This window comes from Odocoileus virginianus, chromosome 33, assembly GCF_023699985.2.
Source record: "Odocoileus virginianus isolate 20LAN1187 ecotype Illinois chromosome 33, Ovbor_1.2, whole genome shotgun sequence".
NCBI classification, from domain to species: domain Eukaryota; kingdom Metazoa; phylum Chordata; class Mammalia; order Artiodactyla; family Cervidae; genus Odocoileus; species Odocoileus virginianus.
In genome coordinates this window covers 8,917,379-9,028,778 of record NC_069706.1, presented here as the reverse complement: position 1 = coordinate 9,028,778, position 111,400 = coordinate 8,917,379, and the positions used below count along the sequence as shown (strand labels likewise).

The following is a 111,400-nucleotide window of genomic DNA, read 5'->3' as shown; positions in this document are numbered from 1 at the left end:
TGGATGGCCATTCCTCCATCTTTCCTGGTTTTTCATGATCTTGACAGTTGTGAAGAGTCCTATTTGCTGGTATTTGAAGGTATTTGCTAAATGTCCCTGAACTTGGCTTTGTCTGATGCTTGTCTTAGAACTAGTCTGGGGTTACAGGTTTCGCAGGGAAGACCAGGGATGCAGTGCCTTTCTCATTCCTTCCTGTGAAGGCACTCATGACGTCTGCGTGACATCCCTGTAGAGGTTAAACTGGTCACGTGGTTAAGGGAGAATGGTATTTAGAAACCCAAAGTCTGGGTGCTAGGTGTGCTTACTATTAGGATTTTTTTTCAATTTTTCTTACTGTGATAAGATCCATGTGATGTAAAATTTATCTTAACCATTTTTAGGTGTACAATTCACTGGTAAAAAATAACATTCATAATACTGTGTGGAAAATTCTTAAAGAGATGGGAATACCAGACCACCTGACCTGCCTCCTGAGAAATCTGTACATAGGTCAAGAAGCAACAGTTAGATCTGGACATGGAACAACAGACTGGTTCCAAATAGGGAAAGGAGTACATCAAGGCTGTATATTGTCACCCTGCTTATTTAACTTTTATGCAGAGTACATCATAAGAAATGCTGGACTGGATGAAGCACAAGCTGGAATCAAGATTGCCGGGAGAAATATCAGTAACCTCAGATATGCAGATGACACCACCGTTATGGCAGAAAGTGAAGAAGAACTAAAGAGCCTCTTGATGAAACAGGAGAGTGAAAAAGTTGACTTAAAACTCAACATTCAGAAAACTAAGATCATGACATCTAGTTCCATCACTTCATGGCAAATAAATGGGGAAACAATGGAAACAGTGACAGACTTTATTTTGGGGGGCTTCAAAATCACCACGGATGGCAACTGCAGTCATGAAATTAAAAGACTCTTGCTCCTTGGAAGAAAAGTTATGACCAACCTAGACAGCATATTAAAAAGCAGAGACATGACTTTGCCAACAAAGGTCCATCTAGTCAAAACTATGGTTTTTCCAGTAGTTATGTACGGATGTGAGAGTTGGACTATAAAGAAAGCTGAGTGCTGAAGAATTGATGCTTTTGAACTGTGGTATTGGAGAAGACTCTTTGAGAGTCCCTTGGACTGCAAGGAGATCCAGCCAGACCATCCTAAAGGAAACCAGTACTGAATACTCATTGGAAGGACTGATGCTGAAGCTGAAACTCCAATACTTTGGCCACCTGATGCGAAGAGTTGACTCATTGGAAAAGACCCTGATGCTGGGAAAGGTTGAAGGTGGGGAAGAGAAGGGGACGACAGAAGATGAGATGGTTGGATGGCATCACTGACTCAATGGACATGAGTTTGCGTAAAGTCCGGGAGTTGGTGATGGACAGGGAGGCCTGGTGTGCTGCAGTCCATGGGGTCGCAAAGAGTTGGACAAGACTGAATGAACTGAACTGAACTGAGCTATCACCACCATCCATCTCCATAATTCTTTTCATCTTATAAAACTTAAAGTCTGTATCCACTGAACAGTAACTCCCCCTATTCCCCCTTGCCAACCCATTCTACTTTCTGTCTCTATGATTTTGACTACTCTAAGTACCTCATATATAAGTGGAACCACACAGTATTTGTCTTTTTGTGCCTGGCTTATTTTACTTAGCATAATGTCCTCAAGGTTCACCCAGGTTGTAGTATATTGTAAAACTTCTTCCATTTTTAAATCTAAACAATATTCCCTTGTACTTAATTTTGCTTATCCATTCACATGTCAATGGACACTTGGTTTGCTTCCAGTTTTAGCTATTATGAATAATGCTTCAATGAACACAGATACACAAATATCTCTTTGAGATTCTACTTTCAATTATTTTGAGTATATACTCAGAATAGGAATTGTTAGATAACACAATTCTATTTTTAATTTTTTGAGGAGCCACCATACTAGTCCCACTAACAAAGGCTGGTGGGACTATCCTTGTTAAAACTTATTTTCTGTTTTGTTTTTTTTTTTATATTAGCCATCCTAATGGGTGTGAGATGGTATCTGTGAGATTTGTTTGATTTGCATTTCCCTAATGATACAGGATGTGGTCATCATTAGGAATTTTTTTTTAATAAGAAAATAAAAAGATGATTGGGTTTAGTGCCTAGGAGTCTTTGGATGAATTGTGAGAAGAGGTGTTTTGGCAGAGCGATGGGGTCAGAAAGCAAAGTGGAGAGAACTGGGGACGCCCTGAGCTTTTGGTCAGCTCTACACCCCAGTCCCTGTAAAAGTGGGTATTCCATAAATACTTTACTGTACTTGCATACTCAGTCATGTCTGACTCTCTGCAACCACATGGACCGTAGCCCACCAGGCTCCTCTGTTCACAGAATTTCCCAGGCAAGAATACTGGAGTGGATAGCCATTTCCTATTCCAGCGGATCTTTCTGATCCAGGGTTTGAACTCATGCCTTTTGCATCTCCTGCATTGGCAGGCAGATTCTTTACCACTGCGCCACCTGGACAGGCAGATTCTTTTACACAGTGGTGAAGAATCTGGCTACCAAATGCAGGAGAGACAAGCGATCCCTGGGTCGCACAGAGTCGGCTATGACTGAGCACACACGTGCATGCAATACTTGATTGGGCCAATTGTAAATAACCAAACAAGTACATACAAATGCATGTACATTTATCTTGGACGGAAGGGATGACTTCTGAGTTTTAGAAGAAAAAGGGTGTAGTTGCATTTTCCTGTGGGAAGGTGTCTCCTATCTGCTTTTACAGCTTAAGGACCCGTGAGGTTTTTCCCACTGTGGCTCTCAGAGGCTGGAGTGGTGACCACAGCCTCACTGATGTCTTCCCTGCTGCAGCCCAGGCAGGAAATCCTAGAGACACCACCAAGGTTGGCTCCCTGCCAGGCCGGGAGCAAACTGGGAGAAGCTGGAGGATCTCCCAGCTGACTTGCTTTCCAGTGGGTTCAGGAGGGTCCTGTCCAGCTGGCTCCAGACCACTCCCTAAGCAGTGCATGTGAGTGTGTACGTGTGTGTGCTCACACTTGTAGTCTCCCTGTCTCCACAGTCTTACCCAGCACTTTAGCATTTCTGAGACCAGACCTGAGGTAGAGATCCAGCAGGCTTTGGGAACAAAGTGAAAAGCCAAAGAAGAGAGCCAGAGTTGAAGATGCAAGGCTGATGGGCATGGACCTGAGTCTCAATTAGCAAGAAGCTTTCAAAAATATATTGAATTGTTGAATTAACTGCCAATGACTAAATAATACTTTCCACACACACACACATACATGAAAACACACATTTGGCTTCTATTAAAGATGGTATTATCTGGTTACCCTGTTTGCACACTCTCCCTGAAGCTGATATACTGAGCTTGCAGCATTCATTTTACCACAGTCCCCACCATTCCCTATTGTCACACACCAGCCCTGCTTCACTCACATAGGTCGCTTGCTGACCTTTTAGGCAGCTGATTTTGGTGTTTTGCTTTGCTGAGGCTCCTGAAAGATCCTCTGATCCAGAAAGTTGAGGCCCAGGGCCTGGAGACGAGAAGGGGGTCACACTTCAAGTGGGGTCACATGATACAGACAAGGCAGATATGCAGTGGGGACCAGGTCGCTTGACTTCTGTGTGGTTGATTTCCTATGTCCCCAGGTTTCTCCCTGGGTGAACTGTTCAGAATTTATAATCATGTTTGACACCAAAAGTCACTCTCTGACCTTGCTATCTATCTACTTCCCAATGGGGGTGCTTCAAGAGAAGGGGTAAAAAACAAAATACAAAAATTAAATTAAAAAATAAATAAAAGAAGGGACATAGGGTCTGAGATATCAAGGCTGGAGCTGTTGGGGGCCAGGATACTCACTAACTTGAATGCTGTTGTATTCTCTTTCCCAATTTCATTTCACAAATTCAGCAAAACCGAGGCCGGGAAAAGTACAGTAAAACCTCAAAAGCAATGCTCTAGGAATGCAAAGGTCCTGGGGTTTTTTTCATTTTCTGGTTAAGAGTGATTCAGAGGCCCTCTGTTTTGGTTTTAACCTTCAGAATCACCAGATGTCTCTTGAGTGAATGGATGATGGAGTAGATGGGGCTCATGAGGGCCTCAGGAAGTGATACTTTCAAGCCCTCATTTTTCAGAAGAGAAAGCCCAGAGAGGCACAGTGACTTGCTTATAGTCACACAGCCAGTTAGAGGTGGAGCCAGTACTCTGTTCTCTTCAGAACTCCCAGGCCTGTTGCAGAACCCACTTTTCCCCCCAGGTTAAGGAAAGCTGAGAAGGCACGCTGAGCCTGTCTTTGCTAGATGACTTTGAAGTGCCAAGAGTTGTGCCATCTGGCCTGGGACTGAAGGTGGCTATGGATTAGTAATACACATAGAAGGGCTACCCTTGGACGCTGTGTTACTCCATGTAAACTTCCATTCATTCATTCATGTCTTCATTTGAAATATTCACTGAACACCTGGCATGTGTCAACACCTGTGCTGGGCATTGTGGCTCTAGCAGGGACTCCACCTGCCTTCACAGAACTTGAAGCCACAGTCCTCAGTCAAACAACTCAGGGGAAAACAATTCTGTTTCATTGAAGAGTCAAATGAGGTTTTTAAAAGTGAGGTTCAGGAACCCTCCTGATGGTTCAGTGGTTAAGACTCTGCACTTCCACTGTAGGGGGTGTGGGTTCAACCTCTGGTCAGGGAATTAAGCCCAGGAACGTGGGGTCTATTTACCATGTCATTTTATGGAAGTGGAAATCAAGGCCCAGAGAGGTTAAGAATCTCACCCAGAGTCACACAGTGAATAAATGGCTGAGACAGGACATAAGTTCAGGTATGTGACTTTAGGGTCTGAATCGCTGACCCCAAATAAAAGAAAAGTTACTGTTTAAAGTGGACCTGGAGTCTGAGAGGGGTCTGGCAAGGCCATTGGCGACCACAACAGGGTACTCTAATGGACAGAGGACCCCAGAGCCCCAGTTACCAAGCAGCTGACCTGGGGGGGGGGGGGGGGACAGCATTTATCCATTCTCGGCTAACAAATAGCAATAATAATAATTGGAGATAACATCTTGAACGCTTATGAGATGCCAAGTGCTACCCTCTTATCTCAGGTAATCCCACATTCATCCTTTGAAGTCACTGTTGTGCCTGTCCCCATTTTACAGATAACGAAACTGAGGCACAGGGCAGTTTAGGAAGTCATCCAAATTTACAGAGATGGTGGAGCCAGGATCCACACCCAGGCAATCAGGCTAGTCCAGGCTTCCAACCACACGTTATGGGGTGCCCACAGTAGTACAGTTATGAGTTGGCACTGGCCCCCAGGGGGCTCCCCACCCTTCATCCTTCACCCTTCCCCAGCCATCGTCAGGCTGCTAGGCGCTGGGAGGGAGGCGGCTGCATTTTTTGCCTTGACCAGAAATGCCAGTGCGTCACCATCACACAAAGTCCTAGCTATTTGCTCCTGTGGTTCTTGGGGCACCCTTCGCAAGTGTCACCTCACATAGGCTGAGCAGGGAGGGGCAGGAAAGGAAGCAGTTTCAAGGCACATGATTAAAATTCCTAAGGAACTATGTGGAGTCCTTCAATTCCTCCCTTGAAAACACACAGAAAATTCTTGGTCTCTATATTGGGCTGGGCTTTGAGCCTCTGGCTGCACCTTCTTGTGTCCCTTGTAACTACAGACGGGCTCCCAGGAGGAATTTTCTGGGTCCCAGGGATGGCTGGTCCTTCCCTCCTCTCCACCCAACTATGCTGCTTGGGATTCCTGGCGCTCCTCCGCGGGCAGGCCAGGGTGTGGGCACCCATGGGGGGCAGAGCCCAGGACAGCCTGGTGGGGGTGGCCAAGGGGCTCCTGGAACAGCCCCTCCCCTGCAACAAACCCAGTGGGTTTGAGCCTGGCAGAGTGTGAGTGTGTGTGTGTGAGTGTGTTGGAAGGTGTCTCTGCAGGGCCCACAGCTCAACGCCAGCTGTTGGTGGTCTCAGATGAGAGAGACCCATCAGGGGAGGATGTGAGTCAGAGAACTGACCTTTCCAACGGGTGTGCAGCCTCCTGTTCCAAAACAGGACCATCCTGACAGGGAACCACAGCAGGCCAAGAGCTGCCCAGGAGCTTTAAATATATTCAGGCACTGCAGTTCGCTCTCTGCGTAATTATGGACAACTCATGTAACTGCCCCGAGCCTCGGTTTCCTCATCTGTAAAATGGGAGTAACAATGATAATTTCTATTCGTGGGGGCTTAGCCAGTTGTCCGGAGTAATGTCTATGAAACACAGGCCACAGAGACTGGCGCATAGCAGGGGTGCCTTCCTGGTGGAGTTAGTTAGGGGGGCTCCTGCTTTCTCAGTATCTGTTAAGGACCCCCACTAGACAGAGAATTGCAGGCCAGGGGAGACTCTTCAGAGGCCTGACCAGGCCAGGACTCGCTGATCCACACGCTGACTTAGCAAATCATGTTGTGAGCTTGGCGACTGGGGTCCTGAAGCTGACCCAGAACAAAAGGAGGAGAGATTTTGAGGCCCCGGGACGTGTGCCTCACCCGTGGAAAGGACGGTGCAGAAAAAGCCTGTCTAGTCCCACCCCACCTCCCCACCCTAAGTGCGTGTTCAGTTGCTTCAGTCGTGTCTGACTCTTTGTGATCCTATGGACCATAGGATCCGCCAGACTCCTCTGTCCATGGGATGTTCCAGGCAAGAATACTGGAGTAGGTTGCCATTCCCTTCTCTAGGGGATCTTCCCAACCCAGGGATGGAACTCTCCTCTCTTACGTCTCCTGCATTGGCAGGTGAGTTCTTTATCACTAGCGCCACTTGGGAACCCCCTCTCCCCATCCTGGTTCCTCACAAACCCCAGGGGCTTCAACTTTTCCCGGAAATCTTCTCAGGAGCCTTTTTCATCAGCTTGGAGGATGGACGTCTTTTCTCCCCTCCCGTCCACCCTCCCTGGATTCCAGGAACTGGTCCCGGAGCTTTAAATCTACGCAAAAGAGGAGATAAAGACACCATGTGAGTGGGTAAGAGCGTCCCCCGGGGGTAACGGGGGCAGTGGGCCTGGGCGCAGTAGAGGTGGGAGGGATGGCGTCAAGAATGACGCCAGCGGCCCCGCCCCGCCCCTCAGGGTTGTATGCAAATAGGGCCCCTGTGTAGCCCCGCCCCCTGAGCCGTGCCCTGCCCCCCACGACCCTGAGTGGATGTCCGGGCATCCCGCCAACTCCGTGCCAATCGTGCTTGGCGGCCCAACCCCTGTGGGCACTGGCCACCTTCCTTCCAGCCTCCTACCCAGCAAGTGCTGAGGGTCTGAGGAGGGGCTGAGGACGCCCCCTTTCCCCGTCAGGCAGCCAGACTTCAGGGCGTGAGGGTGGTGGGAGAAGGGGCTCGCTCAGGTCTGGGGTTCGGAGGAGACTCTCCTGGGGGCGTGCATGTCTGCTCAGCGGCACTGGCTTGCCCCCCATCTGTTAGCACCTTGGCAGGTGACTCCAGAGGCAGAGGAGGTGGGTGGAATGGCGGCGAGGGGAGAATAGGTGCTGGCACTGCAGTCTGAGGGCGCGGCAGGGGAACCAGAGGCAGATCTTGGCAGCCGGACTGGAAAACAGCTTCCCTCTCCCTCTGGAGCTGCTGGGCCACCCCCGGGGGACACAGAGGTGGGCACAGCCCAGGAGAGCAGACACCGAGTCCGCAGCCTCCCGTCTGGCGAGGTGGGCCTGCAGACTACGTGTGCTGCATGCTCCTCCGTCTGCAGGGCCCCACGGAGGTGGCAGCTGGGAGAGAAGCCTGATCCTGCCAGTAGCCAGATGGACCTGCAAGGCTCCGTGTGTTTATCTGGGGAACGAAAAAGCTTGGGGTTTTTTTGAACTTCTTATTTTGTATTGGGGTGCATGCTAAGTTCCTTCAGTCGTGTGGGACTCCTTGCAGCCCTCTGGACTGTAACCCACCAGGCTTCCCTGTCCATGGAATTTTCCAGCGAAGAATACTGGAGTGGGTTCCCATGCTCTCCTCCAAGGGATCTTCCTGACCCAGGGGATCGAACCCACGTCTCTTATGTCTTCTGCAGTGACAGGCGGGTTCTTTACCACTAGCTCCACCTGGGAAGACCTTGGATTGGGGTATAGCTAGTTAGCAATGTTGTGATAGTTTCAGGTGGATAGTGAAGGGACTCAGCTGTATATATGCATGTATCCATTCTACCCCAGACTCTCCTCCCATCCAGGCTGGCACAAAACATTGAGCAGAGTTCCCTGTGCTACAGCGTAGGTCCTTGTTGTTTATCCATTTTAAAAGTAGCAGTGTGTACCTGTCCATCCCAAACTCCCTAACTATCCCTTCCTCTGGCAACCATAAGTTCATCTGAAAAATGAAAAATTTTTTCAAAGCATCAGTCATGTCAGCCCCTCTTGCACAAAACCCTTCCAGGGCTCCCCAGGCTCCTAGGGTATCCCCCACCCCAACTTTAACTCTGAGCCGCCTCTCCAGGCCCCCTTCCTCCTGTGCTCCAGCCACCCTGGTCTTTCACTTTCCCACCACAGGACCTTTGCACGTGCTGTTCTGGCTCCAGGAACGTGAGTCCCTTCTCCACCCAGTGAATGGCCTTGTTCACAGCTCTCTGTCAGTTCCCCAGGAAGGGCTAGCTTGATCTCTCTGACGGGTCCTTGCAGCTTCCTTTCCTTCTCAGCTCTGAGTATAAATCCTATTCGTTAGGCCAGCCTTTCCAAACTCCCTTGTGAAGTTCTTATTTATTTATTTGGCTACACCAGGTCTTAGTTGTGGCATATGAACTCTTAGTAGTGGCAGGTAGGATCAAGTCACCTGACCAGGGTTTGAACCTGGGCCCCCTACATTGGGAATGTGAAGTCTAAGCCACTGGATCACCAGGGAAGTCCCTTGTAAAATGCAGATTCCTGGGCCCTTCTCAGCCTTAGAGTCAGAAAGCCCAGCAAAGGGTTCTGGGTGCTATTTAAGGAGCCCCTTGGGGGATCCTTTCCATTACTGTGGGTGGGAGGCTGATAGGTGTGTGCCTACCACCACTCAGTTCTGAGTCCCCAGAGGTGGGCACCATCCTCTTTATTTTTGCAACCCTACCTCCAGCACAGCCTCTGGCACACGACAGGCCTCAAGAAATATTTGTCAAATGGATGGATGATGATAGAATGAATAGAATTAGTTCCAGTGACTAACTTTAATTCAATTCCAAGTGTATTTATTACCCTGCCTACACAAGAACGGAACACTAGGAGAATCACAAAATGAACTGATGTGTCCCTGAGCTGAGAGAGTGAACAAGATATGAACAAACCCAAGCTGGGGACCCTGCCTGGGCTGTGAGCTCTGATCAGAGGACAGAAGTGTCCTGGGGACCGTCCTGGGGCAGCTAAATTCACTCTTTTCTCTGGGAAGACAACTTCCCCTCCCCAACACAGGTGGAGATAGAGACACTATGCACCCCTGTGGGGAACTGAGGCCCCAGAAAGAAGACAGGGGAACAACAGGAACAGCAGCAATAATGATAAACACAATTAAGATATGCAATTTTGGCATCCCTGTTCTGAGATTCCACAAGTTAGCTCATGCAAGCTGGTAGCTATTTGGGCAGAGATAGCACCCTGATTTTCTGCCCTGCACCCTCTTCCTCTCCCTTTCCTCCCCCTCAACTCCCACCAAGTGTTAAGCTCTGAATTGAAAGAGATCCTTCATCCTTACCTCCACCCCGCCTGGGGGTCCTGTATTTCAAACAGTCTGTCCCCCCACCCCACCCATCTCTACATGCAAGCACACCTGCCTCTCATATCAGTCTCTGAATTTGGGGTTCTGAAAACTTCCCCACTGCCCTAGAGTGGGCTTCCCAGATGGCACTAATGGTAAAGAACCTGCTTGCAAGGCAGGAGATGCAAGAGATGCAGGTTTGATCCCTGGATCAGGAAGACGCCCCCCTCCCTTGGAGGAAGGCATGGCAACCCACTCCAGTACTCTTGCCTGGAGAATCCCATGGACAGAGGAGCCTGGTGGGCTACAGTCCATGGGGTCACAAAGAGTCAGACACAACTGAAGTGACCTAGCACGCATGCACACCCTAGAGTGGAGGTGTGTGTCTTGGGGGGGCCCTATGTCTGATGCCAGAGTGGAGAGTGTAAGAGGAGGAGGAATTGGGTGCTACCGAGGGAGCCAGCCCCACCCTGACTCTTCTCAGGCACCCACGAGGCGGTGGCTTGCATTTCAGGATTTTGAGCTTGGCAGAACGCCTGCGACGTTCATTTCTGAGGGGGCAGGGAATGGAAAGAGAGGGCGGATGGAGCCAGAGGCTTTTCCCGGGCCCTGCCCAGGCTGGGATGGACAAGATCTTTGTGATTAAAAAAAAATAAAATAAACCAGCTGGCTTGCACCCAGGTCTGAGGGGAGCCCCTCCCTCTTGATGAAGGAGAGGATGGATGGGGATATAAAATAGGGGTGGGAGGTGGCAGGTATCCCCGGTCACTGCGCCCTGAGGGGTTATGAGCAGGCCCCACCCCCCAGAAAACAGAGAGGACGTGTTTCAGAGCCGGGTGGGCTGCACGGACACTGAAGGCTTGTTTGCTGGCTGCCCACGCTCACCAGGAATCGCCCGGGCGGCTGGGCACCCTGGAGCTGTCACTTACGCCACTGCCTGTGCCAGCCGGCCAGGCCCCCTGCTCCCCTGCCCTGCCTGCACCCCTGCCTCTCTGGGAGCAGCTCCGAGGGCCCCAGAGGGCACAGGCCTGTGAGTGGTGACCTTTAGGACAGGGGAGAGAGGGTCCAGAGAGAGCTGGAGCCCCTGGACTTTGCCAGGCCTGGTAAACAGAGCCCCTGAGAGGCAAAAAGCCCTGAAGTCTCTGCCAGCCTCCCTCCTCCTCCGGGGGATGAGGGGGTGCATGTACACGGCCAACTGGCTGACTGGAAGGTGGGGAGCGCGTGGACAGGCTGGGACTTGTTCCTGCCCGGGGCTCCTAGGAGCAGGCGTCCCCCTGAAAACACGAACACTCAGCCCACCCCGGAGCAAAGCTGAATCAATGTTAACTACCCCCAGTATATTCTCCTTCCCAAATCTGGCCCCCGGTTCTGCTCCAGTGGGTTCAGAGAAAGTAGGCCCCCTTGGAATCCTGGGTTCAAGATTTCAAAACGAAGCAGGCAGCAAGGCATTTCTTTGGCAAGGCACACATCTGGGCCAAGGTTCCACGGATCGGGTCGGAGGAGTGAGGTGTGCCCACAGGCAGGAGGTCCCCAGAGTTCCTTACCCGTCAGGTGGAGCAGGTTGGGGCAGGGACGGGGAGGGGCGGCGTGGCTGGCCTCCTGGATTCTGACCTTACCCTCTCGGTCTGTGGATCTTCAGCAGAGCCAGCTTCACAGGTGTGAGACCCAGGCCATCACATAAAAGGACACTGCACTGGATTTAATGCCCTGCCAGGACCAACATGGGATTCTTAAATATTTTGAGTAGGGGGTCCTGCACTTTTATTTTGTGCTAGACCCTGAAAATTATGCAGGTGATCTTGACCTGAAACTCAAGGAAGAAATGATGGTTGTAGAGTTTCTATTTAGGGGAAGCTTGGAAGTGAAAAGCTGGCTGGAAGTAAGAGCTGAGCAACTTGTCTTGAAGCTACACTTGATAATAATAATACAATAGCAGCAGCAGCAAAACCACCATGCTCTTAACAGAACTGTGTGCCAGTCACTATCCTTTTTATGTTTTTAACATTTGACCATACCAAGTGACATGTGGGATTCTAGTTCCCTGACCAGGGATCAAACCCATGCTCCCCAAGTGGAAGCACTGAGTTTCAACTACTGGACTGCCAGGGAAGCCCCATCAGTCACTGCTCTAGATGCTTTATATGAATTAGCGCATTGAATGCTCAAAACATCTCTACACAATCATAACTATTATGATCCCATTTTACAGAAGACAAAACTGAGTCTCAGCAAACTTAAAGCAGCAACAATCAATCAAACCTGGGCAGTTAGACTCCAAAGCCCTTTACCTTCCGCTAGAACTCACATTCATTCAGATTTAAAGTCGGTTTCTTGTATACATGTGGTTGAGTCTTGTCTTTCTGACAGCCTCTGTTTTTTAATTGGTATATTTTCACGATTCGCACTTAATATAATGACATAGTTGGATTGATATCTACCATGTTTGTAAATGTATTCAGTGCACTTAATTCTTTTTTTTTACTCTTCCTCTCTTTATGCCATCTGTTTTTAAATATTTTATGATTGCGTTTTTTTCCCCTCTCTTAGCCTATCAAATATACTAAAAAAATTTTTAGTGGTCACCCTCGAGGTTTTACAATATCCATCACAACTAATCTGTCTTCTTTCAAACAGCACTACGCTACTTTGGAGAGTTTTCCCAATTTCTCCCTCCCCTCACTTGCAATGTGACTGCCACTCATTTCCCAGATCCACTTGCTACCATCACCTAACATGTTGCTACTGTTATTGGGCATTTATTGCCATTGTTCCTTGAATCCTCATAACAATTTTATGAGGTGCGGTGGGGACCGTCCTCAGCCACATTTTACAGAGGTGTTGACAAAGGCACAAAATGTGTACGGTTCCCCAGATCACAGCGAGTGGCAGAACTGAGCTTTGAACCCAGCCATTTCTTGTTCTGTGTGGCAAGCAGCCTGCTTTCCTTTAGTTATTCTATTCCGTGTCAAACAATGGAGCCAAGTTTTTTAAAGAGACATTTGTTCTTATTTGCTGTGGTGTTTGCATTTACTCTTGTTCTAGTGTATTATTATTATGGAGGCTGTGGGGTGGGGTGGGGGGGCGCTCTGGAAGGGCTGATTGAGATGGGGATCCACCAAAAGGGAACTGGGGTTCCAGCCTCACTTGTTGAAAGTGAAAGTCGCTCAGTCGTGTTCGGGCCTTTGCAACCCCATGGGCTATACAGTCAGTCATGTCCGATTCTTTGTGACTCCATGGACTATACAGTCCAGGGACTTCTCCAGGCCAGAATATTGGAATGGGTAGCTTTTCCCTTCTCCAGGGGTCTTCCCAACCCAGGGATTGAACCCAGGTCTCCCGCATTGCAGGCGGATTCTTTACCTGCTGAACCACCAGGGAAGCCCAAGAATACTGGAGTGGGTAGCCTGCCCCTTCTCCAGCGGATCTTCCAGATCCAGGAGTGGAACCAGGGTCTCCTGCATTGCTTCACTTGTTGACTCCACCCCAAGTCACACTCCCTCCCCCGCAGGCTTAGAGTGAGAGGGAGGGGCTTGCAGTGCCGCCTTGCGGCTTGAGGGCTGGGGCACCTCTTGTAGAAATACGGGCATCAGCTCCCGGAGGTCAGTGTGCTGGATTGTGTTGCAAAACCTCTTCACGGAAGAGCCTGACCTCTGGATTCCCAAGCTGTCCCCTGATGGCCTTTGGAAGGAGGCCAGAAGAGGCATTCTGTGGGCCCTCCCAGTAGGAGCTCTATTGCTCTAGCCAGCCCAGACAGCCCCATTCTCAAGGGCAGGCAGGAAGGAGCAGTTTCTGTTTGTAAACAGCAGCTACACCCTGCGGGCATCCTTCCTTCCTCCTCTCCCCCCAGCCCCAAAGCTCTGCCTCTTTTGGCAGGGGTCGAAATCTGGCCAAGGGTCCTGGGGCAGCAGTAGGCAGGACGGTCCTCCCCAACCTCCCTGGGCTAATTTTCCAGGCCAGTGGGAATCCCCCTGCAAGGGCACCTAGAGTCAGATCTGAATTCCTGGGGCGGACATAAACCTAGCTGGCCTTTTGAGGGGACTGTGGCTTTGGGGGACCCAGGGACAGGCTTGGAGGGTACACACCATGGGAGACATCGATTTCTCTGACCAGCATTCCAATTTCCCTTTGAGGAACCACCCTCCCCACTTTCTCAAGTGACCACGCCCCTCTGCTCCAGAAGGAGCCAGATGGGTCAGCCTTGGCCAGTTAGCATACTCCCTGCCACCATGCTGGTTCAAGCAGTCCGCTGAGTCCACCTTGGGGTTTCGCTGGGATAGCTGGAAGAGGGGAGACCTCTGTGTACTGAGCTTCTAGAGCTGGTAAGATATAAATTTGTACATGCTGGTGGCTGACTTGCCAGCCAACAGAGGGAAAACAGTCTAAAGATGATTTTTTTTTTTAATGGTATTTCAAAGTGGTGGGGAAAGAATGAATTATTCACTAAATGGGACAGTTGGCTACACATTCGGGGAAAATTAAATCATATCCCTTACGGAAGTAGATTCCAGTTAGATGAAAGAAAAAAGGATTAAAAAGTGAATGTAGGGACTTCTTTAGTGGTCCCATGGTTGGGATCCCATGCTTCTGATGTAGGGAATGTGGGTTCGGTCCCTGATTGGGGCACTAGGATCCCACCTGCCGTGCTGTGGCCGAAAAAAAGAAAGAAATTAATGTAGCCGAAGAAAATGCAAGATAATACTTTTTCAGATACTTGGCAGTGGGCGAGCTCCTCCTTCATGTGACACAAAACCCAGAAACCTCTAAAGGAGATTTGCAGATTGGCTGCATAAAAACAACCTGTATAGTCAAGGATACCACAGAAAAAGTCGAAAGACTGATAATGACCAGGAAAAAATATTTGCAACTCTGCAACAAGTAGGTCATTTGCAACAAATGACCTCTAGTTACAAAGAGGTCCCTCAATGGAACAAAAGGAAAAAACCACTCAAACTCAAACTGGCTGAAGAATGTGAACAAGCAAATCACAGAAGAACAGTCAGCAGGACATTGTTTGCTTCTAGAAGCCCTGAAGTTCGCTTCTAGCAGCAACCTCCGGGAATGGATTAGAAATGACGTCATGTGTGAATGGTTGAAGGCAGGGAGACTATTTGGCCCAGAAGGAAATGGGCGAGAGCAACATGGTCCAATAAAGCATAATGCCAGCCGCACATGACATTTAAAACTTTCAACAGCCGAGTTTAAAAAAGCAAAAACAGGTGAAATTACTTCAGTCATGTATTGTAACTTAACCAAAAGTATCATTTCAACACACGATCAAGATAAAAATTATTTATTGGTTTTTGTTTCGACTTTTATCTTGGAAATCTGGTGTGTATTTTACACTTACAGGCATACCTTATTTTATTGGGCTTCCTTTTATTGTGCTTTGCAGTTACTGCTTTTTTGGTTGTTGGTTTTGTTTCTTTTCAGAGTGACGGTTTGTGGCAACCTTCTGGTAAGCAAATTTGGTGACATTTCTTCCAACAGTTCGCTCATTTCATGTGTCTGGGTCACATTTTGGTATGTCTCACATTGCTTTGTCCTTTCAATGATATTTATTATGGTGATCTGTGATGGGTGACCTGGGATGTTACTCCTACAGGTCACTGAAGGCTCCAGATGATGCTTGACATTTTTTAAGCAATAAAGTATTTTTAAATTAAGGTATGTACATTTAGGTATATGGCACTGCACACTCTACAGACTACAGTTTACTATTACTATGAGTTTTATGTGCACTGGGAAACCAAAATTCATGTGACTTGCTTTACTGGGATATTTGCTTTACTGCACTATTTGCTTTATTGCGATATTTGTTTTACTGCGATGGTCTGAAACTGAACCTGCACCATCTAACATCTCTGAGGGTTGCTTATACAGTGAACCTCCATTCGGGACAGTCACATTTCATGTGCTTAGTCATCACAAATGGTTGGCATCACAGGGTTAGAGGCTGAGAGAATGAGCCCCAGGTTTTCTCACTTGCTGTCTGTGTGACCTTTTTGATTTCCTGTCTTCATTTGAAAAATAGCACTATACGGCTGTGTGGGGCATCATTTATTTGTTCATCTTTTCTGGCCTCACCCTTGTGGCCTGTGGGATTTTAGTTTCCTGACCAGGGATTGAACCTGTGCCCTCAGTAGTGAGAGTTCAGAGTCCTAACCACTGGACCACCAGGCAGTTCCCCTTCGAGGGTTTTATTTAACATGAAATCCTATCACGTTTATTTTCTTTTTTAAAATACTTATTTTCTTATTTTTTTTTTTTTGGAATATAAATGCTTTACAATGTTGGGTTAGTTTCTGCTGCAGAGTAAAATGAATCCAGCCACACGTACATACATAAACCCCTTCTTTTTTCGGATTTCCTTCCCATTAGTTCACCACAGAGCGCTGAGGAGAGTTCCCAGTGCCATACTGTCTCCCACTCCATCTGACCCCGCTGTGTAGGTTTTAAGTAGAATCCGTGTAAGGTATTCAGCTCACTGGCTGGCACAGAGTTGCATGCACGCAGGCTAAGTCGCTTCAGTCGTGTCCAACTCTTTGCAACCCCATGGACTGAAGCCTACCAGGCTCCTCTGTCCACGGGATTCTCCAGGCAAGAAGACTGGAGTGGGTTGCCATGCCCTGCTCACGGGGATCTTCCCAACCCAGGAATCGAATGCATCTCTTATGTCTCCTGCATTGATTGGCAGGCAGGTTCTTTACCACTAGTGCCACCTGCCCAGAATTGAGAGCATAACAAAGTTGTTGATTTGAAGTTACTAATTATTACCCAATAGCTGATAAGACTGTAAACACAGTGGACAAAACAAAAAACCAACATGTAAAACTGGTAGGGTGTTGGATTTGAATTCAGCCTAAGAAAAAACTCCTGGGTCAGAGCTAACACTGTTCATTCCTACAGCTGCCAGCCTCATGTGGCCTTGGAGCACGGAGGTAGCTAGTCCAACCAAGAAATGCTGAAATGTAAAATACACACTGGATCTCCAGGACTTAGTGCAAAAAAAATAGAATATAAAACATCTCGCTAAACTGTTTACTGTTAATTACATGCTGATATCACATTTGGATGTATTGGGTTAAAGGAAATGTATCATTACAATTATTATTATTGCTTTTTAAAATGACATGAATGTTCTCTCGTTATATTTCTGTGGAACAGCACTGGTTTAGAACTCTGCAACAGTGGGATACAGTGCTTGGTCGAGTAGTGAGTTTCCCGTCCTGAGAGTGTCTCAAGCTGAGGATGGGTCATGGGGAAGTAGGGGCAGTACACGATGACTTCAGAGCTGGGGACTTGAGGGTTCCTTCGGCCTGAGTCTCCTAGTCATGGAGGGGTTTCTGGGGCTGCCACTCAGTGCCTGGCTGGCAGGCCGTAGATGTCTGTCTGGAGGTGGCTTAGAAAGCAGCCCTCACTCCTGCACTTCAGGACTCCGCTCATCCAAACAGGAGGCCAGCATGGCACACGGCTGGCTCAGGAGGGCAGCGACTGGATGGAGGAAGGACTGGGCCCCGCCTGCCTTCTGTATCCTTGTGGCTTGGACCAGCTCAAAGTCACCCCATGAGGTCCCCTTTTCTCCCAGCTCCCAGACACTGTCTAGAGGGAGGGGCCCTCATGCTCTCAGCTCAGCCCCAGATCCTGGGCAAAGCTCCCACGGGAGGGGAGCGCTTGGCTGCCTGGATGCCTGGAGGGGCCTTGGAGTAAGTATCTTAGTGTATGTGAAGCTGGGAGCAGCTGCTTCCTTCACCCCAGTGGCCAGACAGCTTCCTCCTCAAGGGCCTGCATCTCATCAAGGAAGGGTCAATCCAGTACCCCAGTGTGGGGTTGCCTGATGCAAGCCAGGCAACCAAGAACTTGCATGAATTTTGCTTAATAATTAAAACCCACAACCAGCAGGATGGCATAGCCTGGAGGTTCTGTTTCAGCCCTGAGGCTCTCCCGTTACCACGAGACCAAAGTCCCTTGCCATCTTTGGATTTCCTTATTCATCAAACAAGGATGGGGACACCAAGTGGCCTTTCCAGTTTTTTAAATTCAGGGATCCTTTGATTCCTCCTGGCTGTGGCATCCTCTTATTTCTCACTGCTAAGTCCTGTCTGTCCCAGCTGGATGACAATGATAATAAGCAACAGTAAATAGCAACTAATTCAAAACATAAAGAATCTGCCTGCAATGTGGGAGACCTGGGTCGATCCCTAGGTTGGGAAGATCTCCTGGAGAAGGACATAGCTACCTACTGCAGTATTCTTGCCTGGAGAATCCTATGGACAGAAGAGCCTGGTGGGCTAGAGGGCTCACAAGGAAACAAGTGAGCAACTAACACTTTCACAGCATTTGTCAATTTCTGCTTTACATGTATTTAAATCACTCAATCCTCCCCACAACATTATGAGTTAGGGACCATTGTTATCTCCATTTTATGAAGGCAGAAACAGAACTATGAGCCCCCTGTGTCAGTCTGCCATAACAAAGTATTCAATATCACAGACTGACTGGCTTAAAAAGAGAAATTTATCTATAGTTCTGGAGACTGGAAGTCCAAGATTAAGGTGTCGGCAGGGTTGATTTCTTCTGAGGCCTCTCTCCTTGGCTTGCAGGTGGCCACTTCTCTGTATGTCTTCACATGGCCTTCCCTCTGTAGTGTCTGTATCCTCACTCTTTTTCTCATAAGGACACTAGTCATATTGGAATTAGGGTCCACCCATATGACCTCATTTTAACTTAATCACCCCTTCCAAGACCTCTGCCTTCAAATACAGTCATGCCTTGAGGTACTAGGGCTTAGGATTTCAACATATGAATTGTGGGGGGCACAATTCAGTTTGTAACATTCCTCAAAAAGGCAAGAAGAACTGGCATAAATTATTAAGCAAAATTCACACTGGTTCTGGGTTGCCTGGCTTGCATCAGGCAAGCCCACTCTGGGGTACTGAGTGGACCCTTCCCCAGTGAGACACAGGCCTTTCTCTTGTAATCCTCATGGGCCTGGCTCACAACAGAGAACCTCAGATAACCTTTGGTAGAGGGTTGTGGGGGATGGGGAGAGGGGATGACTGGGGAGCGGAGGATGCCCCCAAGGTCTACCCTGACAGCACCCCATGGAGTGCTGATGGCCTAGATGGCTCAAAGGCCAAGGGACAGAAATTGCCTCCTGATCATAGAAGGGTGCTGACCCCATTGGCAGGGTCAGGAAGACTTCCTGGAGGAGGCACGGTAAGGAGTTAGAAGTTGGAGAAGAGCTTTCCAAGCAGAGAAAATGGCAGGTGCAAGCTGGTGTGCCTCAGATGGGGTGTCTTGTGATGGGGGCTCTAAGCATCAAGTTCAAATTCAGGGGACAGAAGCGGCAGGAAAAAGGAGAGGGAATTCCAGGAAGGTCCTGAACACTAAGGAATGTGGACTTAACCTTACGCTCCAGGAGTTATTGAATGATGTCAAGCAAGGGAGTGGAAGGTGATTTTACTATGTTCATCACAATGGTGTCATATCTTTTTGCCTTTTCATACTGTTCATGGGGTTTCCATCTACATTCCAGTACAGATATGAGAGTTGGATCACAAAGGAGGCTGTGCACCAAAGAGTTGATTCTTTTGAATTGTGATGCCAGAGAAGATTCTTGAGAGTCTCTTGGACAGCAAGGAGATCAAACCAGTCAATCGTAAAGGAAATCAACCCTGAACATTCTTTCGAAGGACTGATGCTGAAGCTGAAGCTCCACTATTTTGGCCACCTGATGTAAAGAGCCGACTCATTGAAAAAGACCTTGATGCTGGGTAATATTGAGGGCAAGAGGAGAAGGAGGTGACAGAGGATGAAATGGTTGAATTGCATCGTCGACTCAAAGGACATGCTGCTGCTGCTGCTAAGTTACGTCAGTCGTGTCCGACTCTGTGCGACCCCATAGACGGCAGCCCACCAGGCTCCTGTCCCTGGGACTCTCCAGGCAAGAACACTGGAGTGGGTTGCCATTTCCTTCTCCAGTCTGTGAGAGTGAAGTTGCTCAGTTGTGTCCGACTCTTTGCAACCCCATGGACTGTAGCCTACCAGGCTCCTCCGTCTATGGGATTTCCCAGGCAAGAGTACTGGAGTGGGGTGCCATTGCCTTCTCCTCAATGGACATGAGTTTGAGCAAACTCTAGGAGACAGTGAAGGACAGGAAAGCCTGGCGTGCTGTAGTCCATGGGGGTCACAAAGAGTCAGACATAACTTAGCAACTGAACAATGACAACAATCACAATGGAGAGTGGGCTCCCATTTCCTTCTCCAGTCTATGAAAGTGAAAAGTGAAAGTGAAGTTGCTCAGTTGTGTCCGACTCTTCGCGACCCCATGGACTGTAGCCTACCAGGCTCCTCTGTCCATGGGATTTCCCAGGCAAGAGTACTGGAGTGGGGTGCCATTGCCTTCTCCTCAATGGACATGAGTTTGAGCAAACTCTAGGAGATAGTGAAGGACAGGAAAGCCTGGCATGCTGCAGTCCATGGGGGTCACAAAGAGTCAGACACAACTTAGCAACTGAACAATGACAACAATCACAATGGAGAGTGGGCTCCCATTTCCTTCTCCAGTCTATGAAAGTGAAAAGTGAAAGTGAAGTTGTTCAGTTGTGTCCGATTCTTCGCGACCCCATGGACTGTAGCCTACCAGGCTCCTCCGTCCATGGGATTTCCCAGGCAAGAGTACTGGAGTGGGGTGCCATTGCCTTCTCCTCAATGGACATGAGTTTGAGCAAACTCTAGGAGATAGTGAAGGACAGGAAAGCCTGGCGTGCTGCAGTCCATGCGGGTCACAAAGAGTCAGACACAACTTAGCAACTGAACAATGACAACAATCGCAATGGTGAGTGGGCTCCAGGCCAAGCTGTCACTCAGCCTGCCACATGCCACACCTCATCTCTGCCCACTCCCTGGTCCCTGCCCTGCCTCCCACTCATTCACAGTCCTTTCTTCCCTTCCTCTGGGAACCCAGGGCCCCTTCTTCTCTGTTCTTCAGCTAGAACCACCCTGAATGGTTCAGCTTCCCAATCATTAGTATTGAGCAATTGCTCTCCAAACATGGTTTTTGGCACAGAGTCTGTCTCCCAACCACACTGAAAGCTGGTGGTCATCTCTGTCTTTACAAGGAAGGTGTGTGCCTTTGTGAGTTCCCTCCACATGCAACTGGTGGTGGTGAGTCAAGAAGAAGGGTCTCAGAAAAAAAATTAAAAAAAAGAAGAAGGGTCTCCTCTGGCTGAACCTCTGTGGCGGGGGTGGGGGAATGGAAAACCCAGGGACTTGGGGTGGGCGAAACTGGCTACATCCTGTGACACAGAAGTTCCCCCCTTCAAAGCTGCTAATGACAACAATGACAGTAGTAATAATAGAGTATTTTCCAAGCACTTACTTCATGCACACTTTACAATATTAATTCATTTAATGTTCAGAGCAACCCTTGAGGTAGGAACCATTATCTCTGTTTTACAAATGAGGAGACTGAGGCATAAAGTGGCTAAATCACTTGCCCAAAATCAAAGTGAACGGCTCAAATAAAAGAGAAAGGGAGCCTCATGCTGAGTGTCAATGAAGGAATCTCCCCACAGCTTGGAAACAGTTCTACCATCAATTCTGGGCCAAATGCTTCATAAAAATTAGAGGATGCAAACTAGTATCTCCGTTCTTTTTCTACACGAAGCTCTAAAATTGAAATGCAGTTATTTCAGTGGAGGAATTTCTTGAAAAATCTGGCTCCTGGCTCCCTCTGGGAAAATCGGAAGTGCCGGCACCCTGGGCCCACATTCCCACGTAGGGTATATGCTTAGTGAAAGATTTCAGACAGAGAAAGACAAATACTCTATGTTTTTACTAATATGTGGAATCTAAAGAAAGTTAAAGTGAAGTCTCTCAGTTGTGTCCGACTCTTTGCAACTCCATAGACTGTAGCCTACTAGGCTCCTCAGTCCATGGGATCTTCCAGGCAAGAGTGCTGGAGTGGGTTGCCATTTCCTTCTCCAGGTGATCTTCCCGACCCAGGGGTTGAACCCGGGTCTCCCACATCGCAGGCAGACGCTTTACCCTCTGAGCCACCAGGGATGTGGAATCTACAAGGTAAAACAAATGAAAGTAACAAAACAGAAACAGACTCAGGCTTTTGTTGTTGTTTAGTTGCAAGTTGTGTGGGACTCTTTTTCTACCCTGTGAACTCACTGGTAAAGAAAACACATTAGTGGTTACGAGAGGGGAGAGGTGTGGTGGAGGAGAAGGGAATTAAAAGAGGCAGAAACTCCTGGGCATAAAGTAAGTGACAATGTAATATACAGCACAGGAAATAAAGTCAGTGTTTTATAATGACATTGTATGCAGTATACTCTATAAAAACATTGAATTACTATATTGTACATCTGAAACTAATATTAATATTGCAAATCAACTATACTTCCATTTAAAAGTTACATAAATGGTACTCTGTGATGACCTAGAGGGATGGGATAGAGGGGTAGGGGAGTGGGAGGGAGGTTCAAGATACACACACACACACACACACAGAGCTGATTCGTGTTGTTGCGAAGTAGAAGCCAGCACAACATTGTAAAGCAATTATCCTTCAATTAAAAACAAATGTAAGTAAATTTAAAAACAGGTTACTTAGAATCTACAAATAGAGACCGAACAAAAACAGAATCTATACATTTTTGTATGTAAGATGTCATCATCTGTCAATATCACTTGGGGAAGTAGTCACAATGCAGATTCCTCAGCCCCTTCCCCACAAGTCCTGATTCTGTAAGTCTTCCCTGAGGTCCAGGAATCGACGTTCTCACAAGCATCCCCACCACCACCACCACCACATACAGTGGGGATTCCCTCACTGGTGATCCCGGGACCATATTTAGAGAAACGCTGCTTTTGTCCTTGGGCACTCAGCAACACCAGATGACATGCTACCAAATGGGGGTCCAAAGGCTCAGGTTTTATCCTGAGCGACCAGGACAAATCCACCTTCAGCTTACTCAATGAAAACGTCTTCTGCACACCAAGGCGGTGCCTGGGGCTTCTCCTCCTGGGCCGCCTCATCCAGGCTCACACACCTGCATTTTCGGGCGGTAAGAACTCTTCAGCCCCTCCCTGTCTTCACTCTCTCTACCTGCCCCACCTCCCACCTACAGCCAAAGGTGCCAGGTCTGCGTGGAAACGGTTGCCCGGCTTGTTGTGCAGGTTTGGTTGAAACACGCTTTGGGTTGGGATGGGTTTTTAGAGGAGAGGGCCTGGCTACAGCCCTCTGCAACTCTCATGACACAAAGGACCGGTATGTGATCACATACAAAGGCTTCCAGATAAGGAGTCACACTTAGCAGCCCGCTCCCCTGGCAGCTGGGGCATTTGTTATTGCCTAGAAAATCAATGGGCAGGGAATGGTCCCATTCACCGCACCCCACCCCCCTACCCGGACAGAACACACTGTGTTAACAAGGAATCAAAGCGGGTGTGTGAGCCAACGGATCAAATGTTGCCAGCCCCCCAAGAGGTGGGGCAGGGCTCTCACACACAATGTGCTCCCCAAAGGTCCACATCAGCCCTCGGCATCAAGGTGCCAGCATGTGACCATCGTTTGTCTCCAAGAGAAACCTCTGTGGGTGAAGGGCTGCGGCCCCCGGCATGTGATTTGGCCACCGGCGGCGAGGGAGAATGAAGGCCTCACAGGACCACCTCTCCTTAACGCTTCTCTTGTTCTGGCTGCTTTGCATGATCAGGCATAAATCCCACCACAAATAAACTACACTTGTTCTGTTCTTTAGCATTCAGGACCCACATTTCACCTAATTCTCATCCCTGTGTAAACATCCTGAGATGCTGCAATTACCCCATTTAATGATGAGGAAACAGAGGCTCAGAGCTCATCAGAGGCCCCACAGGCGGTGGCGCTGGGTTTTTAATAAAAGGAATGAGGACTCTTTTATGTCTCAGAGGGACTCGGACTCATTCTCCTCCTGGACACCCAGTTCAGTTCAGTCACTCAGTCATGTCCGACTCTTTGTGACACCATGCACTGCAGCATGCCAGGCCTCCCTGTCCACCACCAAATCCCAGAGCTTACTCAAACACATGCCCATTGAGTTGGTGATGCCATCCAACCATCTCATCCTCTGTCGTCCCCTTCTCCTCCTGCCTTCAATCTTTCCTAGCATCAGGGTCTTTTCCAATGAGTTATCTCTTCGCATCAGGTGGCCAAAGTATTGGAGTTTCAGCTTTAGCATCAGTCCTTCCAATGAACACCCAGGACTGATCTCCTTTAGAATGGACTGGTTGGATCTCCTTGCAGTCCAAGGGACTCTCAAGAGTCTTCTCCAACACCACAGGTCAAAAGCATCAATTCTTTGGTGCTCAACTTTCTTTATAGTCCAACTCTCACATCCATATATGACTACTGGAAATACCATAGCCTTGATGAGATGGACCTTTCTTGGCAAAGTAATGTCTCTGCTTTTTAATATGCTGTCTAGGTTGGTCATAACTTTTCTTCCAAGGAGTAAGCGTCTTTTAATTTCATGGCTGCAGTCACCATCTGCAGTGATTTTGGAGCCCCCCAAAATAAAGTCTGCCACTGTTTCCACTGTTTCTCCATCTATTTGCCATGAATTGATGGGACCGGGTGCCATGATCTTAGTTTTCTGAATGTTGAGCTTTAAGCCAACTTTTTCACTCTCCTCTTTCACTTTCATCAAGAGGCTCTTTAGTTCTTCACTTTCTGCCATAAGGGTGGTGTCATCTGCATATCTGAGGTTATTGATATTTCACCCAGCAATCTTGATTCCAGCTTGTGCTTCATCCAGCCCAGCATTTCTCATGATGTACTCTGCGTATGTTAAACAAGCACGGTGACAATATACAGCCTTGACGTACTCCTTTTCCTATTTGGAACCGGTCTGTTGGTCCATGTCTAGTTCTAACTGTTGCTTCCTGGACACCCAGCATGGGTCAGACTAGCCAGTGTGTCCCAGCAGGTTTGAACAGCTTTGAATTTAACAAGATAGGATGGAGGCTGCACTGTCTAATAACAGAGCCACAGGCCAGAAGTGGCCACTGAACACCTGAAGCGTGGCCAGTGCAAACTGAGACGCTCTAAGTGTAAAATACACGCCAGGGTTTGAAGATAAACTACAACAAAAGGGGGGGGGGGTGGGATGTAAAGTATCTATTTTATCTTAAGTGTGTGCGGCAATGGTAATATTTGAGATACTAGGTTAAAGAAAATCTTATTAACACATTATTGACCTGAGATGTATTAATACGTCTTCTGTTACCCAAATGTTATTGACCAGAGATATATCAATATCAGCTAAGAAATCGCCAGCCACAGGTGTTAGTTTCTGCAAAATCCCCTAGTCAATAATGAGGTAAGATTACATTCATTTGTTTCTCCATTCCTTTAAAAATACAGCTACTAGAAAATAAAATTATATATATATATATATATGACTCCCATTTTATTTTCACTGGACAGTGTCTCAATCATTTCCCTTTCAGAAGGCCCCTGTATCTTTTATCAAAATTCCCTAACTATATCCTAGTCATCTTTCAATTACAAATCACCACAGGAGGAAGAAATGGGTTACTCTTCATCATCTGCCTACAGAGCCCAAGTCAGAAAAACGCCCCTAGCACTGTCTCTCGTCCCCTCTTCCTGCTTATAACCATACAGATGAAAAAGGAACCCTGTTAGCCTCCTTGGGCTTCTGTAACAAGTCACCACCATCTGGATGACAGCAACTTACTCTCCCACACTCCTGGAGTTCTGGAAGTCAGAAATGGAGGTGTGGGCAGGGGTGGTTTCTTCAAGGCTCTGTTCCTAGCCCCTGGGGGCTGGCCAGCATCCCTGCTGTTCCCCAAGTTGCAGCTGCATGGCTCCAATCTGCTTTCGTCACCACATGGCCACCCCCCTACCCCCATGCGGGCGTCCAAACTTTCCCTTTTCCTATAAGGACACCAGCCATCGGACTGGGACCCATCTTACCTCGGTGTGACCTCATCTTAAATACTAACTAGTAACAGTTGCAAGGACCCTATTTCCTAATAAGGTTACATTCTGAGGTTTCAAGTAGATCTGAATGGGGCGGCTGGGCAGGTCACTGTTCATCACAGTACAGCTGCATGTGTGCAATCAAGTGCACATGTGCGTGCTCAGTCCTGTCTGACCCTCTGTGGCCCCACTGACTGTAGCCTGCCCACCAGGCTCCTCTGTCCATGGGATATTCTAGGCAAGAACACTGGAGTGGGTAGCCATTTCCTTCTCCAGGGGATCTTTCCAACCCAGGGATCGAACCCACATCTCCTGCATTGCAAACGAATTCTTTACCACTGAGCCAGCAGGGAAGCCCACACCTAAAAGTAACACATTGTAAATCAACTTTACCTCAATAAAATGTACAGAATCTGTATGGTTAAGTCAACCAAGTGTTGACAAAAGAAAGAAAAATTAGGTTGCTCTCTGTATTCGAGGTGGGAAATAAAACTGAATTTGTGTGGTAGATGGTTACAGATAACACATACTATGGGGACAGGTACTTTAACAAACAGGCAACTGCCCTGATGCCAGAACTCCTGCAGACACACGAGCCCTGCCATTGAATCCCCAGGGGTCCAGCTGTCCTTGCCACTATGAAAACCTAAACGAGACTGTGCCTGAGTTGACCACCCCCTATTTGCACAGAGGTCTTACATGGCTGCATCGGGCTTGTGATCCAGGGCTTGGGTCCTAGATACACAGAGCCATGAGACTGAGGCGGGTTCTGTCTGTCTGGTTTGCAAAACTGAGTTGTTTGTGTATCAGTGAGTGCAGCTCACTACAAGGGATACTTCTCCGGAGACGGAATACGACTGGAAGATCATGGGCAGCCATGAATATGAAAAATACCCATAATATTCCACTTTACAGATGAGAAAACAGAGGCACAGAGAGGTCGAGCGACTCGCTCAAGGCAACACAGCTAACAAATGGTAGAGGTCTGATTCAAATCCAAGCCATGTAGCTACAGAGCTGAGCTCTCATACCTACAGAAAGGGTTTGGACATGAGGAGGTGGGAGGTGGGAGAGGTCACGTCCAATGCAGAGACTTGGGTGATCAAAAGCACAGGAGGAGGGGGCAGGTTCTTGGAAAAAGACCCATCATTCCTCACATCCCGATGAAAAGGGCAACGAGAGAGGGGCTGGCAGCCTGGGATGTCAGCAACGAGGACCTGCAGAACTCCCACTGCCTGACGTCTCTCAGGTAACTTGATTCCAGGGTCCAGAGTGACCACATGCCTGGGTTGGGGTCTACAACACAGAGGACCATATAGGGGGCCCGGGGCGCCCCTTGTGGCCGGCTCCCATCACTCGGCCCCACATCCTCCCATCCCTCCCCCGCCCGGAGGGCAGGCCTCTCGAGCTGGCTGATCTTGGAGCCCGGTTGACACTGATGGTAAACAGGGACATTCCAGACCTGGCGGAATCGTAACAATGTGTCACCGGGGGCTGAGGGCAGGGAGGGGATGTCGGGCAGGGTTCCATCCCAGCTCAGCTGCAGTGACCTTCGCAAATACTCCAAGTGCCTACTGTGTGTGAGACCTGGGGGGTGGGGGCATTCCTGAGTTCCCCGCCCAGAAACTGTGGCAGCCAGCCCCTTGGGTGAAGGTCAGCCTCCTCTCCGAGGAGTGGAGAGAGTTTCGATCTACCTCTCCTGCTTCTGGAGAGATCAGGGAGGGGCAGGGCGGGGCCCTCAGAGTTGCCATCCCCGAGGAGGCTAGGTCTGGACCGCATCTCCCCCCACCCCACCCCTGCAGGCCAGGCAGCGGGGCCAGCGGTCCATCAGCCCTGTGCATTCCTCCTAGGCTGGAATCTGAGCCAGAAGGTATAAACAAACATCTTGAGGGAAGTGGAAGGACTCCAGGCCAAGGTGGTGAGGTGCTGACAAGTGCAGAGCTGGGCAGAACTGCTCCCCCCGCCCTGAAGAGGTTGCCCTTGAATTATGGCAGGGCCCAGGAGTTAGATTGTGGCCTGGGGAAGTCCTCCTCACCCCCACCCTTCCTTGTTCGTAAGGTTTCCTCCTGGTTCCCAACCAGGATCTCTTCTATTGGGGACGCAGACTATATACACCAGGGACATAGATTGCATATGTATATACCTGACTGGCACCCCAATCATCCAAAGCCCAGCCCCTGGGTGGGTCTCTGGGGCCTTAGAATAACCAACAGCTACCCACTCATCCTTGGTGTGTCCAGAGCTACGCAGCTCAGAGTGGGGTCCAAAAAGTGTCCCACTGCCTTTGAAAAGCTGAGCTCAACTTGGGGAGTGAAGGTTTAGACATCTTTACAGCCACTGCTGTGACGTGCAGGCATCTGAAGCTTATTGTCACATGTTACGAAAGTATAGTCAAAGCTGTGGTTTTTCTAGCAGTCAGGTACGGATGTGCGAGTTGGACCATAAAGAATGCCAAGCACCTAAGAATTGATGCATTTGAACTGTGGTGCTGGAGAAAACTCTTGAGAATCCCTTGGACAGCAAGGAGATCAAAGCAGTCCATCCTAAAGGAAATCAACCCTGAACATTCATTGGAAGGATTAATGCTGAAGCTTTGGCTACCTGATGCAAAGAGCTGACTCATTGGAAAAACCCCTGATGCTGATAAAGAAAGATTGAAGGCAAAAGGAGAAGGGGGTGGCAGAAAGATGGTTAGAGAGCATCAGCAGCTCAATGCACATGCATTTGAGCAAACTCCGAGAGATAGTGGAGGACAAAGAAGACTGGCGTGCTGCAGTCCATGGGGCCGCAAAGAGTTGGACACAACCTAGCAACTGAACAAGATAAAAGTATTGGTCCATGATGAATCCCTAGTCAAAAACAAGCCATCAAACTGGTCCCTCACCACAAATTTGACAAACACCCGGCTGCCAGAACAACAGAGCAGGAAAACCTTCCCCTGGGAGCCAGCAGGACTACAAGCCTCGAGCTCCTTCCCTTCGTGGCTCTGAGCTCAGCCCCCTGAGAACATCAGGACCATCAGAGCGTCCCCGCAGGGTGGGGAGTAGGCAGGGATCAGGCTGAGCTCTGGGGGCCAGGGGCGGGATGCAGAGGGGACGGCCAGGAGGACAGTGAGCTGTGGGGTCTCCGCTTTACCAGTACCCCTTTCCCCTCCCTCTGGAGCTTCACGGGGGCTCTCACTATAACACCATCATCCAGTCCCACAGGTCTGCCCCAGGTGCTGCGTTAGGGACCAGACGGACATGCCTCCAGCCCTCACAGCTGCAGGAGATGTGGGCGCCACCGACAATGAACCAACCAGTAGATGAACCAGGCCATTTCAGGTGGAACTAAAACAGGACGAGGTGATAGGGAGCGAATGAGGCGAGTTTGGGGGTGCAGTATATTAAACGAGAGCCAATATGCCACTCACAGGTAGTAGGATTGTAGACAGCTTAAAACAGGCACAAGGAGTCATCCTAGAGACCCTCAAGGAAAGAGAGAAGGACAGCGGAGGAGAGGAAGGAGGGGCTGAGTGTTGGAGGCTTGGCCCTGCCCCGTTCAAGGGCAGCCTGGCCTCTCTGCTTGCTCACAGCCGGGGTGGGGGGCGAGCCTCCACTGTCCGGAGGACTACAGGCAGGGCTAGGGAGCTTCCCACTCCTACCGTCTCCCCCTTTCAAAGTGCAAGAGGAGGTGAGATCCTACCTGAACGGGTTACATTCCCAGGGCCCCCAGGTCTTGTGCTGGCCTGGGTTGGGATCTGTGCAACAACACTGATCTGTCCCAACCCCCATGCCAGCCCCTCCTACCTGCAGATCAGGCGTTCGTGAGCGTCGTCTCCCAGCACGTGCCACCGTGAGTTCTGGGATGCGCTGAGCCTGGGCGGGGCAGCGGCAGGACTGCGCATGCTCCCTGCACACCTGTGGCGCCGTCGCCCTGGCCCCTCTGTCTGCCTGGCCTTTTGGGACACAGACTTCCCACCTCCTCCTCACGCTCTTCTCAGTTTCCAGGGCCTTTGGGGGAGCCTGGTTGTGAGCGTCAGGACTCGGCTCCTCCTCCAGCTGGAGCGAGTGAATTGGCTTTTCCCTTGGCATGACACGTTCCCACAAACTTTGAAGCAGTAACCACGCACGTCTTAGCTCCCAGTTCTGAGGGTCAGAAATCCAGGCGTGGCAGGGCTGGGTTCCCTGCTCTGGTGCTGGCGAGGCCGAAATCAGGGGTATCAAGCTTTTGAGTGGAGGCCCCGGGGCAGACTGCTCTCCCCAGCTTGTTTTGGTTGTTGGCAAGATTCAGTTGCTCGTGGGGGGTTACCTGAAAGCTCGACAGTCAGCAGGACGGCTCATATGCTGCTCCTGGAGACCCCCCCATCCCCCACATTCCTGCTCACATGACCCCATTTTCAAAACCAGCAACAGTATACTGGGTCCTTTTGGAATCTTGATTCCCTCCTCTGCCACGGGCCAAACGCCCAGCTTTTAAAGGGCTGGTGTGATGAGATTAATCCCACCTGGGTAATCAACCTTTTGAGAAACTCAAGGTCCACTGATAAATTCCTTTTGTAAGGTAATAGAGGGCTTCTTGGAGAAGGCAATGGCAACCCACTCCAGTGTTCTTGCCTGGAGAATCCCAGGGACGGCGGAGCCTGGTAGGCTGCTGTCTATGGGGTCGCACAGAGTCGGACACGACTGAAGCGGCTTAGCAACAAGAGGGCTTCTCTGGTGACTCAGCAATAAAGAATCCACCTGCCGATGCAGGAGAGTCGGGTTCAGTTTCTGGGTTGGGAAGATATCCTGGAGAAGGAAATGGCAACCCACTCGAGTATTCTTGCCTGGGAAATCCCATGGACAGAGGAGCCTGGCAGGCTACAGTCCATGGGGTTGCAAAAGGGGTCGGACATGCCTTAGCAACTAAACAAGGTAACAGAACCGTGATATTCACAGGTTCCCACCCACCTAAAGTGGGGGGATTATACCAGGGCGAGGGTCCCTGGGGGCTATTCTTTCAGTTCTGCTTACCTCCACCAGCATCTAGTTGCAGATGTACCACGTAGAACTCATCTGAGACTTCCGTGCCCGGTTATGCCAGGCTAGCCTGGGGACCACAGACTTGATTTTGAGCTCTGCCTTTGCCTGATGGCGCTAGTGGTAAAGAATCCTCCCACCAGTGCAGGAGATGCAAGAGATGCAGGTTCGATCCTTTGGTTGGGAAGATCCCCTGGAGTAGGACATGGCAGACCATTCCAGTATTCTTGCTTGGAAAATTCCATAGACAGAGGAGTCTGGTGGGTTACAGTCCATGGGGTCACAAAGAGTCTGACATGACTGAACAACTGAGCATGATTGTGTGATCTTTCTCTGGTCCTTGGTCCCCCTGTCTGTACACCAGGGAGACCGGGCTATCAGAGGCTCTCCACCCTCACTGCCCTTTCAAGCCCCCTGGAGAAGCTTTTAAAAATATATAGTGCCTGCTCCTTGTCCTGCTTGATCCTCGCTTAATGAGTCTGGGTTGGGACCCAGACACAGGTTTATTAGAAAACTTGCCCAGGAGATTGAGAGGATCAGCCAGTGCTGAGAAGCACAGAATCTTACTAAACTTACTAAAAATGGAGGTTCTCAACCATGGCAGCACATTAGAATCCCCTGGGGATATTTTTTTTTTCCCTAAAAGGCCCCTTTAGCTTTTAAGGGGGGGTCTTAGCTGAACTGGTTGGAAGCAGGATTCAAGCAGTGGCATCTTTTAAAATCACCCCAGGGGTTGCCTAGTGCAGGCAGGCGATTTTAATTTCCAACTTCCGGTCTTCTTCCCCTTTTCCACCAGATGGGATGGAGACGAGAAAATGTCAGATTGAAGGAGGAATCAGGGAGAGGGAGGGGGAAACCTGAGTTCTGGGTCAGCCCCAAAGACCCCTCCCCTCCCTGGGGTCGTGACCTTCCTCCTGAACCCCCTTCACAGGATCGAGGATTAAAAACCCGTCATGACTTGAGTCAGTTCTAACGAGGTGGATGAACCTAGAGTGTATTATAGAGTGAAGTAAGTCAGAAAGAGAAAAACAAATATCATGTATTGACCATATATATGGAATCTAAAAAGATGGTACTGGTGAATCTATTTGCAGGGCAGCAATGGAGATGCAGACATAGACGACAGACTTGGGGATACATTGAGGGAAGGAGAGAGCAGGACAAATGGAGACAGTAGCATGGAAACATACATGATCGTATGTGTATGTTGAGAGAGGATGAGATAGTTCGATGGCATGACTGACTCAAAACACATGAGTTTGAGCACACTGCAGGAGGTAGCGTGGGACAGGGAAGCCTGGTGTGCTGCAGCTCATGGGGTCACAAAGAGCTGGACACAACTTAGCTACTGAATACCTTTCCAGGTGGTGCTAGTGGTAAAGAACCTGCCTGCCAGTGCAGGAGACCCAAGAGCCTGCGGTTCCATCCCTGGGTCGGGAAAGATCCCCTGGAGAAGGGCATGGCAACCTCCTCCGAGGTATTATTGCCTGGAGAATCCTGGCAAGAGGAGCCTGGTGGGCTTTGTCCACTGGGTCACCAAGAGTCAGACGTGACTAAGCAACTAACACTTTACACTTTTTAGCTACTGAATAACAACAGAAAAGTTGTAAAAGAGATAGGCAGTGGGAATTTGCTATATGACTCATGGAACTCAAACTGGGGCTCTGACAACCTAGAGGGGAGGGGTGGGGTGGGGTGGGAGGTGGGAGGGAGGGGATATATGTATGCCTGTGGCTGATCCATGTTGATGTTTGGCAGGAAACCAACACAGTATTGTAAAGCAATTATCCTCCAATTAAAAAATAAATTAGTTTTTTTAAAAAGCCATCATGTCTCTGGTTGCTGGACTCAGTTATTCCAAAAATGGCAATAACGAAAACTCTCGGGGGCTCCCTGGGGCAAGGAGGAGCAGGTGCCTGGCTGCACCAGACCTCCTTGGTCCCAGGAAGGCCCCCCCGCCCCCTGATTCCTCAGCCATTGGAATCTCAGCCCTCACGCTCCAGCTTGGCCCTGAAGCAGGCCCCAGCCCTATTTTCAAGGTGGCCACTGCCTCTTTCTGCACCATTTCCTTCCAAACAAACAGCTTCCCCTTTGGGGAGGTTATCAGAGCACGTCCAGGGTGGGCAGGGCCGGATTTCTGCCCGGGGCACTCCCCGGAGGTGGGAAGGACCGGAGGATGTGGCGCTGGCAGGACTGACGGACCTGGGCTGATCCTGGACTGGAGATGCAGGCAGGGCTGCCGCAGCACTCACTGTCTGCCCAGGGCACCCAGGACGCAGGAAGTTCTCTTTCAGTCTTGGAATACTGCAGTCTTGCAAACAAGGACCAGCCTGCTGGGCGGTGAGCTGTGCTCTGGGATGGCGGTTGCCCAGGTAACCATTTAAACACTCTGCAGGGACCTGGGGATGGGTCCTCATCAAAAGTCCCACAACTACTCTCTCCTCTTCCAACCCTTGCGTGCGTACTAAGTCCCTTCAATTGTGTCTGACTCTTTAAGACCCTATGGACTGTAGCCCACCAGACTCCTCTGTCCCTGGGATTCTCCAGGCAAGAATACTGAAGAGGGTTGCCATGCCCTCCTCCAGGGAATCTTCCCGACCCAGGGATCGAACCTGCATCTCTTACCTCTCTTGCATTGACAGGCAGATTCTTTGCCTCTAGCACCAGCTGGGAAGCCTCCTCTTCCAACCAAGCCCCCTTAATTTTGTTTTCCTGGCAGGGGGCTACCGTGGCCTTCAGAAAACATGGGTGGGATCTGTCATTCCCCTGCTGAAACTTTTCATGGGTTTCATGTTGCCCCAACTCAGTCGGTAAAGAATCTGCCTGCAATGCAGGAGACCCAGGTTCGATTCCTGGGTCAGGAAGATCCCCTGGAGAAGGAAATGGCAAGTCCATTCCAGTTTTCTTGCCGGGGAGATCCCATGGACAGAGGAGCTTGGCGGGCTACAGTCCATAGGTTCGCAAGAGTCCGACATCACTTAGCGACTGAATCACCACCATTAACAAGTAAACTCCTACCACGACCCGTGAGAGCTGCTCACTGCGGTCCCCAGCTCTCTGATCTCTCCACCTGCCATCCCCACCCTTGCTCATTCCGGTCCCAACACCTCTGCTTTTCCCCCCCAGGGCCCCTTCACTTGCTCTTTATTCCCGTGGCTCGTGGTTCTTCTCTTCCACCTGTCACCCTTCAGAGAGGCCTTCCCAGATCAGCCTGCTTAAAACAGGCTGTGTCTCTCACCCTGTTTCATTTCTTTCCAACATGTAACACTATTAAAATAAGTCTTTATTGATTTGGTTTTTTTCCTTCATGGTCTATCTCTACCCCCAGAAAGTTAAGTTCCTCCAGGACAGGAACCTTGTCTGGCCTCTTTGCTCTGAGTTTCTGGGCCTGGCAAGTACTCGGTAAGTGTTGGCTGGATGAACGAATGAAAGAAATTAATGCAGATTTTCACAGTGCATAGGGGTTTAGAAAGAATGCATCACCATTCCAAATGGAATACATGCCAAGGATGTATGTTTTTCTACATGCTTTAGTGTGTGAACCCAATCTTTCAGCAACTCTATGAAGTAGGCAGTTGCAGTATTATTCACATTTTATAGATGAGACAATGAAGGCACAGAGAGATTAAGTGACATGCCCGAGGTCACATGGCTGTCAAACCCAGACATAGCCAGCTCTCTATGCTGTCTCACCTATGGGGAAACATGAGGTGTGATGCAAATTGCTTAGATAGGTTGCACAAGACAGAGAAAGTCCATCTTGTTGCATGTGGCCACTCTCACTGAAGGGCAGGGAAACCTGGTGTGCTGCAGTCCATGGGGTCGCAAAGAGTCAGACACAACTTAGCGACTGAGCGAACTCCCACATGGGTGTAATCAAGCTGTAGAGAGCAGGAGGCAAGGGAATAATGGATCCCCTAAAAGAAGCAGCAGACTCCTAGGGTGCAGCGGCTCAGAAGCCCCTGTGTTTCCTGCCACCCCAGACTCAGTTTCCCCATTTCCTAAGTGCAAAGGCGATGGTGGTAGGGGGGTGGAGATGACAGTGAGTGGGATGCAGGTGGCAGGGCTAGGCCTGAGGATCTAGCTCAGAACCCAGAGGTGGAGTGCCGTGCACACCTGCGGTTTCTGCTTGCCTGGTGTCCGGGTCCCATTCTTCCGCAGGGAGCACCCATTCTCTTTTGGGAGGCACACCCTGGCGGGGTGGGGGAGGGGGCTGTCCAACAAGGTGCTCTGCCTCTCCCTGGCTGCCTGGTGGGCGTGTGACCCAACTGAAGCCAATGGAATCCTCTCTCCAAACTGGGGGAGTCCCAGCTTGGGGGAGCAGGAGGGAAGGCATGCCCTTTCCAGGCTCTGCCCAAAGCGTGTGCATCCTCCTAGCTGGGGAGTCCCCCGCCACACTCACCATCCTCAGGAATCTTTGCCTCCCCACCTGACCTCACTTCTTACCACTTCTTATCACTTGCCACTTTCCAGCAACACCATCACCTCTCTATTCCCCACACCAGGCAAGCTTCTTCCTGCCCCAGGACATTTGTGGCTTGCTGTTCCCTCCACTTGGAACCTTCAGTTCCAGACCTTCCTTTGCATGACTGGCTTCTTCTCATCATTTCAGCCTCCATCAGAGGTGTCCTCGGAGAGGCCTGCCAAGATCTCCGGCTGAGCCCTGACCCACGCAGCTGGCCATTGTCAACTGTATACTCTGATTGTGTTTCTTCATGCATCCATCATCACAGCTCAGGTTGTTTCACTGATTTACTTGTTGGCTTATTTCTCTCTGCTTCCCCTCACTTGATGTCAGCACCCTGAGAGCCCTTCTCTGAGTATCTCACTTCCACCACCTCCCCGGGTTTGACAGAGCTCCGGGCACTGGGTTGGTGCTCAATAAATAAATATTAACGCTCTCCTGGTGGCTCAGATGGCAAAGAATCTGCCTGCAATGCAGGAGACCTGGGTTCGATCCCTGAGTCAGGAAGATCCCCTGGAGAAGGAAATGGCAACCCATTCCAGTGTTCTTGCCTGGAGAATCTCACAGACAGAGGAGCCTGGAGAGCTACAGTCCATGGGGTTGCAGAGTTGGACACAGCAGGAGAAGAGGTGACCACCTCAGGACTCATTCAACCTGCTCTTCCTTCCTTGGGGGAGCAGAGTTTTACAGCCTTGCTTGGGCTTTGGGGTCACTTCCCACAATTGTGAGCAGAGTCTCCCCAAGGGCAGGGAATCCCCATCTGTAAGCCTCCCTTTCTCTTCTCCCTGAGCTTCCAGGAGTCTTTGCTTCTCTTCTTTGTGAGAAACACGTGTGGCCCGAGGAACTTTGAACACCTGGACCGGAGGCACCTGGGAAGCGGGAGGATGGGAGGACAGGCGGCCGACAGGCTGGGTCCTGCCCCGTGCCCGTCCAAACGAATCGGCTGGCATGTGGGTGGTGTGGTCCGACTGGTTGGGTGAGGATAGGGTGTGGGCTGGCAAGGGTGCCAGCCAGTGAACTGCGACACCCCCACCCTAGAGATGGGCAGGCTCTGTAGGAAGACAGCTCGTCTCCAGCCCCATCGGCGCTGACTCTGGGTTTAGGACCCTTAACTCAAGAAGCCCTGAGATTCCCTGGCATCTTCCCAGGGTCCCGGGAGCTGCTGGCCCAGACGATACTGCCATTTGTAGGGGGGTAGAATTTTCTGGGTTTCCCTGGTGGCTCAGTGGTAAAGAACTCACCTGCCATTGCAGGAGACTTGAGTTCGATCCCTGGATCGGGAAGATCCCCTGGCGAAGGGAATGGCAACCCACTCCAGTATTCTTGCCTGGAGAATCCCATGGACAGAGGAGCCTGGTGGGCTACAGTCCATGGGATCACAAAAGAGTCAGACACAACTTAGCGACTAAACAACAACGATAAGAATTTGCCACCCTAAAATATGTCTCTTTGACATATTAATTATTTTAAGCTGGTTATTTTCTGGAAAACTCTGAAAACCGAGTAGGGGTTACCCTTTTGTCAGAAACATTTACATTAGGAAGGGGAATCTCCATTTGCAAGGGTGTCTCTCTCTGCACCTGGAGCAGGAGGCTGACCAAACCTCTAGAAGCTGTTAGCTGGGGAGAAAGCAAGGGCTTGAATTTGCATAACGAACTTACCTTTGTTTACTGTGTGTTTCCTGGTCACCTCCCAGAAATGACTTTCCCACCCTCAACATCCGCTTTTGTCTCTAGCTGAACAAAGAATTTAGGTGAGGCTTTTGGTCATCTTGGGTTCCCCAGGCGGCTCTTTCTTTCTCAGTGTTAAAGAAATCTCCTGTCAATGTGGGAGATGCAGGAGACCCCAGGACATCGACGCAGGTTCAGTCCCACGGAAGACCCCTTGGAGGAGGCAATGGCAACCCACTCCAGTATGCTTGCCTGGAGAATCCCATGGACAGAGGAGCCTGGCAGGCTATAGCCCATAGGGTCACAAAGAATTGGACACGACTGAGCAACTCAGCATGCACACCCATGAAGATGGTATTAAAGGTGAGGGTTTGGCCATTTGGGGGAATAACTCAGTTTTCCTGGGTCTCTCCCAAACATGCATTTTTTTTTTTTTTTTTACTTTTTTTACTTTTGTTTGATTTTCTCCTGTTAATCTGTCTCATGTCAGTTTAATTCTCAGACCAGCAAAAAGAACCTAAAAGGATAGAGAAAAATTTCCTCCTCCCTGACACATACATGCAACAGATGTTTGTTGAATATCTCCTATGTGTTCCATAACATCTTACGGAAAAACCCAAACAAACGTTTTTGGCCAACCCGGTACCATGCCTGATAGTGGCTGTTGCCCCTGGGGGACCTACTTGGTGCCAACTATTGTTTTAAGCATCTCATATGAACTAATTTGTTCGGCTCCCTTTACAGCCTATGAGGTGGATACCGTCGTCTCCTTTTATGGGCATACTGAGGTACAGAGAAACTGAGAAATTTGGGAAAGCTCCACAACTAGAGGTTGAAAAAATTGTGAACGTTCCACCGCTAGCTAAGTTGTACTCTCCCCAAATTCATCTATGTTTCATTGAAGTCTTAACCCCTCAGAATGTGACTGTTTGGACTTTGGGTCTTAAGAGGAGTAATTAAAGAAAAAATGATCTCATCAGGTTTTCCTAGAAGAAGAGGAGGTTAGGACACACATACAGTTGCATGGGGACACAAGGAGATGTCCCTCAAGAATCCAAGGAAAATCCCAAATCCAAAAATCCAATCCAGAAGAGACTCACCCCGCTGACACCTTGATCTTGGGACTTCCAGCCTCCAGAATTGTGAGACAGTTTCTGTTGTATGAGCCGCCCATCTGTGTTCCTTTGTTCCTCAGTCCAGTCTGACACAGAGGTGCAGCACCTGGATGTGGATCCAGGCAGCTTGGAGTGCCTGTTGTAACCACCAAGCTCTCTCCATAGGCGCTGGAGGCATCCTAGCACCCAACAAAGCCTTTCTCCTTGTGGTCATCAGAGAGACTGAATGGGACTTGGAAAGAGAACACCATTCTTCTTTTTAAAAATTTTTATTTATTTTATTTTGGCTGCACTGGGTCTTCATCTCAGTGTACAGGCTTTCTCTAATTGTGGCACAGGAGCTCTCTAACCATGGAACACGGGCTTGGTTGCCCCACGGCATGTGGGATCTTAGTCTCCCTTCCAGGAGCCGAACCCACGTACCCTGCCTTGGGAGGCAGATTCTTAACCACTGGACCACCAGGAAAGCCCCCGAGAACAATATTCTTAATTAATGATTTAGTGTTACTAATTGCATTCCTATGTACCTCATGAAAGAAACCATCGCCAGGACTGCCAGGGTGTATGGATCTCACTTGGGGAAGTATAAACTGGACCGGTCAGGACCAGCCTGGGTCCCTGACAACCCCCAGGCCCCAGTTCCCCAGTGGTCGGCTCTCTCAGGCTTTTGCAGGATAGCTGAGCATCTCCAGATTCTCCAGACCAGCACTTAGCTCTACTGATCTGTGTGAACTGGACCACCAAAAGCCGTCTCTCTCTGGGATCCCACCACAAGGACCAGCCGCTGTGTGACCTCATGGAGTAGGGCAAGGCTTCTCTGTCTAACGTGCATCTTCTGGAGATCCTGCTTCAGTTCGGTCTGGGCAGGTCCTGAGATGCCACATCTCTGACAAGCTCCCAGGTGATGCTGATGCTGTTGGCAGGGAGGGAGGGTGACTCAGGATCCGGGCTCATGTGAAGACTTCAACAGATGTTGTGGGTCCCCTCCACGCACCAGAAGCCAGTGGTTGGAGAGGAGGTTACTCCTGGGAGTGGGAAAGTTTAGAAATCATTTTCAGAAAAAAACCAAAACATTTCCTTACTTAATCTACCAAAGGGCTCATTTGCAAGTTTTCTGGCCCCCAAATCTGGGATCTGCCATGAAAAAGGTCCTGGAGTTGGCTGGTTCTAAGCCACTGGAGCAGGGTCTAGTAGATTTTCATACTCCTGAAGCCTTGGCTTAAGCTCTTCAGAGTGATGCAGAATTGAGGTGAGCTGGGGAGGCCCCTATAGCCGCATGGGGAGGGGATGAACCAATACTGATGAGTGGTCAATGCCTTCTCCTTCTCTGAGAATCTTACACTCTGAGTTCTGACACTCCACATTCCACTTCATTGCATGATCCCAGACAAGATTTGAGCATTCATTCCAGAATCTTCCAACTCCTTCCTCCAGGATCACCCACTTTCCAGGATCAAAAGACACCTCTTCAGAGAGGCCTTCCTTTCTTAGACCCCCATGACTATTCTGTCTGATACAACTCCTTCCCCTGGTCTGTTGTTAGACTGTCTTACAATTTTTTTATGCTGTGATCACTAATTTTTTTTCACTTCCTTCATAGCAATTGCCACACCTTGAAATTACATGTTTGTTTCTTTATTTATTTATCTCATGGCTCCTCCACCAAACTGTACCTTCTACTGGGTTGAGGACCATGTCATTTTCATCCATCCATATCGTCTGTCTCCCAGTACCGCATGGAGCCTGGCCCTTGAGAGGCCCTAGATAAATAGCTGTTGGATGAAGAAATAAGGACACCATCGCTTCTGAACTTTAACAGACATGTGATTCATCTGGGGATTTTGTTAAAATGCAGATTCTGATTCAACCAGTCTGGATGGGGCCTAAGAGTCTGCTTTTTTTTTTTTTTGACTGCTCTGCGTCTTCGTTGCTGCAAGAGGGCTTTCGCTAGTTGAGGTGAGTGGAGGCTACTGTGGTTGCAGTGAGTGGGCTTCTCATTGCGGTGGCTTCTCTTGTTGCAGAGCACTGGCTCTAGATCACAGGCTCAGTAGTTATGGCCCAGGGGCTTGGTTGCCCCAAGGCATGTGGGATCTTCTTGGACCAGGGATTGAACCCTGTCCCCTGCATAGGCAGGCAGATTCTTAACCACTGGACCACCAGGGAAGTCCCGAGAGCCTGCATTTCTCACAGGTTCCCAGAGGCTGCTCAGGCTGCTGGTCTGTAGACCATGCCCTAAGTAGCAATGACCCAGGGAAAGTCTGTCCTCATCAGCCATCCAGCCCACCATCCACTTCCCCTTCCTCATTGCTCAGTACCTGAGAGAGGTCTCAGAAGCAAGGAAGGGGCTACTGAAACCCAAGGAGGATTAATAATGAAGTAGGAGAAATTCCAAGGAGCTCAGGATTAATGATGGTACAGAAGCTTAGCTGAGCATAGCACACCAGGCTGGCAGCTTACGTGACCTGGATTGTCTAGACCTGGGAGAGATGGACAAGGATGGTCCCAGGATCGCTCCCAGCAAGGGGCTAGGCTGTTTCAGGGCTGGAAACCCTAATCCTCGCCTTACCAGCTTGTCTCCACTCTCAGTGCCAAGTTCACCATGCACGTCCCAGCAGGATGACACATCTGACCTGGATATTTCAGTGGTGGGTGCTCCACACTGCCTTGGTGACAATCTGTCCCCCACCCACCAAATCACTCACACACAGTGCTCTCTAGCAGTAGAGAGATGGGCAGCTCTCCTGGGACCCACCTCTGTGGGAAGGTAAGGTGACCTTCCATCGGCCAAGAAAACCTTTCTCAAAAGGATGTCAACTCACACATGACTAGGGTGTTGGGAAACCCAAAGTTCAATTTGACGCTCAGTGACTGTGACCACATTTGGTTAAAGGACTAATACAGAGTTTCTCAAGCTGTGGTCCACACATCACCAGCATCAGAAACATTTTGCAGTCGGGGATTGGCAAAAGACCTTGTTAAATATGCAGATTTTGGGGTTTCACCATCTGACCTATTGTTCCAGCACTTCTAGAAGGGGGAGTGGGGGGTGTGGAATTTTCATGGTTCATAGATTCTCCCAGGTGATTCATTTGTGCTGTCTCCCTTCAAACTCAATGGGCTCATATATCTGCTTCCTTCTCAGCCTGTGTAGTTTTTATTTCCTTTTGTGTCAGTTCTATTGTGTGTGTCTTTGATCGTCAGCTGCCTTAAATCCCTTTGGAAGTTAGATAGCAGAGTAAATACACAAGGCTTCAAATGTGACCAGGTGTCCCAGGGAACCAGCCCTACCCCTTCGATACTCTTCTTGCCAGTGAATCTACCATCAAAGCGAAGCTCACACAGAAGTTGCCCAATGAGCCTTCCTTTATACCTGAATTGAGTCAACTGGTCCCTGTGTCTTTGGGAAACATCTTCAGCTCTTCAGGAAACATCTGCACTCTTGGACATGCCAATGGACCAAGCCAAGCCCTTCACACTGGTTCAAGAGAAGTACCCGTTACAAGTGAGCCCCAGACCCCTCAGACTTCTATGTAAGGTTACCTTCTACAGCTCCCTGAAGGGACTTATGAGTCTTGTTTGGGTTATTCTTCTCCCAGACCCAGCATCATTCTAAAAGTAGGAGGAGAATCTTGGGTTCCAAGTTACTATCATTTGTCACCTCGTAATTTCTCTGTGTGAGCCCACTCTCACCAACTGCCCAACCTTCTCCCACAACAGTCAACCAGGGCTTTCCTGGTTCAGTGGTAAAGAATCTGCCTGCCAATGCAAGGGACACCGGTTTGATCCCTGGTCCAGGAAGATCCCACATGCCTCAGAGCAGCTAAGTCTGTTCACCATGACGACTGAGCCTGCGCTTTAGAGCCCACGAGCCACAACTACTGAGTCCATGTGATGCAACTATTGAAGTCCGTGCACCCAACAGCCTCCGCAAGAGAAGCCGCTGCAATAAGAAGCCCCCGTGCCGCAACAAAGAGTAGCCCCCATTCACTGCGACTACAGAAAGCCTGCCTGCAGCAGTGAAGACCCACCACGGCCAAATAATTAAATAAACAGAACTTAAAAAATAAAAACAATCATACCATGTCACGACTGCCTTAAAACCTCCAACTGTTCTCATCACTCCTAGAATGAAGTCCTCAAACTACCTTAGCCCAACTGCCTTCTCCAACCTCATCCTCACATCCCCCCTTCCCAGCCACACTGGCTTCTTTCAGACCCTCCTACCTACTACATTCCCACCCACAGGGCCTTTGATTGTGCTGCTTCCTCCCTCCCCTTTTGCCCAGCCAACTCCTAGCTACCTTTTAACACACCTCCTCAGGGAAGCCCTCCCTGATATTTCTGTCTGGGTCAAATCCCATTACTGCAGGCTCAAAGAGCACCATCTTCCTTGTGCTTCACAGCACACATCACATTTGTTTGAGTGATTACTTAATTCACTAATTCGCTGTAGTAAGGGTGCTTGTGCACCCCAGTTTCCCTAGGACAGTTCTTATTTATGACTATTGTCCCACTGGAATTATCAATAGCATCCCTTTCTAGTAAGGGAGTTTGGGATGGACATGTACCCACTACTATATGTAAGATGGATAACCAACAAGGACCTATTGTATAGCACAGGGAACTCTGCTTAATGTTATGTGGCAACCTGGATGGGAGGGGAGTTTGAGGGAGAATGGATACACGTATATGTATGGTTGAGCCCCTTTGCTGTTCATCTGAAACTATCACAAGTCATTGTTAATCGGCTATACTCCAACATAAAATTAAAAATTAAAAAATAGCATCCCTTTCACTCTTAAGGGTCTTCCCTGGTGGCTCAAATGGTAAAGAATCTGCTGCAATGCAGGAGACCTGGGCTCAATCCCTGGGTTGGGAAGATCCCCTGGAGAAGGAAATGGCAACCCACTCCACTATTCTTGCCTGGAGAATTCCCATGGACAGAGGAGCCTGTCTGGCCACAGTCCATGGGGTCGCAAAGAGTTGGACATGACTGAGCAACTAACTCTTTTTTTCACTCTTGAAAGTGTCTTACTTCAGATGATCAATTATATGGCTGTCCCCATGACAGCCCACCCCACCAGACTGTAAACTCCATGAGGACACTGCTCATCCTTGCAACTTGAGAGAACCAGGCTGAGCCTGCATGGCTATTGATGACCTACGCTTGATAGTGACATAGCATCACTCCCACCATGTTCTGTTGGTTGAATAGATGAGGCCGAACTCTCAATGGACTGAGTATTTTAAAAAATTTGCAGACAAGTCTTAAAACCCCCACATATCCCCAAAGACTTGAATTTCATTCACTAGTTCATTTGCCAAATATTTATTGATTCCGATGCCCCTGCCTCTTGTGAGTAGTTTGGGCACATGAGTTCCTAGCTGAAAGGTAAGGGGTGAAATCTAGACTGTTTGCTAAGCCATATGCCTGGCTTGGAGTTGTGTCTGCTTGGAGGAAGGAGCATTTTTTTCCCCTTTGTATAAAGGTGACCTCTTTATGGGCTTCTGATGTGGCTCAGACGGTAAAGAATCTACCTGCAAAGCGGGAGATTTGGGTTTGATCCCTAGATCAGGAAGATCCCCTGGAGAAGGGAATGGCTACCCACTCCAGTATTCTTGCCTAAATCCATGGACAGAGGAGCCTGGTGGGCTACAATCCATGGGGTTGCAAAGTCGGTACCGACTGAGCAACTAACATATACACTATGGCCCTCTTTATACCAAGCTGTATGTGCCGAAAGGATGCCTTTTTTTCTAAATCATCAGGTTGGAAGGGGCACTTTTTCTGATTTTCATAAATGTGCTGTAAAGGCTAGCAGAGACCCTGACTGATCATCTGCGGCAGTGTCAGACATGAATGAAAAAGCCACGGGCAAGACAAGAGGTGGCCTCTGCTCTTGGGGACCTTGTGTTCTATCGGGGAGTGAAGACAATGAGTGAGAAAGCACATGAATAAAAAATTAACAAATACAATTACAGATTATAAACAGCGTGAGGGGAGAAAGTCCCGTCTCTGAGCAGCTCCTCTGTGCTGCTTACAGGAGGCAGAGGCTGGACGCCAGGCTGCCTTATCCAGGGCTACAACCTCTTAGGGGCGGTCATGCAGAGGAGCAAACAGAAATGGGCTGTGTCCAGAAGGATTCCTATCCCAGGTAAGGAGGGAATTCCCGACTATTCAGGTATAAGAACTTGACGATCAAGAAGTGCCCAGAATGCTTTAAATACCTTCCTGCCCGGAAGCATCGAATGGACAAGAATTTCTGGTCTCCTCCTGTCCTGTCACTCTGAATTTTGAACTGCTGGACCGTGAGTGTGGTGTGCAAGTGTATGCCTATGTACGTGTGTGGGTGTACCTTCCGTAGGAAACAGAAAGCATCCCGATTTCTCTATACCCGAAGATTCCTAAGGACTTGTAAGCCCAGCTTCAGTCCTGAGGCTGGAGTTGCTTGGCTGGGTTGACAGTCACTCAGCTGAGGGGAATGCATCCATGGTTTTACAGCCTAAGAGACAACCCACATACACAAACATACCCAGGAATCTTAGAAAGCAAAGCAAAACAAAACTCGTATCAGTGTCAAGCATGATAGTGAGTACAGCTGACTAGGGCTGGTTAGTAAGTTCCAGGGAGCAAAGGGTTTTTGACCAGCTCGTTCCCTGCTATCTTCCCAGTGCCTGCCATACTGAAGAGTCACAGTCAGTACACTTTAAGCAAATGATTGGAAAAATATTGTTTTCCTGAGCAATTGCTTGGCAGAAAGGAAGGAAAGGATGTTTTTTTAAAAAAAAAAAAAATTAAAAATATTTAGAAAAGTACAAAGGATGCTCTCATAGACTGCAGGAATAATATTTATGATTGTACTTAAGATCCCAGGAAAACAAGAGCACACCCTGGGACACGATTAACAACAGGAACTTTTTTATTCTCCTTTTCCTTCTGGGTGCCCAACTGTACTCTGCCTTTCCAGAAGATGGGCCAAGAGAACTGGTCTCTACGCGCCTTGTGTGTTGGGAGACACATGGGGACTTGCTTTCAAACTTGCCCAGAACATCATCCCCTGGGCCATCCTGGACTCCAGACGCTTGGGTGGTGAAGGCATGGGTGGTGGGGGCACACTCCCACACTTCCTGTTACTCTTTCTGACTGTATTTCAGGCAAATTCAAACCTGGGAGCAGTCTGAAGCTCCCTCCCTGTGGTGCCAAGACTCCTGATGCAAACTTAGAAGTGCAGTCAAGCAGCCAGATGTTTTTGGGTGTCAGTGCCAAACATTTCCTTAATGGGATAAACTCAGACTCAACCCTCAGGTTCTGCTCACAGTACATTTGTGTTCATTACATGGTGGAAAAAAGAAAGATGTGAAAGTCCCAAACGGCATGGGTGTGCTCAGTCGCTAAGTTGTATCCAACCCTTTGAGACCAAATGGACTGTAGCCCGCCAGGCTCCTCCGTCCATGGAATTTTCCAGGCAAGAATACTGGAGTGTGAGGCTATTTCCTGCTCCAGGAGATCTTCCCCACCCAGGGATCGAACCTGCGCCTCCGGCATTGGCAGGCAGATTCTTTACACTGGGCCACCTGGGAAGCCCAACATCATGCATTGGTAACATTTCCAGGGGTTTGGAGATTCTTTGGCTCTTGTCTTTGGTGATCAGCCATCAGTCAAACGGACAGTATTTGTCTTGTGAATTCTTCTTACGCTGGCAGGAAATTTGATGATAAAGAGAAGGGGTGGGACCCAGAGCTCCAAGGTTTAAGTGGGAGGACATGAGAGCTTGTTTCTCTGCTGGAAACCATTGTCTCCATCCTGTCCACGACACTGTCTGTGGAGGTGGGCGACAGGGAGGAAATGGTCTCCAGAGAGTGTATTTCTCAGCTGCATACTCTGGGAATTCAGACTTCCTGAATCTCTAGACAGCAGGCACGAAAGGGCTTTTCCCAGATGTCTCTCTGTGGCAAGAAGGGCAGGCAACCAAGCCCCGTCTAGAAGTGCTGATGGCAGGCTTTGGTTTGCAGGATCCTACTCCATATCTGGAAGAGGAGCCAAGAGAAAATGTTGCTTGCTAGGCCTTTGGATGTGCCTGTTATATTCCTACACTGCGAAGCATTTAGCACTGTAAGCCAAATGCAAAGATAGAGTTGGACCCTGAGGGGTGAGTGACTTGCCAGCACAGCTAGTGGGAGACGTTTTTGCTGTTTGGCTTCATGACTTGCTTTGCCAATGAAATGTGAGCATGTAGAAGCTTTTAATAGCCAGTGAGTGGTTCATCATCTTTTCTTCCCAATTCCCTGAGACCCGCAACGGTCCATACAGAGGCTGTTCCATCCGCCTGCCTCTGGAAGTAAAGATGATATGGATTCAAGGTCAAAATCAAACCAGAACAGACATATATTATGACCAAGATATATCAATACTTTGCACATCGCTGGTGGTTCAGTGGGTAACACTCCATGCTCCCAATGCAGGGGATGCAGGTTCGATCCCTGGTCAGGGAACTAGATCCCACATGCTACAACTAAAGAGTTTGCATGCTGCAACTAAGACCCAGCACCGCCAAATAAATAAAAGTAAATAAATCAATATTTTAAAAATGGGTAGCAGAACCTGAAAACACTCGAGCCAGAAAAGACACGCAAGAGGTCACTAAGTTTTCAACTACTTTCTATCTCCACCCCTGAGCCAATGCCCTAGACTTCTCCATGTTCTTTCATGCCTTCAGATACCTTCCTTACATTTCTCTCTCCCAACACGAGATGATCCTTTTATCAACCGGCTACAGCTGGGAAACTGACAACCGTGATGCCCCAGTGACGTGCAAGAACAGACATCATTTCTCATTCACATGTCCGCAGCTTGGCTGGAGCACTTCTGCATCCTACATGGAAGTTCTGCAGGTCACGTGGGGAGCCTCTGCTCCCATGTACATTTTTTCTGGGGCCAATGGACTACTGGAGGTTTATTCTGCTCAAGCAAATGGCAAAAGCACAGGAGAGCAAGCCCTACCGCTCAAACACGTTCCCAGCCTTTGCTTGTGTTGGGTCTGCTAATATCTCAGTGGCCAGGGCCGGTCACGTGGCTTAACTCAAGGCCAAGGGGTTAGTATGATCTACTAGCCAGGAGATTACAGCTGCAGTGTGGATACACTGCTCCATAGTGGGGTGAAGAATTGGGACCCAGGACCCAATCAAACACACTCTTACTCCCCCCCCAACACCATGCTGAAGTTTCAAACTTACTACTGAAACACCAGGAATGAGGATACAGTGGGTATAACAGGTTTTGGCCTCCGCTTTTCCTGGAGAGACAGGTGTGTATTTAATATTTACTTTTTCATATTATTTTGGCGGTGCTGGGTCTTCATTGCAGCCTGCGGGCTCTTTGTTGCGGAGCGTGGGCTTCTCTATTCTCTAGTTGTGCGTGCAGGCTGAGTTGCCTCACGGCATGTGGGATCTTAGTTCCCCAACCGGGCATCCAACCGGCGTGCCCCGCATTGGAAGGTGGATTCTTAACCACTGGACCGCCAGGGAAGTCCCCAGGTGTATATTTAAAAAGAGAAGAAATTAAGAGGTGCAAGCAGCAGGTAAATTGCTCAGGCAGATGGGGCTCTGGAGAAGGTTTGGAAACAAGTGAGAGATGCAGATCATCATTCCTTTCTCTGGTCCTAGAGAAGCATCTTGGTGTCTGGCCAGGTTCTTCCCTGCATGGGCATGCCCCGCGGGCAGGCAAACGGGAGGTGTTTTTTGGTGACAGGAGGAGGAGGCATTGTCCAACTTTGAGTCAGGGAGTGAGAACGTATCTCCTTTGCCAATGATCTTGCGGTAGTTCTGATGACAAGACAAAGTCTCCTGAGCTAGCTTGCCTCTACCGCCTGTCTTACACTTGCTGATCTCCCTTTTTAACAGATCCTAAACCTCAGGCTCATAGACTCTTTCGGGCAACAGTATCTGGTTTGAAGGTACTAACACTGTTTTCTCTGGGTAGTGTTTATATTTGCAAGTTTGTCTTCTATTTTCAGTAGCTGGGCATTGGTTTCCTGTTTACCATACGATATAGGGCTTCCTTCTTTAAAATAAACATAGTTAGATAAACAGAATTGATTGAAAGAAAAATATTAGGTGAATACTGGTTCAGCTGGTCTGTGGATATGGCGGAAATCATGGTGCATGTTTTGTAAGTAGTGATATAGTGGGAGGAGGAGAGTGAGGCTTGCAACAGTCAGAGTGGGTTCAAATTCACACTCCATCTCTCGGATAGGGCCTTTGGGTGAGTTACTTAGGTAGCTCTTCTGAACCTCAGTTTCTTTATGGGCTGTTGTGTCATGTTCATGACAGAGTTCGTAGCACAGCGTGAGGGCTCAGCAGACAGCAGAAACACACCTCTCCAGCGTCTACCTGGACTGTCGATTCTGGGAGAGCCTTTGGGTTTTTCTGTCTCCCAGATGGCCACGGGACAGGCAGGCATCACTGTTCCTGCTGGTGGGGGGCCCTGCACAGACCCCCTCTGCAGCAGCCAGATCTCCTCTTCTCCCCTTTTATGTGGGACCTCAGTTCACATGGACACCTTCCTGGCCCCTTGCCAGCCCCACAAAGAATCTCTTGCTTGGGAGATGAAAGTCTTGATTAGTCATAGAATTTCAAAACGAAACCAAATGTGGGATGTCAGACACTTGTCCTGCTGGGGAACCTCAAGATGGGGCTTGAAGTGGCCCTTTGAAGGCTGCTTCAAATTGCCTAAGGATCTCTAATCTAGACCCAAGGAGGCTTTCCCCTTGCACAGTTTCCCATCAGGATTGAAGAAAGACTCAACACGGGACTTCCCCAGTGGTCCAGTGGTTAAGAATCTGCCTTACGATGCAGGGTACACCAGTTGGATCCCTGGTGGGGCAACTAAGATCTCACATGCCTCGGGGCAACTAAGCCTGTGTTCTGCAACTACTGAGCCCACACATTGCATAGAGAAAGTCTGGATGAGGCAATGAAGACCGACCGCAGCCAAAAAAAAAAAAAAAAAAAAAACACTTCAGAAAATTTAATTAAGCATGGTTTCCCAGCCAGACCAATTATCACACAATAAGTGAGCATTTCTTAAAAGAGTTTCTAATTCTTTTGTTATTGGCACAAGTCCATTGCCTTATATTTTGGGGTGTGTGACAGTAACATTAACCTGTTCAATTAAAAGCTTAAAAATGTACTGCAATATTGTTGTGGTCCTGTTTTGGAATTTCTTCAACTTTTTCAACAGTAAATCCTCCCTCCCCACCACAGCTCACCCCCCACAGATGGGAGTCAGGCCCCTCTGACCTTTTCCTTTATCCCACAAGAGCCTCCAGGGCAGATTAACCCTCTCAGTCCCAAATGAGGAAACTGAAGGTGGAAAGAAGTTTGTCTTTTGGTGTCATTTCCAGGGACAATAAATTCCAGGACTGTGGTTTCAAAACATGTGTGGTGGTTTGTGTGAGGCAGACTCTGGGGGAGTCCTAAGATGGGGTCTCTGGTTGCCCAGCCACTTCCCACCAAGGTCAGGGACTCTGTCAGAAAATAAAAACAACCATAGCTCAGATTGGTGGTGGTTTAGTCGCTAAGTCGTGTCCCACTCTTTCGACCCCAGGGACTGTAGCCCGCTGGGCTCCTCTGTCCATGGGATTTCCCAGGCAAGATTACTGGAGTGGGTTGCCATTTCCTTCTGCAGGGGATCTTCCCTACCCAGGGATCGAACCCAGGTCTCCTACATTGCAGGCAGGTTCTTTACCAACTGAGGCATCAGGGAAGCCTATAGCTTAGATTAACTCAGTTTAGATTGATCGAGTTTAGATTAACTGAGTTTAGATTAACTGAGTTTAGATTGATTGAGCTTAGATTAACTATGTACCAGGCACCCTCAGGTATGACCCTTTCCGGGCTTACAGTAACCTAAGGAAAGCGGTTCTACTGTGACTTCATTTCCAGAAGGGGAAACTGAGGCAGGAAAGATGAAAGAAAAGCTCACTGCATTGAGAAAAAGGCCAGGGAAGGGGTGCTAAAGTAGGGAGTCGATTCCCGAACGCTCGTGCTTAAGCCTTACCGGAGGGGGAAGAGAACGGGGAGAAGACGCGCAGGGGTGGAGGGAGACGGGCGAACGCAGCGCAGAGAGCCTTCGAGCGCCCACTGCCTCCTTCCTCCCCCCGCACCGGGCTACCAGCTCTGCCCCAAAGTTGCCCAAAGGAGCGCAGGGGGGCGGGCTGGGGCTGGGGGCGCTCCCCGGGCTCCGGCCTTCCCCTCCCGGGTCCCCCACCCGCCTCCCGCGGTCCCTCCCCGTCGGCTCTCCGGGCTCCTGACATCACGCCCCGGGAGGCGGTGTCGGGAAAGGAGGGGGACGGGGGGAGGAGGCTCGGCGCCAGCGAGAGGGAGGAGGGAGAGCGCGCAGTCCCAGCCCAGAGCTTCAAAACAGCCCGGCGGCCTCGCCTCGCGCCCCAGCCCTTCGGTCGGTCCAGCCACCAGCGTCCGGTGAGTCGGGGGCGCGCCTGGGAGCCGCGCGCAGGTCGGGGCGGGGGGCTCCGGGCAGCGAGAGCCGGGACAGCGAGGGGCGTGAGCCCCTGCAAGTACCCGACGCAGGGAGATCCCTGCGATTGGGGCTGGGGGGGCAGGGAGAGGCCCCCTCCCTGCGGAAAATCCACTGTTCCTCCGCCAGATCGCACCGGGGCCGACTTCCCGCCTTCCCCCGGCCCGCCCTGGATCCCGGATTCCACCTCCCCACCCCCGGACTGCTTCCTTCGCCTTTCGCGCCGAGGCGGGCGGGAAAAGTTTGGGGAGGAGTCAGGGCGACTCCCTTCGCCCCCGTCAACGCTACTCCCAGGGCTCTGGGAGTCCCGGGCCGTCTCCCTCTCGTCGTGTGAGAGTCCCCGGCGCCTTGGCGCGGGTCCCCCGCCTAGTGGGAGCGCGCGGGACCTGCTGCGCGCAGGCGGGGTAGGTGGGTCCCTCTCGGCCCCCGGCGACGGCGGCGGCTCCGTTGCGCCCCCCAGCGGCGAGAAGCTGCTGACTTCTGTCTGGGGCGGTGGAGGGGCTTGGGTGACGCCTCCGTCCCCTCTCCCCTGCGTTTGGACCGGGGAGGAGCATGGAGGGCCCCACCCATCGGTCCAGAGCGAGGGGAGGCTAGCGTTCCTGTATGGAAAGCCTATACACTGTCCTCAAACCCAGGGTCCTAAACCCACCGGTAAAGAATCTGCCCGCAATGCAGGAGACCTGGGTGTGATTCCTGGGTTGGGAAGATTCCCTGGAGAAGGAAATGGCAACCCACTCCAGTATTCTTGCCTGGAGAATCCCATGGACAGAGGAGCCTGGCGGGCTACAGTCCACGGGGTCGCAAGAGTCGGACACGACTGAGCGACTAAACCACCACCACCAAATCCACCCCAGGGAGGCCCTGTTTGGGGGCTGACACGGGAACCTCAAGAATGAGGGTTAGGTGGGGGCACCTGTATCTGCGGGAGACCCCACATTGCAAAGCCCCTCCCTCCAGGCCACCGAACCCACCTCTGACTTTGGAACAAGAATGACAGCCCAGTTTCAGGTTTGGGAAAACGGTCAGTGCCCCCTCCCAGGCTCCAAAGCGGTGCATGTGAAGTGCTGGGGGTGATCTTTGAACTTAGCTGTATCTAAAATGCAGGGACCTGGTAACAGGTGACCAGCAGAGTGAGGAGTAAGGTAAGGGGCTTGGCGAGGGTCTTGAGAAGCCAGTGGCCCCAGTATTTTATGCCTTCACTGATCAGAGACACCTAGAATAGGTGAGTTCATAGGGACAGAAAGCAGAGTAGTGGTTAGCTGGGCCAGGGGAGAGGGATGGGGAGTCCTTGTTTAATGGGTACAGAGTTGGGGAGGATGCAGAGATTTGGGGTATAGACAGTGGTGACGGTTCTATGACACGGTAAATGTATTTAATGGCACTGAATTCTACACTTAAAAGTAGTGAAAATGATTAATGTTATGTTTTGTATATCCTGCCACAATTAAACCGGGTCTGCAGCCGCTTCTGTGCTTCAGTCTGAATCAGATAGAAATCTGGGAGGCCAGTCACGGTTGCTGGCCACCTCTCCCCAGAATGTGGCCTCAGTATAAGGAAGTGGAAGGAGGGTGAGGAAGGGACTGGAGCCAGGTTTCCCCAGGAGCCTGGAAGGGACGAGGAAGGGAACCGAAGCTGATGGAGTCTCTGCAGGGCATGGCACCCTCCAGCACTCCTGGAAGCCACCCCCCACCACCCCACCACCATGCACCAGCCCCTCCACGCTCCCAGGCTGCAGGTGGGAAGAGCCAGGCCAGAGACCTTAAGTCAGTTTCTCAAGGTCCTTGAGCCAGTAGGTGCCAAGAGCCACACTCTGGATCTCCGCCTGTTTTCCCTAATCCCTGTTCATAGTGCCACCTGGAGATGCCATGGGGGGACTTGGAGAGGCAGGGGGAAGACCATTCTGGGGAAATCAGGGCCCTGATGCCCACGGGGGCCTTGGCAGATGCCAAGCCTGAGGCAGAGGGAGGGCGTGGGGGTGGCAGGAGGGTGCAGAACCTGTTTCCCCACCTAGGGTTTTTGGATCAGCGTCCTCCACCCTCACTGGGAATTGGGGAGTGGGAGGCAGGGACTGGGCCACATAGCCTGTAGCTGCCTCTGTCCTTCCAGTGGGGAAATTGAGATTCACCCGAAATCTGGCTCCAAAGGTGACTGTGTTGGAAGCCACAGAGGGGGCCCAGAGGGTGGGTGAGGGCAGGACCAGGCCAGTGGGCACTGATACTGCGCTTCCCCACCCAGAGGGACGGGGCCGAGCCTCTTCTGCCTTCCAGGCCCCAGATTAGGGCACAGTTTATGAGGGGCTTCCCAGGTGGTACAGTGCTTAAGAATCCACCTACTAATGCAGGAGACATAGGAGATGCGGGTTTGATCCCTGGGTCGGGAGGATCCCCAGGAGGAGGACATGGCAACCCACTCCAGTATTCTTGCTCGGACAATCCCATGGCCAAAGGAGCCCGATGGACTCCCGGAGTCCATGGGGTCACAGAGTTGGACGCGGCTGAGCATACACAGCACACAAGAGGGGCTGACAGAGGTCCGTGGAAGCTAGTCGTGGATCTAGGGCACAACCATCCTGTCCTCCCTGCCACTCCCCTGCACACACAAGTCTTGTCTGAGGCCCTTTGTTTATAGAATGGAAGTGAATGTTTCACCTAGATTTTCTCTCTCTGCCTGTGTATATTATCTTCAGGGCGGGAGCTGAAAGCACGTGCATGTGTGTGTGTGTGTGTGTGTGTGTGTGTGCACAGACTCTCGATTTTCCAGCCACGGGTGATTCCCAGGAAGGCTCAACTGGCCCATGTCTCATCCCAGGCCTGCACTTACTCCCCTGCCGTCCGGGGCCTCCCTGGTTGACAGGGGCACAGCGGAGGCTGGCTCTTTGTCACACTGAACTCTGTCAGACGTGACCAGGAAGGGAAGTCTGTTGAGACAAAAACACAGGAATGCCTTTCCAGGCCAGATGGGGTGGTGGTGGATTGCTGGCTGCTCGGTGGGATTTGTTTGGAAGGCAGGAGTCTAGCTGACTGTCCTGGGGAAGGCAGATTGGGGTGTGTGTGTGTATGTGTGTGTTGCAATATGTGGCTGCTACCCAGCTTTGTGGGCAAATGAGGCCTCTGACCCTGGCGTCAGAGGCTAAAGTGGCGCAGAGGTGGGTTCTTCAGTCACAGGGTAGTGACAACCATCCCCCCAAAGAGGAGAGCAGGGTCCTTCCAGGAGAGGCCATTGAAGGCTGACAGCAGCACTCCAGGACAGGGGGGTGGGCTCCAGGGACCTCTTACTGGGCGATTGGCAGCAACAGCTGGAATGGGGAACCAGGGCAGCTGGCACCTTAGATAGAACTGGGACCTGACCCTTGGATGTTGGCGTCATCTCATCCAGGGAAGAAGGGGGGTGGGGTGGGGGTACTGGGAAGAGAGGCGCTCCTTCTCACCCCAGGAGTGATGGAGCCCAGCTCCCTGCAGGAGCGACCCCAAAGTGCAGTTTTGGCAGGACCCGTCCGTGGCTGGGGATTGTCAGATGCGTCTGGCTCTTGTTAGGGACAGGCCGAGGGGGGCAGTCTAAAAATACCCAAGGCAGAGCTGCCACCCACTGAGAGCACCGGCCTGTGACTGGACAACCACAGAAGCACTCGCTGTCCCAGCTCGTCACTGGGGCTCTTCCAGGCGCCTAAGCCCTGGGCAGAGGCTGGGAGGGGTGAGAGCGCCCTGTGCCTCCGTGGGCTAAGATCAGTCTTTCAGGGGCATAAGGGCCTTAGTATGGATATGAGAGTTGGACCGTAAAGAAGGCTGAGTGCCAAAGAACTGATGCTTTCAAGCTGTGGTGCTGGAGAACATGCTGGAGAGTCCCTTAGACTGCAAGGACATCGAACCAGTCAATCCTAAAGGAAATCAACCCTGGATATTCATTGGAAGGGCTGATGCTAAAGTTGAAGCTCCATTACTTTGGCCACCTGATGCAAAGAGCCGATTTATGCTGGGAAAGATTGAAGGCAAAAGGAGAAGGGCTGACAGAGGATGAGATGGTTGGATGGCATCACTGACTCGATGGACATGAGTTTGAGCAAGCTCCGGGAGATAGTGAAGGACAGGGAAGCCTGGCGTGCTTGGGGTCCGTGGGGTCACAGAGAGTCGAACATGACTTGGTGACTGAACAACAACAAAGGGCCTTAAAAAGCCCCAGTGTAGCTGCTCGGGATGCTCAGAGAGGTGGAGTGACTCACTCGAGGTCACTCAGCAGGTTGGCAGCAGGACCTGGACTAGAACTGGGTCTGGGGACTTACTGCCAAGGGGCTGGATGACTGTGAGTTGCCAGTGGGCTCCTAGGCCAGGTCCCCTTATGGTCCCCCAGGTCCCAGGGACCCTTATGACATGTGTCATCCATCCAGGATGTTGAGTTTCCACGCTCATGTGCTGATCAGTGAAAGGTGGGCCAAGAGCCATGCTCAGGCAGTGGGTCACTTCCCACTGGCCTTGGGTCACTCCCAGCCACAGCTGCTGGGCTCTGGGAATATCATCCATCCTCAGGCAGGAAGTAGGAAGACTTGGGGGCTGCAGAGAAACCGTCTTCCCGTCTGAGGACACGGTTTGTTCACATGGTGTCTCCAGGGCTTAACAAGGAGTTGTTGACCTGAATAGTCAAATTCCCAGGACTCGCACCTTTTTGGGAAGCCAGGCTTCAGTTGATCTAGAAAGGGATTGAAGGTGAAGAGATTCTCCAACTTCCTGTCCCCCTTGGACAGGTTAGATAACATCAGCTTCTAGAAGCTTCCTAGCACTCCTGGATCTAGAGCTGAGGGATATAAGCTCTAGATATTTGGATATTTGGTGCCAAAATTGAGCTGAGAAATTTGGATGTGAAACATCTCTCACCCTGCAGGATGCAGAGAGGGACTGGTTAAGTCTCTCAGTGCAAACTGCTTGTAAGCCTAAGATCACTAAGTTTGTCCAATAGAGAAGTCACTTTGAAGGTTTCCCTTTCTGATGCTTTTGATCACAGACTTCTCTGGAGAGCTTTCTTTCCTTAAAATGAAGTTAGTTAACAATTTTTGCAATGAATGCATGTAACCCAAGTCTCATTTATCTTATTCTAATGAATGTTTCCCAAAGCGTGTTATCAGTGGTGGTAATCAAGATCATTTTTAAAAGTTCATAGCTGAATGTGAAACCAAAAAAAAAAAAAAAAAAGATAATAATGTCTTTTTCTCCATTGATATTTGGGGAAAAAAAAAACACAAATAGAACACAAATCCATAGTTTCACTACTGCATAGAGTTAAACACTGAAGTTGATGTTTTAAACTCTAAAGCATTTTTTTTTTAATAATGGAAAGGTGTCATTAATAAGCAATGATGATCCTTGGGTTTGGTAAAAATCTTAGTGCGAAAGGGACTGCCTTTGGGGAGATGGCGTAAGTGTAAGTGTTAGTCGCTCAGTCCTGTCTGACCCTTTGCAGCCCCATGGGCTATAGCCTGTCAGGCTCCTCCATCCATGAGATTTTCCAGGCAAGAATATTGGAGTGCGTTGCCATTTCCTTCTCCCGAGATGTTCATCCTTTTGACAACAATCCTGAAATACCTGTGAGCTCCCCGCCTAAGCTCCTCTTTTGCAAAGAGGCCCCAACGTTCAGCTTCAGACCTGATGTGCCACTCAACTTCCAAAGGAGTCTCTGCATCTTTGATGAGGGTCATCATGCCCCCCCCCCCCCCCCGATGCCTTGGATGGTTGTTCCGGGGATTGAGAGAGTTGGAATATTGATGTTCGAGGAAGAGGCTGAAGGTGTTTGTGGTTTGCTTGAACCAAAGGAAAGCTGAGGGAGAGTCTGGCTTGCCCACTTTCATCCCGATGGCTGTGACTCTGGGCAGTGAGCCGTGTAGGCAAAGGGGGATTTCCCTCTCTTCAAAGGAGGTTTCTGTCCCACGAAGAAGATGGTGGGTACAAGGATGTACGTGCCAGGAGCAGAGTCACGAGATGGGGTTTCAGGGGAGACCATGTCATGGTGTGCAAGAGTTTCCTTAAGCCTGTCAGACTTCAGATGGGCTTGGAAGAGTCCCTAGAATTCTCCTGGGCAGTGATGGCTCCAGGTTTGCAGAAATGAGGGAGAGAAAAGACAGAGGGTGCGGGCAGAAGTCTTGCTGGAGCAGATGCACATGTCTCGTTAGCCTGCAGTGCGTGGTGCAGGAGGGGAGGGCAGGGCTGCGGGCTGAGCTGGTTGGTGGAGATGAAGGGGAAGGGCGCTTCCCTCCACATCCAGATGAACCTGGCTGGGGAAGCAGGAGTGATGATGTTCACACTGCAACACTGCGACGAAAAAAGAAAGAGAAAGGGAAAGAAGCAACTAAATATCCATCAGTCACATTAGGGAGTATCTTACAGAAGTCAGGGCTTCCCTGGTGGCTCAGATGGTGAAGAATCTGCCTCCAGTGCAGGAGACCTGAGTTTGCTCCCTGGGTCTGAAAGATCCCCTGGAGGAGGGCATGGCAACTCACTCCAGTATTCTTGCCTGGAGAATTCCAGGGATAGAGGAGCTTGGCAGGCTACCGTCCATGGGGGTCACAGAGTCGGATAAGACTGAGCGACTAGGATGTGAGGGCGATCTGGTTGCGACATCTGTCACCCCATTGATCGCCAGGGGTGATTCGGCTGATCTGGCTGGCTAGGCGGGTGTCCCCTTCCTCCCTCACCGCTCCATGTGCGTCCCTCCTGAAGCTGTGCGCTCGGTTGAAGAGGACAACCATCCCCGATAGAGGAGGGCCGGTCTTCAGTCTAGGGTATACGAGTAGCTGCGCTCCCCTGCTAGAACCTCCAAACAAGCTCTCAAGACTGAGCAACTAACACTTTACAGAAGTTAAAAAGAGCAAAATTCAGGGTCAAAGCAAAATTCCCTTGGCAGTGCAGTGGTTAAGACTTGCACTCCCAATATAGGATTTTGTCCCTGGTTAGGGAACTAAGATCCCACACGCAGAGTGGCCAAAAAGCATAAAAATTAAAATTAAAAAAAGACAAGATTCAAGGGGTGGGTGTGGGTGGGTGTGGGTGGAGGGGATTAAGAGGTACAAACCTCCAGCTATTAAGTAAATAAGCCACGGGGATATAATGTATTTAACTATTAGACTGGTCATAATGGCTATTTCATAATGTGTGCAAATGTCAAATCACAATGTACCACACCTGAAACTCACATATTGTACATCAATTATATTCTCAATCAAAATTGTCTAAAAATTTAGATCTCAGAGGAAAAAACTTGGACGTCCATCTCTGTGTACCAATACAGAAAGGTTGATAAGTAACAAAGCAATTTATGGGAAAATACACATAATATACATAAAATATACATAAATATATACACAAAAGCAAACAGAAAGGAACAGTGTTCCTATGGCCTCATACGTGTTACACGTATGCAAGGAAAGTGACTGGAAGGACATATCAGAATCAATCAGTGTGGCTGCCTGTGCAGACGGGGAGAGGAAGGAATGGACTGTGGGCCTGCAGTCTTGTTTGTTTCCGAGAAAATATATTCAAGAGTTACATAAGTGTGGTAGTGGTGGTGGCAGTGCGGTTGCTAAGTCATGTCTGACTCTTTTTCGACCCCGTGGACCGTAGCCCGCCGGGCTTCTCTCTCCATGGGATTTCCCAGGCAAGAGTCCTGGAGTGGGTTGCCATTTCCTTCTCCAGGGGATCTTCTTGACCCAGGAATCACCTCCTGAATTGCAGGTGGATTCTTTACTCTCTGAGCCACCTAGGAAGCCCTAACGTGTGTACGTGAAGTTCAGGAATGATGAAAAAGTCCTCCCTGAATTCGGGAAGCAGTGCAAGTTTTGCAGCTTTGGAGTGGGGAGCTTTAGGAGGTGGGGGGCAATGGTAGACAGCCTAGGTGGGGGCAATCCAATGGTGGCATAACCTGTGCCATTCAGCCTCCAGGGAGCAGGCCCCTTGAAACATCCCTTTGTGTACCTCTCCTGGCCGTCATGGTTTTCTGTCTGGATGCTGTCAACAGGCAAGTGGTAGTTTGGGGAGGGGGTAATGTGGTCCATTTAGGGTGTGTTAAGAATCCACCTGCAATGCAGGAGATGAAAGAGACTCAGGTTTGATCCCTGGGTTGGGAAGATCCTCTGGAGTGGGAAATGGCAACCCACTCCTGTATTCTTGACTGGAGAACTCCATGGACAGAGGAGCCTGGTGGGCTACAGTCCATGGGTTCGCAAACAGTGGGACATGACTGAGCACGCACACACAACAGGGCCGTTATGAGATCCCTGGAAAGGTGTCGAGGAGACCATTAGGAGTGGGAGTCTGGGGTTTTCACGAGAATTCAAAGAGACACATAAAGGGTCTGGAACTGTGCTGTAGGTTGGTGTTTGAGAATAGGAGAAAATGACTTACACTTCGCCAGTGTTAACAGCAATAATTTGCCATAGCATTTATAGGGTGCAAAGCAGTTTGGGCCATAGCTTTACAGCCTCTGTCTCATTCGTAATGAATAACAACCCTCTGGGGTTAGGAGAATCATCATCTCTGCCCTATGGATGAAGAAACAGAGTCTTAAGAATTTTGAGTTAGGATTTGAATCCCAGTCTTGTAGGCCCTGGGGGCTTCTCGGGTGGCTCAGGGGTAAGGAATGCAGAAGAGGCGGGTTCAGTCTCTGGGTCCAGAAGATCCCCTGGAGAAGGAAATGGTAACCCACTCCAGTATTCTTGCCTGGGAAATCCCATGGACAGAGAAGCCTGGTGGGCTACAATCTATAGAAGTCATGAAGAGTCGGACTTGACTTAACAACTAAACTCCAACAAACTCTCGGACTCTGCAGACACTGTTCCATTGGATGGTTGGTTGGGTCCCATTACATCCCTCTTTTTAACAGACATCTGAGTCCTCTTGAAAAAACCCTGGTCCTTTGGGCCAAGAAAGTGTCTTTGCTGCCAGTGTGCTGATGGATGTCTTAGAGGCCTGTGTTCTTCCTCTCAAGTCAGCTTTCTCAGTCCTGAAGGTCCTGGACCACATGAGGGTCCTTTGCCTTTAACAGCCTGGTCACAGAGAACAGAACTCACCTCCACCCCTGCCCTGGGCAAAGCCATCTTGATTCCTGTGTTTCAGATGTGTGTGTGGAATGGAGAAGGAGTCCTCTTTCTAAGCGGTGATCACTTCCATTACTTCAGACGGCCTTTGTTTGAGGGCCCAGATCTGTTGAGCTCCCTGGGCTTTCTCCAGCACTCTCTAGCTCAGAGCGAAGTGTGCAGTGCGTGCTGAGTTGTACCTGATGCTCTGCGAGCCTCTGAGCTGTAGCCCGCCAGGGTCCTCTGTCCGTGGGATCCTCCAGTCAAGAATACTGGAGTGGGTTGCCATTTCCTCCCCCAGGGGATCTTCCCCACTCAGGGACCGAACCCACATCTCTTGTGTCTCCTGCACTGGCGGGCGGGTTCTTTACCGCTGAGCCCACCTGGGCGGGGTGCAGTAGGTGCTAAAAGTCTCTGTTGTGTGACTAGCCGAGGGAGGGCGTCCCCCCAGGAGTCCCTGGTTTTCCTGCTCTTCAGTCCACCCCCGGGAAGAGTGGCAGAAGGGAGGCCCCCTGCCTTGGATGAGAAGCGGGCAGGAGGCTGCGGGGGTGGAGACGGGCGGCGTGGAGAAGGGCTGAGGGCAGCTGCTCCCCTCCCCACCCGCTGCAGTTGGTTCAGGCCCAAGTGGCACCGTCAGCATCCCCATGTCAGCATGACATGGGGTCACATTCTTCTAGGCCAGAGCCCGAAAGAGGCTTAATCATCGGCCCTCCCAGAGTGCGGTCTGCACGCCCACAGGCATTTGGAAATGCTTTCTGTAGCATACAGGCAATGTTACAAACTGTAATACGCTCTTTTTTTTTTCATGTATTACTAAAATGTCAGTCACTTGGCAAGTGATATTGACTTTCCGTTTATAGTATAATACACATTGAAGGGGCTTCCCTGGTGGCTCAGTGGTAAAGAATCTGCCTGCCGATGCAGGAGATGTGAGAGACTTGGGTTTGATCCCTGGGTCAGGAAAATCCTCTGGAAGAGGAAATGGCAACCCACTCCAGTATCTTGCCTGGAAAATTCCCTGGACAGAGGAGCCTGGCGGGCTACAGTCTATGGGGTTGCAAAGAGTCAGACACGACTAAGCATGTATCACTATCACAAAATAGTGAGTATAATTCTCTGTTTTCATTTCCCTGGGGTATTTACCCAGGTGTGGAATTGCTGGGTCCTTTGAGTGCCGAAAAATTGATGTTTTTGAACTGTGGTGTTGGAGAAGACTCTTGAGAGTCCCTTGGACTGCAAGGAGATCCAACTGGTCCATCCTAGAGGAGATGAGTCCTGGGTGTTAATTGGAAGGACTGATGCTAAAGCTGAAACTCCAGTACTTTGGTCACCTCATGCAAAGAGTTGACTCATTGGAAAAGACCCTGATGCTGGGAGGGATTGGGGGCAGGAGGAGAAGGGGACGACAGAGGATGAGATGGCTGAATGGCATCACCGACTCTATGGACATGAGTTTGAGTGAACTCTGGGAGTTGGTGATGGACAGGGAGGCCTGGCATGCTGCGATTCATGGGGTCGCAAAGAGTTGGACACGACTGAGCGACTGAACTGAACTGAACTGAACTGATGCTAACTATGTGGTGAAGTGGTAAAGAATCCACCTGCTAATGCAGGAGATGCAAAAGACGGAGGTTCGATCCCCTGGGAGATCCCCTGGAGGAGGTAATAACAACCCACTCCAGTATCCTTGCCTGGAGAATCCCGTGGACAGAGGAGCCTGGCGGGCTGCAGTCCATGGGGTCACAAAGACTCGGACGTGACTGAGCACATGCACACATGGTAACTCTGTGTTTAATTGTTTGAGGACCAGCTAGACTTTCCCACCGTGGCTGCAGCATTTTACACTCCCAGCAGCACTGGATGAAGTTTCTCTGCTTTCCCGAGTTTTAATTCCGTTCCCAGCCCTGTCCTAGTTTCTGGCTCCTAAGAAACCTCCACTGGTGGGATTCCTATAGGTCTAGAGTAGGTTGCAGGGGACCGGGCTCCTGGGTTTAAGCAAGGGCCCACCCAAGTTTCCGGGCTGGGCTGGGCCCCGCTGAGTAGGCGGGGGGGATGGCGGGGAGGAATGAAGGGCACATGGGGGCCACCTGCGAGAACTGGACACCGTGGAAGGCAGAGCCCTCCACAGGGCTGTTTTCTGCAGGACCCTGGTGCTGCCAGTACCACATCGTGCACGTGTGTTGGTCTCTCAGTGGTGTCTGACTCTTTGTGACCCCATGGACTGTAGCCTGCCAGCCTCCTTTATGTGGCAGGAATTCTCCAGGCTTGAATACTGGAGTGTGTTGCCATTCCCTTCTTCAGGGGATTTTCCCAATCCGGGGATGGAACCCGAGTCTCCTGCATTACAGACAGATTCTTCACCACCTGAGCCACCAGGGAAGTCACTCGGTGACAAGGTGGGTCTCTTTTCAGTTGTCGTTCAGGTCTTCTGATTCCATCAAGGGGAAGATGCCTCTCTGACTGTAATTTTCCTTCTTTTTTTTTTTTTTAAAGCTATATTTCTTTTTATTAGGCACAACATCACAGGCAGTATGCACTCTTTGTGTCTGGCTTCTTTGACTCAGCGTAAGGTTTTGTGAATCATCCATGATGTGCATGTAGTAGGTGTTCCTCTTGTTCCTTTTTCATTGCTGAGTAGTGTTCCATTTTATGGCCATGTCACATTCTGCTTTGTGTGTGTGTGTGTGTGTGTCATGACACATGCTTGCAGGGTCTAGTTCCCTAACCAGGGACGGAACCTGGGTGCTGCAGTGAAAGCGTGGATTCCATCAGGGATTCCATCAGGGGGAAGATGCTTCTTCAATTCTAGTTTTCCTTCTTTAACCAGACAGAGCAGGTCTCCACACAGCCCTTTGGAGGACAACAACATTGAACCAGAACTAGTGAACCATGGCTTTTTAAGTGGGGGTGGCTGTTAATTTTCACAATCAATCCATGTGGCAGGTCATGCTGATTTTCCATTCCCGGGGAGCTAGGAGATTTCTTCTTGAAATACATGTATTTCTCTTAGAGAGTGGATTTATTTAATGGCAAAAACTAAGTAAAATCTGACAGTGGTTCTCAGGAAGGAGGTAAGCTGATGACTGAAGTTTGGAGAAACCTTCTTCTAATGTTTAGGACTCAGTTCTCAGGTGCTGTGTCAGGAAGTGGTGAGGTCTCCAGTCCCGGGGCTCATACAAATGGAGACTGGCTGCTATAAAAATAATCCAGGCAGAGGCTGGGGCGGGGGTGATTCTGTGTGATCACACAGCACCCTTTAGCTGAGACTGCATGAGTCTGCGATTCTCATTGTGTGGGGTCCACTTCCCAATCCCACGGCTGGGTGGTGTCATAGCCACAGATGCTCATCATCAGAGGTGGCCCAGCTGGATGGGCAAGAGGTCTGGAGGGCTGCCTTTCTTTCCAGCCAGGCAATCTCACAGCTCCCTCCCTCCCACCCTGGGGCATGCTGGTGGGGATATGTTACAGGGTGATTCCAAGTTCATGGGGATCACTCCCCAGCTGTCTCAGCATCTGTCCCAGTCTTGGATGTTTAACAGAGGGCATCCCTTCCTTTTGTTCCTTTTTTGTTGCTGAGTAGTATTCCATTTAATGGCTGTGTCACACCCTGGTTTTGTGTGTGTGGCCACCACATGGCTTGTGGGATCTAGTTCCCTGACCAGGTGCCCCCAAACCCCTAATTAAAGGACACGACCTGCCAGCTCTCAGGTTAGTGAGTCTGTATGGGCTGCATAGGTATCCCAAAGGAGAGCTGCTGTTTTAGTCAGGGTTCTCCAAGAAACAGAGCCAAGAGAATGTGTATACGTTTGTGTGGCAGAGGATGTGATGGTTAGATAGCATCACTGTCTTAGTGGACATGAATTTGAGCAAACTTCAGGAGACAGTGAAAGGCAGGGAAGCCTGGTGTACATGGGGTTGCAAAGAGCTGGACATGACTTAGTGACTGAACAACAACTGTATATGTGTGTGTATACACCTCTTTCCATATATATATTATATTAATTATATATACATATTATATATGGAGAGAGGTTTATTTTTAAGGAATTGGCTAATGCAGTTATGAAGGCTAGCAAGTCCAAAATCAGTGGGGTAGGCTGGCAGGCTGGGCACCCAGGGAAAAGCGGATGCTGAAGTTCAGCTCCAAAGGGTGCTGGGGGTAGTGGTGGTGGATGTAAGTGTTTTGTTCTATTTGAACCTTCAACTGATCAGATGAGGCCCACCCACATTATGGAGGGCAATCTGCTTTACTCAAAGCCCACTGATTTAAATGTTTCATCTCATCCAAAAACACCCTCACCACAACCCTCTGGCCCAGCCAGATTGACACAGCCAATTAACCATCACAGATGCTTCTGGTGGACTAGACACACAGCATTAAATAAGATAGTGCTGTGTTGTGCTTAGGTGCTCAGTCATGTCCAGCTCTTTTTGACCTCATGGACTGTAGCCCATCAGGCTTCTCTGCCCATGGGGATTCTCCAGGCAAGAATACTGGAGTGGGTTGCCATGCCACTCCAGGGATCTTCTTGACCCAGAGATCAAACCCAGGTCTCCCAAAGCCCTTTTAAATCATTTCTTTTTAAATTCCCTCCCAAGCCTCCAAGGAGAAAACCTCAGTTTTGTGCTATTATGTCCTTAATAGAACTTCCCAAACACATGGGCTGTGCTGTTGCTTCAGCAAAGAAAGAGAAAGCGAGCCTTGGACTCAGAATTTTGAGCAGCAACAGTTTCTAGCTGGAACTGAGTAACGTTCTGTTTTCATTGTATATTTCTTTCCCATGTACTGCCACCTTTCCATTTTGGTTGTGATCCATTGTGTATTTCTTTCCCATGTACTGCCACCTTTCCATTTTGGTTGTGATATAAGGTTTCCTTTTGTAAAGCGGTAAGTTTAAAAAGTGAGTAGGCTGCTAGTAACTCAGGTGGTACACAGGTACACCGGGGATGCTGCACGTGGTGCAGGAATGACTGGTTTGGAGGGACATTGACACGAACATGTGAGGACAGTGCCTGAGGAACCCCTACCTGTCCACACGGCTTGAGCTGCCTGTTGTCTGTTTGTACTTCTTCCCTGCAGGAGACAGCTGGGTGGTTTATTTCCCCTGGGGAGTGCCCCCCGAGAATGGCAGTGGACTCTGGGGGGATGGGAAAGGTCTGGGGGTGGCAGTTCTAAGAGCTCCTTGACCATGGTGCTGGCTGTGACCGGTGCGTGTACATGGCACTCGTTGGGTGCCAGATGCTGTTCTAAGCACTTTCACTCCATTATCTCCCAGTGGTCCTAGGAGATGGGCGTATCATGGTCATGCCCATTGTATGGATGAGAAAACTGAGGCACCGGGTTGTTAGGCTGCTAGACTTCAGTCCAGTCTGGTTCTGTCTATGCTCTTCTGTGTTTTGCACGTATTACTTCCTGCTCATCTTCTCCCATTTGTCCCCTTCGTGTGTTAACTTACCTGGAGGTGGAGGCCTGGCTTCCTGGTCCTGGGGCTCCCTGCGTCTGGCTAAGTTGTAGGCATTGATTCCCAGTCCCTAATTTGCTGGCAGAATTCACCCAGTTTTAAATGACAGTTTAGGAAAGACGAAAAAGCTGTTAAAGTGAGCACCACTGATCTCCTGGGGGTTCCTTGGAAGTCACTAACACAAGATGCTCTGTGAAGGAAAGAACATCCTTAACCTGATGACTGTGAGGATGACAAGCACCCCGAGTCTGACACCTGCCTCACCTCAGCCACTTAATCTAAATGACATATTGTGAGCCTGCAGGCCCCAGCCCGCTGTGGGCTGGAGTGAGGGTGTGTTGGGTGGCATAATTATAGGGAGCGCCTTGGATGACAGCAGCCAGCAGGGAGCCCTTTAATTGATGGGGTCAGACAGCAGTCATTGGCAGAATGGTGGTTATTAGCTCTTTTGCCAAAGCTGTGCAAATTAGCAGACACTCACTAAGTGTTTGCTGAGTAACCCTGGGCACTGGGGATAAGTAAGGCCTGGTTTCTGTCTTTGAGGAGCCCTGAATCTAAGAACATAGTGTTTCTCTTGTATCAGTTAGCTCTTGCTGTGTAACAAACCATCCTGAAATGCACAGGCACATCCCAATTCATTGCCCTTCACTTGATTGCACTTTGCAGATTCTGTGTTTTGTTTTGTTTTGTTTTGTTTTGTTTACAAAGTAAAGGCTTGTGGCCACCCCACGCTGAGCAAGTCTGTCAACACCATTTTCCCAGCAGGGTTTGCCCACTTTGTGTGCATCACATTTTGATAATTCTCTCAATATTTCAAACTTTTTCATTGTTACTATATTTGTTATGTGATCTGTGATCTTTGATGTTAGGACCACGATTTGCTAAAGTCTCAGATGATGGGGGCTTCCCTGGTGGTTCAGGCAGTAGAGCGTCTGTCTGTAGTGCAGGAGACCTGGGTTCGATCCCTGGGTCCGGAAGATCCCCTGGAGAAGGAAATGGCAACCCACTCTAGTACTCTTGCCTGGAAAATCCCATGGATGGAAGAGCCTGGTGGCCTACAGTCCATGGGATTGCAAGGAGTCACACACGACTGAGCAACTTCACTTCCGATGACAGTCAGCACTTTTTATAGTAGAGTATTTTAAAATTAAGGCATCTACATTGTTTTTCTTTTAGGCACAATGCTATTGCACACTTAATAAACTACAGTGTAGTGTATACATAGCTTTTTAAAAAACTTGCTGTTGTAACATTTATTTATTTTGGCTGTGCTGGGTCTTTGTTGCTGCCCACAGGCCTTCACAGGCTGTCTTTAGCTGTGGCAAGCAGGGACTACTCTCAAGTTGCAGTGTGTGGGATTCTCATCGCAATGATTTCTCTTACTGCGGAACACGGGCTTCTGAGTACACGATCAGTAGTCGTGGTGTACGGGCTTAGTTGCCCTGCCGCATGGGGGATGTTGGTTCACTGACCAGGGATCAAACCTCTGTCCCCTGCCTTGGCAGGCAGATTCTTAACCAGTGGGCCACCAGGGAAGTCCCATATAACTTTTATATGCACTGGGAAACAAAAAAAAAAAATCACGTGACTCACTTTATTGCGATACTTGCTCTGTTGAGGTGGTCTGGAACTGAGCCTGTAATATCTCAGAGGCCATAATGTCTTAAAAGAGAAAACATTTATTTAGTTCCTGATTCTGCAGGTGGGCAGTATGGGCTGGGTTCTGCTGGGCTCTCTCACATCTCTGTGGCCAGCTGGAAGACAGCTAGGAGCTGGCTGATCCTGGGTGCCCCTTGCTGGAGAAAACCTCGTCTCTGCTCCACACAGTCTCCTACCATCCATCAGGCCAGGCTAGGCTCACTCCCGTGGTAGCCGAGACAGGCAGTACATGAGGCCTGTTGAGTCCTGGGCTCAGAACTGGCCCCTTAGCTGCTTTCTGTTGATAAAAGAAATCACCCAGGTTCAGTGGGTGGGGAAATAGATTCCACTTCTTAATAAGAGGATTCGATTTGCTAATAACATTTTGTTAAAACCTTTTGCACGTATGAACATGAGAAATCTTGGTCTGTATTTCTCCTGTTGTGGAATGTGTTGCCTGGTTTGAGGATCAGGGTGATCTCTGCAGGCCTCGTAGGATGAATTGGGAGCCATTCCCTCCTCTTAGATTTTTTTGGAATGTGTGTGTAGAGTTGGTATTGATGTGGTTGACACTTAGTCTCTAAGTCATGTCTGACTCTTTGCAGTCCCATGGACTATAGCCCGCCAGGCTCCTCTGTCCATGGGATTTCTCAGGCAAGAATACTGGAGTGGGTTGCCATTTCCTTCTTCAAGAGATCTTCCCGACCCAGGGATCAAACCCATGTCTCCTGCATTGGCAGGCAGATTCTTTACCACTGAGCCACCAGGTAAGTCCAGAGTTGGTATTATTCCTCCTTAAATGTTTGACAGAATTCACCAGTGAAGCTATCTGGGCCTGGAGTTTTCTCTTTGGGAAGGGACTCCAGAGTCTTGATAAATACTTCTTTCTTCTTGTGTGGCCAAACGGGAAGGAAAAATCTGGCTCAACTTCTTTATTTACTTATTTTTCAATATGTTTATTTCTGTTGAAATGTAGTTGATTTACAATCTTTGTTAACATTTTTTGACTTCTTAGCACAGCCCCTTGAAATCTGGCTCCTCCCTTCTTTCCTTCCTTCTTCTTTCCTTCCTTCAGCACATTTATTGAGCACCATCTATAACCGAGGCACTGTTCTAAGTGCTGAGAACGCTGACCTGGAGAATCTGCTGGGTCCCTGACACTGGCAGGGAGATAGTTAACCCCAGATGACAACTACAAGTGATGTTGGGCTGGGAAGGTGCTAAGAGGAGGAAAATAAAGCAGGGCTCTAGTTCACTTCACTGAAATGGTTACAAGTTTGCCAGCGAGCTGACTTTCCACCCTGATGCCTTTTTCCTGCCCTCCTGGCTTCGGGGCCCCACCCTCTGCTCTCGGTTCCACGTCCCCTCCCCTCCCCCTGCCCGTCCTCCCTGGTGCTATTTCAGTTACCAGTGGCTGTGTCTCCCACCCAGCCCACAACCGGGGATTTCTTTTCCCAGCTCCTGTTTTCCTCTGGGTGATGGTGCTACCCATATTTCCAACTGTCCCGGGAGCATCTCCACTGCTGGTAACTGGACGCTTCTAACACCGATGATCTGTCCCCCTCATCCTTCAAACTGCTCGGAGCCAAGGACGTTAGCAGAGCCAGCATCTACTCTGAGCCCCCAGAATCCTTTGACTGACCCACCACCCATCACGTTTTTATCTTTATCTGGACCCTCTCCTTTTCCTTTTTAATTTTATAAATTAATTTTTTTAAGTTTAATTTTGTATTGGGGTACAGTGTTATGATAGATTTAGGTGAACAGCGAAGGAACTCAGCCGTACATATACATGAATCCATTCTCCCCCAAACTCCACTCCCATCCAGGCGGCCACATGACATTGAGCAGACTTCCCTGCAGGACTTCCCTGGTGGCTCACAGTAAAGAGTTGCCTGCAATGCAGGAGGCCCAAGTTCAATCCCTGGGTCGGGAAGGTCTCCTGGAGAAGGAAATAGCAACCCACTCCAGTATTTTTGCCTGGGAAATCCCATGGATGGAGGCGCCTGGTTGGGTTACAAGTCAGTGGGGTTGCAGAGAGTCAGACACGACTTAGCGATTAAACAATAACATACAGTAGGTCCTTGTTGGTAATCCATTTTATTATTATTATTATTATTTTTTTTTTTTTTTGGTAATCCATTTTAAATACAGGAGTGTGTACAAGGACCCTGTCCTTTTCTCCCCGGGGCTTCTCCAGCAGCTTGCCCCAACTCTCCTCCTCCTCACCCATCCTTCTGATCGTGAAATGTTTTTCTTCTAGAGACAGGTCTTATTCCTTTCCTACGTCAAAGCCCGCCCCATCTCCCCACTGCCTCCAGGGTAGCACTCTAACTTCCAAGCCCCATCGAGCTTCTCACCCGGCGTGGAGTTCTGGCTCAGCCCCGGGGCCCTGCCCAGCTCTTCTCAGGCTGACTCTGGTAATACTTCTGTGCCTCAGAGCATCCTGTTCCCTTTGCCTGCAACACCCTGTCCCCACGGCTCTGCCTGGCAAGCCGCCCAGCCTCTGAGACCCAGCCCAGATGTCACTTCTTCCGTGAAGCCTCAGATGCTGCCCCCACCCTAACACGGGGCTAGTTACCCCTTCCTCTGCGTTCTCATAGCACGCATGTCATCACGTGCTTATTTATTTATACGTCCTGTTCTTTATTTTCCGGGCAGCTCCCGGGAGCTGTGGAGCCTGCCTTTCTCACCTGTGTGTCACCAGGACCTAGGAATTGGTGGACACTCTGTGAATACTGGTTGCCTGATTAATTGCTCCTTTTAAAAACAATAGAGCACCTATGGCTGATTCATGTTGATATATAGCAGAAACCAACACAATATTGTAAAGCAATTATCCCTCAAATAAAAATAAATAAATTTTTAAAAAACAATGGGGGAATTCTCTGGCAGTCCAGGGGTTAGGACTCCATGCTTCACTGCCGGGGACCTGGGGTTCAATCCCTGATCGGAAAAAAAGACAAGCCCCCCAAAAACTGGTTGACAGGCTAGTGATCTGAAGGCTGGGGTTTGAGCCCTGACTCTGCCACCTGCTAAGTGGATGATGGTGATGAAGCCCTCAACTTGACTTCTCGTCTGCAAAGTGGATCCTAGTCCTTGCCCATTCTTATGATGGGGCTGTCACTTCAGTGACAGATATTTATCCCGTGTGCAGTGACGGGAAATGCTTTCAGCCTGGAGGACTCATGAGTGACTTTGTGCTCTGCTTCCTGTGTCCCCAGTATGTGTCACAAAGCGTGTACCAGAGTGAGGGCAGGTAATGACGACCAGCCTCCAAAGCCACATGTGGACCTAGGACTTCGAACTGATCTCTTGATCAGGCCGGAGGATACCTGGATCCCAAAAGGGAAGAGAAATTCAGATTTAGGATGGGCAAGACTTAGAGTTTCTCTGTTGCCAGGTTGTCTGTCTTCAGATCCCAGCTCCGGCCTCTGCTAGCTTTGTAATCTTCTAGAAGGTGCTTAACCTCTCTGAGCCTTATTTTCTTTACCTAACTATAGCACCTATATCATAGCTGTTTTTGTGAAGAATGCCTCAGTTAATACACAGAATGAGCTTAGAACAGTGCCTGTCACATTCCAGGCAATAAATATCGGCTATCGTTATTGTCAATGCCGTGGTTATCTTTATTCCAGTGGATTGAAAGGCTCAGGCCTGCACAGCCTGAACCATCCTCAGCGGCTTCTGCCCTGGAGCCTCGCCAAATCCCAGTGTCCTCGGCCTGTTGCCATATTTGGACAGAGCCAAGCTTGCCTTTGTGCCCAGAAACCCCGAGCACAGTGAGCACAGAGTGGGGCCGCCCAGGACCAAAGGGCTTCCGCCATCCCCAGGTCATCTCGGACGCCTGGCGATCCCAGGCTGGCCGGTGTCCAGATACGAGGGCAGGAGGCCGAGCTGACCTCTGCCTTCCTGAAAACAAGCCAAAGCCGCCATCCCTTCTGAGTGCCAGGGCAGCTGGGGTGGGGGTGCTGGGTTCCAGCCGGTCTGGGGGGGAGCTGCCAGCTTCAGAGTGGGCCTGGGGGTGCCCCTGGCCACGTGGCCTTCCCCGACCTGCTGGGCGGGAGCTGTGGGCGGAGCCCTGCTGGGCTGGGGGACCTCAGACACCAAACTTTGCTGGTCTGTTTTGCAAAGTTCTAGAACTCAGGACTGTCCTTTTGCTTGCAATTCTGGGGAGAGGCTGCAGCTCTGCTGAGAATGGGCTGAGGCGTAAATGGCAGGAAGAACCTGTGAGGGCGGGGTTGGAATCAGGTGGACACGTGGTCATTGCACAGTGTGTTCTTGCCCTGCGGGAGCCCGCCACCCTCTGGCTCCCCTGCAGGTCATGACCGAGGCCACGGCAGCTTCCGGTAGCCGCAGCAGCAGGGCCGTGCTCCTGGCGGTGGGGGCTTGTGTTTTTGTGAAGGAGAAGGGGAGGGGACACTCACATCGCCCTGGGGAAGCTCTCTTGGCCTCTCTTCACCTCGAAGACCCTGCTGGTGATGTCACCCATCAACGACAAATAAGACGGTGCTTCTGGGGGGAGTGGGGGGCCAGGGAGTCAGCAGCAGGACTTCTCCACACCCAGGGCTGGACGTGCAACACACACACAGAGGCAGAGACACACAGAGACGCAGACACAGAGACACACAGAGGCACATAAACACACACAGACACACACATACACAGACACACACACAGAGAGACATACAGACACACACAGACATGAATACACAGACACGTACAGACACACACAGACACAGAGACAGAGACACATAAACACACACAGACACAGATACACACACAGAGACGCAGACACAGAGACACGCAGAGGCACACAAACACACACAGACACACACATACACAGACACACATACAGAGAGACATACAGACACACACAAATACACAGACACACACAGATGCACACACAGACACAGATACACACACAGAGACATACAGACACACACAGACACAGATACAGACACACACACACACGCAGACAGAAGACACACACACAGACCCAAATGCGTTTCAAGCAAAGCCAGGTCCAGGGTGCAGCAGGAGGGCCCCTCTGCTCAGGAAGCGTTGAGGAGATGCCAGTTCCTGGTGTATCCTGGTTGTTATCTGAGGTCTGGAGGGACGTTTCTGGGAGTACCGTCCCTTATCCCGAACCATCAGCCTCTTGAAATTCACTGACCCCCACACACTCCGTGCTGGTGCAGAGCCCCTGGGCCCCACCTCCGCCTCCCGATGTCTCTCCCCTCCGCCCGCCTCGTTCCAGGACTGATGCCCAGAGGACGCTTGCTCCTGCTCAAAGAAACGCATTTGCTGCTCCTTCTATTCCAGCTACTGATTCTTTTTCCTTAAAAAAATCTGACATTCTAGTATCTTGTGTTCTCTATTAGTTCATGTGATTATTTTTATGGCTATTTTGTAGAATGGGGAGTAGTTAGGCCTTCAGTCTGAACTTACGTCACCATGATTCCTACAAGGCACCTAAATCAAGGTGGGGGATCCAGGTGAGACATCCCACCTGAGTTTCTGGGTGGAAAGGAGGCACATTGTGAAAAATTTAGAAAACAGAACGGACTCCATTCTCTTGTGTCTGAATAAATTCCCTTCAAGGAAAAACTCCTATCTAAAGTCCAAACCAATCTCAGAGTAGATCAATAAAGACAACACACGCTTCAGCTGGGCTGAAGAAGTAATAGGATTAAAAGTGCAAGAAAGTCTATTTTTAGTGCAAATGACAACTAAAGCATGGTTTTTAATCAAGCCCTCTCTTGATTAGCTAAGTCACTTCTCAACTTTAGCTAACGGCCAGGGCAGAGAGACCCGGCCTTCCAAAATCCCTCCTGCCTCGTACAGAGGTTGCGGGAATTCCAGCCGAAGGGAAGGATACAAAGATGACCTGGGGGACTTCCCTGGTGCTAGTGGTTAAGGATCTGCTGTCCAACGCAGGGGATGTGGGTTCAACTCTTGGCCAGGGAACTAAGACCCCACGTGCCATGGGGCAACTAAGCCTGTGCGCTGTAAGTACTCAGCCCTCATGCCACAGCCAGAGAGAAGCCCATGCACCACAACAAAGACCCAACCCAGCCAAATAAATTAATGTTTTAAAACAGATAGCTTGTGCTGCCTATGCCCCGTGCCTTATTTTCCTGAAGCCCTAAGCATGGGAGGCAGCAAAGTGAATAGCAGGGAAAATGTCCTGGATTTGGAGTTGGAAAAAGAGGAGTTAGAGTCTGTGAAATTTGGAGAATCATGTGATGCCTTTGTGAGCCTCAGTCTTTCATCTGTAAAATGGGGATAATGACACCTTGCTCTGCCAGCTTCAGAGGGTTGACCCAGAGATCCAACGCAAGATACACATTGTAAACTGCGACTTGACCTTTAATCATGAGGAGTCTCATTTCGTGTGGGATGCCCCTCTGGGCACCACCCCCTCCCCAGGGGGCTTTATCTCCTACACACCTTGACGCTGGCATCCTGTGCCCTGGACACAGGAGAAGATTTGCTGGTCTCTGTCCTGTGACAGTGGAAGCTGCTGAGGCTGCATCTGGCAGAGAGCAGAGGACAGAGTTGGGAGAGAGGGACTGCCGGAGATAGGATCCTGCAAAGGAGGAGTCGAATCACAGGCCCATGACTGAAACCCTGCATTACTTTGCATCTGGGGTTCTGCAGTAGAAGTCTTGGAGTGATGAGAAGTTTAGAAAGAACTGAAGAAATGGCGGACATAAACGGAGCCACAGAGAAAGCAGGGAAAAGACAATTAGGAATGCTCAGGAAAAGAAGAGTTTTTAAGAAAAAAGTGCATGGTACACTAGCTGGCTCTGCAGTGTATGACATTTACATGGTCATAGCATAAATGAGAATTACTGATGTATGAAAAGACTGGCTTTCCAAGTGGTGCTAGTGGTAAAGAACCCACCTGCCAATGCAGGAGACATAAGAAACGCGGGTTCGATCCCTGAGTCGGGAGGGCATGGAAACCCACTCCAGTATGCTTGCCTGGAAAATCCCTATGGAGAGAAGAGCCTGGAGGGCTACAGTCCATGGGGTAGCAAAGAGTTGGACACAACTAAGCAACTTAGCCCGCTCGCACAAGACTGTATCGGGATGGTGAAATAGGAAGGTGGAGGGTGATGATGATGAAAAAACTCAGGAAGTCTGTAATGTTTGTAATAGATGAATCAGGAAAGAGAAGTGTATGAATATTGTTTGGACATATGGAACTACTGGGAAAAGAAACAGCTGAAAAGGTTGGAAGTGATTGCTTCCGGGGATCAGGACTGGGGTAAGGGCAGAAACTGTGGTTTTCATTATATGCCTTTGATTCTGTTATCTTTTTTCCTCCCTCTTAATTATCACATATGTGATATTTTAAAAAGAGAAGTTCAGCAAATCGTGGGACTTTGATTTCTAGACAGGAACTTGAGAAACTCAACTAGTACAATCTCCCAACTGTACGTTTACCTTTACATTCAGACAGGCTCAGAGGGTAAAGCGTCTGCCTGCAATGCAGGAGACTCAGGTTCAGTCCCCAGGTCGGGAAGATCCCTGGGTTGGAAGGATCCCCTGGAGAAGGAAATGGCAACCCACTCTGGTACTCTTGCCTGGAAAATCTCATGGACAGAGAAGCCTGGTAGGCTACAGTCCATGGGGTTGCAAAGAGTCAGACACGACTGAGCAACTTCACTTTCACTTTCAGACAGGTATATGCCCTGACCCAGGTAGCCCCTCAGACTGTCCTGCTCAATGCCTGAAGAAATCACAAAAGGAGAAATAACATCTTTTGGACCGTTTGGTGAAATTTGTGCTTGGAGACGGCAGAGGCTTTGGGGAAATAGTTGTTGACCATTGAGAGACTGCTGGGCGCCTTCTGAGGGGTCTCCCACTGAAGTCAGAAGGGCAGTTGCTGTTGGGGCCAGGACACTCCCTGCTTCTCCTGCCTCTGCCTTGCCGTGGGATCTTGGCGTGTTACAGCCCTTTCTGGCCTCAGTTCCTGCCTCTGGACCCAGGGCTTTGAGTTTTCCCGGGGCTATTATATAGTTCTACCACTTCTAGAAATGAGAGCAGATAGCTTTCTGTGTGCCGAGCACAACAGGGAACAGAGGGGCAATGGATAACACTTGAGTGAACAAATAAGATACTTTAGGACAGTGAAGATCCTCCGAAGAAAATTGTATAAATCTTAATTATGTTGAATTGGTTCGTAATGCTTTTCAGGTCCATGATATTCTTTGACTTCTCTGTACATTCATTCAATTAATTTCTGAGAATTCAATATTGAAACTCCAACTAAAAATCTGAATGTATCTACTTAGAACAAAGAAATATATAGTGGAACTATATGTAACTTTGTTCTGTATTTTCCAGGTCTCCTATAAATGTGTTATCATATTTTCATAATTTAAAAAATAATAAAAGGAAAGAAAATAAGCCAGGGGGATGGGATGGATACCCAGGGGATAGATACTGGAGGGACGTGGCTACTGGGTGATCAGGATCCAGGATCCTGGGGAGAGGATGCTTAGCTTGAGACCTGGACATTGTGAGAGAGAGCCAGCTGAGGGTGGAGGGGACATGGTGCTCCTGGGAGCCCTGCTCCAAGGAACTGAGACCAGGCCCGCTGGCAGAGTGCTGAAGCCCATGGGGACAAGGGGAGGCAAGAGGGATCAGCATTCAATATGATGTTTTTGGAAAGGAAAATAAATTCCTGTGAATGGCAAAGATAAATTTGGTGACACCCTGGGTTTGGTGGGCCAGCCTTCATCCAACATCTAGCCTACGGAGCTGTCTGTTCTTCAGTATCTCCAGAGAGGGCCCATGAGACACAGGGCAGGAATGAAACATGGGAGGGGGAGACCACCGCTGGGGAGAGCCGTGGATATGGCAGAGGCTGGTCTGTATAGGCCAGAATTATACTTCCAGGGGAATTGAGGGATGCTATTAACTCAAAACAAAACAAAACACATGATGTCAAGGCTTGTCCACCCACAGAACAGTTGGTCCTGTACTTTATACTCCTTGAAGACCCTCTGAAGATCAAGGCTGGCACAGTGTGCAGTACTGCTTGCAATAAATTAAATTTGAATTGAGTTGAAAATTAAAAGTAAAATAAATGTACTTTCCTTTGACTTAACATCCCTACTTCTAAGATCTGACCCTCAGAAACATTAACGCAAGCATGCCAAGAAATAATTACAAGGATATTCACGGCAGTGTAGTCTGGAGTAGCAAAAAGTCTGGAAATGCCCTAAATAGCCACCACTGGGGAACTAGTGGAGTAGATGTTGGCATTGCCGCCCAACAGAATCCCAGGCAACCATTGCAAGAATGAGGTGGACTCACATGCGGGGGAAAAAATTATCTTTAGGGATATTATCAAGTGAGGAAAAACTAGGTTGGAGAATGGGTTCTCAGTTCCACAACCCTGCGCCCCCCCCCCCCCCCCCCCCCCCCGCCCCGAGCCCTGGACCCCCAAGCCAAGGGAAACTGGGGCTCTGGGGAACAGACATACCCACTCATTAACTAGGGAGGAGGTGTGGGGAAGGACAAAGAAAAAGCCTTGTGAGGCAACCTGTCAGTAGCTGAGCTCCACCAATCCAGAAAGTGGACACTGATGCACTCTCCAATCAGAATCAAAGGAGTGAGTGGGGGCGGGACCTGAGGCCAAGAGTGTTGCCCTGCTGCAGCTCCCTCCACATTGGAAACCAGAGGAGTGGGGAATAAGTGTTCCCACCTAACACATATTTCTGGAAGGATACACAGGAAACTGGGAGAGTGTGTCCCTAAAGGAAAGGAATTGGAAGATTGAGTCAGGGCTAGTGGTGAAGGGGGACTTATTTTGGTATAGAGATGCAAGAGCGGAGGGTCGCTTTTTAGTCCCTCTTCAAGGTTCATGGGTTTTCTCTAGGTATGAATAATTGCCTCCAAAGGGTCTAGTGAGGTTACCAAGCCATGCCTTAGGTCTGGAAGTTTTGTCATTGATTTACCCCGTTTTGTTTTTCACTGGGGATCTGAATTCCAGACACCATCACAGGGGAGAACTAAGTAAGCGACATTTACTTATCTTCTCCCTAATTTTCCTGGACTCTTAACAATTCAAGCCAATCAGTAGCCACCTTTGTATGCCCCTAGACTTTTCTCTTACACTGGTCTGAAGACCTTACTTAACCTCTCATAAAAACTTGCTCTTCTCTGTAGGAGCTTATTTCTAATGTCTGGGATTACAACTGAAATCACTCCCAGGTGTTAAAGCAGTGCTTCTCAGACACTAGGCATTTGAGAACCATCTCCAGGATTTTTGCTAACATTGAAGACCGCCTGCCTTTTTATTTAAATAATATTTCCCTTTAAAATTTTTTTATTAATTTTGTGTTGGGATATAGCTGATTGACAATGCTGTGATAGTTTTAGGTGAACAACAAAGAGACTCAGCCATAGATATACATATATCCATTCTCCCCCATAATTTTTGTTAAATGATTCAGTAAAACTTCAATAAAGTTGTTTTAAAAGGTGACTTTCTATCACAACTATAAATGCTATTATAAAAAGAAAGAATGTTAAAAATAAGCATAATAAAATCTAAAAACATTGTTAAATGCTAGCTATGCACTGTGGCCAGTCCAAAGGTCTGCTTTTTCTTTGTGTTTAAAGGAAAATTGCTAAGTGTTAGAGATAGGCTTCCCTCTGGTAGCTTAGTTAGTAAAGAATCTGCCTGCAGTGCAGGAGACCCAGGTTTGATCCCTGGGTTGGGAAGATTCCCTGAGAAGGAAATGGCGAACCACTCCAGTATTCTTGCCTGGAGAATTCCATGGACAGAGGAGCCTGGTGGGCTGCAGTCCATGGGATTACAAGAGTCGGACTGACTTAGTGACTGAACCACTACCACAGAGACAGGCCAGCACCGTCTTTTTCCTTGATGGACTTGGAAGGATTAGAATGGGGACTTTCTTACTATGTGATTCACTGTTATGTAATGCCATGTCAATGCACCATCCAAAGTCATGCCCTATAACATTTGAATTCCACCCTTTAGGAAAGAGTTCAAGTCTTTCTTTCCTGTTCCAGAAAGGTTTAGTTATGTGTCTTTATGTATTTATGCCATCTGAACTGAACAACATGTAAAGCTATTATCACCCTGGAATTACTGGCACTGCTTGTGATGCTGAAATTTTGGCCTTCCAGCTGATATTGAAGGAACGTGGCATTCAGTGTGGTAATGCCCTGTTTTTTGTGAGGACCAGAAATACATCTATTTGAAGGCAGCATAGGATGGCAGCTAAGAATGACGCAGGCCTGAACAAAGGGGAATTTGTCCTTTTTGAAAGAATTGGAAAATCTGTGAGCTGGTGCATTGGGTTCTTCCAAGTGATGATGCATACACAGAATGGCGGCTGGAAACTCGGCTCCTGGCTCATTGCTCATGAGTCCTGGGTCTCAGAGAGCGGCCCCTGTGTGAGCTCACGAGCCTTTGTCAGTCTCATGAGGGAACCATGTGTCCCATGATTGAGAGTCAGCAGAGAAAGGGTGGAGGGTGTTGTGCAGTGCAGCTCTCTAAGTGGGAGAGTTAGTGTCAGAAAAAGGCTATTTTATTCTTTTTAAAAATTGTTATTGAAGTATAATTAATTTACAATGTGTTAATTTCTGTTATCTGGCAAAGTGATTCAGTTATATATATGTATGTGTGTATATATATATATACACATACTTTATTTCATCTTCTTTTCCATCATGGTATATTACAGGATACTGGATATAGTTCACTGTGCTATACAGTAGGACCTTGTTGTTTATCCATTCTATATACAATAGTTTACATCTGCCAATCCTGAACTCCCAATCTTGCCCTCCCCACCCCATGGCAACCACAAGGCTGTTCTCTATGTCCATGAGTCTGTTTCTTTTTCATAGATCTGTTCATTTGCACTGTATTTAAGTTTCCACATGTAAGTGATAGCATATGGTATTTGTCCAAAAAAGCCTATTTTAAGTGATTCTACTTCAGAAATACCAGTGGATGCTCAAACTATTGGGGTGACATTTTAATGAGAGATTGGATCTTAAGGTCGACCCAAAATATCTCCCTACACGTGCTACAACAGGGATGAACCTAGAAAATACTACCAAATGAAAGAAGCCAGACACAAAAGGACAAATCTTGTGTCATTTCATTTTTTATGAAATATCCAGAATCAGCAAATCCATAGACAGAAAGCAGATTAATGGTTGCTGGGGGCTGAGTGGAGGGAGGAATGTGGAGTGTCTCCTTCATGGATACAAGGTTTCCTTTCAAGGAGAGGAAGTGTTCTGGAACTAGACAGTGGTGATGGATGTACAACCTTGTGGATGTACTAAATGTCATTAGTAGTACATTTTAAAATGATGTGCATTTTATCACAGTTTAAAAAATACCTCCCCAGAAGTTACTTTTTAATTACAAAGGAAAAGTGCACAATGGAGAAATCTGGTGACCCTGAACCCCTTAATCAAAGTTAGCATCACCAATAATGGACAGCCTAACATCCTATGCCTCCTGGTGGAACACACCAAGGTCACAAGAGTCCGTAATATTCTTGCCAAAAGAACACACCCTGAATCTAATCATTAGGAAGCATTTAAAAATAGAGACTTTCATGTACTGATGAACCTACTTGCAGGGAAGTAATGGAGACACAGATGTAAAGAACAGGCTTATGGACATGGGCGGTGGGTGCAGGGGAAGGAGTGGGTGGCGTATGGATAAAGTAACACGGAAACATGTATGTTACCCTATGTAAAGTAGATAGCCAATGGGAATTTGCTCTGTGACTCAGGAAACTCAAACCGGGGCTCTCTAACAACCTAGAGGGGTGGGATGGGGAGAGAGGTGGTAGGGAGGTTCTAGAGGGAGGGGACATGGGTATCAGTTCATTCAGTTCAGTTGCTCAGTCGTATCCGACTCTTTGCGACCCCGTGGACTGCAGCACGCCAGGATTTCCTGTCCATCACCAACTCCCGGAGCTTACTCAAACTCACGTCCATTGAGTTGGTGATGCCATCCAATCATCTCATCCTCTGTCATCCCCTTCTCCTCCCGCCTTCAATCTTTCCCAGCATCAGAGTCTTTTCCAATGAGTCATTTCTTCCCATCAGGTGGCCGAAGTATTGGAGTTTCAGTTTCAGCATCAGTCCTTCCAATGAATATTCAGGACTGATTTCCTTTAGGATGGATTGGTTGGATCTCCTTGCAGTCCAAGGGACTCTCAAGAGTCTTCTCCAACACCACAGGTCAAAAGCATCAGTTCTTCGGTGCTCAGCTTTCTTTATAGTCCAACTCTCACACCCATACATGACTACTGGAAAAACCATAGCTTTGACTAGATGGACCTTTGTCGGCAGAGTAATGTCTCTGCTTTTTAATATGCTGTCTAGTTTGGTCATAGTTTTTCTTCCAAGGAGTAAGCATCTTTTCATTTCATGGCTGCAGTCACCATCTGCAGTGATTTTGGAGCCCTAGAAAATCAAGCCTGTCACTATTTCCATGGATTCCCCATCTATTTGCCATGAAATGCTATGACTGATTGATGTTGATGTTTAGCAGAAACTAGCATAATATTTTAGAGCAATTATCCTTCAGTTAAAAATAAATAAATTTAATTATAGTAAATAAATATGCTGCAAGGATATATTATACAGCACAGGGAATACAGCCAGTATTTTGTAATAACTTTAAATGGACTATAATCTCTAAAAATATCATATCACTGTGTTGCATACTTGAAACTCAAATAATATTGTGAATCAACTGTACTTCAATTTTAAAAGGAAATATATTTAAATTCTTGTTTAAGTTTCAATGTATTCTATGCCTCTAGAAAAAAAGAAAAAAGACTTTCTACAAAATAAATGGTCAGTACTCTACTTAATCAGTGCTAGGAAGGCCAAGAAAGGCTGCTACTGCTGCTGCTGCTAAGTCGCATCAGTCGTGTCTGACTCTGTGCGACCCCATAGACGGCAGCCCACCAGGCTCCTCTGTCCCTGAAATTCTCCAGGCAAGAACACTGGAGTGGGTTGCCATTTCCTTCTCCAGTGCATGAAAGTGAAAAGTGAAAGTGAAGTCTCTCAGTCCAACTCTTCAGAACCCCATGGACTGTAGCCTACCAGGCTCCTCCGTCCATGGGATTTTCCAGGCAAGAGTACTGGAGTGGATTGCTATTGCCTTCTCCCAAGAAAGTCTGAGGAACCATAAAGAGATAAGACCAAAAAATGCAACGAATTATCTTGGATTTGCCCTGGACCAAAAAAATAGCTAAGGCCATTACTGAGATTATTGGAGAAATTTGAATATGGACTGTAGATGAGATAAAAGTACTGTATAATGTAAAGTTGGGGGGATTATCATGCTGTGTTATGTACAGCGATGGCCTTGTTTTCTCAGAGAGGCACCCTGAAATATTTAGACATAAAGTATGTCATAGACAGAGTGAGTGAGTGAGAGGCGCCCAGTCGTGTCCAACACTTGGTGATCCCATGGACTGTAGCCTGCCAGGCTCCTCTGCCCATGGGATTCCCAGACAAGAATACTGGAGTGGGTTGTCATTTCCTTCTCCAGGGGATCCTCCCAATGTAGGGATCGAACACAGGCCACAGATCTCCTTCATTGCAGGCAGATTCTTTACCATCTGAGCCACCAGGGAAGCCTACTATTAAGAGACGTTTCTAAGTATAAAGACAGGTCCACTTAAAAAGTATCAGCAGATACATGCTTGACTTTATCTTATAATCTATAGACAGTACATTAGAGTATGTGATGAAGCCGTACATCTTTTCCAAAGTAATACCCAAGATAGAAGTAGCAATAAATTTATAAATGACAGTCATCAATCAGATGAAATAATTTAGATGAAACTTATCTCTCTCAAAGAGATGGCATAGGCAACCTACTCTCAAATGGTTCAGAACACAATGTGTGTTTGGGGGGATGGGGTATTTGGAGGGAGAGAAAGAGAGGGTTAAAAAAATAAAATCAACCCACTGAAAAATGGTGCTATAATATCATAAAATAGTGAAAACAAGGTCTGATTTGGACTGTGTTTTTCAAAGTGAAACTAAAAATTAATTTTATGTTCTACAAAATTTTAGTAATGATAACTGGTCACAAATGATTGGAGTGAAAGAAGAATGAATCATGTATTGATCTGGAGGGTTGGTAGCATTCACTCGTTCACCTGGATTAGTTGATGTGACATTTTTACTTGACATTTTCGTTTTGTTTGACCAACATGATGGTCTGTTTTTTTACAAATATTCAAAGACTTCATCAGTTTTCCCAAGTGTTACTTTTTGTCCTTTGATATTCAAAGCATTCTTTTGAATACTTAATTTCTTTGCTTTCTTATTTGGATCTTTTCGATACAAAGATGTGTGCCCAGGAACGGGCTTGCTGGATCACCTGGCAACTCTAGGTTTTTAAGGAACCTCCATACTGTTTCCCATAGTGACTGCACCAACTTCCTTTGGCATTAATTTTATAAATAGGTCTTTAGGAAATATTTCCCTAGTTGATCACTTTTGCTTTGTTATGCAGCAAGGCAGCAGGGACTGTGATAATGCATACTCATACAGTGAGCTTACTCTGGTGCTGTGAAGTCCCCACGGCATTGCTTGGTGGGTGGGGGATCTGAAACAGTATTTTAGCACACTCATAGAGGCTCCTTCCTGCCCTGGTGCCCGCAATGTGCTGCTTTGAAGACTGCAGTGCTCTTCTGAATTAGCGATTGTAATTGATCCTCACTCTGCCTCCTCCACGAGGAATATCTGGCCTCTGGATGCAAAAGAGAGCAGCTCCTCATGCCAGACTTTGTCCAGTGAAGTCTCCAGGCAAAGGAAAGATGGGAAGCGCTGTTTAAGCTTTTCTAAAATCACATGAAAGTTTAATTTTTCACTTTCCTAGTGCTTTATCACTGACAAATTTGAATTTCCTTCACCCTGTTTAGCACATCTCCTCTGGGCTTTAAACGCTGCTCTGAGCCCCACGGTGCCCCCTGAAAATGTTGGTGCTTCTGGCCTTCATCATCATCTTCCACATCACGTCCACAGCCTTGCTCTTCGTCGCCACCATTGACAATGTAAGTTCCCTTTCCTTCTGACCTTCCCAGAACCCCTGGATCCTTGAGTCAATAGAAGCAGGGTTGAGAACTCCCACAAGGTGATTATAATTTGGGTTTATCCTGCCTACCAAGGGTTTCCCTGGTGGCTCAGCTGGTAAAGAATCAGCCTGCAATATGGGACACGTGGGTTCAATCCCTGGGTTGGGAAGATCCCCCGGAGAAGGGAAAGGCTACCCACTCCAGTATTCTGGCCTGGAGAATTCCATGGACTATAAAAGTCAGCCACAACTGAGCGACTTTTCACTTTGCACCCTACCAAGGCACACCTATCTCCTCAGCCCCAGGCCTGAGGACTCTTGACTGAAGTGTGGGAGTTTGAAGCATCCCATATATAAGTCTGGATGGGCAGGGACGTTGGTCCACTCACCCCTGAGTCCCCCTCAGATGCCTTAGCTGTAGGAAGCCCTTTGTAGATGTGGCTTAAATTCAGCTCTCCTCAGGTCATTTTCTCAACTTTAGCACTGTTGTCATTTTGGGACACCAAGAAGATCAAACCAGTCAATCCTAAATGAAATCAACTCTGAATATTCATTGGAAGGGCTGATGCTGAAGCTGAAACCTCAACACTTTGTCCACCTGATGCAAAGAGCCGACTCAGTGGAAAAGACCCTGTTGCTGGAAAGATTGAAGGCAAAAGAAGAAGGGGAAGGTAGAGGACGAAATGGTTAGACAACATCACCAACCCAATGGACATGATTTTGAGCAAGCTCCAGGAGACAGCGAAGGGCAGGAGAGCCTGGCGTGCTGCAGTCCAAGGGGTTGAGAAGAGTCGGACATGACTTAGTGACTGAACAATTTTCTTTGTTGTGGGTGCTTTGCACATCATAGGGTGTTTAGCAGCATCTCTGGTCTCCAGCAGCACTCCTGCTCCTAGTTGTGACACCCCAAAATATCTTCAGACATTGCCAAATGTCCCCTGGGAGGCAGAGTCACCCTTGCTTGAGGACCATTGCCCTAGATCCCTCAGGTGACCCATCCCAGGTAACCTTTGCCCCTCTTGCCTCTGACAGCTCCTTAACCAACAGGATTCTTGTTGCAAGCCCACCTGACCATGCCCTTCCCGGCAGAGTGGAACACTCCCCACTCTGACTATGTACCCATGAAAGATTTAATTTTTTTCTTTGAGTATCCATATGGCAGGGGTGCATTTGATAAATAACAGATTGGCACAGATTAACATCCCCCCTGGCAGAAAAATGAAGTTTTTAACCAGATGTTCCCTTTGGCCCACATCCTGATCCAAAGGCCTGGCTTCAGTCCTGACGGCTTCAGACTGTGGACACATTTAGAGTCAGAAACTCTGCTCAGGAAGCCAGAAAGGGCACTATACAAGTGGCCTCCAGGTCAGTCTGCATATAATCATATAATTGACTCCTGTCAATTCATCATCAAAATAATAATAGCAACATGGACCAGGATAAGACCTGTCACTTAGAGGCTGCATACTCTGGAGCTCCTACGCTCAGCCCTTTGATCATCTCATGTGATTGTCACCTCAAGTCTACGAGATTCGTCCTCTCCCGGCACTATTTTATGATGAGGGACCTGGGCCTTAGGGCAGTTAAGGCGCCTGCTGGAATTTTTAGGTCAGGAAATGGCGGAGCTGGGATTTGAAGCATTCCAGAGACCTCTGGTTCTAGATGCCCTAAGGGAGATGAATGATTGGGTTTGGGTTGGGGCTCCTGGGGTTCTCAGAAGAGCTGTCATGAGTGGCCAGGGCAGGGACCACCTTGTTGAAGCCTTGGGAACCTACCATTATCCAAAAGGCCCACTCTATGTGAACCGAATGGTTTTGAACATGCTTTTATTTATTTATTTTTCATTTATTTTTATTAGTTGGAGGCTAATTACTTTACAGTATTGTAGTGGTTTTTGTCATACATTGACATGAATCAGCCATGGAGTTACATGTATTCTCCATCCCGATCCCCCCTCCCACCTCCCTCTCCACCCGATCCCTCTGGGTCTTCCCAGTGCACCAGGCCCGAGCACTTGTCTCATGCATCCAGGGTGATCTGTTTAACCCTAGATAATATACATGTTTCGATGCTGTTCTCTCGAAACATCCCACCCTTGCCTTCTCCCATAGAGTCCAAAATTCTGTTCTGTACATCTGTGTCTCCTTTTCTGTTTTGCATATAGGGTTATCATTACCATCTTTCTAAATTCCATATATATGCGTTAGTATACTGTATTGGTCTTTATCTTTCTGGCTTACTTCACTCTATATAATGGGCTCCAGTTTCATCCATCTCATTAGAACTGATTCAAATGAATTCTTTTTAATGGCTGAGTAATATTCCATGGTGTATATGTATCACAGCTTCCTTATCCATTCGTCTGCTGATGGGCATCTAGGTTGCTTCCATGTCCTGGCAATTATAAACAGTGCTGCGATGAACATTGGGGTGCACGTGTCTCTTTCAGATCTGATTTCCTCAGTGTGTGTGCCCAGAAGTGGGATTGCTGGGTCATATGGCAGTTCTAATTCCAGTATTTTAAAGAAATCTCCACACTATTCTCCATAGCGGCTGTACTAGTTTGCATTCCCACCAACAGTTGAACATGCTTTTAGAATCTTTTTCTGTTTCTTGTATCTAGCCCTTGGGATCCTGAAAAGGTCCCAGACAGAGTGAAAGGGATACATGGACGTTAGGGGCAGAAAAGCCATCAGCCACAGCACCAGCTTATCCTATGGGTGTTTCTGTTACCATGGGCCTTACTGAGAAGACACAGGTGGGCATTTTTACCAGTCGATGAGTCACTCGATCTTTATTATGTGTTAGAAATTACACTTGGCAGTGTCAGAGGGGCCCGTAGTGAGAGCTCACTACGTGAGCTGGGTGATTGGCCTGGGTGATTGGTGGTGGGTTGGGGAGATTCCAGTCTTCGGGTGTATGGAAAGCAGAAGGAAGGTCATGCATGTGTGCTAAGTTGCTTCGGTCGTGTCTGACTCTGTGACCCCGTGGATTGTAGCCCGCCAGGCTCCTCTGTCCATGGGGATTCTCCAGGCAAGAATACCAGAGTGGGTTGCCATGCCCTCCTCCAGGGGATCTTCCCGACCCAGGGATCGAACCCACATCCCTTATGTCTCCTGCATTGGCAGGTCGATCCTTTACCACTAGTACCACCTGGGAAGCCCAGAAGACAGGTTATCTGGGCGCAAAGGGGAACAGGAACACAGAGAGACACAGAAGCACTCGGACCGAAGTCAGGAGAATCTTGTTTGATCATTTCATTCATAACAGGCTTCCCCCCGAGATATTATCCTTTCTGTCCTCCCCTCCAGCTTACCCCCTGCAGTTCCGGGGGAATTCACCACCATCTGCTCTTATCATCACCAGCTGAGCCTCGCCTCCTCACCCAAGTCCTGGGAGAGTCCCTGTCAGCACCCCAGCAGCATGGGCATCACCTGGGAGCCTGTTAGAAACAGACATTCCCACCCCAAACCTCTTTTTCTCTTAATTTTTAAATTTAATTTAGTTTTAACAATTTTTTAACATTTATTTTTTTGGCCACGTGCATGCATGTTCAGTCACTTCAGTCGTGTCTGACTCTTTGCAACCCCACAGACTGTAGCCTGCCAGGTCCCTCTGTCCATGGGACTTCCCAGGCAAGAATACTAGAGTGGATAAACATTTCCTTCTCCAGGGGATCTTCCTGACTCAGGGATCGAACCTGTGTTTCCTGCATTGTTTACCTGGATTCTTTACCACTGAGACACCAGGGAAGCCCTAGAGGCCTTTGTTTTCATAATGAACAAACACCCTTTCCCTGTGTTTTCCTGTCGTGTTCCAGGCCTGGTGGGTAGGAGAGGAGTTTTTTGCAGACATCTGGAGAGTGTGTGTCAACAACACGAACTGTACGGAACTCAGTGACTCTGTTCAAGGTGAGTGTGAAGCTGATGGGAGAGCATTGAGTGAAAAAAGACCCCTCGGGAGAAGGGCTTCCCTGTGGTCTGACCCCTCACCCCTCCTTCGGTCTCAGCCTGTGCAGAGGGGCCTGGCTGCTGCCCAGGGCAGGGGGAGCAGGGTCAGCATAAGCTGAGGACGGGAAGCAGGGGGAGCCAGAGCCTAGAGAGCACCAACCTCAGTACACTGGGCCCCACCGAGCAGAGCTTCCCTCCCTCACCCCTTCTCAGCTCCAGCCCTCATCTAGAATCTTCTCCCTACTCCTCTAAATAGCTCAGAGACATCTGTGTCACTTCCCCGCATCTCCGCAGCCTGATGGGCAGAAACTCAAGAGCTGGCTCCTTTAAGAGCTGTGTGACCTTCCCTGGGGCAGGTAACCTGAGCGCTGCTCAGACTCTCAGTAACAGCGGCTGTCAATGCAGGTGACAGCAGCAACTGTGCTGCGCTGCCTCGGAACACGAGCTACAGTAGAAAGATAGTGAAGTGAAAGCTGCTCGGTCGTGTCCAGCCCTTTGCAACTCATGGACTGCAGCCCACCAGGCTCCTCTGTCCATGGGATTCTCCAGGCAAGGATACTGGAGCAGGTAGCCATTCCCATCTCCAGCGGATCTTCCTAGCCCAGGGATCAAACCTGGGTTTCCTGCCTTGCATGCGGATTCTTTACCAACTGAGCCATTCTGGAGGCCTCAGAAAAATAAAGGGTTTTGTAATATAGAAAATCGCATCTAAAAACATGTCAAGCCTTCTCCTTCACCGTGGAGTGAATGGTTCAGTTTTCTGTTGCAGAACTGATAAAAGAGATGCTTTGGCTGATAAAACACTGGACAGCCAGTTAAATTTGATATCTCAGATAAACAATGAAAAATTTAGTATAATTTAGTACCAAATATTACATGGGACACACACTAAAATTGTCCTAATATTCAGACTTAACGAGCATCCTGCTTTTATGTTTATTTTTTTCCTAGAATCCCATTTAAGGACAAAGGGACCTTGCTCACTGGGGTGTAAAGTCTTAGCATTCCATCATCAACAATGGCGATATTCATAATAAAAGCAAAACTACCAAAAGGAGGCATCATTTACTGAAGGCTTACTGGGAGGTGCTGGGCTAAGTCCTTCACATAAGTGGTCTCCTGGCCCTGTTTCAAGATGGGGAAACTGAGGCACACAGCAGAAACCCACGGTCACAACGTCAGGAGTGAGTGATGGAGTTAGGATTCCAGTCTAGACATGACCAGCTTAGAAGCCTGCCTTCTAAGCCACATGACGCCATCCACACTGCCTCCCCTCTGGGTCTGCTTCTCTGCCATTCTAAGCCATGACCCTGGAAACAGCCACTTTTCCCTGTTGGAGCCTCATCGTTGCCAGGGTGTGTGGTCAGCTGGCGACACTGGCGGTGCTCTGAAGCAACGTTTCCAAGCTTCTGTCATTTGTGTACCACTTCCCCATGTGCAGTTATTACCTTTTATTTTTTTAATTAAGAAATATTTTTTTGACCACGCAGCATAGCTTGTGGGATCTTAGTTCCCCAAGCAGGGATCAAACCCAGGCCACCTGCAGTGGAAATGCAGAGTCCTAACTGCTGGACCACCAGGGAATTCCCTTATTTTTCTTTAGAATAACAGGTTGTCAAACCACCAGCCAGATTCAGTTCAATAAGCTAAGAGTGGTTTTTTATATTTTTAGTACATTGTTAAAAACCAAAACAAGAAAAAATCCAAATAAAACAAGACAATGAACAAGGGACTATATAGCCACAAAACCTGAAATATTTACTGTCTAGCTTTTAGAGAAAAAGCATCCTGACACCTGCTTTAAAACAGTTCATTTTTTTCTACATGTGCATGCATGCTTAGTTGTGTCTGACTCTTTGCAACCCCAAGGACTATAGCCCACCAGGCTCCTCTGTCTATGGGATTCTCCAAGCAAGAATACTGGAGTGGGTTGCCATTTTTTTCCCTCCAGGGCATCTTCCCGATGCAGGAATCAAACCCACATCTCCTGCATTGACAGGTTCTTTACCACTGAGCCACCGGGAAGCCCAAAGAGTGGATTAAGTACTTAAAAATCATGCTTCCCTTCAGTCAGTTTCCAGCAAAACTGAAGAAAAAAAAAAGATCTGTCCTTAAGTTTTCCTTTGCCGCTTTGGGCACTGTGCCCCTCACCAGCTGCATCCTGGTGGTAACAGCCAGCCCTTATACAGGACTCCCTTTCTGCCAGCACTGCCTGGAATCCTTGGTATCCCTGCTGGCTCAGTGGTAAAGAACCCACCTGCCAATGCAGGAGATGTGGGTTTGATCCCTGGATCAGGAAGATCCCCTGGAGAAAAAAACAGTGGCAATCCACTCCAGTATTCTTGCTTGGAGAATCCCATGGACAGAGGGCTACAGTCAGTGGGGTTGCAAAGAGTCAGACACAACTGAACATACACGAGCATGCACTCACTACCTGGAATCCTCACATAGCTGCAAGCATTCCACCTTCCCCTGTTGATGAAGGGAGCTCTTACTCTCCGCATGTTACAGGTGAGGAAACTGAGACCCACACAGGTGACTCCAGTGCATTCCAGTGACCTCTTCACAGCCTCAGCTGTGTCTTTCCTACATGCAGTGCCCTCCACCCGAGACCAACTCCTTTGTCCCCTAAAACTTCCCGGTGCCAAGCCCCAAACTTTCATGCCCTGCTCACTAAGGCTAATCTGAAAAGACCCTCACTTTTCCTTTTCCTGAATAACAATCACAAGGCTCACACTCATATTTAGAGGGTATTTTGTATCGACAGGGCACTTTCAGAAGGTCCCTCAGCCCCATGAGCCCCATATGTCTAAGAATTTCTTTGGAGGTCTTCATAAGGTGCAGGACCCCCAAACCCCACCCAACCCATCCCATCCCAACCTCTTGATCCAGAATCTTTCAGGATCTGAGAGTTTGTACTTAAAAAAAAACCGACATTGAGCCAGGCGTCTGGGGGCAATACCCAGACCAGGAGGACTGCAGAGTGGGTGGTTCTCACACCATCTTCCAGATAAGGACATTGGGGCTCATCTGGTGAATTGCACAAGTGGACACAGTGGGTCTCGGGATGACTCACTGGCTGCACGTGTGCTCATCCTGTGCCAGTGGAATCCTCATGACCTCTTGGCTCCCACCATCCCTGCTCTGGAGCTGTCGCCGTGCTCCCCAGGGGCCCAGGTGGTCTGTGGTCCTTAGTCGCGTACTCTTGCCCCTCCCCACAGACTTCTCCACGGTGCAGGCGGTCCAGGCCACCATGATCCTGTCCACCATCCTCTCCTGCATCGCCTTTCTGATCTTCGTGCTCCAACTCTTCCGACTTAAGCAGGGCGAGAGGTTTGTTTTAACCTCCATCATCCAGCTCATGGCTTGTAAGTGAAATGACGGGCTTCCCAGAGTAAACACTCCCTTCCCAGCCAACCATGAGTATTCTGGTGGGAGGAGCGTGGCAGGTGAGGAATTGGAAAGGAGGGCTCAGCAGCTGGGATTTTTGTGCACTTCAGAGTTTGGATTTAGTTAGAGGGTCAGGAAAGGCATCCTAAAAATGTGAAGCCTGAGCTAGGATCTGTAGGGTAAGTAGGAGGTGCTGTCTTGGTAGAGAGGAGAGAGGCATACCTCTCTCCCCAAGGAAAATCTGGGTACTTAGCCTCATTGTACCACTAATATCTGTGAACGCTGATGGTTCAGTAGGGATGTTTTCAGCTGTGATTAAGAGAGAAATCCAATTAGCAGTGACTTCAGACACAAAAACTTTACGTTTTTAATATCACAAATAGCTTGAAGGTGGAAGGTGCCGGAGTTGGTTTGGCAGCTCAGCAGCAGCACCAGGAACCCTCCATTCTTTCCATCCTTCCATGCCGTCATCTTCAGAGTGTCAGTGATGGCTTCCTCATGGCCCCAAAAGGGCTGCTGTAGCTCTTGACATTCATCCTGACCTAAGAGTTTCTAAAGCAGTAAGCAAGGGAAAATACAGCATCAAAAAATGCTTTCTCCTCTCTCATCTCCCTCTTTTCAGGGTGTAATAACTTTTACTGTAGAATTTTCTGTGGCCAGAACTGGAACATATAAAACCATAAACTATATCAAGTAAACAGGACAGGATGAGTAGTTGCAATAGAGACCGTATGTGTCCCTGCAAAGCACACTACTTCCTGCCTGGCTGACCCATGGCCTGGAGCAGTTATGAGCCCCTGGGTTGGGTAGCTGGCTGTCTAAACAACACCGGATTCAGCCAGCAAGAATGGGCAGCTGAATGGCTAGAGGGCAATCAATATTCTGCCACAAAATGCTAGTTGTAATCTTTCCAAGAGACTAAAATAAATGCCTACTAATAATAAAACCTGAAATTTGTCTTCAGCTCTGACCACAGTCCCCTCGGGTCCCCGGTGCACGCTGTGGTCTGTGATTTATTTGGGCCCTGGCTTTCTTCCAACAGGCCTGTGTGTCATGATCGCAGCTTCCATTTACACAGATCGGCGCAAAGATATTCACGAGAACAACAGAGAACTGTATGCCCAGACGTCGGGCGGCAGCTTCGGCTACTCCTTCATCCTGGCCTGGGTGGCCTTTGCGTTCACCTTCATCAGCGGCCTCATGTATCTGATACTGAGGAAGCGCAAGTAGGGCCCAGGAGCTGGGTGGCTTTCGCCGCGGTTCAGAATCCACGTTCAGATAACCGTTTTGTATATAATCAGTTTTTTTGTGTGTGTGGTTTTTCTAGCAAACACATTGTTTCCTTTAAAAGCCAAAGGAGGAGTTTTTACATTCTTGAGATCAGAGACTAGACTATGAAGGCTGGAATTCAGACCTCCCGCCCATCCGAAAGCCTCAACATGACAAAGCCAAAAATCTTGCAATGCTCAAATCCAAAAGTGTTCAGCAGGATCTTTCCTAACCACGGGGATGTAATGGGATGGACAAGAGGCCGAGAAAGCCAGGTCTTGGGGGCATCTTCCCCTAGGTTTGGGCTACACTGAGCCCCCCTCCGTCACCTCAGCTTCTCTGTACTGAATCTGTGTGTTTAGTGGTGGAAGGTGGGGAGTGGGGTCCGGGTAGGGGAGAAAACCTCCTTGGATGCCTAGCCAAGTTCCACATGAGAGACGGGTATAAACCCCCCGGTGTTCTGTCTACATCCAGACCAGAGCCCCAATCCTCCTGTCATGGACTAGCTTCAGAAAGTGCCACCCACATTTGCTGACAGTGTACCTGCTTGCCTTCAGGAAGGTGAGCTTTAATCTGGGGGTCTGATTTAGGCACACACGTGATCCCCTGGGCACCTTGTAAAATGCAGGCTCTCTGGGTCCCTCCCTAGACCTACAGAATCAGAGTTTTCGGGGATGGGGCCTGGGAACCTGCATTTGTAACAAGCTCCTTGGTGATGCTCAGGTGCCTTAAAATTGAGGACCGTGGCGGTCCCAGGGCCAGGTGAGCAGAACCGCCTCATACATGTTAAAGATCTCATCGCGTGGAGATGGGGAGGTGGGTCTAGACTGCACTGAAAGCCCAAACCTTGGCCTCCAGCACTGGCTCATCCTTCACTGCCCCTTCCACAGCTGCTCACATCTGGACCACCCAAAGTCCAGTCCCAGGGCTTGCATCCTGACAGCCAAACACCCCAGAGTGGGGTGCGGGGAGGATACAGCTTCCTCCCTACCCTAACTCAGAAGGCCTCTCCCTTCTCCTCCTGCTCTGCCTTCTCAGGCTGCCTGACCTCTATGACGCCTCACTTCTGGAGTCATAGAGGACTGTTCGCCATTCATTCATCCGTCCACATAAGTGATGGAGTGTTTGTGCCAGGCACAGGGGAAACCATGTCCAGACAGCCTGTCTCCTCGTGGGGCTCATTGTCTAACGGAGGAGACAGATTAAAAACCGATTAGGGAAACGAATTACAAACAGCGGTGAAGGTTGCCGAGAACACAACCAAGGATTCAGAAGAGAGGTCCATGTGATGGGCGGGGCCCGCACTGAGCCTGCCTGGGTTTAAAAGCTCCGGGAGGATTTAGATCAGCCTGAATATCGCTCCACTCAGCCGAGGCAGGTGGCGCGGACGGAGCCGCGCAGGCTGCCTGGCACCCGGAGAACGCTTCCTTCCCTGGAGGGGCCCAGGGTCCTGACCGAGGATGAAGCCCCGGGAGGTCCCTAGATTGCCGTGGTTCTCACACTTCAGTGGGTGCACATGCCTCTCGTGGGACGCTGCCTGCCAGGGTCCCGGTAAGTGCAGCCGGGGACTCCGAGGCTGCACGGAGGAGTAGGGCTCTGGGAGGATCCTCAGCGCTGGGAGGTGGGGGGCAGCACGGGGACCCCAGGACGTGACTATGGGAGAAGCCCTTTGCCCCTCACTCCCTGTTCCCTCCCGTGTTGAGAGCCTGCTGCTGGGAGGTGTGCCTGGGACCCGTCTGCGCATGTCAGCATTGGTGCCGTGTAAATGACCTCCTGCTAAATGAAGCGTCAGCCCACTTCCTGTGGAGCTGGGGAAATGTCTGGTTTAAGTCATCCAGGGTCTCCATGGATACCTCTTTCATGCAGGATCAGGTTTTCTCTCCATCTACCCGTTCACTGCATTCAGTTTCAGCAGAATACTAAATGCTGTGTTCCAAGCACTGTGCAAGGCTCTGAAAACATAGGCCTATCCAGACATCCTGCCTGAGACAGGGCTCCCCTCCCTGCAGAGAGGCCACTAGCACAGTGCAGCGGGGCATGGGGCCGGATGATCACTTCCTGCCTCTGGAAAACTCTCATTAGCCCTGTTTGGGGTAGGAGTGCAGGTTACACTGTTGGGCTTGGCGGGACGCTACACACACCTTGTGGAGGAAGGTAGGTGTAAGTGCCCCCAAGATTTCTGCTCGGGTGTCTTGTCTGTAACTCCCTGATAGCCACAGTGGAAACAAGCAGAACCCCTTAGAATCAGAATTCAGAAAGCTTCATCCCCAAGCAATGAATGGATTTCCTTTTCCAAAAGGCTCTAGGAGTGGGATCTGAAATGACTCATGGATTTCCCTGGCTGGTCTCTCCACTATTCCGGTATAGCATTCAGCGCCCACATCCATCTGTGATGCCAAGGTTTTGTGAAGCAACAGAGCATCCTTTCCCCCCACGATGTGATGTGCCCTGGGGAGGTGGAAAAGCAGTGATGGCATGAGCAAGACACTACCCAACCTTCTTACCCATCGGTAGGTTCGGCCCTTGGTGCTCATGATCAGTTACTCAAGGACAACAACAGAGACAATGAGCTAAGACATCCAAGAGGCAAATATTAGGACCAAATGTATTACTGATGGCAACTTCATTTGAGGGAACTGTAGTTTGCATATTTTAGGACATTTTTATAAAGTACTGTAATTCATTGAGGGGCTATGAATGAAGACAGACTAACTCATTTTTGTTACTCGCATTAAAATTACTTTGGGTCTCTGTTCAAATAAGTTTGGAGAATGCTTCGTTTGTTGCTCTGCGTGAATGTATATACTCATACCTGAATATAGGAAAATTGGAGACATTTCCCCCCCACCCAGCCCCACGTTTTCTGCAATGGGTTGTGTGCCTCTGCGCATCCCTAATCCACAGGATGAAGCCCTAGGATGCTCTGTATTCACTGGTGATGAAGAAACCTAACCCCCCAGGCCTGTATGTAAGCACACTAAATGCAGTAGCTTGAATAGATGCTGTAGCCTCATTTAAAATCTGTCTGGATGGGAATTACTAAACTCGCTAATTTGAAAGATTACTTACAATACAGCAAGTTGGACAGTTTTGTATATTGGCGGGGTGGGGGAGTGCAGTGGTGATGGGGAGACGCTAGGGAAAGGTGTAGAGGTTAAGTTGGAATCTTGATTTGGGGACAAATGTGACTTTAAGAGTAGTTAGATACTTTCTACTTAATGTGCCTTTAAAGTAGTCCATTTTCTATGTTTTGTATAATCTGAAATTGTACATTGAAAAATAAAGTTTAAAACCAGATTACCCAGAGCAGTAGACTCCAGTGTTCCCAACGCTGCCAACATCTAGAGGAAGAAGCTGCCATGTTGAGTGGCAGGGTCCTAATGGGTGGCTTGTACAGACAGCTGGGAGGGGCTGAAAGTTGGTCATAGGAGGATTTCTCAGTCTATCTGCTGCTTTCATGGGCCAGCTTTCTGGATGAGTGACCGACAGTGACAGAGGAGCCTGCCCACACCTCAAAGGGCCCCACGCTTGGTTAATGATCGGCTAGCACCATCTTAAAATTCTTAATGATATTTGGACAAACAACCCCACGTTTTCCTTTTACGATGGTCTCCACAAGTTATGTAGCCAGTCCTGTTCTTCAGTTTGTATTTAAAAGACTTCTGCTTTAAAGGGTTGAGTGATGATGAAAAGAAGACTATCATAAAGGCACACTCTTCCCCTCCCCCCAAAAAAAAGAAAGAAAAATTAAAGCAGAGCTTTCACTTTTCCCTAAGGAATGCCAAAAGTAGTCCAAAGTTATTCATTCATGAAGTGAACCATACCCCTTGCCAGGAGGTACACACCCTGAAGTCACAACCACTCCAGGGTCACTTGGTGATGTGTTGATATCCATTAGGCCCAGTGTGGCTCCTTAGAGCCCAGCAACCTGTGACTTAGAGTTGTCGTGGGCTCCCAAAGGCACCCAGTGTGGAATAGGGAGAAAGGAACAGGAGGTCTACAATAAATGATCCGGTTTGGAAAATGGATGAGCAGGATAAGCATCAGTGCCCAGTGGTCCATGCATGGTTTCCCTGCCGGTTACCAGTTCCAAGAACTCCCTTCCATGGTGGGAGTAAGACCAGCAGTTTGTCAGTGCAGGATTTGTTTGGTTCTGCTCAGCGTGATGATCTCTCTGGTCCACAGTCCTCCAAAGCCATATCTCAGGTGGGCTTGGGGAGGAGGCCCTTTCCTCCTTCTTGTGGGTACAAAGGGTCTCAGTGGTACCTGGGGGTTGAAGGCTCTCAGTTCCTCTGACCACGGAAGGCTAAGCCAGTCAGAGCTCTCATGTGGATTGTTTTAAACAACAAACATTTATTATCACACACATGTTGACAGTCAGGGATCCAGTAGCAGCATAGTAGGGTGGTTTTGCTTTATGGTCTTAATGAATGAGATGGACTTCATCTTTGGACCTGAGAATTCCCACCTCTCAGTCTTATGCTTCAGTCTCTTCAAGCCTTCAGTCCAAGATGTGTCCCCAGGCTGATCCTTTGATGAAGAATGCTGCAGGGTCTGACATATCTTCCTATCACCCCATATATCTTCTGCCCAGCTTTTTGCCTCCACACCACGAACCCTTAGTCTAGACCAGGGCTTAGCAAACTACTGGCTTGTTGACCAAAGCCCTGCCTTTTTGTGGTCCTCAAATGTGGAATGCCTTTTCATTCTTAAAGAGTTATTTGGGGCTTCCCTGGTGGTCCTAGTGGTTAAGAATTGACCTGCCAATGCAGGGGACATGGGTTCAATCCCTGGTCCGGGAAGATTTCACATGCTGCGGGCCAGCTAAGCCTGTGTGCCACAACTAAGTCAAGCCTGTGCGCTCTAGAACCCGTGCTCCATAGCAAGAGAAGCCGCTGCAACAAGAAGCCCATGCATTGCAGCGAGAGTAGCCCCTGCTCACCGCAGCTAGAGAAAGCCCACGTGCAGCAATGAAGACCCAGAGCAGTCAAAATTAAATAAATAAATAATTTTTCAAAAAGAGTTATTTTAAAAATGCAAAAAAAGAGAATGTATGTGACCTGTAACACCTAAAATATTTATTATCTGGCCCTTGACAAATAAAGTTTACCAGCCTCTGTTTCCGAATCTGACTTGCTTATCCCTGTAAGTCTCCCAATCACTGGATTCTCCACCAATTTAGATTGCTGGTCTCAGGCAGAAAGAATCTCAGTAAAGCCATATTTCCTTCCATTTTTGTCATTAAATGAACCATCTTTGGCCCAAGATTGACTTTTTGTCACAGGAGTGTCCTGATGTGTTTCTACAAGTTTTTCTGATGCTCACAACATTCACGGGTACATGGTTTGTGTGAAATAGGTGACAGTTTAAATCAGGGTTAAACCATGGTCCATGGGCCAAATCCAGGCAACCGCTTGATTTTCTAAACACAGTATTATTGGCACATAGCCACGCCCACTAATTTGCATACCGTTCCAGGCTGCTGTCAAAGGCAGACTTGAGCAACTGCAGAAGAGACCATATGGACCTAAGTGTGAAACCCTAACTAGCTGGCCCTTTACAGAAAGCTTCCAAACCCTGGTGTAAACAAATGTTTTGCAACAGCAATGCCTGGGCCACTGCCTCCCAGCCTGGAAAGCGGGCCCCAGCTGCCCTCTGCTCCACCACCGTGTCTGTGGCTTGTAGCACCCACGTTCTGTTTCAGTCAGGAGACTGAGTTGCAAGCAACGGTGACTTTGGCTGGCTTAACAGAAAAGAAGGGACTTCCCTGGTGGTTCAGTGGTTAAGGGTCCATGCTTCCAACGCAGAGGGGGATGGGTTCTCTCCCTGGTTGGGTAACTAAGATCCCACATGCTGCACGTGTGGCCAAAATATAAATAGAAAAAAAAATGTTAAATCAGAAATCTATTCAAAGGAAGTCAGGTAGACACCCCCAACTCCCCACACTGCATCGGATGGTCCCACAGAACAAAGTTTTCTTAGGAAACCATGGCTGTCACCACAACATGATGCTGCTCGCACCAAGAACTTGATCTTATGGAAAGCATCTGTGCTACCCTGACTGCTTTAGATGCAGAGCCAGGCGCAGTGCATCTGATTGGTGAAGACTGGGTCACGTGACCATGGCCTTGCTGCAAGGGAGGCTGGGAAATGCTTATCAAGCATCTCCAGTCTCTACAGTGGGAGGTAAGTTCTGCAGCCCACAAAGACCCAGAAAGAAGGAAATGCCTCCAACAAAAGAGGGAAATTCAGACACTGGGCAGACAGGCTAGTGCCTGCTAAACCCCATTAGAAGCTCAGTTCCTTATTGTCCCACAGCTAAGCTAGTGTTTACCAAACGTTATCGATCCATATGCCATCTGCATGCTCTTTGCTCATAGGTATATACATCCTGCACTATCACTGACTGGACATTTTTTTCCCCTTAAATCAACTCTCTTTTATATAAATGCATTTATTCAGGAGAAAAACTAAATTTATAATTTATTTCAAATTCATAAAGTTGTAGACCAACATCAGTTGTCATTAATGACCCAGTTAGAAATGAGATGGGCTTCCCAGTTGGCACTAGTGGTAAAGAATCCATCTGCCAATGCAGGAGATGCAAGAAATATGGGTTTGATTCCTGGGTCGGGAAGATCCTCTGGAGTAGGAAATGGCACCCCCACTCCAGTATTCTTGCCTGGAAAATTCCATGGACAGAGGAGCCTGCTACACAGTCCACGGGGCTCCTAAGGGTTGGACACAACTGAGCAATAAAAATTAGATACAATTAAGAATGCTATTAAATGCATATTTCAAATGGTTGTTAGTAGGAGGTTTTGAGTCTGAGGACTACTCTTTCTCTTTTTCTTAAAGAATATATATTTTTAATACTTATTTACTTGGCTGTGCCAGGTCATAGTTGCAGCATGTAGGATCTAGTTCCCTGACCAGGGATCAAACCTGGGCCCCCTGCACTGGGAGTGTGGAGTCTTAGCCACTGGACCACCAGGGAAGTCCCCTTGCTCTTAACTAAGAAAGGAGATTAGAGACTTCCCTGGTGGTCCAGGGGCTGAGACTCTGTGCTGCTAATGCAGAGGGGCCAGGTTTGATTCCTGGTCAGGGATCTAGATCTCATGCCACAACTTGGAGTTCACATACTGCAACTAAAGATTGAAGGTCCTGCGTGCCACAAGTGAGACTGAGTGAAGCTAAGTATCTAAGTGAATCTAAGGAGGTTAGTATCAGAAGTGTAGCTGTTAAAAATGATCAGGACCATACCTACTTGATCTACTCAGTAAGTGAACAGAAAAGGATAACTTCCTCTTTCGTGATGTGACTTCAGGTACCAGGTGAATCTGTTGGCTACCACTGGACTATTTGCCTCGTAGTTTACTTTCAAACCTGTCATAGTTTCCTGGTGCTGCTTTAAGAGATCACCACAACCTGAGTGGCCTTAAAACAACATAAATTTATTATCTCACATTACTGCAGGTCAGAAATCTCAAATTAGTTTCATTGGGTGTTGGCAGGGCTGGTGCCTTCTAGAAGCTCCAGGGGAAGAATCCATTTCTTTCCTTTGGGAGTGTGTGTCTAAATCTACCTGCATTCCTTGGTACATGGCCCCTCCCTCCATCTTCAAAGCATCTTCTCTTCTCTCTGACCTCCTAGGACCCTGTGATCACACTGGGCTCGCCCTGATAATCCAGGATAAACTTCCCATCTCAAGACTCTTAATCACATCTTCAAAGTCTCTTTGCCATGTAAAGTAATACATCACAGCTTCTGGGACTCGAAAGTGGACATCTTTGAGGGGTGGGCCATGATTCCACCTACCACAACCCTCTCCCATCTTGTCTTTCTTATATGGGTGCATTGGAGGCATGTGCTGTCACTCAGGCGTGTCCGACTCTGCAACCCATGGACTGTAGCCGGCCAGGCTCCTCTGTCCATGGGATTCTCCAGGCAAGAATACTGGAGTGGGTTGCCATTTCCTTCTCCAGGGGATCTTCCCAACCCAGGGATTGAACCTGGGTCTCCTGCATTACAGGCACATTCTTTAACATCTGAGCCTCCAGGGAGGCCCTGCATTGGGGGAGGACATGTGTAATACCAGAGAGCATGAACTCTGATGTCCTCACTGGTGTAAGGGAATTCACACGCGTGCTTTGTTCTCCCTTGTTGGATTTCCTCCGTCTCCTCCGTCTGAGCTGGGTTTCCTCTCTCAAGCTGACCTTGTAGGACATCCCGATGCAACAGGAAATCAGAAATATATATTTTAGGAACTTCCTGGCGGTCCAGTGGTTAAGACTCCTGCTTCCAGAGCAGAGGGAGTAGGTTCCATCCTAGTCAGGGAGCTGAGATCCTGTAAGCCACACTTTATGTCCGAAAACAAAAAAGAAAAAGAAAAGAAACAAGTTATTTTGGTTTAGCCACACTTGGGTGTATGATCAGATGCTGCCAGCTTCCAAGAAAGCCCATCCTCTCTCCCTCCTCTGAGCTCAGCTCCCCCTCGAGCTTCTGGGCTTGCAGGGCTCCGGGTGCAAGGGGCAGCAGGAAGCGCATTGTGCAGCCGCGCACAGATGGCCTGCGGGAGAGGCAGCCCCGCCAGGTGTCCGGAGCTCACTAATTACAGAGCCTCTCTGGCTTTAAGAAGCTGAGGTTTCTGACTCATCACCCATGGGGCAGGAGCTTTCATCTGCCTTTTTCTGTTCTGATCATTGCTTTCCTTGCCCCCATCCAAGGCCTTGGCCCGGGACTACTGCGACAAACCAAACCCTCCCTGGGAGGCAATGTAAACCAGAGTTCCGACCCGACTGGGCAATTAGGAGCCAAGAGGCTTGAGTCAGCTACTTAGACTCTTTAAACCTCATGGCCTAATCTGCATAACCAGGATGATACTTAGTCCCTGGGTCTCTCCTTCCCTGAATATTTGTGGAGCACCTACCGTGGCCCACACCTTGCGCTAGGCACCGAGACAGGTTGTACCACACAGAATAGCCCCATGCACCCCTGGAACCTATGTTGTCATGGGGGAGGGGGAGCAGACAATAAACGAGAAAAAAGTAAAATTACAAATTGGCAGCAGAAACCAGCACAACATTGTAAAGCAAATATCCTCCAATTTTCAAGAAGTTTGCAAACAGGAAAAAGCTACAACTTGGGATATAATCTGTGAAGGAAATAGTGTGTTATAAAGAGAGCAGCCTGGGCTGGATGAGGACTCAGTGATGAGATGTCATTGAAGTTAAGACCAGGAGAGCTGAGGGCGAGAAGGAATGGGCAATTCCAGTCTGTATACAGGGGCATGAGGATGAAACAAGATAACGCAACAGTGCTTATCCAAGACCTGTCACCATGTGGGGGACACTGTGCTTCCAGACCTACCCAGAACTTCAGCTTACAAGTGCCTTCGTATGAACTGTATCATTTGATTCTTGTGACCGCCCACCCAATAGAGAGGGCAGACCCTGGTGTGCCCATTTTATTGGCGGGAAAGTGATGGGAAGAGCAGCAAGTACAGCAAGAAGGCAAAGCCTTTCGCTTTGTCTCTGATCTCCCCAAAAGTCACCTGCTTTGATTGACAGTGCATGCGTGCTTCGTCGTTCAGTCGTGTTTGACTCTTTGTGACCCCCATGGACTGAAGACTCCTCTGTCCATGGGATTCTCCAGGCAAGAATACTGGAGTGGGTTCCCATTCCTTTCTCTGGGGGGTCTTCCTGACCCGGGGATCGAATCCGGGTCTCCTGCATTTGCAGGCGGATTCTGTACAGTCCGAGACACCGGGGAAGCCCTTGATTGATGGGGGATGCTTGCAAGATAGCGGGTGAGTTAGCTACTGCTGCTCAACCACAGCCACAATCCATACAACAATCAGTGTTCGCTGTTCACGTGTCTGGGACCAGCTAGGGTTTGGATGGGTAGGTATGCTGACCTCGGCTGGATATGCTCATGGGTCTAGGTGTTGGCTGGTAATGCCCTTAGCTGAAGTGACTGGGGCAACTCAACCTCATTCCTAAGTCATCTGTCCTGTATCAGACTGACTCAGGTATCGTCTCAGTGATGGCAGAGATGCAGGAGAGCAAGTGCAACGTAAAGCCTCTTAAGCTTGCAATTAAGATACCATTATTCTCTGCCTTCTGTTGGCCAAGCAGGTTACAAATCTTACCCAGGTTCATAGGAGGTGAAGTTAGCTCCCTCCTTCCCTCCCTACCTTCTACTAGGGTAGAAGCAAAGGATTAGCAAATCTATTACTGCAGGCTTCCGTTAGGGTCACAAAACGGAGAAGTGTGTGTGTGTCTGTGTGTGTGTGTGTGTCTGTCTATGTGAAACAGTTGAAGCATTTAACACACACATGGAATATTTGTGAAAGTGCAGATTCTAAACTAAGCCTGTTAAATCTCTAAAAGCATGACTCAGAATCTGGTTTTTATAAGCCCTTCAGTTTATTCTGACGATCATAAAAAGTCTGCTAACTATTATTTTAAGGGATCAGGCCCTATGTACACAAGTCAGATGGGTTTTCATTTTACATTTGGAGGTAAATACTGGAACAAGAAGTATTTTACATTTAGACGTGAATATGAATCTCTACTCCTCCATCCAGAACATGTGTCCAAACTTAACCCTGCTTCTGAAAGGCCAAGTGGCCAGGGTGAAAGAGAAGGTAATACTACCACCCTCTAGTGGTGGTTTGTGGCAACACAACAGAGCAATAACGCACTAAATGTGTACCGTAGTCTTGGAGGAGAAAGCGACAACCCACTCCAGTCTTCTTGCCTGGAAAATCTCACCAACAGAGGAGCCGGGCGGGTTGCAAATCCATGGGATCTCGAAGAGTCAGACATGACTTAGCGACTTAGCATATAAAGCCATAAAGCAAAGACATTTTTTTTTTTCACGTCCAATGTAGCCGAATGCAAGACAGCTGATAAAAGCTAATGTGAGTTATTCCTCACTGCTTGACAGTTTAATCTATTACTACCAGGGCATGGCTGGGTAGCTGTTTTCATTGAGCTCAAGTTATTAATTTTCAGCTCAGTTTTAAAATCCGTACTCTTTTTAGCCAGTAGAATATGACAACATTGAAGGAGATTTACAGTTTGCAGCTGGATGTCAGGGTAGAATTTACTATTCTTGCTTAAAAAGAAGATATTTTAAGTGCAGTACCACTTTGAAGTCATTTTGAATAATTGTATTATGAAAAGTACTGGTGAATGTTTTCTTGCAAAGATTTTCCTTGAAAGAGCTCCACATTATATACGAGGGTTTCTCAACACTGCACAGTTGACGCTGGGGGCCAGGAAATTCTCTGCCGTGAAGGCTATTCTGTGCACATCAGGCATTTAGCAGCATCCTTAGCCTCCACCCACTAGATGCCAACTGCACCGCTCAATTGAGACAACCTAAACTGCTTCAGAGGCGAGCTCAAGTTGGTTGGACTTCTATGTCTGGGCAGGAGTGCTGATTTAACTCTCTTTCTGACTTTACTTCCTATGTGTAGATAGGCATGTCCCACTTAATTCCAATAATTTCATTTCTGAAAATCAGACTTTATGGTATTAATACAAGAACATTCACAGAAAGTGCAGTTCACATTATTTTAAATTATGAAAATTATATAAGGCTGCATATTCATCCCAAACTCTGAGCCAACTTCTTGAAATGTAAACACATCCAAATACTATGTATAACAAATAAACTGTCTATGAGGATGGAGGGCACACACAACATGGCGGAGTAGAAGGATGTGCACTCATCTTCTCCTGTGAGAACTCCAAAATTACAACACACTGCTGAACAACCATCGACAGGAGAATGTTGGATGCAACCGAAAAAAGATACCCCATGTCCAAGGGCAAAGGAGAAGCCCCAGCAAGGTGGTAGGAGGGGCGAAATCACATTTAGAATCAAACCCCATACCCGCCAGAGACGCTCAACAAAAATGGGGCTCAAACAAAACCTTGTGTGCACCAGGACCCAGGGCCCCCACAGAGACCCACAGCTTGCAGAACAGTTATACCAAATAAATTCTCACACTGTTAAGAAAGTTCTAGGACCCACAACAGATTTCCCAACCTGGGGATCTGGCAAAGGGACTGACAACCCCCAGGGAATTTGATTTTGGAAGCCAGTGGGATTTGATTCCAGAACTCACACAGGCCTGGGGAAACAGACTCTTGGAGGGCGCAAACAGAACCTTGTGCACCAGGACCCAGGAGAAAGGAGCAGTGACCCCACAAGAGACTGACCCAGACTTGCCTGTGAGTGTCCAGGAGTCTCCGGTAGAGGCGTGGGTCAGCGTTGGCCTGCTGCAGGGTCAGGGGCGCCAAGTGCAGCAGTGCTTCACGGGACTTTTTGAAGGAGGCCATTATCTTCTTTACCCCCACCATAGTTTGGTCTCAGGTCAAATAACAGGAGGGGAACACGGCCCCGCCCACCAACAGAAAATTGGATTAAAGATTTACTGAGGATGCCCCGCCTATCAGAACAAGACCCAGTTTCCCCCACAGTCAGTCTCTCCCATCCATAAGCCTCTTATCCTTATCAGAGGGCAGACAGAATGAAAACCACAATCAGAGAAAACTCACATGCACCACAGCCTTGTCTAACTCAAGGAAACTATGAGCCATGCCATGTAGGACCACCCAAGACAGTGGTGGAGAGTTCTGACAAAATGTGGTCCACTGGAGAAGGGAATGGCAAATCACTTCAGTATTCTTGCCTTGAGAACCCCATGAATAGCATGAAAAGGCAAAAAGATAGGACACTGAAAGAGGAACTCCCCAGGTTGGTAGGTGCCCAATATGCTACTGGAGAAGAGGGAGAAATAACTCCAGAAAGAATGAAGAGAAGGAGCCAAAGTGAAAATAACACCCAGCTGTGGATGTGACTGGTGATGGAAGTAAAGCTGGATGCTGTAAAGAACAATATTGCATAGGAACCTGGAATGTTAGGCCCATGAATCAAAGTAAATTGGAAGTGGTCAAACAGGAGATGGCAAGAGTGAACATTGACATTTTAAGAATCAGTGAACTAAAGTGGACTGGGATGGGTGAACTTAATTCAGATGACCATCATATCTACTACTGTGGGCAAGAATCCCTTAGAAGAAATGGAGTAGCCCTCATAGTCAACAAGAGTCTGAAATGCAGTACTTGGGTGCCATCTTAAAAATGACAGAATGATCTCTGTTCATTTCCATGGCAAACCATTTAATATCACAGTAATCCAAGTCTATGCCCCAATCAGTAATGCTGAAGAAGCTGAATGGTTCTATGAAGATCTGCAAGACCTTCTAGATCTAACACCCAAAAAAGTTGTTTTTTCATTATAGGGGACTGGAATGCAAAAGTAGGAAGTCAAGGGATACCTGGAATAACATGCAAATTTGGTCTTGGAGTACAGAATGAAGCAGGGCAAAGGCTAACAGACTTGTGCCAAAAGAATGCACTGGTCATAGAAAACACCCTCTTCCAACAACACAAGAGAAGACTCTACATGTGGACATCACCAGATAGTCAATACCAAAATCAGATTGATTATATTCTTTGTAGCCAAAGATGTAGAAGCTCTATATAGTCAGCAAAAATAAGACCAGGAGCTGACTGTGGCTCAGATCATGAACTCCTTACTGCAAAATTCAGACTTAAAGAGAAGAAAGTAGGGACAACCAGTAAACCATTCAGGTATGACCTAAATCAAATCCCTTATGGTTATACTGTGGAAGTGACAAATCAATTCAAGGGTTTAGATCTGAGAGACAGAGGGCCTGAAGAACTATGGATAAAGGTTCATGAATTTGTACAGGAGGCAGGGATCAAGACCATCCCCAAGAAAAAGAAATGCAAAAAGGCAAAACAGTTGTCTTAGGAGGCTGTGAAAAGAAGAGAAGTGAAAGGCAGAAGGAGAAAAGGAAAGATATATCCATCTGAATGCAGAGTTTCAAAGAACAGCAAGGAGAGATAAGAAAGCCTTCCTCAGTGATCAATGCAAAGAAATAGAGGAAAGCAACAGAATGGGAAAGACTAGAGATCTCTTCAAGAAAATTAGAGATACCAATGGAACATTTCATGCAAAGATGGGCACAATAAAGGACAGAAATGGTATGGACCTAACAGAAGCAGAAGATATTCAGAAGAGGTGGCAAGAATACACAGAACTATGCTGAAAAAGATCTTCATGACCCAGATAACCATGATGGTGTGTTCACTCACCTAGAGCCAGACATCCTGGAATGCAAAGTCAAGTGGGCCTTATGAAGCATCACTACGAACAAAGCTAGTGGAGGTGATGGAATTCCAGTTGAGCTATTTCAAATCTTAAAAGATGATGCTGTGAAAGTGCTGCACTCAATATGTCAGCAAATCTGGAAAATTCAGCAGTGGCCACAGGACTGGAAAAGGTCAGTTTTCATTCCAATCCCAAAGAAAGGCAATGCCAAAGAATACTCAAACTACTGCACAATTGCACTCATCTCACACACTAGTAAAGCAATGCTCAAAATTCTCCAAGCCAGGCTTCAGCAATACATGAACCGTGAGCTTCCAGATGTTCAAGCTGGACTTAGAAAAGGCAGAGGACCAGAGATCAAATTGCCAACATCTTTTGGATCATTGAAAAAGCAAGAGAGTTCCAGAAAAACATCTATTTCTGCTTTATTGACTATGCCAAAGCCTTTGACTGTGTGGATCACAATCAGTTCAGTCGCTCATTTGTGTCCGACTCTTTGCGACCCCATGAATCACAGCATGCCAGGCCTCCCTGTCCATCACCAACTTCCAGAGTTTACTCAAACTCGTGTCCATCGAGTCGGTGATGCCATCCAACCATCTCATCTTCTGTCGTTCCCTTCTCCTCCCACCTTCAACCTTTCCCAGCATCAGGGCTTATTTCCAATGAGTCAACTCTTCGCATGAGGTGTCCAAAGTACTGGAGTTCCAGCTTTAGCATCAGTCCTTCCAATGAACACCCAGGACTAATCTCCTTTAGGATGGACTGGTTGGATCTCCTTGCAGTCCAAGGGACTCTCAAGAGTCTTCTCCAACACCACAGTTCAAAAGCATCAATTTTTCAGCACTCAGCTTTCTTTATAGTCCAACTCTCACATCCATACATGACCACTGGAAAAACCGTAGCCTTGACCAGATGGACCTTTGTTGGCAAAGTAATGTCTCTGCTTTTTAATATGCTGTCTAGGTTGGTCATCACTTTCCTTCCAAGGAGTAAGTGTCTTTTAATTTCATGGCTGCAGTCATCATCTGCAGTGATTTTGGAGCCCAAAAAATGTGTGGATCACAATAAACTGTGGAAAATTCTGAAAGAGTTGGGAATACCAGAACACCTGACCTGCCTCCTGAGAAATTGGTATGCATGTCAAGAAGCAACAGGTAGAATCAAACATGGAAAAACAGACTGGTTCCAAATTGGGAAAGGAGTACATCAAGGCTGTATATTGTCACCCTGCTTATTTAACATATGCAGAGTACATCATGTGAAATGCTGGGCTGGATAAAGCACAAGCTGGAATCAAGATTGCCAGGAAAATATCAATAATCTCAGATATGCAGATGACACCACCGTTATGCCAGAAAGCAAAGAAGAACTAAAGAGCCTCTTGAAAGTGAAAGAGGAGAGTGAAAAAGTTGGCTTAAAACTCAACATTCAAAAAACTAAGATCATGGCATCTGGTTCTATCACTTCATGGCAAATAGATGGGGAAACAATGGAAACAGTGAAAAGTGAAAACTTTATTTTCTTGGCTCCAAAATCACTGCAGATGGTGACTGCAGCCATGAAATTAAAAGACACTTACTCCTTGGAAGGAAAGTGATGACCAACCTAGATAGCATATTAAAAAGCAGAGACATTACTTTGCCAACAGAGGTCCACCTAGTCAAAGCTATGGTTTTTCCAGTGGTCATGTATGGATGTGAGAGTTGGACTATGAAGAAAGCCGAGCACTGAAGAATTGATGCTTTTGACCTGTGGTGTTGGAGAAGACTCTTGAGAGTCCCTTGGACTGCAAAGAGATCCAACCAGTCCATCCTAAAGGAAATCAGTCCTGAATATTCATTGGACAGACTGATGCTGAATCTGAAACTCCAATAATTTGGGCACCTGATGCAAAAAACTGACTCATTGGAAACGACCCTGATGCTGGGAAAGATTGAAGGCAGGAAAAGAAGGGTTCATTCAACAGAGGATGAGATGTTTGGATTACAGCACCAACTCGACGGAGATGAGTTTGACCAAGCTCCAGGAGTTGGTGATGGACAGGGAAGCCTGGCATGCTGGAGGCCATGGGGTCACAAAGAGTCGGACACGACTGAGCAACTGAACTGACTGACTGAATGCCTCTGGAGCTTGGCCGGTGACTCCATCTGCAGCTCAGGAGCCGCAGGAGATGTGAGTTTGATCCCTGGGGTAAGAAGATCCCCTGGAGGAGGGCATGAGAACCCACTCCAGTATTCCTGCCTGGAGAATCCCACGGACAGAAGAGCCTGGTGGTCTACAGTTTATAGGGTCGCAAAGAGTTGAACACGACTGAAGCGACTTAGCAAGCATGCATGCATGCACGCACAAACTATCTCCAGACATTGCCAGCTTTCCCCTGGGGAGGGAAGGCAAAATTGCCTCCAGCTGGGAACCACCTCCGCTGTAGGGCTTTATATACCAGGAAATACGGTAATTGGCATCCTTTAGGAGGCCGCCAGGCCCACAACAGGTCACAGCATTGGAGGAAACAGGGTGAAGCCAATGACAGCCTGCCACACCGTGGGCCCTGACCTGTCTCTGAGCGGTATGGGATGTTCCTGGTCCCGAAGCTTAAACTGCACATTAGCTCAATATTTGTCATCAACTAGCGCAAACAGAGACTGGAGGAACCAGGAAAGAAGGGTCGCTCCGTGTTTGTAGAAGGAGAGCAGCGTAATTCCAGAGGTGAATTGCGCACAGGAGGGCAAAGCGACGTGAGCCTGGACCTTGGCACAGGGTTCCCTGAAATATAACAGCTTCTTTTGGTCAGAAGGGGAAGTTCAGTTGCCAAGACGTGCTGCCGTGTTGTGCAGAGAGGACTGACGCTGAGCAAAGGGTAGCATCCACATTCCTGCTCCGACCCTGAGTTGGTGACACAGGACAGGGTGGAACAAGGCGGCCGCCACGTCTCTTGTCTTCTTAGCTGTGCTTCGGTTTGCATTCCCCTGTAGCCTGTTGGTTGTGGTGCTCAGTCGCTGAGTTGTGTCTGACTCTTTGCGGCCCCATGGCCTCCAGCATGCCAGACTCCCCTGTCCTTCACTATCTCCCGGAGTTTACTCTGATTCACGTCCATTGAGTCAGTGATGCTGTCTCACCTGAAGCCTGCTTTCCCTCTCTGTCATCCTCTGTCATCCTGGGATGGTTGGTCTTTTGTTCCCAAATAAAAGGTCCCTGAAAGGCCTTCAGATGTTCTCAGAATGAGGTGCGACATCCAGAAGTATCTCAGTAGGACCAACGAGAGCTGTATGCCAACGCTTTCTGGTGAGCTGGCTGCCTGCATTCAAACCTGGTCCCCACGTTTCCCTGCTGTGTGACCTCAGGCAAGCTGCTTGATGTCTCTGGGCCTCTGCTATCTGTAAGATGGGAGCAGATGGCAGCAACAGCAAGGGGACCTACGCCCAGCACTCGGTGAGGACTATTCCTCTCTCATGACAGTTCATTGGGCCAAGCCCACTTACCCAGTAAGCAGTGGACTTGAGGATTGAAATTAGATTTTCTGACTCCAGATCCTGGGTTCTCAACCTTGCCATATGCTGGAACCACTTGGGGGGCTTCTGAGGCCCGGATCCCACGGAAGTTACCACCTCCTTGGTCTGGAGAGCAGCCAAGTGTGGATGTTGTTGAGGATCTCCAGGTGATTTGAAGATGCCACCTTATGACTCAGGTCCAATTAAACAAGAGTCAAGCTCGGGCAGAATCTGACCTCCCAGGGCTGGCTTTTCTCACCGAGCACAATGTCCTCCAGGTTCATCCATGGTGCAGCCTGTGACAAGATTTCCTCCTTTGTACCTGAATAATATGCCATCCTATGGAAAACACCCTGTTTCCTTTCTCCACTCATCTTTTGACAGGCATTTAGATGGTTTCCACCTCTTGATGATGCTTACGTGAGATATTTTTAAAGTTGTCAGATTCCTAGAAACAGCAAGTGGAAGGGTGGTTGCCAAGGACTTGGGGAGGGGACTGGAGAGGGGTGTGGGGCTTTGCTGTTCAGTGGGTGCAGTTTCAGTCCTGCAAGATAGAAGAGCTCTAGAGAGGCTTTGCAACATGGTCCTTACAGGTACATTTATTGCTATTCAGTCTCTAAGTCATGTCTGACTCTTTTGCAATCCCATGGACTGTAGCCTACCAGGCTCCTCTGTCCATGAGATTTCCCAGGCAAGAATACTGGAGTGGGCTGCCATGCCCTCCTCCTGGGGATCTTCCCAACCCAGGTATCAAACCCAGGTCTCCTCCTTTGGCAGGTGGGTTCTTTACCACTGAGCCACCAGGGAAGTCCAGCTGTGCAGTTGCATTCACTTAAAACTTTGTTGGGACTTCCCTGGTGGTCCAGTGGTTAAGAATCCGCCTTCCAGTGCAGAGGATGTGGGTTTAATCCCTGATCAGGGAACTAAGATCCCATATAACCCTGGAGCAACTAAGCCCCGCAACTAGAGAAACCTGCACACTGCAATAAACAGCCTGGGCTGAAACGAAAGATCCTGGAAGCTGCAACTAACACCTGATGCAGCCAAGTAAATATTTTTTTTAAAAAAGCAAACAAAACTCTTTATGAAGAGGGTAATTTCATGATATGTGCTTTATTTTTTTTACCACAACTTAAAACACACACACACACATCAAACAGGAAGTTCAGGAGAGTGCTGAAGGCTCCAGGGTGGGCAGAGGCTGAAAACAGGGGCGACTGAATCAGAAGGGCTTCCTGGAGGAGGCGGAAAGTGTGGACCTGCCTCCTTGGAGCAGCTGCTGGAGTGAAAGTCTTCCCCAAGGGATTAATGGGAGAGTTGAGCTGCCAGGAGGTCCCAGCCAGGATCTGGAGCCTTCAGCGTGAACTGCAGACAGCCAGCCTCTGCTGGAGAGTTGCCTCCGCTTGCTGGCAAGGTGTGGCCTGCAGACTCCCGCCTCCCAGCATCCCCCCTTCCTTCCCCACGGTGAGTTAAGGGCAGTAACAGGCGTGTTTATTTAAAGGACTGATGACTCAGCCTCCAGTCCCAGCCTCCGTTTTGCTTGGCTTGTTTTCTGGCAGAGGAAGCAGAGAACCAGTGGGCAAAATGTGTGATTTGCCAGATTTTGCCAGCAGCTCAACTGGTTTCAAATTTAGCCTAAATTTCTGTCTCCTGCTACTTGAAAGGGTTTTCCATGTGGCACAGTAGTTAAGAACATGCCTGCTAATGCAGGAGACACAAGAGACCTGGGTTCAATCCCTGGGTTGGGAAGATCCCCTAGAGAAGGACATGGCAACCCACTCCAGTATTCTTGCCTAGAGTATTCCATGGACAGAGGAGTCCATGGGGTTGCGAAGAGCTGAATACAACTGAGTGACTAAGCACACATGCTCATGAAAAAGCATTTACAATTTGGTGGCAGGGGGGTGGGAGGGTGGAGTTCTTAAAGTCTAAGTCCAGCGACTGGCTGCCTTGGCATTCCCTGGGGAGCATGTTGAGAATACAGATTCCTGGGCCTTGCCCCAGACTTGTGGAGTGGGGCCCTCAAGGTCCCACTCAAGGGGTGGAGGCCCTGGAATCTATTAATGAGTTCTTGAGGAATCTGGACCAAACGGTCAGTGGATCACAACTGGGAATATCTCATGGGATGCTTAACCCTGTAAACTAGGTCAGACAACCCGAATTAGGAGCTGGTTGTGGTCCAGCTCACCTAAACTTCTTTTCTTCTCTGGTGGTTCTCTGCTTTGTCCACTGATCGGGATAAGCAGACCTAAGGGGTGGTTTGAAAATGCAATAACCTGACTTCAATGTAGTCCAACCCAAAATGATAAAGTTTAAAAAGAAAGGAAATCTCACTTCATGGTCTGTGTGTGC

The 111,400-nt window shown here is 48.7% G+C and overlaps 1 protein-coding gene and 1 long non-coding RNA gene across 4 annotated transcripts; both read left to right on the top strand.

Moving 5' to 3' along the window:
- Positions 1 to 32,879: 32,879 nt before the first annotated feature.
- Positions 32,880 to 42,843, top strand: LOC139032773 (uncharacterized). 3 transcript variants are annotated; one of them, XR_011485373.1, is made up of 3 exons: positions 32,880 to 33,052; positions 35,293 to 39,886; positions 41,648 to 42,843. It is a non-coding gene; the product is annotated as an uncharacterized lncRNA (long non-coding RNA). The 3 variants fall into 3 exon arrangements; XR_011485372.1 differs by lacking the exon at positions 41,648 to 42,843 and having other exon boundaries at positions 35,293 to 37,178; positions 37,560 to 41,071; XR_011485371.1 differs by lacking the exon at positions 41,648 to 42,843 and having other exon boundaries at positions 35,293 to 41,071.
- Positions 42,844 to 50,302: 7,459 nt separating this feature from the next.
- Positions 50,303 to 94,640, top strand: EMP2 (epithelial membrane protein 2). The gene is made up of 5 exons (XM_020894787.2): positions 50,303 to 50,410; positions 82,583 to 82,714; positions 86,555 to 86,645; positions 89,906 to 90,052; positions 91,117 to 94,640. The coding sequence occupies exons 2-5, from the start codon at positions 82,637 to 82,639 to the stop codon at positions 91,302 to 91,304; spliced, it is 504 nt and encodes a 167-aa protein (XP_020750446.1). The 5' UTR covers positions 50,303 to 50,410; positions 82,583 to 82,636; the 3' UTR covers positions 91,305 to 94,640.
- The last annotated feature ends 16,760 nt before the right edge of the window (positions 94,641 to 111,400 follow it).

What these genes read in the sequence shown, in the direction of transcription:
- EMP2 (XM_020894787.2), top strand. Translation starts at nt 82,637, where the DNA reads ATGTTGGTGCTTCTGGCCTTCATCATCATCTTCCACATCACGTCCACA. An exon ending in TCGTCGCCACCATTGACAAT is followed by an intron (nt 82,715 to 86,554) that starts GTAAGTTCCCTT and finishes GTCGTGTTCCAG; the next exon opens with GCCTGGTGGGTAGGAGAGGA. An exon ending in ACTCAGTGACTCTGTTCAAG is followed by an intron (nt 86,646 to 89,905) that starts GTGAGTGTGAAG and finishes CCCTCCCCACAG; the next exon opens with ACTTCTCCACGGTGCAGGCG.